This window comes from Scyliorhinus torazame, chromosome 2 (genome assembly GCF_047496885.1).
Source record: "Scyliorhinus torazame isolate Kashiwa2021f chromosome 2, sScyTor2.1, whole genome shotgun sequence".
Classification (NCBI taxonomy): domain Eukaryota; kingdom Metazoa; phylum Chordata; class Chondrichthyes; order Carcharhiniformes; family Scyliorhinidae; genus Scyliorhinus; species Scyliorhinus torazame.
The window spans coordinates 24,048,838-24,193,016 of NC_092708.1; the positions used below are offsets into that span (position 1 = coordinate 24,048,838).

Genomic DNA, 144,179 nt, shown 5'->3' on the forward strand with positions numbered 1-144,179 from the left:
TAATTGTGATGTTTTGGTGAATCAGCCTGCTTCTGGTTAATTGTGATGTTTTGGTGAATCAGCCTACTTCTGGTTAATTGGAATGTTTGGATGAATCAGCCTGCTGCTGGTTAATTGGGATGTTCTGGTGAATCAGCCTACTTCTGGTTAATTGGGTGTTTTGGTGAAGAAGCCTGCTTCTGGTTAATTGGGATGTTTTGGTGAATCAGCCTTCTTCTGGTTAATTGGGATGTTTTGTTGAATCAGCCTGCTTCTGGTTAATTGGGTGTTTTGGTGAATCTGCCTGCTTCTGGTTAATTGGGATGTTTTGGTGAATCAGCCTGCTTCTGGTTAATTGGGATGTTTTAGTGAATCAGCCTGCTTCTGGTTAATTGTGATGTTTTGGTGAATCAGCCTACTTCTGGTTAATTGGGATGTTTTGATGTATCAGCCTACTTCTGGTTAATTGGGATGTTTTGATGAATCAGCCTGCTTCTGGTTAATTGGGTGTTTTGGTGAATCAGCCTGCTTCTGGTTAATTGGGTGTTTTGGTTAATCAGCCTGCTTCTGGTTAATTGGGATGTTTTGATGAATCAGCCTGTTTCTGGTTAATTGTGATGTTTTGGTGAATCAGCCTGCTTCTGGTTAATTGGGTGTTTTGGTGAATCAACCGGCTTCTGGTTAATTGGGATGTTTGGTGAATCAGCCTGTTTCTGGTTAATTGGGATGTTTTGGTGAATCAGCCTGCTTCTGGTTAATTGGGATGTTTTGGTGAATCAGCCTGCTTCTGGTTAATTGGGATGTTTTGGTGAATCAGCCTGCTTCTGGTTAATTGGGATGTTTTGGTCAATCAGCCTCCTTCTGGTTAATTGGGTGTTTTGGTGAATCAGCCTGCTTCTGGTTAATTGGGATGTTTTGGTGAATCAGCCTGCTTCTGGTTAATTGGGTGTTTTGGTGAATCAGCCTGCTTCTGGTTAATTGGGTGTTTTGGTTAATCAGCCTGCTTCTGGTTAATTGGGATGTTTTGATGAATCAGCCTGTTTCTGGTTAATTGTGATGTTTTGGTGAATCAGCCTGCTTCTGGTTAATTGGGATGTTTTGGTGAATCAGCCTGCTTCTGGTTAATTGGGATGTTTTGGTGAATCAGCCTGCTTCTGGTTAATTGGGATGTTTTGGTGAATCAGCCTGCTTCTGGTTAATTGTGATGTTTTGGTGAATCAGCCTGCTTCTGGTTAATTGTGATGTTTTGGTGAATCAGCCTACTTCTGGTTAATTGGAATGTTTGGATGAATCAGTCTGCTGCTGGTTAATTGGGATGTTCTGGTGAATCAGCCTACTTCTGGTTAATTGGGTGTTTTGGTGAAGAAGCCTGCTTCTGGTTAATTGGGATGTTTTGGTGAATCAGCCTTCTTCTGGTTAATTGGGATGTTTTGTTGAATCAGCCTGCTTCTGGTTAATTGGGTGTTTTGGTGTATCTGCCTGCTTCTGGTTAATTGGGATGTTTTGGTGAATCAGCCTGCTTCTGGTTAATTGGGATGTTTTAGTGAATCAGCCTGCTTCTGGTTAATTGTGATGTTTTGGTGAATCAGCCTACTTCTGGTTAATTGGGATGTTTTGATGTATCAGCCTACTTCTGGTTAATTGGGATGTTTTGATGAATCAGCCTGCTTCTGGTTAATTGGGATGTTTTGGTGAATCAGCCTGCTTCTGGTTAATTGGGATGTTTTGGTGAATCAGCCTACTTCTGGTTAATTGGGATGTTTTGGTGAATCTGCCTGCTTCTTGTTAACTGGACTGTTTTGGTGAATCAGCCTGCTTCTGGTTTATTGGGTGTTTTGGTGAATCAGCCTGCTACTGGTTAGTTGGGATGTTTTGGTGAATCAGCCCGCTTCTGGTTAATTTGGATGTCTTGGTGAATGAGCCTGCTCCTGGTTAATTGGGTTGTTTTGGGGAATCAGCCAGCTTCTGGTTAATTGGGATGATTTGGTGAATCAGCCTGCTTCTGGTTAATTGGGATGTCTTGGTGAATGAGCCTGCTCCTGGTTAATTGGGATGTTTTGGTGAATCAGCCAGCTTCTGGTTAATTGGGATGTTTTGGTGAATCAGCCTGCTTCTGGTTAATAGGGATGTTTTGGTGAATCAGCCTGCTCCTGGTTAATTGGGATATTTGGTGAATCAGCCTGCTTCTGGTTAATTGTGATGTTTTGGTGAATCAGCCTGCTTCTGGTTAATTGTGATGTTTTGGTGAATCAGCCTGCTTCTGGTTAATTGTGATGTTTTGGTGAATCAGCCTACTTCTGGTTAATTGGAATGTTTGGATGAATCAGCCTGCTGCTGGTTAATTGGGATGTTCTGGTGAATCAGCCTACTTCTGGTTAATTGGGTGTTTTGGTGAAGAAGCCTGCTTCTGGTTAATTGGGATGTTTTGGTGAATCAGCCTTCTTCTGGTTAATTGGGATGTTTTGTTGAATCAGCCTGCTTCTGGTTAATTGGGTGTTTTGGTGAATCTGCCTGCTTCTGGTTAATTGGGATGTTTTGGTGAATCAGCCTGCTTCTGGTTAATTGGGATGTTTTAGTGAATCAGCCTGCTTCTGGTTAATTGTGATGTTTTGGTGAATCAGCCTACTTCTGGTTAATTGGGATGTTTTGATGTATCAGCCTACTTCTGGTTAATTGGGATGTTTTGATGAATCAGCCTGCTTCTGGTTAATTGGGATGTTTTGGTGAATCAGCCTGCTTCTGGTTAATTGGGATGTTTTGGTGAATCAGCCTACTTCTGGTTAATTGGGATGTTTTGGTGAATCTGCCTGCTTCTTGTTAACTGGGCTGTTTTGGTGAATCAGCCTGCTTCTGGTTTATTGGGTGTTTTGGTGAATCAGCCTGCTTCTGGTTAGTTGGGATGTTTTGGTGAATCAGCCTGCTTCTGGTTAATTTGGATGTCTTGGTGAATGAGCCTGCTCCTGGTTAATTGGGTTGTTTTGGGGAATCAGCCAGCTTCTGGTTAATTGGGATGATTTGGTGAATCAGCCTGCTTCTGGTTAATTGGGATGTCTTGGTGAATGAGCCTGCTCCTGGTTAATTGGGATGTTTTGGTGAATCAGCCAGCTTCTGGTTAATTGGGATATCTTGGTGAATCAGCCTTCTTCTGGTTAATTGGGATGTTTTGGTGAATCATCCAGCTTCTGGTTAATTGGGATGTTTTGGTGAATCAGCCTGCTTCTGGCTACTTGGGATGTTTTGGTGTATCAGCCTGCTTCTGGTTAATTGGGATATCTTGGTGAATCAGCCTTCTTCTTGTTAATTGGAATGTTTTGGTGAATCAGCCTGCTTCTGGTTAATTGGGATGATTTGGTGAATCAGCCTGCTTCTGGTTAATTGGGATGTTTGGTAAATCAGCCTGCCTCTGATTAATTGGGATCTTTTGGTGAATCAGCCTGCTTCTGGTTAATTGGTATCTTTTGATGAATCAGCCTGCTTCTGGTTAATTGGGTGTTTTGGTGAATCAACCGGCTTCTGGTTAATTGGGATGTTTGGTGAATCAGCCTGTTTCTGGTTAATTGGGATGTTTTGGTGAATCAGCCTGCTTCTGGTTAATTGGGATGTTTTGGTGAATCAGCCTGCTTCTGGTTAATTGGGATGTTTTGGTGAATCAGCCTGCTTCTGGTTAATTGGGATGTTTTGGTCAATCAGCCTCCTTCTGGTTAATTGGGTGTTTTGGTGAATCAGCCTGCTTCTGGTTAATTGGGATGTTTTGGTGAATCAGCCTGCTTCTGGTTAATTGGGTGTTTTGGTGAATCAGCCTGCTTCTGGTTAATTGGGTGTTTTGGTTAATCAGCCTGCTTCTGGTTAATTGGGATGTTTTGATGAATCAGCCTGTTTCTGGTTAATTGTGATGTTTTGGTGAATCAGCCTGCTTCTGGTTAATTGGGATGTTTTGGTGAATCAGCCTGCTTCTGGTTAATTGGGATGTTTTGGTGAATCAGCCTGCTTCTGGTTAATTGTGATGTTTTGGTGAATCAGCCTGCTTCTGGTTAATCGTGATGTTTTGGTGAATCAGCCTGCTTCTGGTTAATTGTGATGTTTTGGTGAATCAGCCTACTTCTGGTTAATTGGAATGTTTGGATGAATCAGCCTGCTGCTGGTTAATTGGGATGTTCTGGTGAATCAGCCTACTTCTGGTTAATTGGGTGTTTTGGTGAAGAAGCCTGCTTCTGGTTAATTGGGATGTTTTGGTGAATCAGCCTTCTTCTGGTTAATTGGGATGTTTTGTTGAATCAGCCTGCTTCTGGTTAATTGGGTGTTTTGGTGAATCTGCCTGCTTCTGGTTAATTGGGATGTTTTGGTGAATCAGCCTGCTTCTGGTTAATTGGGATGTTTTAGTGAATCAGCCTGCTTCTGGTTAATTGTGATGTTTTGGTGAATCAGCCTACTTCTGGTTAATTGGGATGTTTTGATGTATCAGCCTACTTCTGGTTAATTGGGATGTTTTGATGAATCAGCCTGCTTCTGGTTAATTGGGATGTTTTGGTGAATCAGCCTGCTTCTGGTTAATTGGGATGTTTTGGTGAAACAGCCTACTTCTGGTTAATTGGGATGTTTTGGTGAATCTGCCTGCTTCTTGTTAACTGGGCTGTTTTGGTGAATCAGCCTGCTTCTGGTTTATTGGGTGTTTTGGTGAATCAGCCTGCTTCTGGTTAGTTGGGATGTTTTGGTGAAAATGCCTGCTTCTGGTTAATTTGGATGTCTTGGTGAATGAGCCTGCTCCTGGTTAATTGGGTTGTTTTGGGGAATCAGCCAGCTTCTGGTTAATTGGGATGATTTGGTGAATCAGCCTGCTTCTGGTTAATTGGGATGTCTTGGTGAATGAGCCTGCTCCTGGTTAATTGGGATGTTTTGGTGAATCAGCCAGCTTCTGGTTAATTGGGATGTTTTGGTGAATCAGCCTGCTTCTGGTTAATAGGGATGTTTTGGTGAATCAGCCTGCTCCTGGTTAATTGGGATATTTGGTGAATCAGCCTGCTTCTGGTTAATTGTGATGTTTTGGTGAATCAGCCTGCTTCTGGTTAATTGTGATGTTTTGGTGAATCAGCCTGCTTCTGGTTAATTGTGATGTTTTGGTGAATCAGCCTACTTCTGGTTAATTGGAATGTTTGGATGAATCAGCCTGCTGCTGGTTAATTGGGATGTTCTGGTGAATCAGCCTACTTCTGGTTAATTGGGTGTTTTGGTGAAGAAGCCTGCTTCTGGTTAATTGGGATGTTTTGGTGAATCAGCCTTCTTCTGGTTAATTGGGATGTTTTGTTGAATCAGCCTGCTTCTGGTTAATTGGGTGTTTTGGTGAATCTGCCTGCTTCTGGTTAATTGGGATGTTTTGGTGAATCAGCCTGCTTCTGGTTAATTGGGATGTTTTAGTGAATCAGCCTGCTTCTGGTTAATTGTGATGTTTTGGTGAATCAGCCTACTTCTGGTTAATTGGGATGTTTTGATGTATCAGCCTACTTCTGGTTAATTGGGATGTTTTGATGAATCAGCCTGCTTCTGGTTAATTGGGATGTTTTGGTGAATCAGCCTGCTTCTGGTTAATTGGGATGTTTTGGTGAATCAGCCTACTTCTGGTTAATTGGGATGTTTTGGTGAATCTGCCTGCTTCTTGTTAACTGGGCTGTTTTGGTGAATCAGCCTGCTTCTGGTTTATTGGGTGTTTTGGTGAATCAGCCTGCTTCTGGTTAGTTGGGATGTTTTGGTGAATCAGCCTGCTTCTGGTTAATTTGGATGTCTTGGTGAATGAGCCTGCTCCTGGTTAATTGGGTTGTTTTGGGGAATCAGCCAGCTTCTGGTTAATTGGGATGGTTTGGTGAATCAGCCTGCTTCTGGTTAATTGGGATGTCTTGGTGAATGAGCCTGCTCCTGGTTAATTGGGATGTTTTGGTGAATCAGCCAGCTTCTGGTTAATTGGGATATCTTGGTGAATCAGCCTTCTTCTGGTTAATTGGGATGTTTTGGTGAATCATCCAGCTTCTGGTTAATTGGGATGTTTTGGTGAATCAGCCTGCTTCTGGCTACTTGGGATGTTTTGGTGTATCAGCCTGCTTCTGGTTAATTGGGATATCTTGGTGAATCAGCCTTCTTCTTGTTAATTGGAATGTTTTGGTGAATCAGCCTGCTTCTGGTTAATTGGGATGATTTGGTGAATCAGCCTGCTTCTGGTTAATTGGGATGTTTGGTAAATCAGCCTGCCTCTGATTAATTGGGATCTTTTGGTGAATCAGCCTGCTTCTGGTTAATTGGTATCTTTTGATGAATCAGCCTGCTTCTGGTTAATTGGGTGTTTTGGTGAATCAACCGGCTTCTGGTTAATTGGGATGTTTGGTGAATCAGCCTGTTTCTGGTTAATTGGGATGTTTTGGTGAATCAGCCTGCTTCTGGTTAATTGGGATGTTTTGGTGAATCAGCCTGCTTCTGGTTAATTGGGATGTTTTGGTGAATCAGCCTGCTTCTGGTTAATTGGGATGTTTTGGTCAATCAGCCTCCTTCTGGTTAATTGGGTGTTTTGGTGAATCAGCCTGCTTCTGGTTAATTGGGATGTTTTGGTGAATCAGCCTGCTTCTGGTTAATTGGGTGTTTTGGTGAATCAGCCTGCTTCTGGTTAATTGGGTGTTTTGGTTAATCAGCCTGCTTCTGGTTAATTGGGATGTTTTGATGAATCAGCCTGTTTCTGGTTAATTGTGATGTTTTGGTGAATCAGCCTGCTTCTGGTTAATTGGGATGTTTTGGTGAATCAGCCTGCTTCTGGTTAATTGGGATGTTTTGGTGAATCAGCCTGCTTCTGGTTAATTGTGATGTTTTGGTGAATCAGCCTGCTTCTGGTTAATTGTGATGTTTTGGTGAATCAGCCTGCTTCTGGTTAATTGTGATGTTTTGGTGAATCAGCCTACTTCTGGTTAATTGGAATGTTTGGATGAATCAGCCTGCTGCTGGTTAATTGGGATGTTCTGGTGAATCAGCCTACTTCTGGTTAATTGGGATGTTTTGTTGAATCAGCCTGCTTCTGGTTAATTGGGTGTTTTGGTGAATCTGCCTGCTTCTGGTTAATTGGGATGTTTTGGTGAATCAGCCTGCTTCTGGTTAATTGGGATGTTTTGGTGAATCAGCCTACTTCTGGTTAATTGGGTGTTTTGGTGAACAAGTCTGCTTCTTGTTAATTGGGATGTTTTGGTGAATCTGCCTGCTTCTTGTTAACTGGGCTGTTTTGGTGAATCAGCCTGCTTCTGGTTTATTGGGTGTTTTGGTGAATCAGCCTGCTTCTGGTTAGTTGGGATGTTTTGGTGAATCAGCCTGCTTCTGGTTAATTTGGATGTCTTGGTGAATGAGCCTGCTCCTGGTTAATTGGGTTGTTTTGGGGAATCAGCCAGCTTCTGGTTAATTGGGATGATTTGGTGAATCAGCCTGCTTCTGGTTAATTGGGATGTCTTGGTGAATGAGCCTGCTCCTGGTTAATTGGGATGTTTTGGTGAATCAGCCAGCTTCTGGTTAATTGGGATGTTTTGGTGAATCATCCTGCTTCTGGTTAATAGGGATGTTTTGGTGAATCAGCCTGCTCCTGGTTAATTGGGATATTTGGTGAATCAGCCTGCTTCTGGTTAATTGTGATGTTTTGGTGAATCAGCCTCCTTCTGGTTAATTGTGATGTTTTGGTGAATCAGCCTGCTTCTGGTTAATTGTGATGTTTTGGTGAATCAGCCTACTTCTGGTTAATTGGAATGTTTGGATGAATCAGCCTGCTGCTGGTTAATTGGGATGTTCTGGTGAATCAGCCTACTTCTGGTTAATTGGGTGTTTTGGTGAAGAAGCCTGCTTCTGGTTAATTGGGATGTTTTGGTGAATCAGCCTTCTTCTGGTTAATTGGGATGTTTTGTTGAATCAGCCTGCTTCTGGTTAATTGGGTGTTTTGGTGAATCTGCCTGCTTCTGGTTAATTGGGATGTTTTGGTGAATCAGCCTGCTTCTGGTTAATTGGGATGTTTTAGTGAATCAGCCTGCTTCTGGTTAATTGTGATGTTTTGGTGAATCAGCCTACTTCTGGTTAATTGGGATGTTTTGATGTATCAGCCTACTTCTGGTTAATTGGGATGTTTTGATGAATCAGCCTGCTTCTGGTTAATTGGGATGTTTTGGTGAATCAGCCTGCTTCTGGTTAATTGGGATGTTTTGGTGAATCAGCCTACTTCTGGTTAATTGGGATGTTTTGGTGAATCTGCCTGCTTCTTGTTAACTGGGCTGTTTTGGTGAATCAGCCTGCTTCTGGTTTATTGGGTGTTTTGGTGAATCAGCCTGCTTCTGGTTAGTTGGGATGTTTTGGTGAATCAGCCTGCTTCTGGTTAATTTGGATGTCTTGGTGAATGAGCCTGCTCCTGGTTAATTGGGTTGTTTTGGGGAATCAGCCAGCTTCTGGTTAATTGGGATGATTTGGTGAATCAGCCTGCTTCTGGTTAATTGGGATGTCTTGGTGAATGAGCCTGCTCCTGGTTAATTGGGATGTTTTGGTGAATCAGCCAGCTTCTGGTTAATTGGGATATCTTGGTGAATCAGCCTTCTTCTGGTTAATTGGGATGTTTTGGTGAATCATCCAGCTTCTGGTTAATTGGGATGTTTTGGTGAATCAGCCTGCTTCTGGCTACTTGGGATGTTTTGGTGTATCAGCCTGCTTCTGGTTAATTGGGATATCTTGGTGAATCAGCCTTCTTCTTGTTAATTGGAATGTTTTGGTGAATCAGCCTGCTTCTGGTTAATTGGGATGATTTGGTGAATCAGCCTGCTTCTGGTTAATTGGGATGTTTGGTAAATCAGCCTGCCTCTGATTAATTGGGATCTTTTGGTGAATCAGCCTGCTTCTGGTTAATTGGTATCTTTTGATGAATCAGCCTGCTTCTGGTTAATTGGGTGTTTTGGTGAATCAACCGGCTTCTGGTTAATTGGGATGTTTGGTGAATCAGCCTGTTTCTGGTTAATTGGGATGTTTTGGTGAATCAGCCTGCTTCTGGTTAATTGGGATGTTTTGGTGAATCAGCCTGCTTCTGGTTAATTGGGATGTTTTGGTGAATCAGCCTGCTTCTGGTTAATTGGGATGTTTTGGTCAATCAGCCTCCTTCTGGTTAATTGGGTGTTTTGGTGAATCAGCCTGCTTCTGGTTAATTGGGATGTTTTGGTGAATCAGCCTGCTTCTGGTTAATTGGGTGTTTTGGTGAATCAGCCTGCTTCTGGTTAATTGGGTGTTTTGGTTAATCAGCCTGCTTCTGGTTAATTGGGATGTTTTGATGAATCAGCCTGTTTCTGGTTAATTGTGATGTTTTGGTGAATCAGCCTGCTTCTGGTTAATTGGGATGTTTTGGTGAATCAGCCTGCTTCTGGTTAAATGGGATGTTTTGGTGAATCAGCCTGCTTCTGGTTAATTGTGATGTTTTGGTGAATCAGCCTGCTTCTGGTTAATCGTGATGTTTTGGTGAATCAGCCTGCTTCTGGTTAATTGTGATGTTTTGGTGAATCAGCCTACTTCTGGTTAATTGGAATGTTTGGATGAATCAGCCTGCTGCTGGTTAATTGGGATGTTCTGGTGAATCAGCCTACTTCTGGTTAATTGGGTGTTTTGGTGAAGAAGCCTGCTTCTGGTTAATTGGGATGTTTTGGTGAATCAGCCTTCTTCTGGTTAATTGGGATGTTTTGTTGAATCAGCCTGCTTCTGGTTAATTGGGTGTTTTGGTGAATCTGCCTGCTTCTGGTTAATTGGGATGTTTTGGTGAATCAGCCTGCTTCTGGTTAATTGGGATGTTTTAGTGAATCAGCCTGCTTCTGGTTAATTGTGATGTTTTGGTGAATCAGCCTACTTCTGGTTAATTGGGATGTTTTGATGTATCAGCCTACTTCTGGTTAATTGGGATGTTTTGATGAATCAGCCTGCTTCTGGTTAATTGGGATGTTTTGGTGAATCAGCCTGCTTCTGGTTAATTGGGATGTTTTGGTGAATCAGCCTACTTCTGGTTAATTGGGATGTTTTGGTGAATCTGCCTGCTTCTTGTTAACTGGGCTGTTTTGGTGAATCAGCCTGCTTCTGGTTTATTGGGTGTTTTGGTGAATCAGCCTGCTTCTGGTTAGTTGGGATGTTTTGGTGAATCAGCCTGCTTCTGGTTAATTTGGATGTCTTGGTGAATGAGCCTGCTCCTGGTTAATTGGGTTGTTTTGGGGAATCAGCCAGCTTCTGGTTAATTGGGATGATTTGGTGAATCAGCCTGCTTCTGGTTAATTGGGATGTCTTGGTGAATGAGCCTGCTCCTGTTTAATTGGGATGTTTTGGTGAATCAGCCAGCTTCTGGTTAATTGGGATATCTTGGTGAATCAGCCTTCTTCTGGTTAATTGGGTTATTTTGGGGAATCAGCCAGCTTCTGGTTAATTGGGATGATTTGGTGAATCAGCCTGCTTCTGGTTAATTGGGATGTCTTGGTGAATGAGCCTGCTCCTGGTTAATTGGGATGTTTTGGTGAATCAGCCAGCTTCTGGTTAATTGGGATGTTTTGGTGAATCAGCCTGCTTCTGGTTAATAGGGATGTTTTGGTGAATCAGCCTGCTCCTGGTTAATTGGGATATTTGGTGAATCAGCCTGCTTCTGGTTAATTGTGATGTTTTGGTGAATCAGCCTGCTTCTGGTTAATTGTGATGTTTTGGTGAATCAGCCTGCTTCTGGTTAATTGTGATGTTTTGGTGAATCAGCCTACTTCTGGTTAATTGGAATGTTTGGATGAATCAGCCTGCTGCTGGTTAATTGGGATGTTCTGGTGAATCAGCCTACTTCTGGTTAATTGGGTGTTTTGGTGAAGAAGCCTGCTTCTGGTTAATTGGGATGTTTTGGTGAATCAGCCTTCTTCTGGTTAATTGGGATGTTTTGTTGAATCAGCCTGCTTCTGGTTAATTGGGTGTTTTGGTGAATCTGCCTGCTTCTGGTTAATTGGGATGTTTTGGTGAATCAGCCTGCTTCTGGTTAATTGGGATGTTTTAGTGAATCAGCCTGCTTCTGGTTAATTGTGATGTTTTGGTGAATCAGCCTACTTCTGGTTAATTGGGATGTTTTGATGTATCAGCCTACTTCTGGTTAATTGGGATGTTTTGATGAATCAGCCTGCTTCTGGTTAATTGGGATGTTTTGGTGAATCAGCCTGCTTCTGGTTAATTGGGATGTTTTGGTGAATCAGCCTACTTCTGGTTAATTGGGATGTTTTGGTGAATCTGCCTGCTTCTTGTTAACTGGGCTGTTTTGGTGAATCAGCCTGCTTCTGGTTTATTGGGTGTTTTGGTGAATCAGCCTGCTTCTGGTTAGTTGGGATGTTTTGGTGAATCAGCCTGCTTCTGGTTAATTTGGATGTCTTGGTGAATGAGCCTGCTCCTGGTTAATTGGGTTGTTTTGGGGAATCAGCCAGCTTCTGGTTAATTGGGATGATTTGGTGAATCAGCCTGCTTCTGGTTAATTGGGATGTCTTGGTGAATGAGCCTGCTCCTGGTTAATTGGGATGTTTTGGTGAATCAGCCAGCTTCTGGTTAATTGGGATATCTTGGTGAATCAGCCTTCTTCTGGTTAATTGGGATGTTTTGGTGAATCATCCAGCTTCTGGTTAATTGGGATGTTTTGGTGAATCAGCCTGCTTCTGGCTACTTGGGATGTTTTGGTGTATCAGCCTGCTTCTGGTTAATTGGGATATCTTGGTGAATCAGCCTTCTTCTTGTTAATTGGAATGTTTTGGTGAATCAGCCTGCTTCTGGTTAATTGGGATGATTTGGTGAATCAGCCTGCTTCTGGTTAATTGGGATGTTTGGTAAATCAGCCTGCCTCTGATTAATTGGGATCTTTTGGTGAATCAGCCTGCTTCTGGTTAATTGGTATCTTTTGATGAATCAGCCTGCTTCTGGTTAATTGGGTGTTTTGGTGAATCAACCGGCTTCTGGTTAATTGGGATGTTTGGTGAATCAGCCTGTTTCTGGTTAATTGGGATGTTTTGGTGAATCAGCCTGCTTCTGGTTAATTGGGATGTTTTGGTGAATCAGCCTGCTTCTGGTTAATTGGGATGTTTTGGTGAATCAGCCTGCTTCTGGTTAATTGGGATGTTTTGGTCAATCAGCCTCCTTCTGGTTAATTGGGTGTTTTGGTGAATCAGCCTGCTTCTGGTTAATTGGGATGTTTTGGTGAATCAGCCTGCTTCTGGTTAATTGGGTGTTTTGGTGAATCAGCCTGCTTCTGGTTAATTGGGTGTTTTGGTTAATCAGCCTGCTTCTGGTTAATTGGGATGTTTTGATGAATCAGCCTGTTTCTGGTTAATTGTGATGTTTTGGTGAATCAGCCTGCTTCTGGTTAATTGGGATGTTTTGGTGAATCAGCCTGCTTCTGGTTAATTGGGATGTTTTGGTGAATCAGCCTGTTTCTGGTTAATTGTGATGTTTTGGTGAATCAGCCTGCTTCTGGTTAATTGTGATGTTTTGGTGAATCAGCCTGCTTCTGGTTAATTGTGATGTTTTGGTGAATCAGCCTACTTCTGGTTAATTGGAATGTTTGGATGAATCAGCCTGCTGCTGGTTAATTGGGATGTTCTGGTGAATCAGCCTACTTCTGGTTAATTGGGATGTTTTGTTGAATCAGCCTGCTTCTGGTTAATTGGGTGTTTTGGTGAATCTGCCTGCTTCTGGTGTATTGGGATGTTTTGGTGAATCAGCCTGCTTCTGGTTAATTGGGATGTTTTGGTGAATCAGCCTACTTCTGGTTAATTGGGTGTTTTGGTGAACAAGTCTGCTTCTTGTTAATTGGGATGTTTTGGTGAATCTGCCTGCTTCTTGTTAACTGGGCTGTTTTGGTGAATCAGCCTGCTTCTGGTTTATTGGGTGTTTTGGTGAATCAGCCTGCTTCTGGTTAGTTGGGATGTTTTGGTGAATCAGCCTGCTTCTGGTTAATTTGGATGTCTTGGTGAATGAGCCTGCTCCTGGTTAATTGGGTTGTTTTGGGGAATCAGCCAGCTTCTGGTTAATTGGGATGATTTGGTGAATCAGCCTGCTTCTGGTTAATTGGGATGTCTTGGTGAATGAGCCTGCTCCTGGTTAATTGGGATGTTTTGGTGAATCAGCCAGCTTCTGGTTAATTGGGATGTTTTGGTGAATCATCCTGCTTCTGGTTAATAGGGATGTTTTGGTGAATCAGCCTGCTCCTGGTTAATTGGGATATTTGGTGAATCAGCCTGCTTCTGGTTAATTGTGATGTTTTGGTGAATCAGCCTGCTTCTGGTTAATTGTGATGTTTTGGTGAATCAGCCTGCTTCTGGTTAATTGTGATGTTTTGGTGAATCAGCCTACTTCTGGTTAATTGGAATGTTTGGATGAATCAGCCTGCTGCTGGTTAATTGGGATGTTCTGGTGAATCAGCCTACTTCTGGTTAATTGGGTGTTTTGGTGAAGAAGCCTGCTTCTGGTTAATTGGGATGTTTTGGTGAATCAGCCTTCTTCTGGTTAATTGGGATGTTTTGTTGAATCAGCCTGCTTCTGGTTAATTGGGTGTTTTGGTGAATCTGCCTGCTTCTGGTTAATTGGGATGTTTTGGTGAATCAGCCTGCTTCTGGTTAATTGGGATGTTTTAGTGAATCAGCCTGCTTCTGGTTAATTGTGATGTTTTGGTGAATCAGCCTACTTCTGGTTAATTGGGATGTTTTGATGTATCAGCCTACTTCTGGTTAATTGGGATGTTTTGATGAATCAGCCTGCTTCTGGTTAATTGGGATGTTTTGGTGAATCAGCCTGCTTCTGGTTAATTGGGATGTTTTGGTGAATCAGCCTACTTCTGGTTAATTGGGATGTTTTGGTGAATCTGCCTGCTTCTTGTTAACTGGGCTGTTTTGGTGAATCAGCCTGCTTCTGGTTTATTGGGTGTTTTGGTGAATCAGCCTGCTTCTGGTTAGTTGGGATGTTTTGGTGAATCAGCCTGCTTCTGGTTAATTTGGATGTCTTGGTGAATGAGCCTGCTCCTGGTTAATTGGGTTGTTTTGGGGAATCAGCCAGCTTCTGGTTAATTGGGATGATTTGGTGAATCAGCCTGCTTCTGGTTAATTGGGATGTCTTGGTGAATGAGCCTGCTCCTGGTTAATTGGGATGTTTTGGTGAATCAGCCAGCTTCTGGTTAATTGGGATATCTTGGTGAATCAGCCTTCTTCTGGTTAATTGGGATGTTTTGGTGAATCATCCAGCTTCTGGTTAATTGGGATGTTTTGGTGAATCAGCCTGCTTCTGGCTACTTGGGATGTTTTGGTGTATCAGCCTGCTTCTGGTTAATTGGGATATCTTGGTGAATCAGCCTTCTTCTTGTTAATTGGAATGTTTTGGTGAATCAGCCTGCTTCTGGTTAATTGGGATGATTTGGTGAATCAGCCTGCTTCTGGTTAATTGGGATGTTTGGTAAATCAGCCTGCCTCTGATTAATTGGGATCTTTTGGTGAATCAGCCTGCTTCTGGTTAATTGGTATCTTTTGATGAATCAGCCTGCTTCTGGTTAATTGGGTGTTTTGGTGAATCAACCGGCTTCTGGTTAATTGGGATGTTTGGTGAATCAGCCTGTTTCTGGTTAATTGGGATGTTTTGGTGAATCAGCCTGCTTCTGGTTAATTGGGATGTTTTGGTGAATCAGCCTGCTTCTGGTTAATTGGGATGTTTTGGTGAATCAGCCTGCTTCTGGTTAATTGGGATGTTTTGGTCAATCAGCCTCCTTCTGGTTAATTGGGTGTTTTGGTGAATCAGCCTGCTTCTGGTTAATTGGGATGTTTTGGTGAATCAGCCTGCTTCTGGTTAATTGGGTGTTTTGGTGAATCAGCCTGCTTCTGGTTAATTGGGTGTTTTGGTTAATCAGCCTGCTTCTGGTTAATTGGGATGTTTTGATGAATCAGCCTGTTTCTGGTTAATTGTGATGTTTTGGTGAATCAGCCTGCTTCTGGTTAATTGGGATGTTTTGGTGAATCAGCCTGCTTCTGGTTAATTGGGATGTTTTGGTGAATCAGCCTGCTTCTGGTTAATTGTGATGTTTTGGTGAATCAGCCTGCTTCTGGTTAATTGTGATGTTTTAGTGAATCAGCCTGCTTCTGGTTAGAACAAAGAACAAAGAAATGTACAGCACAGGAACAGGCCCTTCGGCCCTCCAAGCCCGTGCCGACCATACTGCCCGACTAAACTACAATCTTCTACACTTCCTGGGTCCGTATCCTTCTATTCCCATCCTATTCATATATTTGTCAAGATGCCCCTTAAATGTCCCTATCGTCCCTGCCTCCACTACCTCCTCCGGTAGTGAGTTCCAGGCACCCACTACCCTCTGCGTAAAAAACTTGCCTCGTACATCTACTCTAAACTTTGCCCCTCTCACCTTAAACCTATGCCCCCTAGTAATTGACCCCTCTACCCTGGGGAAAAGCCTCTGACTATCCACTCTGTCTATGCCCCTCATAATTTTGTATACCTCTATCAGGTCGCCCCTCAACCTCCTTCGTTCCAGTGAGAACAAACCAAGTTTATTCAATCGCTCCTCATAGCTTATGCCCTCCATACCAGGCAACATTCTGGTAAATCTCTTCTGCACCCTCTCTAAAGCCTCCACATCCTTCTGGTAGTGTGGCGACCAGAATTGAACACTATACTCCAAGTGTGGCCTAACTAAGGTTCTATACAGCTGCAACATGACTTGCCAATTCTTATACTCAATGCCCCGGCCAATGAAGGCAAGCATGCCGTATGCCTTCTTGACTACCTTCTCCACCTGTGTAGCCCCTTTCAGTGATCTGTGGACCTGTACTCCTAGATCTCTTTGACTTTCAATACTCTTGAGGGTTCTACCATTCACTGTATATTCCCTACCTGCATTAGCCCTTCCAAAATGCATTACCTCACATTTGTCCAGGTTAAACTCCATCTGCCATCTCTCCGCCCAAGTCTCCAGACAATCTAAATCCTGCTGTATCCTCAGACAGTCCTCATCGCTATCCGCAATTCCACCAACCTTTGTGTCGTCTGCAAACTTACTAATCAGACCAGTTACATTTTCCTCCAAATCATTTATATATACTACAAAGAGCAAAGGTCCCAGCACTGATCCCTGTGGAACACCACTGGTCACAGCCCTCCAATTAGAAAAGCATCCCTCCATTGCTACCCTCTGCCTTCTATGGCCTAGCCAGTTCTGTATCCACCTTGCCAGTTCACCCCTGATCCCGTGTGACTTCACCTTTTGTACTAGTCTACCATGAGGGACCTTGTCAAAGGCCTTACTGAAGTCCATATAGACAACATCTACTGCCCTACCTGCATCAATCATCTTAGTGACCTCCTCGAAAAACTCTATCAAGTTAGTGAGACACGACCTCCCCTTCACAAAACCGTGCTGCCTCTCACTAATACGTCCATTTGCTTCCAAATGGGAGTAGATCCTGTCTCGAAGAATTCTCTCCAGTAATTTCCCTACCACTGAAGTAAGGCTCACCGGCCTGTAGTTCCCGGGATTATCCCTGCCACCCTTCTTAAACAGAGGAACAACATTGGCTATTCTCCAGTCCTCCGGGACATCCCCTGAAGACAGCGAGGATCCAAAGATTTCTGTCAAGGCCTCAGCAATTTCCTCTCCAGCCTCCTTCAGTATTCTGGGGTAGATCCCATCCGGCCCTGGGGACTTATCTACCTTAATATTTTTTAAGACACCCAACACCTCGTCTTTTTGGATCACAATGTGACCCAGGCTATCTACACCCCCTTCTCCAGACTCAACATCTACCAATTCCTTCTCTTTGGTGAATACTGATGCAAAGTATTCATTTAGTACCTCGCCCATTTCCTCTGGCTCCACACATAGATTCCCTTGCCTATCCTTCAGTGGGCCAACCCTTTCCCTGGCTACCCTCTTGCTTTTTATGTAAGTGTAAAAAGCCTTGGGATTTTCCTTAACCCTATTTGCCAATGACTTTTCATGACCCCTTCTAGCCCTCCTGACTCCCTGCTTAAGTTCCTTCCTACTTTCCTTATATGCCACACAGGCTTCGTCTGTTCCCAGCCTTTTAGCCCTGACAAATGCCTCCTTTTTCTTTTTGACGAGGCCTACAATATCATTCGTCATCCAAGGTTCCCGAAAATTGCCGTATTTGTCTTTCTTCCTCACAGGAACATGCCTGTCCTGTATTCCTATCAACTGACACTTGAAAGCCTCCCACATGTCAGATGTTGATTTGCCCTCAAACATCCGCCCCCAATCTATGCTCTTCAGTTCCCGCCTAATATTGTTATAATTAGCCTTCCCCCAATTTAGCACATTCATCCTCGGACCACTCTTATCCTTGTCCACCAGTACTTTAAAACTTACTGAATTGTGGTCACTGTTACCGAAATGCTCCCCTACTGAAACATCTACCACCTGGCCGGGCTCATTCCCCAATACCAGGTCCAGTACCGCCTCTTCCCTAGTTGGACTGTTTACATATTGTTTTAAGAAGCCCTCCTGGATGCTCCTTACAAACTCTGCCCCGTCTAAGCCCCTGGCACTAAGTGAGTCCCAGTCAATATTGGGGAAGTTGAAGTCTCCCATCACCACAACCCTGTTGTTTTTACTCTTTTCCAAAATCTGTCTACCTATCTACTCCTCTATCTCCCGCTGGCTGTTGGGAGGCCTGTAGTATACCCCCAACATTGTGACTGCACCCTTCTTATTCCTGATCTCTACCCATATAGCCTCACTGCCCTCTGAGGTGTCCTCTCGCTGTATAGCTGTGATACTCTCCTGAACAAGTAGCGCAACTCCGCCTCCCCTTTTACATCCCCCTCTATCCCGCCTGAAACATCTAAAACCTGGAACGTTTAGCTGCCAATCCTGCCCTTCCCTCAACCAGGTCTCTGTAATGGCAACAACATCATAGTTCCAAGTAGTAATCCAAGCTCTAAGTTCATCTGCCTTACCCGTAATGCTCCTTGCATTAAAACATATGCACTTCAGGCCACCAGACCCGCTGTGTTCAGCAACTTCTCCCCGTCTGCTCTGCCTCAGAGCCACACTGTCCATATTCCCTAGTTCTCCCTCAACGCTCTCACCTTCTGACCTATTGCTCCCGTGCCCACCCCCCTGCCATACTAGTTTAAACCCTCCCGTGTGACACTAGCAAATCTCGCGGCCAGGATATTTATGCCTCTCCGGTTTAGATGCAACCCGTCCATCTTATACAGGTCACACCTGCCCCGGAAGAGCTCCCAGTGGTCCAGATAACCGAAACCCTCCCTCCTACACCAGCTGTTTAGCCACGTGTTTGTCTGCTCTATCTTAATTGTGATGTTTTGGTGAATCAGCCTACTTCTGGTTAATTGGGATGTTTTGATGTATCAGCCTACTTCTGGTTAATTGGGATGTTTTGATGAATCAGCCTGCTTCTGGTTAATTGGGATGTTTTGGTGAATCAGCCTGCTTCAGGTTAATTGGGATGTTTTGGTGAATCAGCCTACTTCTGGTTAATTGGGATGTTTTGGTGAATCTGCCTGCTTCTTGTTAACTGGGCTGTTTTGGTGAATCAGCCTGCTTCTGGTTTATTGGGTGTTTTGGTGAATCAGCCTGCTTCTGGTTAGTTGGGATGTTTTGGTGAATCAGCCTGCTTCTGGTTAATTTGGATGTCTTGGTGAATGAGCCTGCTCCTGGTTAATTGGGTTGTTTTGGGGAATCAGCCAGCTTCTGGTTAATTGGGATGATTTGGTGAATCAGCCTGCTTCTGGTTAATTGGGATGTCTTGGTGAATGAGCCTGCTCCTGGTTAATTGGGATGTTTTGGTGAATCAGCCAGCTTCTGGTTAATTGGGATGTTTTGGTGAATCAGCCTGCTTCTGGTTAATAGGGATGTTTTGGTGAATCAGCCTGCTCCTGGTTAATTGGGATATTTGGTGAATCAGCCTGCTTCTGGTTAATTGGGATGTTTTGGTGAATCAGCCTGCTTCTGGTTAATTGGGATGTTTTGGTGAATCAGCCTACTTCTGGTTAATTGGGATGTTTTGGTGAATCTGCCTGCTTCTTGTTAACTGGGCTGTTTTGGTGAATCAGCCTGCTTCTGGTTTATTGGGTGTTTTGGTGAATCAGCCTGCTTCTGGTTAGTTGGGATGTTTTGGTGAATCAGCCTGCTTCTGGTTAATTTGGATGTCTTGGTGAATGAGCCTGCTCCTGGTTAATTGGGTTGTTTTGGGGAATCAGCCAGCTTCTGGTTAATTGGGATGATTTGGTGAATCAGTCTGCTTCTGGTTAATTGGGATGTCTTGGTGAATGAGCCTGCTCCTGGTTAATTGGGATGTTTTGGTGAATCAGCCAGCTTCTGGTTAATTGGGATGTTTTGGTGAATCAGCCTGCTTCTGGTTAATAGGGATGTTTTGGTGAATGAGCCTGCTACTGGTTAATTGGGATGTTTTGGTGTATCAGCCTGCTTCTGGTTAATTGGGATATCTTGGTGAATCAGCCTTCTTCTGGTTAATTGTGATGTTTTGGTGAATCAGCCAGCTTCTGGTTAATTGGGATGTTTTGGTGAATCAGCCTGCTTCTGGTTAATTGGGATGTTTAGGTGAATCAGCCTGCTCCTGGTTAATTGGGATGTTTTGGTGAATCAGCCTGCTTCTGGTAAATTGGGATGTTTTGATGAATCAGCCTGCTTCTGGTTAATTTGGAAGTCTTGGTGAATGAGCCTGCTCCTGGTTAATTGGGATGTTTTGGTGAATCAGCCTGCTTCTGGTTAATTGGGATATCTTGGTGAATCAGCCTTCTTCTGGTTAATTGGGATATCTTGGTAAATCAGCCAGCTTCTGGTTAATTGGGATGTTTTGGTGAATCAGCCTGCTTCTGGTTAATTGGGATGTTTTGGTGAATCAGCCTGCTCCTGGTTAATTGGGATGTTTTGGTGAATCAGCCTGCTTCTGGTTAATTGGGATGTTTTGACGAATCAGCCTGCTTCTGGTTAATTTGGAAGTCTTGGTGGATGAGCCTGCTCCTCGTTAATTGGGATGTTTTGGTGTATCAGCCTGCTGCTGGTTAATTGGGATATCTTGGTGAATCAGCCTTCCTCTGGTTAATTGGGATGTTTTGGTGAATCAGCCAGCTTCTGGTTAATTGGGATGTTTTGGTGAATCAGCCTGCTCCTGGTTAATTGGGATGTTTTGGTGTATCAGCCTGCTTCTGGTTAATTGGGATATCTTGGTGAATCAGCCTTCTTCTTGTTAATTGTAATGTTTTGGTGAATCAGCCTGCTTCTGGTTAATTGGAATGTTTTTGTGAATCAGCCTGCTTCTGGTTAATTGGGATGTTTGGTAAATCAGCCTGCCTCTGATTAATTGGGATCTTTTGGTGAATCAGCCTGCTTCTGGTTAATTGGTATCTTTTGATGAATCAGCCTGCTTCCGGTTAATTGGGTGTTTTGGTGAATCAACCTGCTTCTGGTTAATTGGGATGTTTGGTGAATCAGCCTGTTTCTGGTTAATTCGGATGTTTTGGTAAATCAGCCTGCCTCTGATTAATTGGGATCTTTTGGTGAATCAGCCTGCTTCTGGTTAATTGGGATGTTTTGGTGAATCAGCCAGCTTCTGGTTAATTGGGATGTTTTGGTGAATCAGCCTGCTCCTGGTTAACTGGGATGTTTTGGTGTATCAGCCTGCTTCTGGTTAATTGGGATGTTTTGGTGAATCAGCCTGCTTCTGGTTAATTGGGATGTTTTGGTCAATCAGCCTCCTTCTGGTTAATTGGGTGTTTTGGTGAATCAGCCTGCTTCTGGTTAATTTGGATGTTTTGGTGAATCAGCCTGCTTCTGGTTAATTGGGTGTTTTGGTGAATCAGCCTGCTTCTGGTTAATTGGGTGTTTTGGTTAATCAGCCTGCTTCTGGTTAATTGGGATGTTTTGATGAATCAGCCTGTTTCTGGTTAATTGTGATGTTTTGGTGAATCAGCCTGCTTCTGGTTAATTGGGATGTTTTGGTGAATCAGCCTGCTTCTGGTTAATTGGGATGTTTTGGTGAATCAGCCTGCTTCTGGTTAATTGTGATGTTTTGGTGAATCAGCCTGCTTCTGGTTAATTGTGATGTTTTGGTGAATCAGCCTCCTTCTGGTTAATTGTGATGTTTTGGTGAATCAGCCTACTTCTGGTTAATTGGAATGTTTGGATGAATCAGCCTGCTGCTGGTTAATTGGGATGTTCTGGTGAATCAGCCTACTTCTGGTTAATTGGGTGTTTTGGTGAAGAAGCCTGCTTCTGGTTAATTGGGATGTTTTGGTGAATCAGCCTTCTTCTGGTTAATTGGGATGTTTTGTTGAATCAGCCTGCTTCTGGTTAATTGGGTGTTTTGGTGAATCTGCCTGCTTCTGGTTAATTGGGATGTTTTGGTGAATCAGCCTGCTTCTGGTTAATTGGGATGTTTTCGTGAATCAGCCTGCTTCTGGTTAATTGTGATGTTTTGGTGAATCAGCCTACTTCTGGTTAATTGGGATGTTTTGATGTATCAGCCTACTTCTGGTTAATTGGGATGTTTTGATGAATCAGCCTGCTTCTGGTTAATTGGGATGTTTTGGTGAATCAGCCTGCTTCTGGTTAATTGGGATGTTTTGGTGAATCAGCCTACTTCTGGTTAATTGGGATGTTTTGGTGAATCTGCCTCCTTCTTGTTAACTGGGCTGTTTTGGTGAATCAGCCTGCTTCTGGTTTATTGGGTGTTTTGGTGAATCAGCCTGCTTCTGGTTAGTTGGGATGTTTTGGTGAATCAGCCTGCTTCTGGTTAATTGGGATGTCTTGGTGAATGAGCCTGCTCCTGGTTAATTGGGATGTTTTGGTGAATCAGCCAGCTTCTGGTTAATTGCGATGTTTTGGTGAATCAGCCTGCTTCTGGTTAATAGGGATGTTTTGGTGAATCAGCCTGCTCCTGGTTAATTGGGATATTTTGGTGAATCAGCCTGCTTCTGGTTAATTGGGATGTTTTGATGAATCAGCCTGCTTCTGGTTAATTTGGAAGTCTTGGTGAATGAGCCTGCTCCTGGTTAATTGGGATGTTTTGGTGTATCAGCCTGCTTCTGGTTAATTGGGATATCTTGGTGAATCAGCCTTCTTCTGGTTAATTGTGATGTTTTGGTGAATCAGTCAGCTTCTGGTTAATTGGGATGTTTTGGTGAATCAGCCTGCTTCTGGTTAATTGGGATGTTTAGGTGAATCAGCCTCCTCATTGTTAATTGGGATGTTTTGGTGAATCAGCCTGCTTCTGGTTAATTGGGATGTTTTGATGAATCAGCCTGCTTCTGGTTAATTTGGAAGTCTTGGTGAATGAGCCTGCTCCTGGTTAATTGGGATGTTTTGGTGAATCAGCCTGCTTCTGGTTAATTGGGATATCTTGGTGAATCAGCCTTCTTCTGGTTAATTGGGATATCTTGGTGAATCAGCCAGCTTCTGGTTAATTGGGATGTTTTGGTGAATCAGCCTGCTTCTGGTTAATTTGGAAGTCTTGGTGAATGAGCCTGCTCCTGGTTAATTGGGATGTTTTGGTGAATCAGCCTGCTTCTGGTTAATTGGGATATCTTGGTGAATCAGCCTTCTTCTGGTTAATTGGGATATCTTGGTAAATCAGCCAGCTTCTGGTTAATTGGGATGTTTTGGTGAATCAGCCTGCTTCTGGTTAATTGGAATGTTTTGGTGAATCAGCCTGCTCCTGGTTAATTGGGATGTTTTGGTGAATCAGCCTGCTTCTGGTTAATTGGGATGTTTTGATGAATCAGCCTGCTTCTGGTTAATTTGGAAGTCTTGGTGGATGAGCCTGCTCCTCGTTAATTGGGATGTTTTGGTGTATCAGCCTGCTGCTGGTTAATTGGGATATCTTGGTGAATCAGCCTTCCTCTGGTTAATTGGGATGTTTTGGTGAATCAGCCAGCTTCTGGTTAATTGGGATGTTTTGGTGAATCAGCCTGCTCCTGGTTAATTGAGATGTTTTGGTGTATCAGCCTGCTTCTGGTTAATTGGGATATCTTGGTGAATCAGCCTTCTTCTTGTTAATTGTAATGTTTTGGTGAATCAGCCTGCTTCTGGTTAATTGGAATGTTTTTGTGAATCAGCCTGCTTCTGGTTAATTGGGATGTTTGGTAAATCAGCCTGCCTCTGATTAATTGGGATCTTTTGGTGAATCAGCCTGCTTCTGGTTAATTGGTATCTTTTGATGAATCAGCCTGCTTCTGGTTAATTGGGTGTTTTGGTGAATCAACCTGCTTCTGGTTAATTGGGATGTTTGGTGAATCAGCCTGTTTCTGGTTAATTCGGATGTTTTGGTAAATCAGCCTGCCTCTGATTAATTGGGATCTTTTGGTGAATCAGCCTGCTTCTGGTTAATTGGGATGTTTTGGTGAATCAGCCAGCTTCTGGTTAATTGGGATGTTTTGGTGAATCAGCCTGCTCCTGGTTAACTGGGATGTTTTGGTGTATCAGCCTGCTTCTGGTTAATTGGGATGTTTTGGTGAATCAGCCTGCTTCTGGTTAATTGGGATGTTTTGGTCAATCAGCCTCCTTCTGGTTAATTGGGTGTTTTGGTGAATCAGCCTGCTTCTGGTTAATTTGGATGTTTTGGTGAATCAGCCTGCTTCTGGTTAATTGGGTGTTTTGGTGAATCAGCCTGCTTCTAGTTAATTGGGTGTTTTGGTTAATCAGCCTGCTTCTGGTTAATTGGGATGTTTTGATGAATCAGCCTGTTTCTGGTTAATTGTGATGTTTTGGTGAATCAGCCTGCTTCTGGTTAATTGGGATGTTTTGGTGAATCAGCCTGCTTCTGGTTAATTGGGATGTTTTGGTGAATCAGCCTGCTTCTGGTTAATTGTGATGTTTTGGTGAATCAGCCTGCTTCTGGTTAATTGTGATGTTTTGGTGAATCAGCCTCCTTCTGGTTAATTGTGATGTTTTGGTGAATCAGCCTACTTCTGGTTAATTGGAATGTTTGGATGAATCAGCCTGCTGCTGGTTAATTGGGATGTTCTGGTGAATCAGCCTACTTCTGGTTAATTGGGTGTTTTGGTGAAGAAGCCTGCTTCTGGTTAATTGAGATGTTTTGGTGAATCAGCCTTCTTCTGGTTAATTGGGATGTTTTGTTGAATCAGCCTGCTTCTGGTTAATTGGGTGTTTTGGTGAATCTGCCTGCTTCTGGTTAATTGGGATGTTTTGGTGAATCAGCCTGCTTCTGGTTAATTGGGATGTTTTCGTGAATCAGCCTGCTTCTGGTTAATTGTGATGTTTTGGTGAATCAGCCTACTTCTGGTTAATTGGGATGTTTTGATGTATCAGCCTACTTCTGGTTAATTGGGATGTTTTGATGAATCAGCCTGCTTCTGGTTAATTGGGATGTTTTGGTGAATCAGCCTGCTTCTGGTTAATTGGGATGTTTTGGTGAATCAGCCTACTTCTGGTTAATTGGGATGTTTTGGTGAATCTGCCTCCTTCTTGTTAACTGGGCTGTTTTGGTGAATCAGCCTGCCTCTGGTTTATTGGGTGTTTTGGTGAATCAGCCTGCTTCTGGTTAGTTGGGATGTTTTGGTGAATCAGCCTGCTTCTGGTTAATTGGGATGTCTTGGTGAATGAGCCTGCTCCTGGTTAATTGGGATGTTTTGGTGAATCAGCCAGCTTCTGGTTAATTGCGATGTTTTGGTGAATCAGCCTGCTTCTGGTTAATAGGGATGTTTTGGTGAATCAGCCTGCTCCTGGTTAATTGGGATATTTTGGTGAATCAGCCTGCTTCTGGTTAATTGGGATGTTTTGATGAATCAGCCTGCTTCTGGTTAATTTGGAAGTCTTGGTGAATGAGCCTGCTCCTGGTTAATTGGGATGTTTTGGTGTATCAGCCTGCTTCTGGTTAATTGGGATATCTTGGTGAATCAGCCTTCTTCTGGTTAATTGTGATGTTTTGGTGAATCAGCCAGCTTCTGGTTAATTGGGATGTTTTGGTGAATCAGCCTGCTTCTGGTTAATTGGGATGTTTAGGTGAATCAGCCTCCTCATTGTTAATTGGGATGTTTTGGTGAATCAGCCTGCTTCTGGTTAATTGGGATGTTTTGATGAATCAGCCTGCTTCTGGTTAATTTGGAAGTCTTGGTGAATGAGCCTGCTCCTGGTTAATTGGGATGTTTTGGTGAATCAGCCTGCTTCTGGTTAATTGGGATATCTTGGTGAATCAGCCTTCTTCTGGTTAATTGGGATATCTTGGTGAATCAGCCAGCTTCTGGTTAATTGGGATGTTTTGGTGAATCAGCCTGCTTCTGGTTAATTGGGATGTTTTGGTGAATCAGCCTGCTCCTGGTTAATTGGGATGTTTTGGTGAATCAGCCTGCTTCTGGTTAATTGGGATGTTTTGATGAATCAGCCTGCTTCTGGTTAATTTGGAAGTCTTGGTGAATGAGCCTGCTCCTCGTTAATTGGGATGTTTTGGTGTATCAGCCTGCTTCTGGTTAATTGGGATATCTTGGTGAATCAGCCTTCTTCTTGTTAATTGTAATGTTTTGGTGAATCAGCCTGCTTCTGGTTAATTGGGATGTTTTGGTGAATCAGCCTGCTTCTGGTTAATTGGGATGTTTGGTAAATCAGCCTGCCTCTGATTAATTGGGATCTTTTGGTGAATCAGCCTGCTTCTGGTTAATTGGTATCTTTTGATGAATCAGCCTGCTTCTGGTTAATTGGGTGTTTTGGTGAATCAACCTGCTTCTGGTTAATTGGGATGTTTGGTGAATCAGGCTGTTTCTGGTTAATTCGGATGTTTTGGTGAATCAGCCTGCTTCTGGTTAATTGGGATGTTTTGGTGAATCAGCCTGCTTCTGGTTAATTGGGATGTTTTGGTCAATCAGCCTCCTTCTGGTTAATTGGGTGTTTTGGTGAATCAGCCTGCTTCTGGTTAATTGGGATGTTTTGGTGAATCAGCCTGCTTCTGATTAATTTGGAAGTCTTTGTGAATGAGCCTGCTCCTGGTTAATTGGGATGTTTTGGTGAATCAGCCTGCTTCTGGTTAATTGGGATATCTTGGTGAATCAGCCTTCTTCTGGTTAATTGGGATATCTTGGTGAATCAGCCAGCTTCTGGTTAATTGGGATGTTTTGGTGAATCAGCCTGCTTCTGGTTAATTGGGATGTTTTGGTGAATCAGCCTGCTCCTGGTTAATTGGGATGTTTTGGTGAATCAGCCTGCTTCTGGTTAATTGGGATGTTTTGATGAATCAGCCTGCTTCTGGTTAATTTGGAAGTCTTGGTGAATGAGCCTGCTCCTGGTTAATTGGGATGTTTTGGTGTATCAGCCTGCTTCTGGTTAATTGGGATATCTTCGTGAATCAGCCTTCTTCTGGTTAATTGGGATGTTTTGGTGAATCAGCCAGCTTCTGGTTAATTGGGATGTTTTGGTGAATCAGCCTGCTCCTGGTTAACTGGGATGTTTTGGTGTATCAGCCTGCTTCTTGTTAATTGGGATATCTTGGTGAATCAGCCTTCTTCTTGTTAATTGGAATGTTTTGGTGAATCAGCCTGCTTCTGGTTAATTGGGATGTTTTGGTGAATCAGCCTGCTTCTGGTTAATTGGGATGTTTGGTAAATCAGCCTGCCTCTGATTAATTGGGATCTTTTGGTGAATCAGCCTGCTTCTGGTTAATTGGTATCTTTTGATGAATCAGCCTGCTTCTGGTTAATTGGGTGTTTTGGTGAATCAACCTGCTTCTGGTTAATTGGGATGTTTGGTGAATCAGCCTGTTTCTGGTTAATTGGGATGTTTTGGTGAATCAGCCTGCTTCTGGTTAATTGGGATGTTTTGGTGAATCAGCCTGCTTCTGGTTAATTGGGATGTTTTGGTGAATCAGCCTGCTTCTGGTTAATTGGGATGTTTTGGTCAATCAGCCTCCTTCTGGTTAATTGGGTGTTTTGGTGAATCAGCCTGCTTCTGGTTAATTGGGATGTTTTGGTGAATCAGCCTGCTTCTGGTTAATTGGGTGTTTTGGTGAATCAGCCTGCTTCTGGTTAATTGGTTGTTTTGGTGAATTAGCCTGGTTCTGATTAATTGGGATGTTTTGGTGATTCGGCCTGCTTCTGGTTAATTGGGATGTTTTGGTGAATCAGCCTGCTTCTGGTTAATTGGGATTTTTTGGTGCATCCTGCCGATCTTGGTTAATTGTTATGTATACGTGGATAAGGCTGATTTTGGTTCATTTTGATCTAATTAGGAATAAGAACATAAGAACATAAGAACTAGGAGCAGGAGTAGGCCACCTGGCCCCTCGAGCCTGCTCCACCATTCAATGAGATCATGGCTGATCTTTTGTGGACTCACCTCTACTTTACGGCCCGAACACCATAACCCTTAATCCCTTTATTCTTCAAAAACTATCTATCTTTATCTTAAAAACATTTAATGAAGAAGCCTCTACTGCTTCACTGGGCAAGGAATTCCATAGATTCACAACCCTTTGGGTGAAGAGGTTCCTCCTAAACTCAGTCCTAAATCTACTTCCCCTTATTTTGAGGCTATGCCCCCTAGTTCTGCTTTTACCCTCCAGTGGAAACAACCTGCCCGCATCTATCCTATCTATTCCCTTCATAATCTTATATGCTTCTATAAGATCCCCCCTCATCCTTCTAAATTCCAACGAGTACAGTCCCCGTCTACTCAACCTATCCTCGTAATCCAACCCCTTCAGCTCTGGGATTAACCTAGTGAAACTCCTCTGCACACCCTCCAGTGCCAGTACGTCCTTTCTCAAGTAAGGAGACCAAATCCGAACACAATACTCCAGGTGTGGCCTCACTAACACCTTATACAATTGCAGCAGAACCTCCCTAGTCTTAAACTCCATCCCTCTAGCAATGAAGGACAAAATTCCATTTGCCTTCTTAATCACCTGTTGCACCTGTAAACCAACTTTTGCGACTCATGCACTAGCACACCCAGGTCTCTCTGCACAGCAGCATGTTTTAATATTTTATCGTTTAAATAATAATCCCTTTTGCTGTTATTCCTACCAAAATGGATATCAATATTGTATTCCATCTGCCAGACCCTAGCCCATTCACTTAACCTATCCAAATCCCTCTGCAGACTTCCAGTATCCTCTCCACTTTTTGCTTTACCACTTATCTTAGTGTCGTCTGCAAACTTGGACACATTGCCCTTGGTCCCCAACTCCAAATCATCTATGTAAATTGTGAACAGTTGTGGGCCTGATCCCTGAGGGACACCACTAGCTACTGATTGCCAACCAGAGAAACACCCATTAATCCCCACTCTTTGCTTTCTATTAATTAACCAATCCTCTATCCATGCTACTACTTTCCCCTTAATGCCATGCATCTTTATCTTATGCAACAACCTTTTGTGTGGCACCTTGTCAAAGGCTTTCTGGAAATCCAGATATACCACATCCATTGGCTCCCCGTTATCTACCGCACCATTAATGTCCTCAAACAATTCAACTAAATTAGTTAGGCACGACCTGCCCTTTATGACCCATGCTGCGTCTGCCCAATGGAACAATTTCCATCCAGCTGCCTAGCTATTTTTACCTTGATGATAGATTCCAGCATCTTCCCTACTACCGAAGTTAAGCTCACTGGCCTATAATTACCCGCTTTCTGCCTACCTCCTTTTTTAAACAGTGGTGTCACGTTTGCTAATTTCCAATCTGCCAGGACCACCCCAGAGTCCAGTGAATTTTGGTAAATTATCACTAGTGCATTTGCAATTTCCCTAGCCATCTCTTTTAGCACTCTGGGATGCATTCCATCAGGTCCAGGAGACTTGTCTACCTTTAGCCCCATTAGCTTGCCCATCACTACCTCCTTGGTGATAACAATCCTCTCAAGGTCCTCACATGTCATAGACTCATTTCCATCAGTCACTGGCATGTTATTTGTGTCTTCCACTGTGAAGACCGAGCCAAAAAACCTGTTCAGTTCCTCAGCCATTTCCTCATCTCCCATTATTAAATCTCCCTTCTCAGCCTCTATTAGACCAATATTTACCTTAGCCACTCTTTTCTGTTTTATGTATTTGTAGAAACTTTTACTATCTGTTTTTATATTCTGAGCAAGTTTACTCTCATAGTCTATCTTACTCTTCTTTGTAGTTTTTTTAGTAGATTTCTGTTGCCCCCTAAAGATTTCCCAGTCCTCTAGTCTCCCACTGATCTTTGCTACTTTGTATGTTTTTTCCTTCAATTTGATACTCTCCCTTATTTCCTTAGATATCCATGGCCGGTTTTCCCTCTTTTTACCGTCCTTCCTTTTTGTTGGTATAAACCTTTGCTGAGCACTGTGAAAAATCACTTGGAAGGTTCTCCACTGTTCCTCAACTGTTTCACTATAAAGTCTTTGCTCCCAGTCTACCTTAGCTAGTTCTTCTCTCATCCCATTGTAATCTCCTTTGTTTAAGCACAAAACACTAGTGCTTGATTTTACCTTCTCACCCTCCATCTGTATTTTAAATTCCACCATATTGTGATCGCTTCTCCCGAGAGGATCCCTAACTATGAGATCATGAATCAATCCTGTCTCATTGCACAGGACCAGATCTAGGACCGCTTGTTCCAACAAAGAACAAACAAAGAAATGTACAGCACAGGAACAGGCCCTTCGGCCCTCCAAGCCCGTGCCAACCATGCTGCCCGACTAAACTACAATCTTCTACACTTCCTGGGTCCGTATCCTTCTATTCCGATCCTATTCATATATTTGTCAAGATTCCCCTTAAATGTCCCTATCGTCCCTGCTTCCACTACCTCCTCCGGTAGCGTGTTCCAGGCACCCACTACCCTCTGCGTAAAAAACTTGCCTCGTACATCTACTCTAAACCTTGCCCCTCTCACCTTAAACCTTTGCCCCCTAGTAATTGACCCCTCTACCCTGGGGAAAAGCCTCTGACTATCCACTCTGTCTATGCCCCTCATAATTTTGTAGACCTCTATCAGGTCTCCCCTCAACCTCCTTCGTTCCAGTGAGAACAAACCGAGTTTATTCAACCGCTCCTCATAGCTAATGCCCTCCATACCAGGCAACATTCTGGTAAATCTCTTCTGCACCCTCTCTAAAGCCTCCACATCCTTCTGATAGTGTGGCGACCAGAATTGAACACTATACTCCAAGTGTGGCCTAACTAAGGTTCTATACAGCTGCAACATGACTTGCCAATTCTTATACTCAATGCCCCGGCCAATGAAGGCAAGCATGCCGTATGCCTTCTTGACTACCTTCTCCACCTGTGTTGCCCCTTTCAATGACCTGTGGACCTGTACTCCTAGATCTCTTTGACTTTCAATACTCTTGAGGGTTCTCCCATTCACTGTATAATCCCTACCTGCATTAAACCTTCCAAAATGCATTACCTCACATTTGTCCGGATTAAACTCCATCTGCCATCTCTCCGCCCAAGTCTCCAGACAATCTAAATCCTGCTGTATCCTCCGACAGTCCTCCTCGCTATCCGCAATTCCACCAACCTTTGTGTCGTCTGCAAACTTACTAATCAGACCAGTTACATTTTCCTCCAAATCATTTATATATACTACAAAGAGCAAAGGTCCCAGCACTGATCCCTGTGGAACACCACTGGTCACAGCCCTCCAATTAGAAAAGCATCCCTCCATTGCTACTCTCTGCCTTCTATGGCCTAGCCAGTTCTGTATCCACCTTGCCAGCTCACCCCTGATCCCGTGTGACTTCACCTTTTGTACTAGTCTACCATGAGGGACCTTGTCAAAGGCCTTACTGAAGTCCATATAGACAACATCTACTGCCCTACCTGCATCAATCATCTTAGTGACCTCCTCAAAAAACTCTATCAAGTTAGTGAGACACGACCTCCCCTTCACAAAACCGTGCTGCCTCTCACTAATACGTCCATTTGCTTCCAAATGGGAGTAGATCCTGTCTCGAAGAATTCTCTCCAGTAATTTCCCTACCACTGAAGTAAGGCTCACCGGCCTGTAGTTCCCGGGATTATCCCTCGTAGGTTCCATTACATGCTGTTCTAGGAAACTATCGCGGATACATTCTATAAACTCCTCCTCAAGGCTGCCTTGACTGACCTGGTTAAACCAATCAACATGTAGATTAAAATCCCCCATGATAACTGCTGTACCATTTCTACATGCATCTGTTATTTCTTTGTTTATTGCCTGCCCCACCATAATGTTACTATTTGGTGGCCTATAGATTACTCCTATCAGTGACTTTTTCGCCTTACTATTCCTGATTTCCACCCAAATGGATTCAACCTTATCCTCCATAGCACCGATGTCATCCCTTACTGTTGCCCGGATGTCATCCTTCAATAACAGAGCTACACCACCTCCCTTACCATCCACTCTGTCCTTCCGAATAGTTTGATACCCTCGGATATTTAACTCCCAGTCGTGACCATCCTTTAACCATGTTTCAGTAATGGCCACTAAATCATAGTCATTCACGATGATTTGCGCCATCAACTCATTTACCTTATTCCGAATACTACGGGCATTCAGGTAAAGTACACTTATGTTGGCTTTTTTACCTCTGTTCTGAATCTTAACACCTCGATCAGTAACCTCTCCTAAGTTATATTTCCTCTTTACCTCTCTCCTAATTTTCCTTGTCGTTGAACCCATATCTTCATGTAACAACCTGCCGCGTTGCTTACCATTAAAGTTTTCACTTCCCGTTTTATTTCTTTTTGTATTCCTGGTCCTATTCACTGAGCTTCCCTCAGTCACTGTACCTTGTACTGTCGCCCTTTTTGATTTTTGACTCCGGCTTCTGTGCCTTACACTTTCCCCCTTACTGCCTTTTATTTCTGTCCCTGTTTTACTACCTTCCAACTTCCTGCATCGGTTTCCATCCCCCTGCCACATTAGTTTAAACTCTCCACAACAGCTCTAGCAAACACCCCCATCCTAGGACATCAGTTCCAGTCCTGCCCAGGTGCAGACCGTCCGGTTTGTACTGGTCCCACCTCCCCCAGAACCGGTTCCAATGTCCCAGGAATTTGAATCCCTCCCTCTTGCACCATCTCTCGAGCCACGCATTCATCCTCTCTATCCTGACATTCCTACTCTGACTAGCTCGTGGCACTGGTAGCAATCCTGCGATTACTACCTTTGAGGTCCTACTTTTTAGTTTAACTCCTAGCTCCCTAAATTCAGCTTGTAGGACCTTGTCCCATTTTTTACCTATATCGTTGGTGCCTATGTGCACCACGACAGCTGTCTGTTCACCCTCCCCCCCCAGAATGTCCTTCAGCCGCTCCGAGACATCCTTGACCCTTGCACCAGGGAGACAACATACCATCCTGGAGTCTCGATTGCGTCCGCAGAACCGCCTGTCTATTCCCCTTACAATTGAGTCCCCTATCACTATAGCCCTGCCATTCTTCTTCCTGCCCAGCTGCGCAGCAGAGCCAGCCACGGTGCCATGAACCTGGCTGCTGCTGCCTTCCCCTGGTGAGCCATCTCCCTCAACAGTATCCAAAGCGGTATATCTGTTTTGCAGGGAGATGACCGCAGAGGACACCTGCACTGCCTTCCTACTCTTGCTCTGTCTTTTGGTCACCCATTTTCTATCTCCCTCAGTACCTTTCACCTGCGGTGTGACCAACTCGCTAAATGTGCTATCCACGACGTCCTCAGCATCGCGGATGCTCCAAAGTGAGTCCATCCGCAGCTCCAGAGCCGTCAAGCGGCCTAACAGGAGCTGCAACTGGACACACTTCTTGCACGTGAAGGAGCCAGGGACAGTGGACGTGTCCCTGAGCTCCCACATCGCACACGAGGAGCATGACACGGGTCTGAGATCTCCTGCCATGTCTTAAACCTTCGGTTAACTTCAACAACTACAATTTCAACAAAAAAACAACAAAGAAAAAATAAATAAATATACCAATGAAAAGAAACAGAAAAACAGAAACGCTACTTACCAGTCACTTACCAGGGATAAAAAGCACTTCCTCCCCACCCAGCTTTGAATTCCCACCTAGATTCAAATTCTCAAACTCACTCTTAGCTGTGTCTCACTCCTGGCTCTGTCTTCTCTGGCTCACTGGGAGAACTCACTGGGAGTGAGTTTACAAGTTGCTCTTTTTAAACTGTCCTGAATTGACTCCCCTCCCCCACCTGCTTTTAGATCAAGGTAGATTTAAGTGACTGACACTTAACTGCCAACCAGTTATGTGAGTGGGTGGGGCAGCCCTTGTTAACCCACACTGCACAATACCAGCTTAATTTAAATTAATTTAAACTCATGAAATTTAAAAGGAGCTGCCTTACTGATTTGATTCAATTCCCAATCTGGCTCATTTTGTTTCATTGTGATGTTCTGAAGAATCAACCTGTTTTTGGTTAATTGGAATGTTTTGTGCACCATGCTGATTTTTGTTAATTGTGTTGTCATGGTGAAGTTGGGAGTTTTCTTAATTGGGATGTTTGGGTGAATCAAGTTCTTTCGGTGAATTGGGATGATTCGGTGAATCAGGTTGTTTTTGGGGAGTTTGGCTGTTTTGGTTAGTCAGGCTGTTTCTGCTTAATTGGGATGGTGAGGTGCACGTGCTGATTTGGGTCATTGGGTTGTGTTGGTGAATCCCACTGTTTTAGTCAATTGTGATGTTTTGGTGAATCTGGACATTTTTGGAGAATTGGGCTGGTTTGATGAATTGGAATGTGTTGGTGCATCAGGCTGTTTTTTGGTTAATTGAGTTATGTTGGTGAATCTGGCTGTTTTTCCTGAATTGAGGTGTTTTGGTGGATTGCACTCATTTGGTGAATGGGATGTTTTGGTGAATTGCACTGTTTTGGTGAATGGGATGTTTTGGTGAATTGCACTGTTTTGGTGAATGGGGTATTTTGGTGAATTGCACTGTTTTGGTGAATGGATGTTTTGGTGAATTGCACTGTTTTGGTGAATGGGGCATTTTGGTGAATTGCACTGTTTTGGTGAATGGGATGTTTTGGTGATTTGCACTGTTTTGGTGAATGGGGTGGTTTGGTGAATTGCACTGTTTTGGTGAATGGGGTGTTTTGGTGAATTGCACTGTTTTGGTGAATGGGGCATTTTGGTGAATTGCACTGTTTTGGTGAATGGGATGTTTTGGTGAATTGCACTGTTTTGGTGAATGGGGCATTTTGGTGAATTGCACTGTTTTGGTGAATGAGGTGTTTTGGTGATTGGCACTGTTTTGGTGAATGGGGTGTTTTGGTGAATTGCACTGTTTTAGTGAATGGGATGTTTTGGTGTGTCAGGCTGTTTTTTGGTGAAGTGGGATGTTTGGCACTTCAGGCAGTTGTGGGTTAAATGGGATATTTTGGTGAATCAAGCAGTTTTTGATCAACTGGGTTGTGTTGGTGAATTAGGCTGCTTTTGGTGAATGGGATGCTTTGGTGAATCTGGCTCTCTTTGGTTAATTGGGATGTTTCGTTGCATCCTGCCGATTGAGGTTAATTGTGATATCATGGTTAATCTGGCTGCTTTTGTTTAGTGGGGATGGGGGGGTTTCGAATCACTAGCTTTCGGAGCGCAGCTCCTACATCAGGTGAATGATTCACCCGAATAAGGAGCAGTGCTCCTAAAGCTAGTGATTCGAAACAAACCTGTTGGACTTTAACCTGGTGTTGTAAGACTTCTTGCTTTCTGGAGATTCTGCGGATCCTCATTTGGGACCTCCCTGACCCCAGTGCATCCATGAACTTTGTAAAGGGGGTTTATTCACTCACTCTCTGTCCCCAGCCCTTGCTTTTCCTTCGGTAGCCCATCATTCCCGGGTTGTGTTTAAGTCAGCGATAGCTTTTGTTTGCACTGACTGGGACCTTTAACAAAGGGTTTAATTGGGGAAGGGGATGGCTGCTCGTTGCTGGGGTAACACTCCCCCCTCCTCGGCCGCCTTCTGACCCTGTGGCTCAGGTTTAAGGAGGGTGATTTGAACAAAAGAGGCAGGGTCCGGGTGGACTTTGCACAACACCCTCTGTGATGTGACACTAACAGGATTAAAATAGAACATAGAACATAGAACATAGAACAATACAGCACAGAACAGGCCCTTCGGCCCTCGATGTTGTGCCGAGCCTTGTTCGAAACCAAGATCAAGCTATCCCACTCCCTGTCATTCTGGTGTGCTCCATGTGCCTATCCAATAACCGCTTGAAAGTTCCTAAAGTGTCCGACTCCACTATCACAGCAGGCAGTCCATTCCACGCCCTAACCACTCTCTGAGTAAAGAACCTACCTCGGACATCCCTCCTATATATCCCACTCTGAACTTTATAGTTATGCCCCCTTGTAACAGCTACATCCACCTGAGGAAGTAGTCTCTGACCGTCCACTCTATCTATCCCCCTCATCATCTAATGAACCTCTATTAAGGCACCTCTCATCCTCCTCCGCTCCAAAGAGAAAAGCCTGAGCTCCCTCAACCTTTCCTCATAAGACCTATCCTCCAAACCAGGCAGCATCCTGGCAAATCTCCTTTGCACCCTTTCCAATGCTTCCACATGTTTCCTATAGTGAGGTGACCAGAACTGTACACAATACTCCAAATGTGGTCTCACCAGGGTCATGCACAGTTGCAGCATAACCCCACAGCTCTTAAACTCAAGCCCCCTGTTAATAAACGCTAACACACTATAGGCCTTCTTCACGGCTCTGTCCACTTGAGTGGCAACCTTCAGAGATCTGTGGACATGAACCCCAAGATCTCTCTGTTCCTACACATTCCTCAGAACCCTGCCATTGACCCTGTAATCCCCATTCAAATTTTTCCTACCAAAATGAATCACCTCGCACTTATTAGGGTTAAACTCCATCTGCCATTTTTCAGCCCAGCTCTGCATCCTATCAATGTCTCTTTGCAGCCTACAACAGCCCTCCACCTCATCCACTAGTCCACCTATCTTGTTGTCATCAGCAAATTTACTGACCCACCCTTCAGCCCCCTCCGCCAAGTCATTGATAAAAATCACAAATAGCAGAGGACCCACCGCTGATCCCTGTGGTACACCTCTGGTAACTTGTCTCCAGCCTGAAAATGTTCCATCCACCACCAAAGGGGCTGGTTTAGCACACTGGGCTAAATCGTTGGGTTTTAAAGCAGACCAAGCAGGCCAGCAGCACGGTTCAATTCCCGTACCAGCCTCCCCGAACAGGCGCCGCAATGTGACGACTAGGGGCTTTTCACAGTAACTTAATTGAAGCCTACTTGTGACAATAAGCCATTTTCATTTCATTTTCCATTTCATCCTCTGTCTTCTATGTGATAGCCAGTTACTTATCCAATTGGCCAAATTTCCCTCTATCCCACACCTCCTTACTTTCTTCATGAGCCGACCATGGGGAACCTTATCAAACATCTTACATGTATATGACATCAACTGCTCTACCTTCATCTACACACCTAATAACGTCCTCAAAGAATTCATTCAAATTTGTGAGGCGAGACTTACCCTTCACAAATCTGTGTTAACTATCCCGGATTAAGCTGCATCTTTTTAAATGGTCATGAATCCTATTCGTCAGGACCTTTTCCATTAACTTACCAACCACAAAAGTAAGACTAACCAGCCTATAATTACCAGGGTCATTCCTATTCCTATTCCGATTCCCTTTCTTGAACAGAGGAACAACATTCGCCACTCTCCAGTCCTCTGGCACTATACCCGTGGACAATGAGGACCGAAAGATCAAAGCCAAAGGCTCTGCAATCTCATCCCTTGCCTCCCAAAGAATCCTAGGATATATCCCATCTGGCCCAGGGGACTTGTCGGACCTAAGGTTTTTCAAAATTGCTATGACATCCTTCCTCAGAACATCTACCTCCTCCAGCCTACCCGCCTGTATCACACTCTCATCCTCAAAAACATGGACCCTCTCCTTGATGAACACTGAAGAAAAGTATTAATTCAACGCCTCTCCTATTCCTTCTGACTCCATGCACAAGTTCCCACTACTGTCCTTGACCGGCCCCAACCTCACCCTGGTCATTCTTTTATTTCTCACATAAGAATAAAAAGCCTTGGGGTTTTCCTTGATCCGACCTGCCAAGGACTTCTCATGTCCCCCTCCTAGTTCTCCTAAGCCCTTTTTTTTAGCTCATTCCTTGCTACCTTGTAACCCTCAAGCGACCCAACTGAACCTTGTTTTCTCATCCTTACATACGCTTCCTTGTTCCTCTTGACAAGACATTCAACCTCTTTTGTGAACCATGGTTCCCTCACACGGCCATTTCCTCCCTGCCTGACAGGGACATACCTATCAAGGACACGCAGTATTTGTTCCTTGAAAAAGCTCCACTTTTCATTTGTGCCTTTCCCTGACAGTTTCTGTTCCCATCTTATGCTCCCTAATTCTTGCCTAATCGCATCATAATTACCCCTCCCCCAATTATAAACCTTGCCCTGCCGTATGGCCCTATCCCTCGCCATTGCAATAGTGAAAGACACCAAATTGTGGTCACTATCTCCAAAGTGCTCTCCCACAAACAAATCTAACACTTGGCCCGGTTCATTACCCAGTACCAAATCCAATGTGGCCTATCCACATATTGGTCAGGAAACCCTCCTGCACACACTGTACAAAAACTGCCCCATCCGAATTGTTCGACCTATAGAGGTTCCAATCAATATTTGGAAAGTTAAAGTCACCCATGACAACTACCCTGTGACCTCCACACCTATCCATAATCTGCTTTGCACTGCCTTCCCTGCCATCCCCTCTAGATAAAACAAGAAAAAGAAAGGAAGAGCTTACCTGTTACTCACTCAACCCCTTAGGTTAGAGGAGGTGGAAGGGTGGGGGACACTACAAGTGTAGTGTCTCGGGTTTAGGAACCGCCCAACTTAAATACAGGTAAAAAAATAAAACACTTAACCAGCAACCACTGCGCCCCGCACGATAACAGCAATGAGCTGTTATGGGCCCACGCAAACAATTTAAATCTTAACTACTTACCCAGCAGTCACTATGTCCTCACTCCGACCGGATTCAGCTGGAAACCCCCAACAGTAAGTTTTTAAAAAATTTACTCCCCTTAGCAAGACTAACGGGAGGACAGACAGACAGGCGGACACTGGTTTATGTGGGTAATAATGTTTGTGTTAAATATGCATTTTGTTCCTTTTGGCTGCCTGGGGTGTAGGGAGCTGCAGGTATCATCAGCATTCTCTATAACGCCCCAGTCCATGCAGTTAGAGAAACCGAGCATCTGGAATGAAAACAGAGAAATGCTGTCAATGGTCAGCGGGTCAGTACCCTGCTCATCCCGGAGGGTGAGGTGCAGTGGCTTTTGGAGGGGTGCTGGGGACATGTCTCTGTGTCCCTCGGTCCTCAGTATGTGAGCTGCACATTTCACACACACCTTTCTTACATCCTGACTCTGATTTTCACCGTTATCCCAGCTCTCCTGATGGACTCGCTTTGGGGGTAGTTGTTGAAAGCTTGGGCATCCCCCACACCCCTCCCCACACCGCGCCTCCACTCCCCCCGGCGCACCTCTTCTCATTTTTCATTTATTCCTCTTCTATTTCTATCACTGTACATCTGTCCCCCTCTCCCGCCGCTCCCGACGTTCTTTGGACTTATTCTCTCCTCAAGATGTCCATTCGTGTTCACATTCTGTTATTATATACCCATTGTCACACAGTAACTTTATGGTATACCCATTGTCACACAGTAACTTTATGGCATACCCATTGTCACGCAGTAACTTTATGGTAAATTCATTATCACACAGCAACTTTATGGTATATCTATTATCACACAGCAACTTTATGATATATTCATTATCACACAGTAACTTTATGGTACATCCATTATCACACAGTAACTTTATGGTACATCCATTATCACACAGCAACTTTATGGTATATTCATTATCACACAGCAACTTTATGGTATATCTATTATCACACAGCAACTTTATGGGATATCTATTATCACACAGCAACTTTATGGTATATCTATTATCACACAGCAACTTTATGGTACATTCATTATCACACAGTAACTTTATGGTATATCTATTATCACACAGCAACTTTATGGTAAATTCATTATCACACAGCAACTTTATGGTATATTCATTATCACACAGCAACTTTATGGTATATCTATTATCACACAGCAACTTTATGGTATATCTATTATCACACAGCAACTTTATGGTATATTCATTATCACACAGTAACATTATGGTACATCCATTATCACACAGTAACTTTATGGTACATCCATTATCACACAGCAACGTTATGGTATATTCATTATCACACAGCAACTTTATGGTATATTCATTATCACACAGTAACTTTACGGTACATCCATTATCACACAGCAACCTTATGGTATATTCATTATCACACAGTAACTTTATGGTACATCCATTATCACACAGCAACTTTATGGTAAATTCATTATCACACAGCAACTTTATGGTATATTCATTATCACACAGCAACTTTATGGTACATCCATTATCACACAGCAACGTTATGGTATATTCATTATCACACAGCAACTTTATGGTATATTCATTATCACAACTTTATGGTACATCCATTATCACACAGTAACCTTACTTCAGTGGTAGGGAAATTACTGGAGAGAATTCTTCGAGACAGGATCTACTCCCATTTGGAAGCAAATGGACGTAGTAGTGAGAGGCAGCACGGTTTTGTGAAGGGGAGGTCGTGTCTCACTAACTTGATAGAGTTTTTCGAGGAGGTCACTAAGATGATTGATGCAGGTAGGGCAGTAGATGTTGTCGATATGGACTTCAGTAAGGCCTTTGACAAGGTCCTTCATGGTAGACTAGTACAAGAGGTGAAGTCACACGGGATCAGGGGTGAACTGGCAAGGTGGATACAGAACTGGCTAGGCCATAGAAGGCAGAGGGGAGCAATGGAGGGATGCTTTTCTAATTGGAGGGCTGTGACCAGTGGTGTTCCACAGGGATCAGTGTTGGGACCTTTGCTGTTTGTAGTATATATAAATGATTTGGAGGAAAATGTAACTGGTCTGATTAGTAAGTTTGCAGACGACACAAAGGTTGGTGGAATTGCAGATAGCGATGAGGACTGTCAGAGGATACAGCAGGATTTAGATTGTCTGGAGACTTGGGCGGAGAGATGGCAGATGGAGTTTAATCCGGACAAATGTGAGGTAATGCATTTTGGAAGGGCTAATGCAGGTAGGGAATATACAGTGAATGGTAGAACCCTCAAGAGTATTGAAAGTCAAAGAGATCTAGGAGTACAGGTCCACAGGTCATTGAAAGGGGCAACACAGGTGGAGAAGGTAGTCAAGAAGGCATACGGCATGCTTGCCTTCATTGGCCGGGGCATTGAGTATAAGAATTGGCAAGTCATGTTGCAGCTGTATAGAACCTTAGTTAGGCCACACTTGGAGTATAGTGTTCAATTCTGGTCGCCACACTACCAGAAGGATGTGGAGGCTTTAGAGAGGGTGCAGAAGAGATTTACCAGAATGTTGCCTGGTATGGAGGGCATAAGCTATGAGGAGCGATTGAATAAACTCGGTTTGTTCTCACTGGAACGAAGGAGGTTGAGGGGCGACCTGATAGAGGTATACAAAATTATGAGGGGCATAGACAGAGTGGATAGTCAGAGGCTTTTCCCCAGGGTAGAGGGGTCAATTACTAGGGGGCATAGGTTTAAGGTGAGAGGGGCAAGGTTTAGAGTAGATGTACGAGGCAAGTTTTTTACGCAGAGGGTAGTGGGTGACTGGAACTCACTACCGGAGGAGGTAGTGGAAGCAGGGACGATAGGGACATTTAAGGGGAATCTTGACAAATATATGAATAGGATGGGAATAGAAGGATATGGACCCAGGAAGTGTAGAAGATTGTAGTTTAGTCGGGCAGTATGGTCGGCACGGGCTTGGAGGGCCGAAGGGCCTGTTCCTGTGCTGTACATTTCTTTGTTCTTTGTTCTTTGTAACTTTATGGTATATCTATTATTGCACAGCAACTTTATGGTATATTCATTATCACACAGCAACATTATGGTATATCCATTATCACACAGTAACTTTATAGTACATCCATTATCACACAGTAACTTTATGGTATATTCATTATCACACAGTAACTTTATGGTACATCCATTATCACACAGTAACTTTATGGTATATCTATTATCACACAGCAACTTTATGGTATATTCATTATTACACAGTAACTTTATGATACATCCATTATCACACAGTAACTTTATGGTCTTTTCATTATCACACAGTAACTTTATGGTATATTCATTATCACACAGCAACTTTATGGTATCTTCATTATCACACAGTATATTTATGGTACATCCATTATCACACAGCAACTTTATGGTATATTCATTATCACACAGTAACTTTATGGTACATCCGTTATCACACAGCAACTTTATGGTATATTCATTATCACACAGCAACTTTATGGTATCTTCATTATCACACAGTATATTTATGGTACATCCATTATCACACAGCAACTTTATGGTATATTCATTATCACACAGTAACTTTATGGTATACCCATTGTCACGCAGTAACTTTATGGTATACCCATTGTCACACAGTAACTTTATGGTATATTCATTATCACACAGCAACTTTATGGTATATCTATTATCACACAGCAACTTTATGGTATATTCATTATCACACAGTAACTTTATGGTACATCCATTAACACACAGTAACTTTATGGTACATCCATTATCACACAGCAACTTTATGGTATATTCATTATCACACAGTAACTTTATGGTATATCGATTATCACACAGCAACTTTATGGTATATCTATTATCACACAGCAACTTTATGGTATTTCTATTATCACACAGCAACTTTATGGTACATTCATTATCACACAGTAACTTTATGGTATATCTATTATCACACAGCAACTTTATGGTATATTCATTATCACACAGCAACTTTATGGTTTATCTAGTATCACACAGCAACTTTATGGTATATCTATTATCACACAGCAACTTTATGGTATATTCATTATCACACAGCAACTTTATGGTATATTCATTATCACACAGTAACTTTATGGGATACCCATTGTCACGCAGTAACTTTATGGTATACCCATTGTCACACAATAACTTTATGGAATAGTCTTTATCACACAGCAACTTTATGGTATATCTATTATCACACAGCAACTTTATGGTATATTCAGTATCACACAGTAACTTTATGGTACATCCATTATCGCACAGTAACGTTATGGTACATCCATTATCACACAGCAACTTTATGGTATATCTATTATCATACAGCAACTTTATGGTATATCTATTATCACACAGCAACTTTATGGTATATTCATGATCACACAGCAACTTTATGGTATATCTATTATCACAAAGCAACTTTATCGTATATCTATTATCACATAGTAACTTTATGGTATATTCATTATCACACAGTACCTTTATGCTATATTCATTATCACACAGTAACTTTATGGTATATTCATTATCACACAGTAACATTGTGGTACATCCATTATCACACAGTAACTTTACGGTACATCCATTATCACACAGCAACCTTATGGTATATTCATTATCACACAGTAACTTTATGGTACATCCATTATCACACAGCAACTTTATGGTAAATTCATTATCACACAGTAACTTTATGGTATATCTATTATCACACAGCAACTTCATGGTATATTCATTATCACACAGCAACTTTATGGTATATCTATTATCACACAGCAACTTTATGGTATATCTATTATCACACAGCAACTTTATGGTATATTCATTATCACACAGCAACTTTATGGTATATTCATTATCACACAGTAACTTTATGGTATACCCATTGTCACGCAGTAACTTTATGGTATACCCATTGTCACACAGTAACTTTATGGTATATTCTTTATCACACAGCAAATTTATGGTATATTCATTATCACACAGTAACTTTATGGTATATTCATTATCACACAGCAACATTATGGTATATTCATTATCACACAGTAACATTATGGTACATCCAATATCACACAGCAACTTTATGGTAAATTCATTATCACACAGCAACTTTATGGTATATTCATTATCACATAGTAACTTTATGGTATACCCATTGTCACGCAGTAACTTTATGGTATACCCATTGTCACACAGTAACTTTATGGTACATCCATTATCACACAGTAACTTTATGGTACATCCATTATCACACAGCAACTTTACGGTATATTCATTATCACACAGCAACTTTATGGTACATCCATTATCACACAGCAACTTTATGGTATATTCATTATCACACAGTAACCTTATGGTATATTCATTATCATACAGCAACTTTATGGTATATTCATTATCACACAGTAGTGTTATGGTACATCCATTATCACACAGCAAATTTATGGTATATTCATTATCACACAGTAACTTTATGGTATATTCATTATCACACAGCAACATTATGGTATATTCATTATCACACAGTAACATTATGGTACATCCATTATCACACAGCAACTTTATGGTAAATTCATTATCACACAGCAACTTTATGGTATATTCATTATCACACAGTAACTTTATGGTATACCCATTGTCACGCAGTAACTTTATGGTATACCCATTGTCACACAGTAACTTTATGGTATATTCATTATCACACAGCAACTTTATGGTATATCTATTCTCACACAGCAACTTTATGGTATATTCATTATCACACAGTAACTTTATGGTACATCCATTATCACACAGTAACTTTATGGTACATCCATTATCACACAGCAACTTTATGGTATATCTATTATCACACAGCAACTTTATGGTATATCTATTATCACACAGCACCTTTATGGTATATTCATTATCACACAGCAACTTTATGGCATATCTATTATCACACAGCAACTTTATCGTATATCTATTATCACACAGTAACTTTATGGTATATTCATTATCACACAGTACCTTTATGCTATATTCATTATCACACAGTAACTTTATGGTATATTCATTATCACACAGTAACATTATGGTACATCCATTATCACACAGTAACTTTATGGTATATCTATTATCACACAGCAACTTTATGGTATATCTATTATCACACAGCACCTTTATGGTATATTCATTATCACACAGCAACTTTATGGTATATCTATTATCACACAGCAACTTTATTGTATATCTATTATCACACAGTAACTTTATGGTATATTCATTATCACACAGTACCTTTATGCTATATTCATTATCACACAGTAACTTTATGGTATATTCATTATCACACAGTAACATTATGGTACATCCATTATCACACAGTAACTTTATGGTACATCCATTATCACACAGCAACTTTATGGTATATTCATTATCACACAGCAACTTTATGGTATATTCATTATCATACAGCAACTTTATGGTATAATCATTATCACACAGTAACTTTATGGTACATCCATTATCACACAGCAACTTTATGGTATATTCATTATCACACAGTAACCTTATGGTATATTCATTATCACACAGCAACTTTATGGTATATTCATTATCACACAGTAGTGTTATGGTACATCCATTATCACACAGCAAATTTATGGTATATTCATTATCACACAGTAACTTTATGGTATATTCATTATCACACAGCAACGTTATGGTATATTCATTATCACACAGTAACATTATGGTACATCCATTATCACACAGCAACTTTATGGTAAATTCATTATCACACAGCAACTTTATGGTATATTCATTATTACACAGTAACTTTATGGTACATCCATTATCACACAGCAACGTTATGGTATATTCATTATCACACAGCAACTTTATGGTATATTCATTATCTCAACTTTATGGTACATCCATTATCACACAGTAACTTTATGGTATATCTATTATTGCACAGCAACGTTATGGTGTATTCATTATCACACAGTAATTTTATGGTATATTCATTATCACACAGTAACTTTATGGTACATCCATTATCACACAGTAACTTTATGGTATATCTATTATCACACAGCAACTTTATGGTATATTCATTATCACACAGTAACCTTATGGTACATCCATTATCACACAGTAACTTTATGGTATATCTATTATCACACAGCAACTTTATGGTATATTCATTATCACACAGTAACCTTATGGTACATCCATTATCACACAGCAACTTTATGGTATATTCATTATCACACAGTAACTTTAAGGTACATCCATTATCACACAGCAACTTTATGGTATATTCATTATCACACAGTAACTTTATGGTATATTCATTATCACACAGTAACTTTATGGTACAGTAACTTTATGGTATATCTATTATCACACAGTAACTTTATGGTACATCCATTATCACACAGTAACTTTATGGTATATTCATTATCACACAGTAACTTTATGGTACATCCATTATCACACAGCAACTTTATGGTATATTCATTATCACACAGCAACTTTATGGTATATTAATTATCACACAGTATCTTTATGGTACATCCATTATCACACAGCAACTTTATGGTATATTCATTATCACACAGTAACTTTATGGTACATCCATTATCACACAGCAACTTTATGGTATATTCATTATCACACAGTAACTTTATGGTATATTCATTATCACACAGTAACTTTATGGTACATCCATTATCACACAGTAACTTTATGGTATACACATTATCACACAGTAACTTTATGGTACATCCATTATCACACAGTAACTTTATGGTATACACATTATCATACAGTAACTTAATGGTATATTCACCATTTACATACATTTACATAGATATTTTTGGAATTTACAGTGCGGAAGGAGGCATTTGTCCCATCGAGTCTTGCCGGCCCTTGGAAAGAGCACCCTACTTAAGCCCCACGCCTCCACCCTATCCCCATAACCCAGTAACCCAGCAACCCCAGCTAACCTTTTGGACACTCAGGGCAATTTAGAATGACCAATCCACCTAAACTGCACATCTTTGGACTGTGCTGCCTGATCACACGGTATCTTTATGGTATATTAATTATCACACAGTAACTTTATGGTATATTCATTATCACACAGTAACTTTATGGTATACCTATTATCATACAGTAACTGCACAGTAGCACAGTGGTTAGCACTGTTGCGTCACAGCGCCAGGGTCCTGGGTTCGAATCCCACTTGGGACACTGTTTGTGCGGAGTCTGCACATTCTCTCTGTGTCTGCGTGGGTTTCCTCCGTGTGCTCCGGTTTCCTCCCACAAGTCCCGAAAGACATGCTGTTCGGCGAATTAGACATTCTGATTTCACCCTCCATGTACCTGAACAGGCGCCGGAATGTGGCGACTCGTGGATTTTCACAGTAACTTCATTGCAGTGTTAATGGAAGCCTACTTGTCACAATAATAAAGATTATTATTATTAACTTTGACCCCCCCCCCCTTCCTGCACTTCTGGTTTAGCACAGGGTTAAATCGCTGGCTTTTAAAGCAGACCAAGGCAGGCCAGCAGCACGGTTCATTTCCCGTACCAGCCTCCCCGAACAGGCGCCGGAATGTGGCGACCAGGGGGTTTTCACAGTAACTTCATTTGAAGCCTACTTGTGACAATAAGCGATTTTCATTTCATTTTTTTCATTCATTCCTCCAGTAATTTTAATATACGATTCCATTCTTGTATTTTTGCTGACATGATGACAGTATGGACATCTTTATATGTGTGTTCTGACCTTCCTTCCATCATAAAGTCAAAAGTGGGGATGTTTGCGGATGTACACAGTACACAGTCAACTTTGGGAAGGACTTGGGCTTTGCATTTGCAGTACCATTTGCAAATCCTCAGATACTGAAGTAGTCCGTGTCCAATTGCAGCAAGACCTGGACATTATCCAGGCTTGGGCTGACAAGTGGCAAGTTACATTCGCACCACACAAGTGTCAGGCCTTGACTATCTCCTACAAGAGAGGATCTCACCATCATAATAATCGCTTATTGTCACAAGTAGGCTTCAATGAAGTTACTGTGAAAAGCCCCTAGTCGCCACATTCCGGCGCCTGTTCGGGGAGGCTGGTATGGGAATTCAACCCGCGCTGCTGGCATTGTTCTGCATTGCAAGCCAGCTATTTAGCCCACTGTGCTAAACCAGCCCCTTTACATCACTCCTTTACATTTAATAGATTTACCATTCAATGGCATTACCATCACTGAATCCCCCACATTCAACATGCTGGGGGTTACCATTGACCAGAAACTGAACTGGACTAGCCATATTAATACTGAGGCTACCAGGGCAGGAAAAAGGCTAGGAATCCTATGGTGTGTAACTCATCTCCTGACCCCCCCAAAGCCTGTCCACCATCTGCAAGGCACAAGTCAGGAGTGTACTGGAATACTCTCCACTAAACAGGGGCTGTTTAGCAGCACAGGGCTAAATCGCTGGCTTTGAAAGCAGACCAAGGCAGGCCAGCAGCACGGTTCGATTCCCGCAACAGCCTCCCCGAACAGGCACCGGAATGTGGCGACTAGGGGCTTTTCACAGTAACTTCATTGAAGTCTACTTGTGACAATAAGCAATTTTCATTTCATTTCATTCACTTGCCTGGATGAGTGCACCCTAACAACACTCAAGAAGCTTGACACCATCTGGGATGAAGCAACCGGCTTGATTGCTCTTCCATCCACAAACATTCAAACTCTCCACCACCGTGATGCACAGTAGCAGCCATGTGTTTCATCTACAAGATGCACTGCAGTAACTCACCAAGGCTCCTTAGACAACACCTTTCAAACCCACAACCACTACCATCTAGAAGGACAAGAGCAGCAGTTCCTGGGAACACCATGACCTGAAGGTTCCCCTCCAAGTCACTCAGCACCCTGACTTGGAAATATATCTCTGTTCCTTCACTGTTGCTGGGGCAACATCCTGGAACTCCCTTCCTTTTTTTTTAGAAAATATTTTAGTAAGGAATTATGATTTTAACATTTTAAACAAAGAGATCCAACACACACAAAACCCCCACAATAACACACCCATCTTTCCCCAAGCATAAACCCTAACTATCATGGTCCATGTAGCTACTCCATCCCATGGTTCTCCCTTCATTAGATTCCCTACCCTTATTCGTCACTTCCATGCCTCCCCTTCTGGAAGTCCCTCCCTAACAGCACAATGGATGTACCTACACCTCAGGGACTGCAGCTGTTCAAGGGCAATTAACGCTGGACTACCCAGCGGTGCCCACATTCCATAAAATTATTTTTTTTAATGTGTGCCTGTATGTGTACGCATCTGTGTGCGTATGAATTTGTATGTGTTTGTCTCCTTGTGTATGTCTGTGTGTGTGTTTTTCTGTGTGTGCATGCCTGTGTTTGTGTATGTGTGCATATGTGCCTGTGTTTATCTGAATCTGTGTGTCTGTGTCTCTGGATGTGTGTATTTGTGTTTTTCTGTGTGTATGTTTGTGTGTGTGCTTGTGTGTGTACCTGTGTTTTACTGCATGTATGGTTATGTGTGTCTGTGTGTGTATCTGTATTTTTCTGTGTAATTTTATGTCTGTGTGTATTTGTGTTTATCTGTGTAGATTTGTGTGTGCCTATGTGTATATGTTTTACTGTGTATTTGTATGTGCCTATATGTGTGTGTGTGCCTGCGCATGTGTGTGTGTGAATGCCTGTGTGTGTGTGTGTGCCTGTGTTGTGTGTGAGTGTGTGCCTATGTATGCATGCCTGTGTGTGTGTGCCTGCATTGTGTGTGTGTGTTTGCCTGTGTTGTGTGTGCGTGTGCCTGTGTGTGTAGGTGCCTGTGTGTGCCTATGTGTGGGTGTCTGTGTGTGTGTGCCTGTGTGTGTATGCTCCTGTGTGTGTCTCTGTGCGTGTGCCTCTGTGTGTGTGCCTGCCTATGTGCCTGTGTGTGTGTGTCTGTGTGTGTGTGCCTGTGTGTGTGCGTGCTCCTGTGTGTGTGTTTGTGTGTGTCTCTGTGTGTGTGCCTGCCTGTGTGCCTGTGTGTGTGTGCACCTGAGTATGTGTGTGCCTGCGTATATGTGTGTACAGCTGTGTACCTGTGCATGTGTCTCTGTGTGTGTGTGCCTGTCTGTGTCTGTGTGTGTGTGCCTGTGTATGTGAGTCTGTATGTGTGTGCCTGTGCGTGCACCTGTATGTATGTGTGTGTGTGTATGTGCCTGTGTGTGTGTGTGTCTGTATGTGTGCGTGCCTATGTGTGTCTGTGTTTGTGTGTGTGTCTGTATGTGTGCGTGCCTGTGTGTGTGTGTGCCTGTGTGTGTGTCAGTATGCATGCATGCCTGTGTGTGTACCTGTGTGTGTGTGTGCTTGTGCCTGTCTGTGTGTGTGTGTCTGTATGTGTGCGTGCCTGTGTGTGTGTGTGTGCCTGTGTGTGTGTCTATATGCATGCATGCCTGTGTGTGTACCTGTGTGTGTGTGTGTGTGTTTGTGCCTGTGCCTGTCTGTGTGTGTGTGTCTGTATGTGTGCGTGCCTGTGTGTGTGTGTGTCTGTGTGTGTATTTGTGTCTGTGTGTGTGTCTGTGAACGTGTAGTGGGTCACTAACCCTTTGTTTCTACATGTGCCAGTGTTTTCCTCTCACTCTTTGTCTGGGCGTGTGGAGATCTGTTTGTTTCTGAGTGAGAGAGACTTCACACCCAATTGTGTGTTACTCTGTGCAGCTGTGTGACCCTCAGTCTGTCTGCTGCACTTTCTCTGCCCCTTGCTGTGTGAGCCGCTCCTCTCTGTGTACCAAGGTCTCTGTGTAACTACATCCCAGTCTTGATACTCTCAGAGTCTCAGTGTCTCTCTCTCTGGACCACTCTGCCTGTGTGTCTGTCAGTCCCTGGTGACTCTGTCTCCTGTCAATCTCGTCTCCCTCTGTGTAGCGTGACCGTCTCTATCTCCTTCTCTCCCTCTGTCTGACCCTCTCCATCTCCGTCTGCGGGACTTTCTCCGTCCCTCCTTCCCTGTGCCTGTGTGACTTTCTCTCTCTCTCTCTCTCTGTTCCTCCCTCCTGTGTCTGACTCACGTTGTTACTTTCTCTCTGCCCCCGTGTGTCTGACTCTTTCTCTGTGCCTCTGTCTGTCCCACTCCCAGTGTGGGAAACTCTTGCTGTGTATGTGTGTGTGTGCGTCTGCTCCGCCAGGGGTTATTATTGGGGGGGGGGGGGGGGGGGGGGGCGGGTTCTCTCTTGCAACTTAATCCAGTGACGTTTGAAAATGGGCCGGTGTTGAAGTGCTTACTTTATGATATACGTTTGTGTTGCAGTTAAAGGCGAACGCAATCACTTTCTTACTCACAAACAGGCAGATTGGAAAGAGAGAGAGAGACTTGGTGGAAACGGCAGCCACTCATACAGTGAATGTGAGAGACAGAGAGAGAGGGAGAGAGAGAGTGGGAGAGGAGAAAAACAAAAGAGCAACATTGAGCTGATTGAAATTCACTAATAGAGGAGTCAGATTGTGAACACACTTGGAAAGGGACAGGACTAGAGAGGACTGGAGCTTTGGCTGGACAGAGTCAGATAACAGTCCACCAAAGGTTAAAAAGGAAGCGGTGTAGGAAATGACCACTGGTACACCCTCTCGCTCTGAAGAGGGCTGTGTGTGAAGAGTAAAGGGGGGAGCAAGGACCACTTTGGATTCGCCTGGGAGACGTGAGGTGTGTTCACAGGTCGGATGCTGAACATGGGACTGTTTCCCGCTCCGTGTACAATCGCTCTCCTCTCCTTAACCTTTATCGTGAACAGGTAAGAGAGACATTTCACCCTCCCTTACCTCTGAACCGCGATTACAGCCAGCCCTGGCTGAACCTTCCACATATTAAACCCCATCGTCTCCTAATAGTTTCTAGTATTTAATATCCAACATGTAATGTCCAATTTGTAAGTTTCAATGTCTAATTTTGATGATGCTATTATTCATCTAATGTTATCCAATTTCAATCATTTTAATGTTAATATTCAACATTTAGATGTTGTTTAATGTTAATATTCAGCAATTAATGTTGGTTAATGTTAATATTCAACAATTAATGTTGTTTAATTGTAATATTCAACAATTAATGTTGTTTAATGCTAATATTCAACAATTAATATTGTTTAATTTTAATATTCAACAATTAATGTTGTTTAATGCTAATATTCAACAATTAATGTTGTTTAATTTTAATATTCAACAATTAATGTTGTTTAATTTTAATATTCAACAATTAATGTTGTTTAATGTTAATATTCAACAATAATGTTGTTTAATGTTAATATTCAACAATTAATGTTGTTTAATGTTAATATTCAAAAATTAATGTTGTTTAATTTTAATATTCAATAATTAATGTTGTTTAATGTTAATATTCAACAATTAATGTTGTTTAATGCTAATATTCAACAATTAATGTTGTTTAATTTTAATATTCAACAATTAATGTTGTTTAATTTTAATATTCAACAATTAATGTTGTCCAATTTTAAATTTGAACATTTAATGTCTGATTTTGTATCTAATACAATTTCACTTATCTCCACATCATTTATTATTCATGATTCAATCTTTTTCATGATTTTCCGAGTGATTTGAATTCTATATAACTTGTGCCTCCTAATTCATTTTTCTTGTTAAAAAAAGCACAGCTATCTAATATTATTTGGATTTGTCCCATATTTTCTACAATTTGATCTAGCCCCAGCACTCAAATGCCAATTAAATTCAGATATTTGACGGTCAGGCGAATTTGCCAAGGATAGGACACTGTGTTATTATGCTAACATATTCCGCATTATCAAGTTTTACTTCTAAAATTAAAGTTACCATTGGCGCAAAATAATCTGGTTAAATGGGACACTCCACTGCGCCCGTCCCCAGATGGGATGTGTTTCGCTCTCAGAGTTGGATTATTGTGCAGATCAGTCGGAATTTATTCACAAGTTACCCTCTGCGTGTCCTTAAACGGGGCCGTTCTCCTGGCAATGGAACCCTGAGCTCCTCGGGAATGGGATGGAGAGTTTTGCACTACACGGGAGGAAAACATTCGGCCCATCGCCCCTGTGCCAGACCTTGAAAAGAGCTGTTGGATTAACATCTCCGTTCCCCCATTGCATTCCTCTATGTTCCTTTCTCAGTTCTCGAGGCGATTCCAGCTAAACACTCAGATTAAACCAGCTTCCACCACCCTTTCACCCCCCCCCAAAAAAAAATCACCCTCGATCCCCCTTTATTGAGCCTCGCTCGCTTTCCTCCCACATACAGCGAGATATTGGGCTGACAGACTCCTCCTAGTTCACTGGCTTCCGGTTTTCCTCTTGCCTTTTACACCAATCTCTCAATGGGTAGCGGTCTGTCTTCCCTCTCGTCAGCCATACCCCCCCTGGTGAATTAGACTTTCCAAATTATGTCCATCTGTAATGAGGATATTTTAACTTCCCGCCCCAATCCACCTTTCCCTTAATTCTTTCTTCGCCTTTTCCCGTTGTTCAAACTTTGCTCACCAGGAAATACATTCTCAAAATAAGCCCCCCCCGCCCCGTTCCCACTCGAACCTGTCCAAATTGACTCATTCGGGTCTTTGCATTTGAAATGTTTCCATTCCTTGTCCATTCTCCGAACCTCTCCTGTTTGGCTTGTGGCCATCTCAGGTAACTTTCACCGATTTAATATCTAACTAGAATCTGACAATCTCCATACATCCCCCCCCCCGGCCTGGAACAGCCTCATTAATGGCTCCAACTCCTTGCCAGCTCTTCTTTAACCTCAGAATCGTCGCTATTGACGAAGCCACAGTCTTGAGATGATTCATTGGGAATTTTCAAGTGATTCCCTCTGAGTGAGAGGGGGGTTGGGGTGGGAGTGAGGGGGAGGGGGTGGGAGTGAGGGGGGAGGGGTTGTGATTGAGGGGGGGGGTGGGAGTGAGGGGGAGGGGGTGGGAGTGAGGAGGGATGGGGTGGGAGTGACGGGGAGGGGGTGGGAGTGAGAGGGGGGTGGGAGTGAGGGGGAGGGGGTGGAAGTGAGGGGGGATGGAGTGGGAGTGAGGGGGAGGGGGTGGGAGTGAGGGGGATGGGGTGGGAGTGAGGGGGAGGGGTGGGAGTGAGGGGTTTGGGAGTGAGGGGGGAAGGGGGTGGAAGTGAGGGGGTGGGAGTGAGGGGTGAGGGTGTGGGATTGAGGGGATGGAGTGAGGCAGAGGGGATGGGAGTGAGGGGGAGGGGTTGGAGTGAGGGGGTGGGAGTGAGGGGGAGGAGGTGGGAGTGAGGGGGTGGGAGTGAGGCGGAGGGGGTGGGAGTGAGGCGGAGGGGGTGGGAGTGAGGGGGTGGGAGTGAGGGGGTGGGAGTGAGGCAGAGGGGGTGGGAGTGAGGCAGAGGGGGTGGGAGTGAGGGGGTGGGAGTGAGGGGTTTGGGAGTGAGGGGGAGGGGGTGGGAGTGAGGGGTAGGAGGTGGGAGTGAGGGGGTGGGGGTGGGAGTGAGGGGGTGGAACTGAGGGGGTGGAGTGAGGGGGTGGAGTGAGGGGGTGGGAGTGAGGGGGTGGAGAGAGGGGGTGGGAGTGAGGGGGAGGGGGTGGGAGTGAGGGGTTGGGAGTGAGGGGGTGGGTGTGTGAGTGAGGGGCTGGGAGTGAGGGGGTGGGGGTGCGAGTGAGGGGGATGGGAGTGAGGGGGGAGGGGGTGGGAGTGAGAGGGTTGGGAGTGAGGGTGTGGGGGTGCGAGTGAGGGGGATGGGAGTGAAGGGGATGAGGTGGGAGTGAAGGGGATGAGGTGGGAGTGAGGGGGCTGGGAGTGAGGGGGAGGGGGTGGTAGTGAGGGGGTGGGAATGAGGGGGAGTGGGTGGGAGTGAGGGGGTGGGAGTGAGGGAGGAGGGGGTGGGAGTGAGGGGGCTGGGAGTGAGGGGTGGGGGTGGTAGTGAGGGGGTGGGAGTGAGGGGGAGGGGGTGGTAGTGAGGGGGTGGGAATGAGGGGGAGTGGGTGGGAGTGAGTGGGTGGGAGTGAGGGAGGAGGGGTGGGAGTGAGGGAGCTGGGAGTGAGGGGGTGGGGGTGGTAGTGAGGGGGTGGGAGTGAGGGGGAAGGGGCTGGAATGAGGGGGAGGGGGTGGGGGTGAGGGGGTGGGAGTGAGGGGGAGGGGGCTGGAGTGACGGGGTGGGAGTGAGGGGCAGGGGCTGGGAGTGAGGGGGGATGGAGTGGGAGTGAGGGGGAAGGGGTGGGTGTAAGGGGGAGGGTGTGGGAGTGAGGGGGTGGGGGGGAGTGAGAGGGTGGTCGGCTGGGCGGGGGTGTAACTGGGTGTAGCTGCAGTGCGGGTGGGTGTGTGGGAGGGAGAGGGTGGCTGGGTGTGAGCTGGGCGGGTGGGAGTGAGGGGAGTGGGTGATTAGTTAGATGTGAGGAGGTGCAGTTGGGTGGGTGTGAGTGTGTGGGGGGGGGCTTTGTGATTGGGTGGGAATGGGGGAGGGTGTGGGTGAGTGGGTGGGGTGCTGGATGGGAGTGAGGGGGAGACTGGGTGGGAGAGGGGGTGGGGTGCTGGGTGGGAGTGAGGGGGAGACTGGGTGGGAATGGGGGTGGGTGTGGGTGAGTGTGTGGGGTGCTGGGTGGGAGTGAGGGGGAGGCTGGGTGGGAATGGGGGAGGGTGTGGGTGAGGGGGTGGGTGTGAGGGGGAGGTGATAAACTGAATCATCAGAGGCACAAAGATGATAGACTGGGTGAGGATAGAGGGAGGCAGGTAAATACTGACTCCAAAAAAGAGCCAGGGATGGATGACCATGGGCAGGTGGAGGGATGGAAGGATGGAGAGATGGAGGGCAGAGATGGATGGAGGGAGGGGAGGGGGCTGGCTGGATAGGGAGGCTGATCAATTGTCTCTGAGAGCGGGCGGCGGGGGAGGGGGGGTAAGAGGATGCAGTGTTGGGTGGCTTTACAGACTGACACAGGTTGGAGAAAGCTGGAGCAGGTTGAGGGATGGTGTCCGGGTCCCGTTACAGAAGGAGTTCCCATGTTATACGGCTGGGACTGATTCCCGGTGTGGAAAAAAGCCAATTGGATAACAATCATTTCTAGTGGTCGAGCCAGTGAGAGGGAGAATAGTGATCTGAATTAATAATCAGTATAAAGCCACGGTTATATAATTCTGACAGTCAAAGGACGTGGTATTATGTGTAGAGGGTGTATTATAACATTGATGATTGCAATGTTATTTTAATGTGTTTAATCATCTGCTGCCTATCTCCTGTCATTACAATTCCGGGATTAAAGAGCCCAGTGGGCGAATCCAAACAATCTTCCACCTCAGCCAAGGTCACCAGGATTAGAACAGTTTTAATCATCTCTGCAACTCTCTGTCCTTTTCCTCTCGCCGCCTCTCTGCTCGATTCGGGACCATTTCCTCCATTTCCCCTCTAACGCCTGGGATGTCCTGAGTGAATGAGTCAAATTGTGCAACTTATCGCTTGTGGAGTTTGAGACCTTATAAACCCTGACAAGCATCTGCCTGCTTGGGTCGGACCCACGGCACCATTTTGAAGGCGAGCAGGGACTTTGGCCTGCTGGCCAATATAATGAATCCCTCAATTAACATCATAGATCCAGGCTGTGGTGCCACCGTCTCATTGACGCTCGTGGGATCCGCCTGTGCGCAAATTGGCTGCCGTGTTTCCCCACATTGACAACGGTAAAATGGGCAACACAGTAGCACAGCACTGTTGCTTTACAGCGCCAGGGTCCCGGGTTCGATTCCCGGCTTGGGTCACTGTCTGTGCGAAGTCTGCACGTCCTCCCCGTGTGTGCGTGGGTTTCCTCCGGGTGCTCCGGTTTCCTCCCACAAGCCCCGAAAGACGTGCTTGTTAGGTGAATTGGACATTCTGAATTCTCCCTCTGTGTACCCGAACAGGCGCCGAATGTGGCGACTAGGGGCTTTTCACAGTAACTTCATCGCAGTGTTAATGTAAGCCTCCTTGTGACAATAATAAAGATGACTATTATTACTTCATTGGCCATAACGCACATTGAGGCATCCCGTGTCTGTGAAAGACTTTATATAAATGCAAGTCTTTGATCTTGTATCTTGTTCATGGCAGGTTGAAACACTTTGGAGTGTTTTTAATCTCATTCAGCGCTGTTTAAATACCAGTTGTGATTTTTTTTAAAATCATTCTTTATGTCCTGCCTCTCTTTCGGGGTTGCAATGTGCAGCACGGTTTCAAAATGTTGGATTCCTCTTTGTTTTTTGAGTCCTCGACATAGTTGCATGAGTTCTGCAAACCCTGAGTGGGTAACATGATCAGGTGAACGATGTTAACATTGATTTTCCCTCCCCCCCCACCCCCCCCCTTCCTCTGCCTTTGCTGACAGGGTTCGGTGTAACGAAATCCTCGGCTTGAAGATCCCCGTGGACCCCGTCCTAACTGCGAACACAGTGTGCCTCACTCTCTCGAGCCTGACTCGTCGCCAGTTGGAAGTCTGCATGAGGAGCCCCGACGTGACAGCGTCTGCCATCCAGGGCATCCAGATCGCCATCCACGAATGCCAGCACCAGTTCCGGGATCACAGATGGAATTGCTCCAGTCTGGAGACCAAAAACAAGATCCCATATGACAGCGTGATCTTCAGCAGAGGTACACAAGTTTGCACAGTGTGTTTGTGTGCCTAGGCAGATTTCCACCCCCATTTTACTCTGCATTACGAGCTGGCCGAGAGTTTTAGCTTCTAAGAGGCACAGTGCCTCTCATTCCATTCTGTGAGTGCAGTAACCTCTCTGTGAGCATCACCTTTTGGGGTAGTTTCCTAATTCAGGGTCATTCAATGACAGCTGCGATTGGTAGCGAGGGAGGGACCAGGCGATCTTTTGGCATGAGATCCGCCACTTTTGATCCAATCATCATCAGCTGTCCCATCCTCAGACAGACTTCGCTTTGTAACCCATTCAAAACGTGCTGTGATCAATTGATAAATCACTTTTAAACTTCTCGATCGCAAGATTGTTTTTCCTTTGCAGTCAGCTCATTATCAATTTCCCCATTGAAATGTAATAATTTTTATATACAAAGACTTGCAGAGGTAGCACAAGTGGGTAGCACTGTGGCTTCACAGCGCCAGGGTCCCAGGTTCGATTCCCCGCTGGGTCACTGTCTGTGCGGAATCTGCACGTTCTCCCCGTGCCAGCGTGGGTTTCCTCCGGGTGCTCCGGTTTCCTCCCACAGTCCAAAGACGTGCAGGTTAGGTGGATTGACCATGCTGAATTGCCCTTAGTGACTAAAAAGGTTAGGAGGGGTTATTGGGTTACGGGGATAGGGTGGAAGTGAGGGCTTAAGTAGTTTGGTGGGCCGAATGGCCTCCTTCTGCACTGAGTGTTCTATGTTCTATATAGCACCTTTCATGACCTCTCCAAGCTCCAAATCCCCTTTCAGCCAATGAAGTACATTCGAAGTGTAGTCATTGTTGTAATGCAGGTAATGCAGCAGCCAATTTGCACACAGCAAGATCCTACAAACACCAATAAGGTTAATCTGTTTCTGAGATGCGGATTAATGTTGACCAGGACGCCAGTGGATGACTTCTCTGCTTTTCAGAATAATGCCGTGGGATCATTTCCATCCACCAGGGAGGCAATTTAATATCTCGCCCAAAAGACCTCCCACCTCCAACGGCACAGCGCAGTCTGCACTCGAACTGTCAGACTAGGTTTTCAGTCTCAAGTTTCTGGAGCGATTGTGCCTTACAAAATGGTCAGCCAAACCACCAGCGGGTTTTCCAGAGATTCCCATTTTACCTCCCATACTGTTCCAGGGAGAACCAAATGCCAGTATCTGCCAACCTGTGCCAGTTTTCTGTGGCCCATAAGTAACTCAGCCAAAATTGTTGCCAAACTGATTTCACGCAGTTGGTATAGCTGCGAGACAATCTCAGGGGCGAAAACATTTTGAGCAGGATTTTCCGGTCACCTGCGAGGGATGTTTTCCGGCTGTGGCGGCATTGTCTGGTCTTGCCAATTTCTGCAGCACTTTGGCATGGCTCGCTCAGCCCGCCACCGGGGAGCCCGCCGGAGGGTGGTCACCTTCGACCACCCACCAGCGGAAAGGGACGGAATACCCAGCCTAGCATCTCCCATTTCCCTTTGCTGAATCTTTACACCTCTCCCCATTTAAAGATACTCCTTCAACTCTTTGGTCAGCTCTACAAATATCGGGGGCGATTCTCCCGAATGGAGCCCAAGTGTTCGCGCCGTTGTGAACGCTGTCGCGTTTCATGACGGCGCGAAACGGGCACGGGGACAACCGATTCTGGCCCCACAGAGGGCCAGCACGGCGCTGGAGTGGTTCACGCCGCTCCAGCCTCCCTTCCGGGAGCCAAATGGGCGCCGCGCCAACCCATGCATGCGCAGTTGGGCCGCGCCAACCTGCGCATACATGGGAGACTTCTTACGTGCGCCGGCCCCGACTCAACATGGCGACGGTGCTCAGGGGCCGGCCGCGCAGGAAAGTAGGCCCGGGGGGTGGGGGGGGCAGAGGACGGCCCGCCGATCGGTGGGCCCCGATTGCGGGCCAGACCCCAACGGAAGCCCCCCCCCCCGGGGACGAAGCCCCCTCCCCCCCCCCCACAGGCTGCCCCCCGACCCTTCGCGCAGAGTTCCCGCCAGCAGCGACCAGGGGTGAACGGCGCCGGCGGGACTCTGTCGTATTCACACGGCCGCTCCAAATCCAGCGGCCCGAGGCTGGCGCCACATCAAGCGCGCCGGCGCAAATGCCGTCGATTCTCCGCACCTCGGAGAATCGCGCGCCGGCGTCGGGGAGTCGTGGCGCAGTTGCGCCGATTCTCCGGCCCGCGCGGGGCTCGGAGAATCGCCCCCATCATCTTTGGATTAGTAAATCTTTGCCTGCGTGTTTCTCCTGTGTTTCACCCAGGTACATTTTACATTGTCAGAGGCCCTTCATATAAAATTGAATTGCTTCTATCGTCCCCTGTGCAGCCCATACCTATAATTTTCTCACACAAGTTAATTATGAGAGATCCCCGTACAGTTTGCCTCAATAAAGCTGACTTGACACATATTCAGGTCATTGGAATAATTGCATCTGAATGAAATGGTGTTGGGTCAGCTATGGGTTGGCCTATATGAACGATACTGTGATGATCTCGAACTATAATTAAATCATGTAGCACTAAAGCAGGCCATTTGGCCCACCAAATCAGTGCTGGCTCTTTCAAGGAGCAGTCCCGTTGGTCCCAATCCCCAGCTCTTTTCTCATTTTACTGCAAGTGTTTCTCTGCCTAGCATCTATCCTATTCCCTTATGTTACAATTGAATCTGCCTCCAGCAACCTAACGGGCAGAATCCTAACCGTTGTTTGAGTAAAAAGCTTTTTTTCCTCGTGTTACTTCTGATTCTTTTGCCAGTCCCTTAAATCTGTGTTCTCTGGTCGCTTCAGCCACTGGGAACAGTGCCTATTTATTTGTTCTCCCTGTGCCCTTCATCAACTTAAAACACTGAGTGTGGCGACTAGGGGCTTTTCACACTAACTTCATTGCAGTGTTAATGTAAGCAGGGGCTGGTTTAGCACACTGGGCTAAATAGCTGGCTTTCAAGGCAGGCCAGCAGCACGGTTCAATTCCCGCACCAGCCTCCCCGAACAGGCTCCGGAATGTGGCGACTAGGGGCTTTTCACAGTAACTTCATTTGAAGCCTACTTGTGACAATAAGCCATTTTCATTTTCATTACTTGTGACAATAATAAAGATTGTTATTATTATTATTAGTAAAAATCCCCACTTAACCCTCTCTGCTCCAGGGTGGAGAACCCCAATTCTCCAGTCTCTCTGTGTAACCAAAGCCCTTGAAATCAAATCCAATAAGGCGGGAAAGTGGAGTTGAGGATTATCATATTCGATCAGGCAGGATATCATTGAATGGAAGAGCAGACTCGATGCGCCCAATGGCCTATACTTTTGCTCCCTCCTACCGCTTATGGTCTAATGATATTCTCCAAAGATGCCACAATAGCACAGCTGTGGCCAAACTAGTGTCATTCATAGGTTTGCCATAACTCCTAGGCTTTCGTACTCTCTGTTTCTGAAGCCCAGGATCCTATGCACTTTACCAATTGCTTTGTTAACCTGCCCTGCCACATTCAACAATTGTGCCCAAATACACCCCTCACCCTGAATATCTCTGTTTTCCATCCACTTCCTTAATCTCTCCTTCCCTGTAATAAACAATTGATATCACTCATTGGAATTTAAGAAGAGCGAGAGGGGACCTCATAGAAACTTACAAAAGGGTTAGACAGGATGGATTCAGAAAGAATGTTCCCGATGGTGGGGGAGTCCAGAACTCGGGGTCATAGTTTTGAGGATAAGGGGGTAAACCTTTTAGGACTGAGGTGAGGAGAAATGTCTTCACCCAGAGAGTGGTGAGTCTGTGGAATTCACTACCACAGAAAGTAGTTGACGCCAAAACGTTGTGTCATTTCAAGAAGGAATTTGGTATCTCTCTTGGAGTTGAAGGGATCAAGGGATATGGGGGGGGGGGGGGGGGGGGGGCGCGGTGGGATCAGGGTATTGAACTTATGATCAGCCATGATCGTAATGAATGGCGGAGCAGGCTCGAAGGGCCGAATGGCCTCCTCCTGCTTCTATTTTTTATGTTTCTATGTTTCACAATTACTGTTCAGAGAGCTGTTCTGCAATGCTGACAGCATCATGCCAAAATGAAAAATAATATACAAGACTTTGCTATGATGAAATGCAATCAGCATTCTGGTCCTGTAATCAGCACTTTGAGTGACAATTCACACTGACACAAGTGCCCACTGAATCTTCCCAATCGAGGTGAGGTGTAATTGAAGAGTGCAATATAATGATTTCAAAAAGCCATTGAGAAGACTAATTGAGTGGTGCAGGAAAGTGCCATAGGAAGATTTACATTATATAGTCATACTATAAACATAAATGGCTTGTACTTAGAAAACACCTTTATCCAGTTCTTTTCACGACTCAAAACATCGCAACACGCTTTACAACCAATTCATTCATTTTAAAGTATGGTCATTGTTGTCGCGCTTTACACAAACAGCAATGAAACAAATAGCCAGTTAATCTGTTTGAGGTCTAAATTTGGGCCAGGATTCCAGGAGCACAGTGGTTAGCACTGCTGCCTCACAGCACCAGGGACCCGGGTTCAATTGCAGCCTCAGGTGACTGTCTGTGTGGTGTTTGTACGTTCTCCCCGTATCTGCGTGGGTTTCCTCCGGGTGCTCCGGATTCCTCCCACAGTTCAAATATGAGCAGGTTAGGTGGATTGGCCATGATGAATTGCCCCTTGCCCAAAGGCTAGGTGGGGGTACGGGGAGCAGGCGGGGAGGGGGTCTGGGTGGGGTGATCTTTCGGAGGGTCGGTGCAGACTCGATGGGCCAAATAGCCTCCTTCTGCACTGTCGAGATTGTCTGATTCACTCCCTGACATGGTATCTTTTGTGTCCACTTGTGAGGCAGACAGAGTCCTGGTTTAATGCCTCATCTGAACCGAAGACTCCCTCAGTGCCACAATGCGGTGTCAGCCAGGATATGGGAGCTCCCATCCTGGAGTGGAACTTGAACCCATATACAGAGTTGAGAGTCAGAGTGCTATCACTGAGCCAAGCTGACAATTAAAGCAAGCGTTGAGGAAATCTACTCTTAAGCTGCATACTGTTGTGCAGACAAGTTATGCCAAGACTTGAAAAAGTTCAGTTTTTGATCACAAGATCACATCATAGCAGACATATCAGCATTCACAATTTAATTAGGATTAAGGTCTGACAGCGATTTCAAAGACCTGGGAGCAGGGATGAGGGATTAGTTGATGTAGTGAGCTTGAATTCTGCTTATCTTGGAATGGCAATTTGCACTCCTTATCTCTCTCGCTCTCCTGTCTCCCTCTCTCTTTCTTCCCGCTCTCCACCTCTTCCTCTCCTCTTTCTCCCCTCTCTCCCTATCTCTCTCTCTCTCTCTCACTCTCGCACTCTCTATTCTCTCCCTGTCTGCCCCCTCTCACTCTCCTCTCCTCTCTCTCTTGAACCTCTCTCTCTCTATTCTCTCTCTACTCTCTCTCCCTCACTCCTCTCTCCTCTCTCTCTCCAACTCCTGTCTCTCCAAAAGAGAAAATGTAGGAAAATCTCAGCAGGTCTGGCAGCTTTGACAAAGCTGGACTCGAAACATTGGCTCTTTTCTCTCCCTACAGATGCTGCCAGACCTGCTGAGATTTTACAGCATTTTCCCTTTTGGTTTCAGATTCCAGCATCCGCAGTAATTTGCTTTTATCCAATATTCTCCCTCTCTTTCTCTCTCACACACACACACTCTTTCTCTCTTTCTCTCTCTCTCCTGTCACCAGGGGTGCCATGTGCATCCACTTCCCACTACAAGGGAGTGCACCACTAACCTGGCACAAATTGGCAATCCCAAGCAGCAAACACAGAGAGTTAGCTGCAATTTGGAAATGAGGCACTGTGTTGATGCTATTCTGGGTGGCCAGAGTTACGGTGCTTTACTGGGACGGAGCTTTGCTGTACAGTTTGTGAGTAAGGCTGGGCATCAGACCTGGAAACATGCTTTGTTTCTTGGATCCAATGCTCCTCACCCAAACGAGCATTAAATATTAATCAGAGAGTGTGCTTAATGAGATGGTAAGAGTGGCACTGGAGAACATCTGGCAGCACTACAATTCCACTTGTCCATGATGTGGTCAGCAAGCAAGCTTTATCATAACAGTGTCAAGGATAAGCGGAAGTCACTGAACAAGATCATTATAAAAGGTAATAACACGAGGCAGTGTCTTACCTCTGCTACTGGACTGTGAGACAGGTGTTGCAATCTGTGCTGGCTGAAGACCCAGCTTTTAGCAATCACCTTGTGATACCAGTTTAAAGTAAAATTACAAGTATAGGGGCAGCACAGCGGTTAGCACTGTGACTTCAGAGCACCAGGGTCCCAGGTTCGTTTCCGGCTTGGGTCACTGTCTGTGCGGAGTCTGCACGTTCTCCCTGTGTGTGCGTGGGTTTCCTCCGGGTGCTCCGGTTTCCTCCCACAGTCCAAAGATGTGCAGGTTAGGTGGATTGGCCATGATAAATTGGCCTTAGTGTCCAAAATTGCCCTTAGTGTTGGGTGGGGTTACTGGGTTATGGGGATAAGGTGGAGGTGTTGACCTTTGGTAGGGTGCTCTTTCCAAGAGCCAGTGCAGATTCGATGGGCCGAATGGCCTCCTTCTGCACTGTAAATTCTATGAAATACAGAATTAAAAATATGGAATATCTGCATATATATCTGCCACTGTATTTGTGTTATATGCAGGCAAGACTATCTAATATTACGGGCAACACGGTAGCATTGTGGATAGCACAATTGCTTCACAGCTCCAGGGTCCCAGGTTCAATTCCGGCTTGGGTCACTGTCTGTGCGGAGTCTGCACATCCTCCCTGTGTGTGCGTGGGTTTCCTCCGGGTGCTCCGGTTTCCTCCCACAGTCCAAAGATGTGTGGATTGGCCATGATAAATTGCCCTTAGTGTCCAAAATTGCCCTTAGCGTTGGGTGGGGTTACTGGGTTATGGGGATAGGGTGGTGGTGTTGACCTTGGGTAGGGTGCTCTTTCCAAGAGCAGGTGCAGACACAATGGGCCGAATGGCCTCCTTCTGCACTGTAAATTCTATGATAATCTATGATAATATAGATGCCTTCTTACTTTGTGCTAGATTCTAAGTCAAGTAAGACTGAATCAGTAGCTTGCTTTACATCTATAATAATAATAATCTTTATTGTCACAAGTAGGCTTACTGCCTGCACTGCACTGGCGTCACTGTGAAAAGCCCCTAAGTCGCCACATTCCGGCACCTGTTCGGGTACATTGAGGGAGAATTCCCAGAATTTCGAATTCACCCAACAAGCACGTCTTTCGGGACTTGTGGGAGGAAACCGGATCACCCGGAGGAAACCCACACAGACACGGGGAGAACGTGCAGATTCCTCACAGACAAAGACTCAAGCCGGGAATCGAACCCAGGACCCTGGAGCTGTGAAGCAACAGTGCTCACCACTGTGCTACTGTTCTCTCACCATTTTTATTGCCATTGAAGCCCCTTGGGATGTTTCATGACATTGACGGCAAGATATGACTACAAGTTGTTGTTGCGATGTTAACTGAGGGATAACACTAAGCCAGCACACCAGGCAGATCGCTCCTGCTTTGCTTTGAGTAGAGCCCTTGGGATCGTTAACGTCCAGGGCTTTGGTTTAACTTCTCATTTTAAAGGTGACATATCCGGCAGTGCAGCACTCCTTCTAAGCTGCACCAACCTATCTCAAGACTAAGGGTATCTCAAGGAGGGTATCAGGGTCGCAGGCGTGTACCGGTAGACAGGAAGGTGGGTTGAAGTGTGTCTACCTCAATGCAAGGAACATCCGGAATAAGGTAGATGATCTTGGAGTGTGGATTGGTACCTGGGACTACGATGTTGTGGGCATTACGGAGACATGGTTAGAACAGGGACAAGAATGGTTGTTGGAAGTTCCGGGGTACAGATGTTTCAGTCAGAGCAAGGAAGATGGTAAAAGAGGTGGAGGAGTCGCATTGTTAATCGAAGATAGTTTAACGGCTGCAGAAAGGCAGTTCGAGGGGGATCTACCAATTGAGGTAATATGGGCTGAAGTTAGAAATAGGAAAGGAGCGGTCACGTTGTTAGGAGTTTTCTATAGGCCCCCAAATAGTAAGAGATGTGGAGGAAGAAATTGCAAAACAGATTATGGATAGGTGTGGAGGTCACATGGTAGTTGTCATGGGTGACTTTAACTTTCCAAATATTGATTGGAACCTCTACAGGTCGAACAGTTCGGATGGGGCAGTTTTTGTACAGTGTGTGCAGGAGGGTTTCCTGACACAATATGTGGATAGGCCGACAAGAGGGGGGGCCACATTGGATTTGGTACTGGGTAATGAACCGGGCCAAGTGTTAGATTTGTTTGTGGGAGAGCACTTTGGAGATAGTGACCACAATTCGGTGTCTTTCACTATTGCAATGGAGAGTGATAGGTCCATACGGCAGGGCAAGGTTTATAATTGGGGGAGGGGTAATTATGATGTGATTAGGCAAGAATTAGGGAGCATAAGATGGGAACAGAAATTGTCTGGGAAAGGCACAAATGAAAAGTGGAGCTTGTTCAAGGAACAAATACTGCGTGTCCTTGATAGGCATGTCCCTGTCAGGCAGGGAGGAAATGGCCATGCGAGGGAACCATGGTTCACAAAAGAGGTTGAATGTCTTGTCAAGAGGAAAAGGAAGCATTTGTAAGGATGAGAAAACAAGGTTCAGTTGGGTCGCTTGAGGGTTACAAGGTAGCAAGGAATGAGCTAAAAAAAGGCTTAGGAGAGCTAGGAGGTGGCATGAGAAGTCCTTGGTGTGTCGGATCAAGGAAAACCCCAAGGCTTTTTACTCTTATGTGAGAAATAAAAGAATGACCAGGGTGTGGTTGGGGCCGGTCAAGGACAGTAGTGGGAACTTGTGCATGGAGTCAGAAGAGATAGGAGAGGCATTGAATGAATACTTTTCTTCAGTGTTCACCAAGGTGAGGGGCCATGTTTTTGAGGATGAGAGTGTGATACAGGCGGGTAGGCTGGAGGAGGTAGATGTTCTGAGGAAGGATGTATTAGCAATTTTGAAAAACCTTAGGGTCGACAAGTCCACTGGGCCAGATGGGATATACCCTAGGATTCTTTGGGAGGCAAGGGATGAGATTGCAGAGCCTTTGGCTTTGATCTTTGGGTCCTCATTGTCCACGGGGATAGTGCCAGAGGACTGGAGAGTGGCGAATGTTGTTCCTCTGTTCAAGAAAGGGAATCGGAATGACCCTGGTAATTATAGGCCGGTTAGTCTTACTTCGGTGGTCGGTAAGTTAATGGAAAAGGTCCTGAAGGATAGGATTTATGACCATTTGGAAAGGTGCAGCTTAATCCGGGATAGTCAACACAGATTCGTGAAGGGTAGGCCTTGCCTCACAAATTTGATTGAATTCTTTGAGGAGGTTACTAGGTCTGCGATGAAGGTAGAGCAGTTGATGTCGTATACATGGATTTTAGTAAGGCGTTTGATAAGGTTCCCCATGGTCGGCTCATGAAGAAAGTAGGTGTGGGATAGAGGGAAACTTGGCCAATTGGATAAGTAACTGGCTATCGCATAGAAGACAGAGAGTGGTGGTGGATGGAAAATTTTCAGGCTGGAGACCAGTTACCAGCGGTGTACCACAGGGATCAGTGCTGGGTCCTCTGCAGTTTTTATCAATGACTTGGAGGAGGGGGCTGATGAGAGGGTCAGTAAATTTGCTGATGACACCAAGATTGGTGGAGTAGTGGATGAGGTGGAGGGCTGTTGTAGGCTGCAAAGAGACATTGATAGGGTGCAGAGCTGGGCCGAAAAATGGCAGATGGAGTTTAACCCTGATAAGTGCGAGGTGATTCATTTTGGTAGGAAAAATTTGAATGGGGATTACAGGGTCAACAGCAGGGTTATGAGGAATGTGAAGGAACAGAGAGATCTTGAGGTTCATGTCCATAGATCTCTGAAGGTTGCCACTCAAGTGGACAGAGCCGTGAAGAAGGCTTATAGTGTGTTAGCGTTTATTAACAGGGGGCTTGAGTTTAAGAGCCGTGGGGTTATGCTACAACTGTGCATGACCCTGGTGAGACCACATTTGTTGTATTGTGTACAGTTCTGGTCACCTCACTATAGGAAACATGTGGAAGCATTGGAAAGGGTGCAAAGGAGATTTGCCAGGATGCTGCCTGGTTTGGAGGATAGGTCTTATGAGGAAAGGTTGATGGAGCTCAGGCTTTTCTTTTTGGATTGGAGGAGAATGAGAGACAACTTAATAGAGGTTTATAAGATGATGAGGGGGATAGATAGAGTGGACGTTCAGAGACTATTTCCTCGGTGGATGTAGCTGTTACAAGGGGGCATAACTATAAGTTTCAGGGTGGGAGATATAGGAGGGATGTCCGAGGTAGGTTCTTTGCTCAGAGAGTGGTTAGGGTGTGGAATGGACTGCCTGCTGTGATAGTGAAGTCAGACACTTTAGAAACTTTCAAGTGGTTATTGGATAGGCACATGGAGCACACCAGAATGACCAGGATAGCTTGATCTTGGTTTCGAACAAGGCTCGGCACAACATCGAGGGCCGAAGGGCCTGTTCTGTGCTGTGCTGTTCTATGTTCTATGTTCTATGTTCTATTTTCTATGTTCTAAGACTTCTGCTGTGGGACTTGAATCCACAATCTATTTATACTCTAACCACCACCTCCCCAATTCGCGATATGTAGTTCTGCAATATCTAATGCTCCTGTGTAATGCCTTCTATCCAGAACTATCCAACATTTTCTGGGTCCATTCACATGAGCTGGGTGTTGCTAGTTAGATCAGCATCTATTGTCTGTCCCCAATTGCCCTTGAGAAGGTGCTGGTGAACCTCTGCGGTCCGTGTGGTGAAGGTAAACATACAGTCCTGCGAGGGAGGGAGTTCCTGGATTTTGACCCAGTGACAGTGAAGGAACGGCCGATATATTTCCCAGTCGGGATGATGTGTGGCTTGGAGGTGAACGTGCAGGTGGTGGTGTTCCCATGTATCTGCTGCCCTTGTCCCTTCTAGGTTTGGTAGGTTCTGTCGAAGGAGCCTCAGTGAATTGCTGCAGTGCATCTTGTAGGGGGCACACACGACAGCCGCTGTGTGTAGCAGTGGACGGAGTGAATGCTTCAGGCAGTGGATGGGGTGCCAATCAAGCGGGCTGCTGTGTACTTGGTGGTGTTGAGCTCCTTGGATGGTGTTGGAGCTGCACCCTTCCAGGCAAGTGGGGAGTAATCCATTACACTTGTGTCTGATACACATGCATACAAGCAAAGCGGGATTCTCCCGAATCCTCGCGATGGCCCAACGCCGGTGTAAAATCCTCTGCACTTCCGGGGCTAGGCCGGCGGCGGAGGGTTTGCCGCGAGTTAGTGCATGTGCATGGTTGGTGCCACACCACCCGGCGGCAAAGGGTCGTCGCGGGTTAACGCATGTGCAGAAACGCCAGCGTGGTTCCACGCATGTGCAGACCGGCGGGTGTATTCTAGCGCATGCGCAGGGGGTTGTCTCCTCCACACCGGCCATGGCGGAGCCCTACAGGGGACGGCGCGGAAGGAAGGATTGCCCCCACGGCACAGGCCCGCCCGCAGATCGGTGGGCCACCGTGGCCCCCCCCCCCGGGATCGGACCCCCCCCCCCCCCCCCCCCCGTGGACCGCACCAGCCGGCCTACCAGCCAGGTCCCGCCGTATGGGACCATGTCCAATCTACGCCGGCGGGACTGGCCAGAAACCGACGGCCGCTCGGCTCATCGGAGTTGCCGGGAGGGCCGCTACCAACGGCCCCCGACCGGTGTGGCATGATCCCCGCCCGAAAACCAGCGCCGGAGAATACGGCAGCCGGCGTCGGAGCAGCGTGGCGGGATTCATGCCGCCCCCCCCCCCCCCAACGGGGATTCTCCGGTGTTTGGGATTGCTCTGATTGGACTGTTTGTTGTATCAATTGTGGTGACAACCTTTTGCACATCTTTGCTTAATTTTGAAAGTACTTTTCAGTCTCCTGCCGGCAAATTATTTACAATCATTACACAATTCCTCGAAAGGAAACCAACAGCTAGTTGCATTTATATAGCCCCTTTAATGGTGTGAACCAAATCACTTCACATGTTCTTTGCTTTTTGAACCAAGGCAGATAAGGAGCTTTTCGAACAGGTGAACATAAACCTGGTCAAAGAGGGACGTTTTCAGGAGGCTTTTAGAGGAGAGAGAGAGTTAAACACATGAAGAGGAGTGGGGATGTAGTTGAGGGCCAGCGACGTGGCTGTAATTAGTGGAGTGATGAGAGTGAGGGGTGCACAAGAGGCACAATCCATGCATGTGCCCAAATTTATCCCTGGTGTATAGAGAATGGTGCAAAGGAGACAGTGGCGCTCGCTGCCATCAACCAGCATTACTTGATGTGAAGTCTCATGCTGTAATGTACCTGCACTGCAATTTTCCCAGTTAGGTCCAACTGGAACAGCCAATATAAACATGCTCTGTACTTTAATTTCACTGCAGGCTAAACATTGGGTTTGGCATCTTTGTCCAGATGCAATCCTTTCTTCCTATATTTCTAAAATTTGCCATCTAGCTTTTTTTGCCTGTGTACGCCGCTCTTTCCTCTGTCCTAACACTTAGTTCTCACTCTCTTGATTCCTTTCTCTCTCTCCCCCTCTCCCTTTGTGTATGTATCAGATGCACACAAGTATGGTAAAGTAGGTGACACTGTTTCAACTGCATGCTGCATCCATTTGGCACTTAGCGATTCCTCTTTGCTGCACATGTTCCCTGTTCTTCTTAACCAGAAGTGACAGATTCCTTAAATGTTTCATTCATCTTCCCACTTTCTGCTGTTGTCAGTGCATCCGTGCGTGCGTGCCTGTTTGAATTATTTGTTAGTCTGCGTTCTCACCTCCTCCTACATTTTCACCCCCTCAGCACAACCCCCCTAACCCCCACGCCCACAAACCCAGTGCCTGGGACATTAACACATTGGGAGGGGAGGAATAGGATGGTGCGAGATAAAACAACACAGGGGAAGTGAGCAGAACCTGTTTCCACTGACAGTAAAGTTGGTAAATAAAATAGTAATCTTTATTAGTGTCGCAAGTAGGCTTACATTAACACGTTAATTGCCACACTCCGGCGCCTGTTGGTGTACACAGAGGGAGAATTCAGAATGTCCAATTCACCTAACAAGCACGTCTTTCGGGGACTTGTGGGAGGAAACCGGAGCGCCCGGAGGGAACCCACGCAGACACGGGGAGAACGTGCAGACTCCGCACAGACAATCACCCAAGCCGAGAATCAAACCTGGAACCCTGGCGCTGTGAAGCAACAGTGCTAACCACTGTACTACCGTGGTGACACAGAGGACAAAGATTTAGGACCATTGGCAAAACTCTGGGGTGAGGATGGGGGTGGCGGGGCAGGGGGTGGGGTGGGGCGAGGGGGGTGGGGCGAGGGGGGTGGGGGGTGCTCTTAAAGCAGCAACACTTGTTACAGTCTGGAGTGCCCTGCCAGGAAGTGTGGTGGAAACAGATTCTGTTGCGACTTTCACAGCAGAATGAGGAGGTGCACTGGAAAAGGAAATATTTGAAGAGTTATGGGGAAAGGAAAGGGGAGTGGAATTAATTGGACAGCACGAAGATCTAGCAGAGACTAGATGGGCTGAATGGACTCCTTCTGTACTGAATGATTCTGTGGCATCTATATAGCATGCAGGAAAAAAAGCCTTGCATGCTTCGCACGGTCGCAATCAGCTAATTATTAACACCCAGGCAAATGAGGAGATATTAGGTCAAATGATTGAAAGTTTGATGAAATAAGGTCTTAATGGGGGAGAGAGAGGCGGAGATACCCATCACCATCTGATTCAATCTCCCTTGCTCGAATGTGTAAAATGCACACATCCAGTGACTAAACTCCATCCTAATTCTCCTGATCGAAATCAGAAATATTTCCATAAGACCATAAGACATAGGAGCGGAAGTAAGGCCATTCGGCCCATCGAGTCCACTCCACCATTCAATCATGGCTGATTTCAACTCCATTTGCCCGCTCTGTTTAGCACAGGGCTAAATCGCTGACTTTGAAAGAAGACCAAGGCAGGCCAGCAGCATGGTTCGATTCCCGTACCAGCCTCCCCGAACAGGCGCCGGAATGTGGCGACTAGGGGCTTTTCGCAGGAATGTGGCGACTAGGGGCTTTTCACAGTAACTTCATTTGAAGCCTACTTGTGACAATAAGCGATTTTCATTTCATTTCATTTCATTTCTCTCTCCATAGCCCTTAATTCCTCGAGAAATCAAGAATTTATCAACTTCTGTCTTAAAGACACTCAACGTCCCGGCCTCCACCGCCCTCTGTGGCAATGAATTCCACAGACCCACCACTCTCTGGCTGAAGACATTTCTCCTCATCTCTGTTCTAAAGTGACTCCCTTTTATTCTAAGGCTGTGCCCCCGGGTCCTAGTCTCCCCTGCTAATGGAAACAACTTCCCTACGTCCACCCTATCTAAGCCATTCATTATCTTGTAAGTTTCTATTAGATCTCCCCTCAACCTCCTAAACTCCAATGAATATAATCCCAGGATCCTCAGACGTTCATCGTATGTTAGGCCTACCATTCCTGGGATCATCCGTGTGAATCTCCGCTGGACCCGCTCCAGTGCCAGTATGTCCTTCCTGAGGTGTGGGGCCCAAAATTGCTCACAGTATTCTAAATGGGGCCTAACTAGTGCTTTATAAAGCTTCAGAAGTACATCCCTGCTTTTATATTCCAAGCAAAGATTTCCAGCAAAATTCTGATTGCGAAGCTATTTTGTTTCCAAAAGGGGGAATCATGCAGCGTCGGGTTTATTTATTACATTTCCCCTGGCATTGAAGTTGAGCTGGGCAAGTTCCCATTCGCAGCAGTGGTTATTTGGAGTGTTTCCAACTGCTGGCGGACACCAGAGGTTCGCTGCTGAATTATTATCTCCAAATAATAGTGCCAGGGCTTGTCAGGGCAGGTAGCACTAGGACCCAGCGGGTGCGGTTGAGATCCGCTCGGGGCTCCAAGGAGCTGCTCCTGTCAGCTGTGAGCTGACGATTCACCTCGCTGCAGTCAGGGACAGAACAAAAAGCTGCATTTATTAGCGCCTGTAACATTCAAAGCAGCTACACCACAGTGATTATTAGGTAAAGGTTAACACCTAGCAACATAAAGAGATGGCAGGGCAGATGATCAAAAGCTTGGTAGGTTTCCAGGAGTCCTGGAACCATAGAATCCCTACAGTGCAGGAGGAGGCCATTCTCCCCATCGAGCCTGTACTGACCCTCTGAAGGAGCACCCTACCCAGGCCCACTTGCCTGCCCCTCCTCACCTAACCCACCCACACATCCCTGGACACGAAGGGGCAATTTATCATGGCCAATTCTCCTAACCTGCACATCTTCGGACTGTGGGAGGAAACCGGAGCACCCAGAGGAAACCCACGCAGACATGGGGAGAACGTGCAGACTCCACACAGACAGTGACCCAAGGCCGGAATAGAACTCGGGTCCCTGGCGCTGTGAGGCAGCAGTGCTAGCCACTGTGCCACCGTGCCGTCCCTGATACATCCTCCGTCCCACCAGCTGGCCAATGGGGTTTCCCGATGCGGGCACCCCCACGCCGTTGGACATCCATGGGCGTGAGTGCGCTGCCGACGGAACGGAGGGTCCCACCGATGGAGAATGCAGCACGGGAGATCCCAATACTTGAGCACAATAAATAAGGTTAAAGCATTTCTAACCATTTTCAACCAAAAATGATCCATCTCAGTCTCCTCTGGAGGTCCCCAGCATCACAATGCCTTCAGCCAATACAATTCACTCCACATGATATCAAGGAACAGCTAAAGGCACTGGATACTGCAAAGGCTATGGGTTCTGATAATACATCAACAATACTGAAGACTTGTGCTCCAGAACTTGCCGCAGTCCTAGCCGAGCTGTTCCAGTACGGCTACAATACTGGCATCTACTCGGCAAAGCGGAAAATTGCCCAGCTGTGTCCTGTACACAAGAAACAGGACAAATCCAACCCAGCCAATTACCGCTGGGTATCAGCCTACTCTCCATCATCAGCAAAGTGATGGAAGGGGTCATCAAGCGGCACTTACTCAGCAATGACCTGCTCAGGACCACCTGGCTCCTTACTGTAAGCAACATTGCCCCAAAATAGCCGCATGCACAAATAGCCATCTATCAATTTTTATTCACGCATTTATGTTGATGTGGTAATCTCTATCAGAAAACAACTTTCCATTTCTCGTTAATTATCGACATAAGCCTTTCACTTTGTACACAAGTTTCTATCTGTGTCCAGCTTCCTGGATGGGTCTATATATTTTAGTCCTTATATATTTCCATGTTGGCACCAATCTCTGCCTTTTATTTCTATTGTTCCACCGACCTTTATGTGCCTTTCTTTCGATGTAATGCGTGGGCCTGTGTCTATCTGCCTCTCTATTTGTTCTCTTCTCCCTAACTTTAATTTTCAACTTTCTGGTTCAATGTGAATGTAGCTGTATGAGATCGAATAAATAAAATATGCGACTGCCAGAAATCTAAATTTAACGGCAGAGTGCTGAGCAGGTATCAGATTCACGAGCGTCTGGGAAAACCTGAGTCATATTATCGTGTTAGATGTACACCCGTTACCATCAGTGGAACAGTAGAACTATGGGTCTGTGCAGGCGAACAGTACGGTACGGGACAGGCCCACTCAGCCCATCCACTCAGTGCTAGCCCCTTACTGGAGCGATCCAAAACAAACCCCACCGCCCCATGCTTTCCCTGTAGCCCTGAAGCTCCTTCGCCTTCAGTTACTTGCATTTAAGGAAATGTCTTCCTCATAAGGATGCAGGAACATAGGAGCAGGGGTAGGCCATTCAGCCCTTCGAGCCTGCTCCGCCATTCAATAAGATGGCAGCTAATCTGATTGAGTCCCAACTCCGTTTGCCATCTGCCCACTCCACCACCCTTGGATTGGTTTATTGTCACGTGTACCAAGGTACAGTGGAAAGTATTTTTCTGCGAGCAGCTCAAACAGATCATTCAGTGCATGAAAATAAAACAAAATAAAAAGAAAATACATAATAGGGCAACAACAGGTCCACAATGTAAATACATAGATACCGGCATCGGGTGAAGCATACAGGGTGTAGTGTTAATGAGGTCAGTCCATAAGAGGGTCGTTTAGGAGTCTGGTGACAGTGGGGAAGAAGCTGTTTTTGAGTCTGTTCGTGCGTGTTCTCAGACTTCTGTATCTCCTGCCCGATGGAAGAAGTTGGAAGAGTGAGTAAGCCGGGTGGGAGGGGTCTTTGATTATGCCGCCCACTTTCCCCAGGCAGCAGGAGGTGTAGATGGAGTCAATGGATGGGAGGCAGGTTTGTGTGATGGACTGGGCAGTGTTCACGACTCTCTGAGGTTCCTTGCGGTCTTTGGCCGAGCAGTTGCCAGACCAGGCTGTGATGCAGCCAGATAGGGGGCTTGCTTTTCCCCGTCCCCCCACCCTTTGACACCCTTGTCTATCACAAATTCTGTCTATCACTGCCTTGAATTGTAGCCTCAATTCTGTATTCCTGCTCCCACCCCCCCACATAGCCCTTTAATCCCATGTCTATCTGTCTAACTCTATCTTGAACAAGTCTCCACTCCTGACCGTGGAAAAGGATCCCATAGACTAACGGCCCACTGAGAGAAAAATAAATTCTTCTGATCCCAATCTTAAATGGTAGACGCTCACATCACCATTGTAGGTGCTCCTCTCAAGTCCTTCAACTCAACACAAGAAGCTTATTGAAGTGCAGGCATTTTCGAAATGTGAATTTACAGTATTATGACAGCCTATTCCGTTCAAATGGTCCCTGTCATGTTTTATGCTCCACTTGAACTATCTCCAGTCCATCTTTCATCCATATTTATGGGCTCTTTCTATTCTTTTCTGCCTTAAATCCATCAAGAATCAGAGGTGAGGAGAATTTTTTCTTGGATGGTCACGAGCCTCTGGAACTCTCTTCCTGAAAAGACGGTGGAAGCGGAGGGCTGGATTCTCCGGTTGCCAACGCCGAAATCGCGTTCGCCGACCGGCCAGAGAATCCGAGTTCCTGCCCAAATCGGGGGGGGGGGGGGGGGGGGGGCGGCGCGGCTTTCGCAATGCTCCGCCCCCTCCAAAGCAGCGTACTCTCCGAGTACACCGCACCACGTACCGAGGGCCTCAGGACGTTGCCTGAGGAGGGGCCCCCCCGATGCTCCGCCCCCGACCGGGGGAGTTCCCGAAGGCGTGGGACACGTGTGGTCTCACCCGTCGGGAACCCGGGGTGGCGGCTACGGGCTCAGTCCAGCGCCGCCACAGTCACGGGAGGGCCGATCCGCTTGCAGGGGGGGACATTATTCGGGTAGGGGGCACTGTGGGGAGGGGAGGTGGTCCGGGACACGCGGGCCGGCCGAAGGCGGGGGGGGGACGGGACTTTTCACGGGCCGTGTCCACGAGCGGCCGGCGTCATGTAGCGCGGCCCGGCCATTGCTGGCCGCCGCCGTGCGCATGTGCGACCACGGACCCAGCAATTCTCCGGGCCACGTCGGCAGCCAGAGCTGGGTGCTCTACGCTGCCGACCTGCGAGCCCCCAGCAAAACGGGGAATCGATGGCCCTTTTACACCATTAGTGTTCTGGCGTAACCGTTCCCACGCCGGCCTGGGGACATAGCCCCAGAATCGGAGAATCCAGCCCAGTATCGTTGAACATTGTTCACGCAGGTTGGTTCTTGTTGAGCAAGGTTGGGGGTGGGGGGGGCGAAAGGTTATCGGAGGTAGGTGCGAATTTGGGATGGAGGTTACAATTATGACCTTATTGAAAGGTAAGAGCCGGCTAGAGGGGCCGAGTGGCCCACTCGTGCTCCTAATTCATCTGTTTGTCTGTTCGCCTCGGGTCAGTTACTGCGCAGTGAGACGAACTCGCCATGATTTGGATGATTGCAAATTTGGTGCAATGAGGCACTGCTTTAATGGTCGGGGCAGGGACACTATCAACTTGGAGGAGAAGGTAGGAGAGGTGAAAGGGCATGAGACCAGGATGTGCAAAGTGCGATTCAGACTATTTGATCGCTTGGAGGGTGAGCACGATCTGGTTGGGCCGGATGGCCATTTTCCTTATTGTTGCCGGCACGCATTCTTCCTGGGAATGTTCAGTTTGCATACCACACAAGCAGTTGCCTTAATGATTGTTTTCTTTCAGGAAGGAGACGAGGTGAAAGCCCAAAGCCCATTATGCTGAACACCACTAAGATTCATTAAGAAAATGAGGCGGTGAGAAACGATAATTATAAGGAGAGGCATGGGAACTAGTGTGACTGCAGCAGAGAACAGATTTCATAGTGGGTTTTCAAATAATGACGGGTTTTTATAAGGTGAATAGGAAAAGACTTTATCCTCCGCTTGAGGAGACAGTGATGGGGGGTCATCAATGTAACAATGCCATGAGGCGAAGAAAATGACATAATGTTTGCAGAACAGGGACAGGCCATTTGGCCCATCTAATGTGTGCTGCTGTTTATGCTCTCCCTGAACCAACTTTCATCTCCCTTCCCTAACTCTTATCTGCATATTCCTTTCTCCCTCTTGTTCTTACCTAGCTTCCCCTTATCTGTATCTGTGTGCTTCACGCAGCTTGTGACACTCGTTGTGGTAGTGCCGTCCACTTTTTTGGTATACCAATGGCTATGACTTGCCTGGATGAGTGCAGCTCCATCAACACTTAAGAAGCTCAACACCATCCAGGACAAAGCAGCTGGTTTGATTGGCACCAATATCCATGCCCTCCAGCACTGAAGCACAGTGGCAGCTGCGTGTACCATCTACAAGATGCACTGCAGCAACTCACCAAGGCTCCTTCGATAGCACCTTGCTTCTTCTCAGTCAATGGTCAGCGAGGCCAAATGTAGTTCAATGGCAATAAATATGACACAGTTTAGCTATTGCCCCTGACATAAGAGCAGAAAATACTTCTTGTTTATTGTTATATTAGCATGGTAGCACAGTGGTTAGCACTGTGGCTTCACAGCGCCAGGGTCCCAGGTTCGATTTCCGGTTTGGGTCACTGCTGTCTGTGAGGAGTCTGCACGTTCACCCTGTGTCTGCGTGGGTTTCCTCCGGGTGCTCGGGTTTCCTCCCACAAGCCCCGAATGATGCGCTTGTTAGATGAATTAGACATTCTGAATTCTCCCTCCGTGTACCCAAACAGGCGCCGGAGTGTGGCGACTAGGGGCTTTTCACAGTAACTTCATTGCAGTGTTAATGGAATCCTATCTGCGGCAATAATAAAGATTAGTATTATTACGTATCAGTACAGAGCTTGGAACTAATTAGCTTACGAATTGTTATGTGTAAGTGTTCCGGGAGGTCACATTTCACAACTGGCACAAGAGACTCATATTCGCAAGAGAACCAGATCAAGCCAGTTCTTCGTTTGTACAGGGCAGCATGGCAAAAACTGAAACATATAAATAGCATTTGGCGCGGGGGCGGAGAATCGAAGTTCCCGACCGAATTGGGCCCGACGCCGCTCCGGCGATTCTCCGTGCCCTGAAGAATCGCGCGTCCGTGAATTACGCCGCGCGGCTGGGGGGCCATTGCCAGAGGCCCTCCCAGCGATGCTCCGCTCCCGACCGGCCGAGTTCCCGGCGGTGTGGAACTTTCATGGTGATGGCCGGTCGGGACTCTTGCGTGGCGGCTGCGGACTCAGTCCGTGGCCGCCCTGGTGGGAGGCGAGGGGATCGAGCTCCTGGAGAGAGGCCTTATGGGCGGCTGGGGCAGCGGTCGGGCCGTTCCGATGCAGCGGCGCGCGGCTGATCGGGGGGGGGGCCTAGATTGGTTGTGTCGGTCCGCGGTCCGAGTCTGCCATGGCACTCGGCGCGGCCGCTGGAGGCCGCTACCGGGCGCATGCGCGGACTCAGAACCGGAGGTGCCAAAGCTGCGTAAAGCTCCCTGGGTCCCTGCTATGTAAGTGGATCGCCTTTTATTTTTTGCAGGCTTGGGGACCCAGGCGTGGGGACATAGCTCCATCTTGGGAGAATCCAGCCCCACAAGCTTAAAAATGACTGAAATCAGGGCCAGGATTCTCCGAGTTCCCCACCCCACCACTGCCAGCGAGAACGGAGAGTTTGGCACTGAACCAAAATTCCATTCCCTGCAGCAGGATGGGAGAATCCCTCCGGCAGGAACGGACGGAGGATTCCTGGCCAGGGATCCACAAGGCAAAAGGAGCGCAGAGCCGTGCTCAGCAGGTCGGGCAGCATCCAGGAGGAGTGAGAAAACAGAGTTAGTGAGAGAAACACAGTTACCATTTCGGTTTGAAGACCTTTACTCTGTGTCCCATGACTCGGCCCCACGCCGGGTGCAGTAAATACACCGCAAGACATTTTCCTCACATTGTTGCCAGGGGAAAAAGCCATAGCGATGCATTTCAATGAAGCCGACAGCAGAGAATTGGACGCTTGTAAGTAAATTTTAGGAGAATCGTCAGATCCCTTTTATGGTTTGAAGGATTTGCCAAAAAGAAGTCCTTTGTGTATTATTGGGTAACCTAGACATGCCTCAAAGTGGGTTCCAAAGAAGAGTCACATTCAACTCGAAGCGTTAACTCTGTTCCTCTCTCCACAGACACCGCCAGACCGGCTGAGCCTTTCCGGCACTTTCTGTTTTTATTTCCCAACGGCAGCATGCACAAACATAAAATGGCGGAGCGGGCTTGAGGGACCGAATGGCCTCCTCCTGCTCCTATTTTGTCTATGTTTCTGTGCTTTCTATGCACAGTATTGTGCTTTTATTTCAACGCTTCAAATTGCTCTTCTTGCAACAGATGCAACTGAAGTGCAATGTGCAATATTTTTAAAGAATAGGCTCGCAGCCCACAAAGCCACCAACGTAGCGGCGTCGCCGTGTCCGGCTTGGTGTCGGGATGAGGTCGTCGCTCAATACGATCGCAGGACAAGATCCAGGTCTACATATTTAAATGACTCTAACGGCATATTTAAATATCTGTTCGCCGGATTCACCTGGTGTCCGGGCTGTGCCTGGGAGACCTCGCCAGGACGGCGTTTATGGGTGGCACAGTAGTTAGCGCTGCTGCTTCACAGCGCCAGGGTTCCATGGGTCACTGTCTGTGCGGAGTCTGCACATTCTCCCCGTGTCTGCGTGGGTTTCTTCCGGGTGCTCCAGATTCCTCCCACAAGTCCCGAAAGACGTACTGAATGTGGCGACTAGGGACGATGAAAACTGAAGATGCTGAAGAGGCCAAAGTCGGAGGGATGGAGAGATAGGGGAGAGTTTCGGGGTCAGAGGAAGTTACAGAGATCAGAAATAGTGAAGTCACGGAGGGATTTAAAATCAAGGATGGGGATTTCAACATTAAATTGTTGCTTAACCAGAAGTAGTGGAGGTCAGCAAGCAAACTAATTGATCTCCCATGTCACTGGCCATGAACCTCTTATGGACTGACCTCATTAACACTACACCCCTGTATACTTCACCCAATGTCGGTGTTTATGTAGTTACATTGAGTACCTTGTGTTGCCCTATTATGTATTTTTTATTTCCTTTTCATGTACTTAATGATCTGTTGAGCTGCTCGCAGAAAAATGCTTTTCCCTGTACCTCGGTACACGTGACAAAATAAAGAATAAATAAATAAGAAACAATGGGATGTCCAAATGAAGCTTAATTTTCCAAACTGTTCCAACAAAGGATTACGTAGCATGTACAGCACGGAAACAGGCTGTTCGGCCCGTCCAGCCTCTGCTGGTTGTAATGCTCTACCCAAGCCACTTTCTATCTTTCCTCACCTAAATCTATCACCGTAACCCTCTGTTCCCTTCTCTGTCACACACTTTTCTATCTTCCTGCTAAATGCACCTGTACTATTCAACGCACCCTGTGGTAGTGAGTCCCGCTACTCACCTCCCTTTGGGAAAATAAGTTTCTCCTGAATTCCTGGTTGGATTTCTTAGTCACTTTCGTATATTGAGGGTCTCTGACAATGCTCTACTCCCAGTGTTTAACAATGGGATTTCCCATTGAAGCCACCCCACCCCAGAGAAAGCTGCTACCGGCGGGAGAATTCCAGTCTCTGTCTCAGGCCACTACTGTGAAGAAGAGAATGGGTGTTCTCCACGGTGCCCTGATCCGATATTTATCCCTGAATCAACATCGCTAAAGTCTGGTCATTATCACACTGCTGGATTTGTTTTTGGGTCTTGCTGTGCACAAATTGCCTGCTGCGTTACGTATGCTCAACAGCGCCAGAAGTACATCATTGGCTGTAAATTGTCTTGGGATGTCCTGAGCTCGGGAACGGTGCTACATAAATGCGAGTTATATTCTCTCTGTGTAACTATCCGGGTAGGTTGTTCTGAACGATCTGTTTTGTCTTTGGTCCCCACGCAGGTTTTAAGGAGAGTGCGTACGCTTACGCCATTGCCGCTGCGGGAGTGGTTCACGCTGTTTCAAATGCCTGCAGCCTGGGCAAGCTGAAAGCCTGCAGCTGCGACAACAAGCGGCGGGGCGACGAGGAGGCATTCCGCCTCAAACTCAACCGTCTCCAGCTGGAGGCCCTGAACCGGGGCAAGGGCATGGTGCACGGGGTACTGGAGCCCCTGCCTGGCGACTTGCCGGGACCCCAGGACTCCTGGGAATGGGGTGGCTGCAGTCCCGATGTGGACTACGGTGACAAGTTCTCCAGGGACTTTCTGGATTCGCGGGAAACCTACAAGGACATCCACTCGCGGATGAGGCTCCATAACAATCGGGTGGGGCGCCAGGTGAGTGTCAGCATTGTGGACGCACGCTTTTGCATTGTCCTTCTCGTTAAATTACTGAACACTCCTTGCACACTGCAAAAACAGCAAAGGGCTAGAGGATAACAGCGAGGAACCTGAATTAGGGCTGGCAAGCTAGAAGGTCCCAGTTTGGATGCAACAACAGCAGAGTTACATGGAATATGCAGCACAGAAACAAACGAATTAACACCGTTGTGTTTGTGTTCACACTTTGCTTGAGACTGCACATTCCACCTACTGCATCTCAGCTTTTCAGCTTAACGTTACCCACTTCGGTAGCAAAAATACGAAAGCAGATTATTATTTGAATGGGTGTAAATTGAGAGAGGTGGAAACTCAGCGAGACCTTGGTGTCCTCGTGTATCAGTCTCTGAAAGTAAGCGCGCAGGTACAGCGGGCAGTAAAGAAGGCAAATGGTATGTTGGCCTTCATAGCGAGAGGATTTGTGGGTAGGAATGGAGATGTTTTACTGCAATTGCATAGGGCAATGGTGAGGTCACACCTGGAGTATTGTGAGCAGTTTTGGTGTCCTTACCTGAGGAAGGATGTTCTTGTTGTGGAGGGAGTAGGTTTGCCAGGCTGATTCCTGGGACGGCCGGACTGTCATTCGAGGAGAGACTAAGTCGGATAGGATTTATTCATTGAAGTTTAGAAGAGTGAGAGGGGATCTCACAGAAACGTACACAATTCTAACATAATTAGACAGGGTAGATTCAGAAAGAATGTTCCTGATGGTGGGGGAGTCCAGAACTAGGGGTCATAGTTTGAGGATAAGGCGTAAACCTTTTAGGACTGAGGTGAGGAGAAATTTCTTCACCCAGAGAGTGGTGAATCTGTGGAATTCGCGACCACAGAATGTAGTTGAGGCCAAAACATTGTGTAATTTCAAGAAGGAATTAGATATAGCTCTTGGGGTTAAAGGGATCAAGGGATATGGTTGAGGGGGGGGGGGGGGGGTGGATCAGAGTATTGAACTTGATGATCAGCCATGATCGTAATGAATGGCGGGGCAGACTCAAAGGACCGAATGGCCTCCTGCTTCTATTTTCTATATTTCTATCCCCTATTCTCTCATGCACTCATCTAGTTTCCACCTCAGCATCTAAAGTAGTTGCCTCAGCCGCTTCCTGTGGTTACAGGTTCCACATTCCCAGAGAATGGCTGCAATTGCAAGTACATGGCCCCTGGTTTTAGATCCTTTCACAAGTGGAAAGAAACCTCTCCACATCCATCATATCTAACCCATTCGTCAATTTGACGAACCCGATCAGGTTTTCTCCAAGGGCAACACGGTAGCATAGTGGTTAGCACAATTGCTTCACGGTTCCAGGGTCCCAGATTCGATCCCCGGCTTGGGTCACTGTCTGTGCGGAGTCTGCACGTTCTCCCCATGTGTGCGTGGGTTTCCTCCTGGTGCTCATGTTTCCTCCCACAGTCCAAAGATGTGCAGGTTAGGTGGATTGGTCATGCTAAAATTCCCCTGAGTGTCCAAACTTGCCCTTAGTGTTGGGTCGGGTTACTGGGTTATGGGGATAGGGTGGAGGTGTGAGCTTGGGTAGGGTGCTCTTTCTAAGGGCTGGTGCAGACTCGTTGGGCCGAATGGCCTCCTTCTGCACTGTAAATTCTATGATTAAGACTTCTCATTTCTGGGAAACAAAACGTCAACCGGCCCAATCTTCCCTGATAGTTGCAATCTCTCAACTGGACTTAGTAAGTGAGTAGCAGAGTGGGGGAAATAGAAGTTAGAGTTCTTCCCAGTGCCCTGACCAGCATTTATTCCTCAGTCAACTTCACTAAAACAGATTATCTGGTCATTATCACAATGCTGGTTATGGGAGCTTGCTGTTCACAATTTGACTGCATATTTCCTACATTACAACACTGACTACACAACAAAAAGTGTGAATTGGCTGCAAAGTGTTTTGGGGAATCCTGTAAGGTGCTATATAAATGCATAAAATTATGTTTTACCTTGGTCAAGTTAAGTGACGCCATTGGTGGGAAAATGAAATATTTTGCCCTTGATGGGTGCGATCTAACGGAAAAGTTTCTGAGTGACATTTGTGGCGAGTTTTGCTGGGAATTTCACCCCAACTCTGTTGGTGAGTTCCCCACCACTATCTAACGGCACTTAATCACTTTTGTGGGCCCCGGTGAGTTTCCTCCTGATCAAGCCCACACTTAGGGCACCATCTACCGGCCATGTGTGCCCGACTGGGAGCACGACGTGGCCAGTAGATGCCAGGGAAGCCACCCACGGGCTTCCCGGCAGCAACTATGCCTTGTGGGATCTATCAAAGTCCCCTGAGGCAACACAACCAGAATCCCGGCCACAATGGGTGGGGCCAGGCGCTTAAGTAGGTTTGAAATCTACCCTTTCCAACCCGCCCTGCACCCGCCCACCCCCTACCCTTCATACCCCCCTCCACCCTTCTTTCATGGGCCTGGGCCCCTTCAGGACATAACCCTTGGCAGTGCCACCCTGGCAGCTGGGCACCCTGGCAGTTCTCCCACTGGCTTTGCCCAGGAATCTCGGCAGTGCTACTTTGCCCAGTCCCTGACCACCGAGGAGCTTCCGATAGTCCTCTCCCTCCCTCTGTAAATTCCTTCAGCCTTAAGAAACTCTCGGATCCTCGTGCTCCTCTAACTCTGGTCTCTTGACCACCCCTGATTTCTCTCTCTCCGCCAGTCTGAAATGTTTTATTACTGGACACTTAGTAGGGAGAAAGTGGTGTAGGACTAGTAATCCAGGCTAATCCGGGCAAGGGTTTAAATCTTACCATAGCAGAAGGTGGAATTTAAATCCAATAAATTAAATGAAAATAGCATTGAAAGGTAGTCTCAATAATAGTGACCTTTAAACGATGATTGATTGCTGAAAAAAACACCTCATTCACTAATGCCCCCTTTAGGGAAGGAAATCTGCCGTCCTTACCTGGTCTGGCCTACATGTGACTCCAGACCCACATCAACGTGGTTGACTCTTCACTGCCCCCCTCTGGATTGGCATCGCAAAGTCAAGGGAAATTAGGGATGGGCAACAAATGCTGGCCCTACCAGCGACGGCCACATCCCACAAAATTATATTTCAAAATCTGTCTTTGACTAGGCTTTTGACCACCAGCTCTGCTAGAAGGGGCTGTTTAGCACAGGGCTAAATCGCTGGTTTTGAAAGCAGACCAAGGCAGGCCAGCAGTTCAATTCCCGTACCAGGCGCCGGAATGTGGCGACTAGGGGCTTTTCACAGTAACTTCATTTGAAGCCTACTTGTGCCAATAAGTGATTTTCATTTCATTTCATTTCATCTGCTTAGATGTTTCCGCGTCAAACCGTCTCTGATAATCCTCCTTGGGATGTTTTACGACACATCAAGGTGCTTTTTAAGCGTGGGTTGTTGTTGTTCCTTACAGTGCAATGCGCGACATTCTGCTTCCCTTTGAAATAAGAAGGCTCACTGGATTGATCTGTCTCTGTGTCAACACAAATGTTCTGCCTTTTGGAGACTCGCATGCTGAAACTGGCCTAGCCAGCGTTTGCTTGCTCCTATACGTTTGCCCGGCCCGTTTGATTTCACAATATCGCCTTAGTCGGCTTCCTGCAACATCGGGTCAGTAAATCATTCCCTTATTTTCTGCGCAGCGAATAACCAAAATCATGGGTAGGATTCCCATTGCTGGCGGAGGACACTCCCGTCACTTCTCAATGGGACTTCCCACGCTGCCGGGAATCCCGTGGGCCGGGGGGGCTGCTGCCAGTGGGAACAGGGAATGTTAGCCCCCCCCCCCGGAGAATTCCAGCCCATGTGCCTCTGCACCAAAGCGAAAGGTTACAGAGTTGGAAATTTAAAGTGGGATTAGGCTAAATAGCATTGGCTGGGCCAGGCTCAATGGGCTGAATGGCCTCCTTCTGTGCCATAAATGTTCTATCTTTTAAACTAACCTTTACCTCAGCACTATGAATTGATACTAACTCTTGTTACTCTGGTAAATAGAATGCGTCAGTGTCAGCTATTGTCCAGTCTGCTCGACAGATAGAAAGGCTGGCATTTCTTTGTTTAATTATTTCATGGGATGTGGGGTTTGCTGGCTCGGCAAGCATTTATTGTCCATCCCTAATTGCCCTTGAGAAGGCGGTAGGCCACGTGGTGTAGGGAGATCCACTGTGCTGTTAGGGAGGGAGTTCTGAGATTTTGATTTATATAGAACGGAATCACGGGGCGTGGCAAGAAACGTTGATGAATGAAGTACGTTTAAGGAGCAGTCATTGTGGTAAAGTTGGAAACATGGCAGCCAATCGGTGCACAGCAAGCTCCCACAAACTCCGTTTTTGTGATGTCAATTGAGGGACAAATATTGGGCAGGACACAGCCGGAATTCTCCGGCTGTGATTCTCTTTCCTCGCCGGCAGTGCACCCCCGTCATCGGGTTTCGCGGTGGCGGTGGGGTGGTTACGATGGGAAATCCCATTAACAATCAACGGGAAGGTGGAATCCCGCGGCTGCCGGTCTGGAGAATCCCGCCCCAGGGGTGCCTTCCCTGCTCATCTTCAAATTAGTGCCTTGGGATCCTTTATATCCACCCGAGAGGGCAGAAAGTGGCCTCATTTTAATACCTCATTCTAAAGGACAGCACCTCTGGCGGTGCAACACCCCCTCAGTGTGGCACTGGAGTGACAATCTGCATTTTGTTTGTGCCCAAGCCCTAGAGTGGGACTTGAACCCAGAACTTTGCAGCACGGAGCCAAGAGTGCTGCCTACTGTGCCAAGCTGACACAAACGTTACAGATACTGCCCAGCACCTCATCAAACGATGGTGCAACATTGGAAATCAGGGACGGGATTCTCCGACCCCCCGCCGGGTCAGGAGAATCGCCGGGGAGCGGCGTGAATCCCGCCCCCGCCGGCCGCCGAATTCTCCGGCACCGAAAGTTTGGCGGGGACGGGAATCGCGCCGATCGGCGGGGCCCCCACGGCGATTCTCCGGCCCGCGATGGGCCGAAGTCCCGCTGCTGTAATGCCGGTCCTGCCGGCGTGAATCAAACCACCTCCCTTACCGGCGGGACCAGGCGCGCGGGCGGGCTCGGGGTCCTGAGGGGGGGGGTACGCAGGGCGAACTGACCCTGGGGGGTGCCCCCACGGTGGCCTGGCCCGCGATCGGGGCCCACCGATCCGCGGGCGGGGCTGTGCCGTGCGGGCACTCTTTTCCTTCCGCCTCGGCCACAGCCTCCGCGATGGCCGAAGCGGAAGTGACCCCCCCCGCCCGCGCATGCGCGGCATGACGTCATCAGCCGCTGACGCTGCCGCGCATGCGCGGACTTCCGCCAGCCGGCGAAGTCCCTTCGGCCCCGGCTGCCGTGGCGCCAAAGGCCTTTCCCGCCAGGAGAAATCCGCACCTTTGGGGCGGCCGGACGCCGGAGTGGTTCCCGCCACTCCATCCCGCCTGGACCCCCCGCCCCGCCGGGTAGGAGAGAATCACGGCCAGTTTTCCATTTGTAGTCTGAACTGGATTAGCATATCTTTCAACCGGACCCGCATGCACTTCTCCAATCATTCACAAGTGGACTGAAGATCCGATAAGGCGAGGTACAAATTGTTACGTTCATTTATTTTCCACGCAGCCAATGAACCTACCAAGTGACAATCACAATCACGAAAATATTAGCTTTGTTGAACTTCTTACAAATAAGGAAATGGGTTTTAAGACCATAAGACCATAGGACATAGGAGCAGGATTAGGCCACTCGGCCCATCGAGTCTACTCCCCCATTCAACCATGGCTGATATTTTCTCATCCCCATACTCCTGCCTTCTCCCCATAACCCCTGATCCGCTTATTAATCAAGAACCTATCTATCTCTGTCTTAAAGACACTCAATGATTTGGCCTCCACCGCCTTCTGCGGCAAAGAGTTCCACAGATTCACCACCCACTGGCTGAAGAAAATTCTCCTCATCTCTGTTTTAAAGGATCGTCCCTTTAGTCTGAGATGTCCTCTGGTTCTAGTTTTTCCTACAAGTGGAAACATCCTCTCCACGTCCACCCTATCCAGGCCTCGCAGTATCCTGTAAGTTTCAATAAGATCCCCCCTCATTCTTCGAGACTCCAACGAGTACAGGCGCAGAATCCTCAACCGCTCTTCATAAAACAAGCTCTTCATTCCAGGGATCATTCTTGTGAACCTCCTCTGGACCCTTTCCAAGGCCAGCACATCCTTCCTTAGATACGGGGTCCAAACTGCTCACAATCCTCCAAATGGGGTCTGACCAGAGCCTCCACAGCCTCAGAAGTACATCCCTGTCTAAAACAGGCAACGGGTGCGATCGAACCATGGGACCTATGTCCCATAGCGAGCGCGTTTAGCTGCGTATTTCCCGGCCCTCGCAGCACCGAGAATCACAATGATATCTATTGCGACTCCGGTGAGATATGGGGCCGCAGCGGCGAGCTTGCAGCCGTGGCCACACTTAGTCCCATTCCCTGCACTGAGGAGGCCGGGTCGCCGAAACTCCTCAGTATAGGGGGCCATAAAATGGCGTCCCAATCTCTCGAGCCCCCGATTCAACCCCCCTCATGCCCCAACTCACTGTAAGGGGGCCCCCCAAGCCCCCCCTCACCATCCCACACTCCCACAGGGCACCCCTCGGCCTGATCACTACCACACAAAAAACGCCGGCTTGGCGCCTTGACAGTGTCAGGTTGGCACCCAGATGGCACCGCTGGGGTGGTACTCTGGCACCGCCAAGGTGCCACGCCGCCATTTTTTGCACGGTGTCGATTGGACCGAGATGTACCCTGCGCGGGTTTGGGAGTGCAGGCGGGGGGACCCAATTATAGGGAGTTGGGGCTTGGGGAGCTTCATGAGATCGAGACACATTAACCCTGTTTGGCCCTGTTCTCATTCTGTTTGAACCTGTGCTGCATCCTATCCAAGGCAAACATAGTCTTCCTAAGGAGCGGTGGCCGGAACTGAACACAGTTGCCCCAGATGGGATCCTGTAGAACTGAAACTTAACTCCCTCAACTTTGTATTTGCATTAGGGGAGGGTGCAGAGGAGATTTACAGCGAGGTTGCCAGGACTGGAAAATTGCAGCTATGAAGACAGATTGAATAGGCTGCGAATGTTCTCCTTGAACAGGAGAGGCTGAAGGGAGATTTGATAGAAGTGTGGAAAAGTGTGAGGGGCCCGGATAGTGAGGATGGGAAGGGCCTGTTGACTTTAATGATTCAGGGTCCAGGATTCTCCGATCCCGCGTCCAAGTTCTGACGCCGGCGTCAAAAGTGGCGCGAGCCACTCCGGCGTCAACGGGCCTCCAGGCCCAGGCATTCACCTCTTCCTGGGGGCTAGTACAGCGCCGGAGTGGTGTCCGCTGCTCCGGCGCTTGAAAGCTGGCAAGCCACGGCCGGCGCGGATCCGCGATTCTGCGCATGCGCGTGGGTTCCCGTCTCTGCGCCGGCCCCCGGGCAATATGGCAGATATGACGTGGCGCGGAGGAACATAGGCACCCCACAGAATTAGCCCGCCCGCCGATCGGTAGGCCCCGATCGCGGGTCAGGCCACCGCGTAGGCCCCCCCCCCCCCCCCCCCCCCGGAGTCAGATCCCCCCCGCCACTCCCCCCGCCAGGACGGCCGCCGCAGCCAGAACTCCGAGGTCCCGCCAGGTGGGACCATACGTAACCCACGCCGGCGGGACACGGCTGAACCCGGCGGGCACTCGGACCGTTGAGGCGCGGAGAATCGCCGGTGGGGGGGGGGGGGGCGCTTTCAATTGCCCCCGTCCGGCGCGGCGGTGACCCGGCGGCCGCAGGAGAATCGGTGCCGGAGAATCGGCGGCCCGACGTCGGAGCGGCGTGGCGTGATCCTAGCGCCCCCCAACGGCAATACTCCGACCTGGCACGGGATCGGGGAATCCCGGCCAGGGTCTCTTTCTGTGCTTTAAACTTTCTACGATTCTGGGTATTCCAGCCCCCTTGACATTAACGCGTTCATTTAAAAATAATTCTTAGTGATTCTTTTAAATTAGCATATGGAGAATTCTTTTTAAATGCGTTAAAGTTTGCATCTGCTGAAGTTCCTCCTTCCCCATGCTGCCTGTACATTGCACCCAAGGCTGCGCAGTGACAATTCTACTATAACAATTTGTCAGGAATAATGATTAGCATAAATTTGAACCTGCTTGGTATTTAATCCAATGAATGTTTAGCATTTGCCTGGATGCGGTTAATCGGAGAGTCCCAGTCAGTCTCCCTCTCGGATCGTCACCCGCTTCCTCTTTATTTGCTGATTTTCGTTCCCATTTTATTTTTTTTGAAGGTTTCTGCCATCAACCTCAGTCCCACCCTCTGGTTCTCACGCTGCCCAGCCCTGTTAAAAGCAGTAATTAGTTGCTGTCTGCTGCTCGGTAACAGATGTTGAATGTGCAAACCATTAGGAACTTCAAAGAGCCGGGAAGCAGAGAAATGCTCTGCCCCTTCCTTCCAAGTCCCTAACTCACGAGCTGTTTCTCAAGGCTGGAGAGTCACACACAAACGCAGACGCACACCCACACAAACAGATGCCCACACACAGATGTACGACACACACAGATACATATACAGACACACAAACACATGCAGACACACACATGCGCGCACACACGCGTGCTTCTACATAATAATAATAAGCTTTATTGTCACAAGTAAGCTCACATTAACACTGCAATGACGTTACTGTGAAAAGCCCCTAGTCGCCACACTCCGGCGCCTGTTCGGGTACACCGAGGGAGAATTCAAAATGTCCAAATCACCTAACAGCGCATCTTTGGGGACTTGTGGGAGGAAACCGGAGCACCCGGAGGAAACCCACGCAGACACGGGGAGAACGTGCAGACTCCGCACAGACAGTGACCCAAGCCGGGAATTGAACCCAGGTCCCTAGAGCTGTGAAGCAACAGTGCTAACCACTGTGCTACCTTGCCACCCTTATACACCATTATACGCACAGGCACAGACTTAAACACACACGTGCATGCATATTCAAATATTTGGACAAACACAGATGCACATGAGCACACACAAACATGCAAACACTTTCATAAACATATGGATGCATTCAGACACACATTCACACCCCATTGACACAGGAAAGCACATTTTATTTAATTCGTTTGTGGGATGTGGGTGTCGCAGGCTGTGCCAGTATTTATTGCCCATCCCTAATTGCCCTGAAGGGGGCAGTTAAGAGTCAATCACCTTGCTGTGGGTCTGGAGGCACATGTAGGCCAGACCGGGTAAGGACGGCAGATTTCCTTCCCTGAAGGACATTAGTGAACCGGATTAAGAAGATGAATTTTAATAATGATTTAGTATAGAAGTATTGATTGAACTGGTGAGACCTCAGCTGCATTGATATCTTTCCCGTCCATTATAATAACGGCTGGATTCTCTGGTCCCAAGGTGGCGTGCCGTTTGCTGGCGATGGGATTTTCTCTTCCCGCCGATTGTCAACGGGATTTCTTCCCATTGAAGCCCACGGGCTGGGATGTGCTGCTTGCGGGAACAGAGGGCGGGATTCTGGGATCCCGAGGCTAAGTGTTGACGCCGTCGGAAACGCCGTCGCGTTTCTCGACGGCGTCAACACGGCCTCAGGATCAGCAATTCTGTCCCCTGCCCACCTCCCCCCCCCCCCCCAGCATCTCCACCAGACTTTCAGGCAGAGCATTGCAGACTTAACCACTTGCTGCACAGTAAGGTAGCATGGTAGCATAGTGGTTAGCACAATTGCTTCACAGCTCCAGGATCCCAGGTTCGATTCCCGGCTTGGGTCGCTGTCTGTGCGGCGTCTGCACGTCCTCCCCGTGTCTGCGTGGGTTTCCTCCGGGTGCTCCGGTTTCCTCCCACAGTCCAAAGATGTGCAGGTTAGGTGGATTGGCCATGCTAAATTGCCCTTAGTGTCCAAAATTGCCCTTAGTGTTGGGTGGGGTTACTGGGTTATGGGGATAGGGTGGAGGTGTGCGGTTGGGTAGGGTGCTCTTTCCAAGAGCCGGTGCAGACTCGATGGGCCGAATGGCCTCCTTCTGCACTGTAAATTCTATGAAAAGCTCTTTCTCCTGTGCCAATTTCAATCTGCGCCCTCTCGGCCCCGATCCCTTCCCGAATGCAAACAGTCGCTCCCTACCTACATTACATTTCAGCAATTCCCTTTCGTTAAGTTAATTGGAAGGAAGGTTGATACATGCCTATATGTATGTTCCATGCATTGAAGTCACAGATTCCAGTGGAACTTTGTAGTTTCCAATTGGCGGTGAAGCCAAGAGGAACCTGGGCCAGCTGCCTCCTCGCAAATTTGGCACCGCGTCACATTTCACAGAAACGCCTGGAAGTGTAATGAATTGCTCCATATTGGTCATTCTTACTTTGAAGTCGAGCGAGAGAGACCATCGGGCAGGGTGTGGAATCGGCTTCCAATACAATATCGGCCATTCTCCCACCATTAAAATGAACTCCGACCTTTTGGGCCGGGATTCTCCGTGGCCAGCCCCGCTACTGCTGCCGGCGAGGACGGAGAATTCGGACCTCAGCCCGATCTCCCATTGGCTGCAGGGGGGAATGGGAATCCCGCCGGCGTGAAGGAGCGGAGAATCCAAGTCTTTATTTAGAAACTGTTTATACTGTGTTCAGTACAAACATTCTCGGAATGTAGGTGCCACTGGCAAGGCTGCCACTTAATACCCATCCTCGGGTACGTTGAGAAAGGTGCTAGTGGTGGGTTATATTCTTATGATCCAACTGAATGATTCACGAGGGCGCTTCATGTTGATGGTATGTTAATTATATTGTTACGATATACAGGTGAAGGGCATCGTTTAATTAAGTGCATAGAGTATAAATAGATAACAGTGAATAAGGAACAGGCCGTCAGATTTGTGGTGCATTTCAGCACCGTGCTCCTGATCATTGGCCACCGGGGGCGCAGGGGGTGGTGCAGATCGGAGGACCGCCTCATGGTCTGGTCCTGCCCAAAGTGGCCATTAAGGGATCCAGGAGGCGGGCCATGGAACGAGTTGTTAGACCCAACTTTCTGCCCCTGTTCTGTTCGCACCTGGGACTCCCAGAAGAGGGAAAATGGAGTATCCACGGGTTCCCTTGAGGCCACCCCTATGTGTGTTTATTTTACGCCCTCTTTGCTGTAAAAATATAGGGGATGTGGAAAATAGGCTGGCTGAGTGGGCGGGCAGTTGAAGCTCAGAGTATCAAGTGATGAAATCTCCTGGAATACAATTAACCAGGACTGGTGACCCTGACTGGGACGGATTCCCTCTCCCAGCAGCCCAGTGTCAGCAGTGAACTGGTTTGAGTTTGACGTTAAGAAAAGGAAGCGAAGGAAGACGTGACTTTCACATCCTCAACACGTCTCAGAGCCACTCCGAGCCAATGAAATACCATTTGAAGGGTAGTCACTATTGTTGTGTGGAAAACACGGCTGGAAATCTGCGGACAGCAAGATCCCACAGACATGTAAAATGGCCGACGTTCTGATGGTACGATTTGCTGGAGAAATGTTGCCCTTTGCTGTTTTCTCCCCCTCCCCGTACGGTGGTGAATACTCCATTTTTGAGTATTTTTAAGGCTGGGATAGACGGATTCTTGGGCCGGAATTCTCCAGCCGTTGGGATTCTTCGGCAGGAGTAGAGAATCCCGCCGCCAAGAAACACACGGGTGGCAGGCCGGGGAATCGTGCCGTTGATCGCTCAGGGAACCAGGGGAGTGGGCGGGAGAATGGAGTTGGAGCTGAAAGTTAGCCATGGCTGTATTGAATGGTGGTGCCGCATGGTCCACACCTGATCGTATTTCGCACGTTCTCCTAAACCAAGAGAACTCCCGAGCTCCTGTTCAAATAACGCCACGTGAAATCTCCCACTCACCCAAGCAGTGCAGGTGGATATGGCCTCAACAAAAATGTGGCTTTGCTGACAGTGCCCCACTTTCTCAATACGGCACTGATGTGTTGGCCTAGATTATAGGCTCAAGTGTATGGAGCCTTGAACAACCGGCCTCATGGCTGAGAAAGTAAATGGAATTCCACTGGATCGAACCATTGTACCTTCAGCAGAATCGTTCCAGGATGAGGGACTTCGGTTCAGGGGATTGGTTGGCGAGGCCGGATCTGTTTGCCCCAGAGAATTTAAGTTTGAGAGAAGGTTTGATAAGGGCCGTTCAAAACCATGAAGGGCCTGGACAGAGTAGATGGAGAGAAACTGTTCCCCTCGATGGAACGGTCAAAAACCTGGATTACAAAGCGTTGCAGTCAATGAATCCGTCAGCGCCTGCTAGTGAACATGTAGATCAATGATTTGGGTGTAGCCCTTGAGGTGAATATAAGTTTTGCAGTGGTTGGCCTTCCTGACTGAGATTGCTAATTTACTGCAAACGTGTGCCAGGTCTGGGGTGGTTTTGTGCAGATGCCGATCTCCACAGGAGCTGGGCTAAGACTGTCCCAAACCTGTTTCACTTGCAGTAAGGGAAAGCTTTATTACAAATGTCTGGGCTGGAATCAAAACCACATGTCGGGCGCTATAATGATTCATCTTACATGAAGTCCTTCCACAATCCTTTAACAAACCGTGGCGGGCATTCCAATCGTTTCAACAAATACACCACCAGGAACGCATGTTCTGGAGTGGACCAAACTGCAGCAGAGTGAGTTACATACAGGTTAACACAACAGGCTGGAGTGCGTTACGCACAGGGTAGGAGCATAGGGCTTAGGAGCAGGGTTAGGCCATCCAACCCTCCAAGCCAGGGTCCCCATTCAATGGGCGGGGTTCTCCCCCCAAAATGACTGAGGTCGGGATTCTCCGGCCCTGCTGCAAGTGAATGGAATTTTGGCTGGAATGCCAAACGCTCCGTTCTCACTTGCTCTGGGGCGAGGTCGGAGAATCCCGTAATAAGTGTCCTTTCGGGCGGAAAAAACGATGCGAATCCCGCCGGCTTTTCCGCCGCAATTCCCATCGCGATCCTTCCGCACTTTTAGTCAATTTCTTGGAGCTTGGGGCGATTCCCGCCAGGAAAGTGATTCGCGGGCCCAGAAGATGCCAGCCAGACCGGCTCCTCGGATTCAGGGACGGGATTCCCGGTCCGCCAACCGCGGGTTTCTCGGCCGTTCGCTGGCGGCGCGAAGATGGAATCCCGGCGATTGTCAATGGGATTTTCCATCGTGACCACCCCATGCCGCTGGGAAACCTGCTGGTGGGGCTGCACCGCCAGAGGGAAAATTGAATCACAACAACTGGAGAATTATGGCGCAGGGCGCCCCAATGTCCAGACGCCCTTACGGCCCCCGACTCACCGGCGGAGACTGCACCCTTCTGCCCCAGCCCATTGGTAGGTTCCCCCACCCCCAAGTGACTGACACCCAGTTATAGGGTCACCAAAGGTCTTCTAGCCCCCCCCCCCCCCCCCATTTCAGTCGGTATAGTTGAGGTAGTGGGTGGTGCGAGTGGTGGTGAGACCCCAATACCTCCGCGATGAGGACTGGGGGCTGTTAGGCTGCAGTTTCCATCAGGGTGCCCCTTAAAGATGGCCCCGCAACCCCTCCGGAGCTGTTTGCCGGTTCCATCAGGCCTCACCCTGCCAGAGTGACGGAGTAAACAGTGCCCACTCATACTGTTCCTTCAATAGATGCCCAATATTTGGAGAGAAAACCAGTTGATGCAAGTCGAGAGTTACACGCTGACACCCCTGACACTTTGCCAAATTCTGGGAAGGTTCCGCCCCCAGCCTCCGGGGAAGAGAACTCCACAGAATAGCAAAACCCTCTTGAGAGAACACAATTCTCCTCGGAAAACCCTGTTCCCTGGTTCTGATCTCCCCCACAAGAGGAGATACCTTCCCGATATCCACCCAAACAAATCCCCTTAGCGTCTTATATGTTTCACTAAGATCACCTCTCATTCTTCTCGGATGAGAATCGGCCCAACCTGTTGGTAAGCAGTCTGCAGCTGATTACACACAGGTAGCCTGCAGTGGGATACACAAAGTTAACCTGCCATCTGTAGTTACACACAGGTTAGTGCACAGTTTGGAGTGAGTTAGGCATGGGGGGGCGGGGGGATGGGGGGCTGGATTTGTTATTGCCTGACCTGGTAGCGGGTTTTCCGATCCAGCGGAGAATGGAGCATCGACCGTAAAGTCCGTTCGAAGGTCCAGTCCCTCGCCGGTGGTGGTGACCTACACACCCTGTGCTGACTGGAGGATGATTTGCACTCATTTGCACCTGATTAAAGGGCTGGAAGCCCAAGCCTTCACCGCCTCCTCCCCCCCCCCCCCCCCCCCCCCCCCGTTATGCACCCACCCCCCATATCGCAAAATCCTCCCGGCGGAATTTGGTGCATGTTTATCAAAGCGTGGCTCTGATGTGGTGTACCGTGTGATGGGCCAAGGGGGTCAGAGTCTTAAATGAGATTCCCCCCCCCCCACAAAGTCTTTCGGAAGACCCCCTCCCCCTTCACAATGCAAATTTTCCCCCAGACCCCCCCATCAGACACCCACCCGCATCAGAGACCCCCAACAAAGACCCACAACAGAGAACCCTGTCAGGGACCCCAGTCAGAGACCCCCATCAGAGAGTAGTCCAGGCAGTAGGGTGAAAAGTCATTGCATTTTCACTTACCCTTAACCAACATCTGCTGTCTCAGACAAAAGTGTATAATGCAGCAGCTGTCACAAGTGTAAAAGCACTTCAAACAATTTCAAATTCCTTGAAAGCCTTTGAAATGCTAATCTTCCATTCAATTCCTCCAAGCAATACATTGCATTAACCAGTGATTGACAGTTTTATTATTCCAGAGACAGGTGCTTGATGAATTGGTAATCTATCTTGCCCTTCATGCTTGAATGCATCTCAAGTACCCTGCAGCTACTTGTTTACTGCTGTGAAAAAGTGGAAGTGAAAGCACTTTGCTGCTTTTGATGTGGCGAGGAGCTGTCAATCATAGCAAGAGTGTTTATAAACATTGTGGTTAGCATCAAAGCTGGGGTTACACACAGGTTAACACAGTCTGGAGTAGGTTACACACAGATTAACACAGAGTCCGCAGTAGGTTAATAATAATAATCCTTATTATTGTCACAAGTAGGCTTACATTTACACTGCAATTAAGTTACTGTGAAAACCCCTGAGTCGCTACATTCCGGCGCCTGTTCGGGTACACAGAGGGAGAATTCAGAATGTCCAATTCACCTAACAGCATGTCTTTCAGGACTTGTGGGGGGAAACCCGAGCACCCGGAGGAAACCCACGCAGACACGGGGAGAACGTGCAGACTCCACACAGTCAGTGACCCAAGCCGGTAATCGGATGTGGGACCCTGGCGCTGTGAAGCAACAGTGCTAACCACTGTGCTACCATGTCACCCACAGGTTTACACAAGCTGAGGCAGGTTACACATAGGAGGTAAAAAGGTAAAGGCGCCATAGTCCCAGATGACCATAGGCTGTTTTCCCCTTTGACGGGGAGAGCAGGCTGGTGGTGATGTGGCACCTTATCAAATGCCTCAATATGGCCTCAACATTCACTGAATCGTCCTGCCTTTAGGCGTGCGATAGGTGAATATACTCTCTGCTCCTGATGGTGCACAATGTATCTTGGCCCTCGACGCCTTCCTTACAACTCCTCATTAATCCTCCCCTTCCCATGATTCAACTTCAGCCTTTGCCACAGTTACTGATTCTCTCCTCCAACCAGATCAAATGTCTTGATGGGGTTGCTGTTAGCCATTCATAATGACACTATATGAGAACAGCATTTAGCATTGCCGACCCTCGAGGATTCCCCAGCACCTCCAGTATTTAAAGATTCACATCCGAGCAAAAATCGGGAGAAAAACCATGACTTCTTCTACTCCTTTAGTTGTGTCGGCATCACAGACCTTATTCCGCCAATAGGTCTATGGGTACCCCGAACGAAACTAGGCACGACCTGCTGAGCTGGTAATCTGACCATCAACACTTATCAATGGTGTAGTGGCAATGTCACTGGACCAGTAATCCCGAGACCCAAGCTGACACGCTGGGCATGTGGGTTCAGATCCCACCACGGCAGCTGGTGGAATTTAAATTCAATGAATAAAATCTGGAATCTAAAGCTAGTCTCAGTCATGGCGACCATGAAACTATCGGCGACTGTTGTAAAAACTTCACCTGGTTCACCGATGCCATTCAGAGAAGGAAATCTGCCGTCCCCACCCGGTCTGGCCTACATGTGACTCCAGCTCCTTAGCAATGGTAACTGCCTGCTCAACTGAAGGGCAGTAAGGAATGGGCAACAAATGACAGGGTTGTAACTGTTTCCTTTGGCGGCTGGTTGCGGTGTGGGATTATCCTTGGGAGGAAGATCATTGATGCACCGTCTTGGGAACAAATGTTTGTGATTTATGTGGATGGCTACCTTGTGTTTAGTCACTTCCGAAGGGCACCAGCTACTTTCTGTCAATTCCCATCAGTCTGTTCCATATTTTACACAACATGGTCAATGTACTTTTTCCCTCCCTTGTTGCAGTGATCCCCACTCCAAATCTTTTGATATGATTTGATTTATTATTGCCACATGTATTAGTATACAGTGCAAAGTATTGTTTCTTGCATGCTGTACAAACAATGCATACCGTATGTAAGGAAGGAAGGAGAGACTGCAGAATATAATGTTACAGTTATAGCAAGGTGTAGAGAAAAGATCAACTTAATACGAGGTAGGTTCATTCAAAAGTCTGATGGCAGCAGGGAAGAAGCTGTTCTTGAGTCGGTCGGTACGTGACCTCAAACTTTGGTATCTGTTTCCTGACGGAAGAGAGTATGTCCGGGGTGCGTGGGGTCCTTAATTATGCTGGCTGCCTTTCTGAGGCAGCGGGAATTATAGATAGAGTGAATGGATGGGAGGCTGATGGACTGGGCTACATTCATGTCCTTTTGTAGTTTCCTGCGGTCTTGGGCAGAGCAGGCTCCATACCAAGCTGTGATACAACCAGAAAGAATGCTTTCTATGGTGCATCTGTAGAAGTTGGTGAGGGTCGTAGCTGACATGCCAAGTTTCCTTAGTCTTTTGAGAAAGTAGAGTCGTTGGTGGGCTTTCTTAACTATAGTGTCGGCATGGGGGGACCAAGACAGGCTGTTGGTGATCTGTACACCTAAAAACTTGAAGCTCTTGACTCTTTCTACTTCATTCCCATTGATGTAGACAGGGGCATGTTCTCCACTACGCTTCCTGAAGTCGATGACAATCTCCTTCGTTTTGTTGACATTGAGGGAGAGATTATTGTCATCGCACCAGTTCACCAGATTCTCTATCTCATTCCTGTATTCTGTCTCGTCATTGTTTGAAATCCGACCCACTACGGGGGTGTCATCAGCAAATTTGAAAATCGAGTTGGAGGGGAATTTGGCCACACAGTCATAGGTGTAGAAGGAGTATAGTAGGGGGCTGAGGACACAGCCTTGTGGGGCACCGGTGTTGAGGATGATCGTGGAGGAGGTGTTGTTGCCTATCTTTACTGACTGTGGCCTGTGGGTGAGAAAGTTTAGGAGCCAGTCGCAGGGGGAGGAGCCGAGGCCAACGGAGTTTGGAGATGAGTTTCGTAGGAATGATAGTGTTGAAGGCTGAGCTGTAGTCAATAAATAGGAGTCTTTGATCCCACTGGTGTGACACTGATCACAGATTCATTCAAGCTTTTATATATCACTCGGCGTCTGCACATTCTCCCCGTGTCTGCGCGGGTTTCCTCCGGGTGCTCCGGTTCCCTCCCATAAGTCCTGAAAGACGCGCTGTTAGGTAATTTGGATTCTGAATTCTCCCTCCGTGTACCCGAACAGGTGCCGGAGTGTGGAGATTAGGGGCTTTTCACAGTAACTTCATTGCAGTGTCAACGTAAGCCTACTTGTGAGAATAAAGATTATTATAGTACTTCCTATAACAGGTCACTAGTGTGTGGTCAGGGGCTTGTAGCTTGAGGGCCACCACTCCATTGTGGCTGAGCAGGAGCCTCTCACGTTCTTACCACAAGCTGTTGGAAGGATTTGGTCACATAACAAAAGCACCTTCCTCGGCCACCATGTCCTGGGATGGGACTCTGTCGTAACCTACACGAGACCCGTGGGCGGAGCTAATTAGACTCCCCGCGCATCTCGTGGAGTACGAGCTTCCCCCGCTGAGGGGCGGAGCTCCCTTATCAGTGTGAGAGCAAAGCAGAATGTAAAAACCCCAGCCCGGGAGTGGGCTGGGTGCCTTCTGGGACCATTGTACATAGAGTCTTTGTTCGATTGTAAGTAAATCTTTTGTCCTATCCTTCCTGTGAGGCCGCACCGTGAACTCAACAGACCCGAAACCGGAGCTTCTGGCTCAGAGATAGGGACGCTACCCACTGCGTCGTAGGATGTCAGTCTCTCTTTACAAGTGCTCTAAGCACTTAATTGACCAATGACCTTCACCAGTGTATCGGATAAATATAATTAACACACCATTGACACCTGATGGATAATTGCCCTGTTATTTGATAATGACAAACCAAAATGGAAATTAGATATATACTTGAATAGATTAATGGGGAAAGAACCTGCCCTGATGGGCTGAATGGTCTCCTTGTACGCCATATTGTTCTATGATTATAGACTTCGGCCCCTAGCAATATTTTACCCTGGTCCCAGTGGGAAGGTTCATTATAATCAGCCAAACTCCATCCTCTGATAAGAGAAACTTAATTATCAATCCTCCGGACATTTGGCTCAAGGGTTAATGTGGTTCATGAGAAGTGGGGGGAGAGCACAGTCTCAGTAAAAATCTCAAAATGGTGATGCACATTGGTACAGCTATGGAATAGTGTTGTACTGGGGGGCGGGAGAGGGAGAAAGTGATCTAGGAACGACAACAATTAAAGGTCCCAAGGCAGAAATAAAACCACCGTTCTTCCTCGGAGACCTGAATCGGGCTGAAACCAGTGAAATGCAAATTTTTCTTCCTCCCAGTCTCTCTCTCATATGCATTTTCGCTCTCTCCCGCTCTCCATTCTTATTTTGGTCCCAGTGGTTTCTCCGAGAGAGAGAGGGCGAGGAAGAAAGAGAAAGCAAAATCTCAAACCTCGTGCCTCTTCTCAAACATGCACAACTCATGTCCCATCTCCCACTTTCTTCACCACACCTCACACAGCCTGACTACATGGCCACAGGTGTAGGGAACACCTTGCAGATAAAAGTGACCCGTTTCTATTATGCTCAGTCATGTGACCAGGAAAATGTTACTTTTCAGAATCTGCAGTAAATTATATCGGATATATACCGTCCCAGTGTCAACCGTGACTACATTTCGAAAACCACATCATGAATGTAAAGTGCTTTGGAAATGTTCTGAGGTCGCGAAAGGTGTTAAATGTAAACTGGCCTGTTCCTGAATTCTTTGCTACGTTACATTTTTTAAATCTTTGACAAACATTAAACAAGTTCCAAGGGGCTGGTTTAGCACAGGGCGAAATTGTTGGCTTTGGAAGCAGACCAAGGCAGGCCAGCAGCGCGGGGTTCAATTCCCGGACCAGCCTCCCCGAACAGGCGCCGGAATGTGGCGACGAGGGGCTTTTCACAGTGACTTCATTTGAAGCCCACTTGTGACAATCAGCGATTTTCATTACATTTCATTTCATTTCATTACATTTCATTACATGTCCCATTAACTCCTGGTTTCCCAGCGTCACATTCAGCGGCACCCCAATGATGGGCTGGGGAAGCCCTCGAGGAAATTCCCACGTAAGGGAATTGCCCAGAAATGCTCACTTCCTCTGGAAAATTGCACTGAGCTGGGAACCTGACTGAAGAGATTTAAACCGCTAACTTTGGTTGGTTTTGCCAGTTTGACCCTGGGCTCGCTACTCTGAAAGAGTTCGAGGAAAAAAATAATTTCTACCTCCAGAGTACGTACTTGAAAAACTCAGACGCAGTCTCGCACGGGACAACCCCCCCCCCCCCGCCCGACACACGGCCCCACAGGAGACCCACCACACTATCCCCACCCCCGTCGCGACCCGATCCCTCTTGCCCCCACCTCCCAACCCAATCGCACATCTCTTGAGGCCTGACCTGACACCAACCTCCCCTCTCCCCCCCCCCCCCCCCCCACCCCATCTAACCTCCCCACCACCTCCACCCCCACCCTTCCCCTCTCTCTCTGGTCTGACCCCCACCCCCCGCAACCCCCCCCCCCCCCCCCCCCCCGCACCTCTCCTGTCCAACACATCCATGACCTGTTGTCTGAACCACTTACCTTTAAATTGTCCCTTCAAACATCTCCTGGCGCAGTAAAAAGGGGGCGTTCCTTACCACTCTGCAGTTCAGTCGCTGGGGAGCACGGTAGCACATTGGGTAGCACTGTGGCTTCACGGCACTAGTGTCCCAGGTTCGATTCCTGGCTTGGGTCACTGCCTGTGCAGAGTCTGCACGTTCTCCCCGTGTCTGCGTGGGTTTCCTCCGGGTGCTCCGGTTTCCTCCCACAAAGACGTGCTTGTTAGGTGAATTGGACATTCTGAATTCTCCCTCCATGTACCCGAACAGGCACCGGAATGTGGCGACTAGGGGATTTTCACCGTAACTTCATTGCAGTGTTAATGTAAGCCTACTTGTGACAATAAAGATTATTATTATAGTTACTCCGCTCCGATGGAGCCGGGGGCGCGCTTTGCTGCTCTATCCCGCCCAGCCTGAGTAAGGAATGTTGGGCGAGACAGGGGGCTTTGAAATCCCAGCGTGGGTAAGTCCGTTGAGAGCGGCAGTCCGTCGAAGATTGCCGCTCTGAGGAAGTTAGAATGTGTCTAAGTGCCTGTTTAAAGAATGTGCCCCTTTCTAATTATTAACACCTAAACGTCCCCCTGCCACCTCCACCAGCCACCGGTTAGTCTTTGCTGGCCATTTTCGTTCTGTAATTGGACTAATCCCAGCTGACAATCGCTCCACAGGTACACACATTGAACAATGAAGGATGATGGCAGGTTTAAAGGGGTAATTTTGCTCCGAGATGCTCTCTTTCTCGTTCCCTCCCTCTCTTCCCCTGCCTATAAAACATTCATTCTGTAAACAGTTGCACTCTGAGCTCTTTGAAGTCTTCTGGGCTGTAATTATATCTGCGGCTTGTTACAAATCACAGTGGAGGGATGAGGCTTTTTGAACTGGCGCTGCCTGTATTAATGCACGGTTTTACAATCTATTAAGGCAGACTTAAACGGTCAGGCTATGACCCTTTGATTTGAAACAATTGCCTGCCCGTCCCCTCATTGCTCAGAAAAATCTGTCGGGAATAGGAAGTGGTTGGAACTGGCTTGACTCCAGAGAGCTCATCACTGGCTCCCACTTGGGAGCCTGGCTCATTTAACAGCATCCCCACCTCTACATTCAATTGCCCCCTCGTTCTGGGTCACATCATTCCAGGCTGGGACTGCAGGACAGCCCTGAGGGAGTGCTGCACTGCCTGAGGTGCTGCCAATCAGGTGAAATGTTGAACCAGGTGGGTGTGAAATGTGATTGTTTTAGTCTTAAAACTAGCCCGAAAAAAAGAAAGAAAACGCTTGCGTTTCTAAAGTGACTTTCGTGGCCTCGGAATGTCCCAAAGAACTTTGGCAGCCAGTGAAATTCTTTGGAAGTGCAGCCGCCAATTTGCACACAGCAAGGTGCCACAAACAGCAGTGCGATAACGTTTTGGTGAGTTTGTTTGAAGGATAAATATCGGCCAGGGCTCCGGGATGAACTGCCCTGCTCATTTTTGGAAAGTGTCAAGGGATCTTTTGCCTCCACCCTGACAGGGCAGACAGGCCCTTTGATCAACGTCCAATCTGAAAGACACAGGAGCGCGATTCTCCATCCCCGCAGCCGGCCAATGGGGTTTCCCATTGCGGGCCCCCCTACGCCGCCGGGAAATCCGCGGGCGCGAGCGCGCTGACGGCGAAACGGCGGATCCCGTCGATGGAGAATCCATCTCGGTATCTCTGACGGTGCAGCGCTCCCTCAGCACCCCATTACCCATTTGGATTCTGTGGGACTTGAACCCGTGACCCTCTGACCGGGAGGTGGGAGGGGTACCTCTCGGGTCACAGGTCACGGACTGACTGGGAGGTGTAACGCCATGATCCTGTCACCTCAGTGGGAAAGTTTCAATCAAAGCGAGTGTAAGTCTTAATGAAACATAGAAAACTCTGAGGGGACCTGATAGGATTGATAGTGCGAGGATTTTTACTCTGGTGGGGGAGACCGTAGTTTAAAAGTAAGTGGGTCTCCCTTTGAAAACAGGATCAGGAGAGACATCGGGCTGAATTCTCCGCTTTGCGACCGCCATGAGTCTCACCTAACTATGGGGGTACGAAGGGTGAGGACGGTGAAGGGGGGGGTGGCATGAAGGGTGAGGGAGGGGTGAAGTGGGGGTAGGAAGGGTGGGGGGGGTGAAGGGGATTTTGAAGGGGCATCATGAAAGTTGCACTGCTGAAGGGGGCGGGGGATCCTGAAAGAGGGGGGGGGCTGAAAGTAGGGGCCCTAAAGGTGGGAGGGGGGTCACCATTGGCGACCCCATAGCAGAGTATGCTCACTTCAAAGGGGGGGGGGGTTGGTGCCCAGATGCCCATGAAGATGGATGGGTGTGGGGCAGGGTCACTTTCATGTCTGGGAAATTGGGTGGGGGGAGGGGCTCACAATGGCTTTTAGTGTTGGGGGGAGGTTGCCCTCGCAGGTCGAGGGTGTTGCCCGGGGGTCTCATTGTCTGTGGGTAGGGAGTGTGGGAGACCCTCAATCTTACTTTGAAATCAGAGCACCCTTTCAAAACGGTGCCCCGATCCCTGAGGAACCATTCTGGCCGGCGTATTTAATTCCCCACTGCGCAAAATAATTCTTGTGGGATTTACCAGTGAGTAACAGCCCAAGGCCTAAAATAGCAGCTAAGTGTGGGTAAATACAGGTCTGGATGTCACCAAAAAAGCCAATGGGAGTCACCCCGTCAGACCCGCCCAAACTGACAAATTTTTGGGGGCGAATTGCGTCCTAAAGAAGAATCCCGATCATTATCTTTGCTCAATAAATTGATGCACTATCAATTACCACAAAAGACGAGGGTAGTGGAATAATCAAGGCTTTATTGAGCAAAGATGTTGTGCCTCCTGTAGCTGGAACCAGAATGGCTGCAGCACCGGCGATCACACACATTTATACGCTGCCTACTGGGCGGAGCCAGCAGACAGGGATTTACCCTTAATATACGGACAGTGCCGTAATACATGTAATATACTACTGGTGGTGACTACCACAGCACCACAACCAGATCGGCCGCGATCATATTGAATGGTGGGGCAGGCTCGAAGGGCCAAATGGCCTCCTCTTGCTCTGCTGTGTTCCTGTGTGATTTGAAGAGCGGTCTCCTACACTGCCCTTGTTGAGTCTGCTGCAATCCTCACCCCACTGGCTTTGTGAGTTTGCAGAATTGGCCCGAGACAACCAATGAGGCAGACACACACACACACACATGCAGATGCAGATGCGAAGGCTAGGGGATTAATATATATTGCACGGTTGTTAAACCAGTTATGAGTGCAATTCTGAATCCAATTGTAATCGTCTTAGACGTTTTGCATATATATAAGCAATTAATTACACAAAAGCAAGATAGCCAAGGACCCTTTTGCATATCATCCCCTGTGACTGCCTACCCAAATTAGCTCCTGTTCCCGCAATGCTTCGATTTAAAGATTTTCATCCTCGTTTTTCCAGTCCCTCTCTGGCCTTGTGCCTCCCTATCTCTAAAACATCATCCAGTCCCACAATTCATCACAACCTCTGCACTCCTCCAATTCTGCCTCCTCCATTGGAGGCCGTGCCATCAGCCAATTGCCTGGGCCTTAAGCTCCGGAATTCCTTCCCTAAATCCCCCCGCCTCTCGACCTCCCTCTCTTCCTTTGAGACACCTCTTAAAATCAGAAGGTTTTTGGTCACCTCTCCTAAAGCTTGCATCTTTGGCTTGGTGTCCGATTGAGGTCGTATGAGGAGCTTTGGTATGGCTTCCTACCTCAGGCTGCTACATAAATGCCAGTGGCTGCTGGGCCCAGGGCTTTGTGGACAGATCAGGAATGTTTTAAGGCAATTGTTTGCTGGGAGTCGCCGGTTCTCCTGGGATTGTTTGTTCCTGTGCATTAATTGGTTGGGCAGTGTTTGTTCTATCGCTGACAGATGCCTGCGATTACAGGGGGGGTGGGGAGGACACTATGGGGGGTGGGGGGAGTTAACACTGAGTGATGGGACACAGAGAGGTGGAGGTCCTGGCGAAGTTGCTTGGGAACTGTCACGATTTGTAGAGTCAGCACTCGTTCGCCCACAGAGGGATTAGCCTGTGGAACGAGCTGTCAGGGAGAATTGAGGCAGACAGCACAAGATTCACTCAAACAAAACCTAAATCCCTGTGACGGAAAGAAAGTCAGAGCCCCGTACCCTCGTTCTCCTTAGCTCTAGACTGCAACAAGCCCGTAAAGGTACATTTGACCACAGCAACCCCAAATCCCTGAATGAACTGTAACTCCAACCAGCTGTGAAGAGAGGCTGGTTAGGCTGGGGTTGTTCTGCACCTGATCAAGGTGTACAAAACTATGAGTGACACAGGTAGGGTAGATAGGAGGGAACATTTCCCCTTAGTCGACAGGTCAATAACCAGGGGGCATAGATTTAAGGTAAGGGACAGGAGATTTAATAATAGTAATCTTTTATTGTAACAAGCAGGCTTACATCAACACTGCAATGAAGTTACTGTGAAAATCCCCGAGTCGCCACACCCCGGCGCCTGTTTGGGTACACGGAGAGAGAATTCAGAATGTCCAAATCACTTAACAAGCACGTCTTTCGGGGCTTGTGGGAGGAAACCGGAGCACCCGGAGGAAACCCACGCAGACACGGGGAGAACGTGCAGACTCTGCACAGACAGTGACCCAAGCCGGGAATCAAAGCTGGGGCCCTAGCGCTGTGAAGCACCAGTGCTAACCACTGTGCCGCCGTGCTGCCCATAGGGGAGATGTGCGAGGAAATAATTTTTCACCCAGAGGCTGGTGGGAATCTAGAATTCGCGGTCTGCGAGGGTGGTAGAGGCGGGAACCCTCGCAGCATTTGAGAAGCATTTGGTTGAGTGCTTGATCAAGTGCTGGAAAATGGGATTCGAACAGATAGGCGCTTGATGGTCAGCCCAGACACACTGGGCTGAAGGGCCTCCTCGGAGACATGAGTTCAAATCCCTCACGACAACATGAATTTTAACTCAGTTGGGTAAAGAACATACAGGCACATGGGCCGGGATTCTCCTTTCCGAGGCTAAATCCCCACGCATGCGGGAAAACTGGCGCCAACCACTCCGGCGTCAACAGCCCCCGAAAGTGCGGAATTCTCCGCATTTCCAGGAGCTAGGTGGACGCCTGAGGGGTCGGCGCCACGCCAACCGGCGCCGAAGGGACTGCGCGAGTTTGCACATGCGCCATAGGGCCGGCATGATGGCACGCATGCGCGGAACCGCCGGCGTGTTTTGCCGCATGCGCGGGGTGTTCCCTTCTCCGCGCCGACCGTGGCAGAGCCCTACAGGGGCAGGCGCGGAAGGAAGGAGTGCCCCACGGCACAGGCAGCCCGCAGATCAGTGGGCCCCGATCGCGGGCCAGGCCACCGTGGGGGCCTCCCCCCCGCTCCCCCCCCCCCGGGGCCGGATCCCCCCCCGCGTTCCCTGAGGACTGCCCCAGCCAACTTACCTGCCAGGTCCCGCCGTGTGTGACCATGTCTATTCCACGCCGATGGCACTAGGCAAAAACGGACGGCCGCTCGGCCCATCGGGGCCCGGGAAATTGCCGGGGGGCTGCTGCCAACGGCCCCCGACCGGCGTGGCGTGAACCCCGCCCCCGCCCGAGAAACGGCGCCGGAGAATACGGCAGCCGGCGGCGGAGTGGGATTCACGCCGCCCCCTGGGGCGGTTGGAGAATCCCGCTGATGAACTAGGAAGAAGAGTAGGCCACTCGGCCCCTCGAGCTTGCTCCGCCATTCAATAAGATCGGGAGTGATTGGATAGTAACCTCAAATCTGCATTCTGCCGACCTCCAATAACCTTTCACCCCCTTGCTAATCAAGAATCTATCTAGCTCGGCCTTAAAAATATTCAAAGATTCTGCTTCCAGTGCCTTCTGAGGAAGAGAGCTCCAGAGACGCACAACCCTTTGAGAGAAAACCTTTCCCCTCATCACTGCAATTAAAAAGCTAGCAACTGTAACTGACCAGGAAACAAAACTGGATTGCTGTAAAAATCCATCTGATGTCCTTCGGGAAAGGAAATCTGTTATCCTCACCCTTCCTCTGGGCTGATATGTGACTCCAGAACCACGAGAATGAGGTTGCCTCTGAATTGTCCTTTGAAATAGTCCGGCAAGCTACTCAGTTCCGTCGCTCTTCAAAACAGTGCCGTGGGAGCTGTTACACCCTGAGAGGGCAAACAGAGTTCAACACCTCATTTCATACGCCTCTGACAGGGCAGCACTCCATCAGCACTGAGACCCAAGTCTCTGGAGTGAACCTACAATGTTCCTTCTAGAGGTGAGCATGGCTACCAATTCAGCCCTAGCTAACATTGGTAAAATCACTCTGGTTAATCGTCGCCTATTTCCCAAAATGCACTGCGCCTTCACTGTTTGCCCCCAGGGTGCACCAGGCCTGCCTAATGGGCCACTGTTTGGCCAGAATTGGAAGTTATCCAATCCCTCTATGCGGCGAGATCTAGACGCCATCCACATTTGGACAGATAAGTGGCAGGTAATACTCATGCCCCATGACTGACAGACAGTGCCCATCTCCGACGAGAAATCGCCTAAGCACCACCCCATCATTACCATTGTCAAATCCCGCACCATCAACATGCTGGGGGCCATTGACCAGAAATGTAACCGGACCAGCCACAGGCGTACTCGGGCCAAAAGAGCAGGTCAGAGGCTGGGCATTCTGTGGCGAGTCACTCACCTCGTGATTCCCCAAAGCCTGCCCGCCAGGTACAAGGCACAAGTCAGGAGTGTGATGGAATACTCTCCCCACTTGCCTGGGTGAGTGCGACACCAAGAAACCTCGACGTTCAACGCCATCCAGGACAAAGCAGCCCACTTTGAAATAAAAATATCCTGTAAAGACTGTCGGCGTTTGTAGCTTTAAAATCATTTTGCTCCAGCTTCCTACACAAACGCCACTGACCGTTTAATTTTATTTACGTCGCAGCCTCTTGGCTGACTCACCCCAGCTCATTATCCCGTCTGTTCCCCCCCCCCCGTCCCAGTCGGTTCCATTGCTGAAGAAAGTATGAGGTGACCACTGCAAACAGCTTCAGGCAAGTGCAGTCTTGCCTCTCTCAATGCCAATGTTGGTCCAAGCTCGTCGTAGACAAAACAAAGATCTTACAATAGTTTTGAGTTTGTCTCATTCCCGTACCAACCTCTCCTCCTTCTGGGCAGCACGGTAGCATAGTGGTTAGCACAATTGCTTCACAGCTCCAGGGTCCCAGGTTCGATTCCTGGCTTGGGTCACTGTCTGTGCGGAGTCTGCACGTTCTCCCCGTGTGTGTGTGTGGGTTTCCTCCGGGTGCTCCGGTTTCCTCCCATAGTCCAAAGATGTGCAGGTTAGGTGGATTGGCCATGATAAATTGTCCTTAGTGTCCAAAATTGCCCTTAGTGTTGGGTGGGGTTATTGGGTTATGGGGATAGGGTGGAGGTGTTGACCTTGGGTAGGGTGCTCTTTCCAAGAGCCGGTGCAGACTCGATGGGCCGAATGGCCCCCTTCTGCACTTAAAATTCTATGAACAGGCGCTGGAATGTGGTGACTAGGGGCTTTTCACAGTAACTTCATTTGAAGCCTACTTGTGACAACAAGCGATTTTCATTTCATTTCATTTTCATTTAATTTCTTGTTTACCTCTGCGTATATGTTGTTTTAGTTTGTGGAGGGGAAAGAGGAACATCCAATCCCCCTGGTGGCGGTGAATGAACGGATTTCCTCTCCAATACGCACGCCTTGTCCTGCCCCTTCTGTACCCATTGACCACAGCTGGAGATCAACCTCATAGGTGATAGACAGTCTCCTGGAATCCTGTTGGTCTTGGCCAGGTCTCTAGGTTACAAGTTCAGCAACATTACCATCTTGGTACTGTGCAGTGACCAGAACACTCACTAAAATGAAAGTAAAATAGTGCAGATGCTGGAAATCTGCAATAGAAACAGAAAATGCTGACAATACTCAGCGGGGAATTGTAGCAGTAAAGGAACAAAGCATTGGGCTGGTGTAGGTGTTGGTAGCGGAACAAAGGTCAGTGCTGTCTGAAAGCCAAATAGCAGAATGTGTAAATGGCGGGATCAAGTGTTGCCTGATAGCTAAACATGAGAACAACAGGCAGAAATCTCAGCCTCATTCAGGTGCTCAAATGTTGCCATGCAGTTTGAACTTTCCTTTCTCTGAAGACCACTCAGGTATCAAAGTGTATTGAGCCATTCTAACAGGCAACGATATTCATACACTTTGTACCTGTTAGTACGAACATGTAAAACTTTGCACGTGAAACAAATGGACAGTGGTGGACAGAATAACTTCTGTCTTTAGGAAGGTGTCTTTGACATTGTTCGGCAGGCCCTGATTTTCTGACACGTCAATGCTCTCAAATTTCCGCTTGACTTACCCCAAGTTTCAAACCAAGCTGAGGCCCGACTGCCATTATAGAGCAGATTCTGACCGATTGGGATCTCCTCTAACCTTGTTGACCAACTGTCCACCATTATGGACTATCTTCAACCTTGATGACCCAATCCTGACCCCTCCACCTCTGACATTCTCTCCAAACCCCGCCATCCCCCAGGTTGGGCTACGTCTGATCCCCACTGGGAGACCTTTGACCCCGCTGACCTGTATTCGACCCTAGTGAACCACTCCCAGGAGGCCCTGGGAGCTGCCGTGCTCCGTTTGATGATCGAGTCTATCCTCTGTGGCTGCACTTTACCCCTGCAGAGATACCCGCGGATAAACTGAAAATCAAAATGCTGGAAAAATATTTGGTTCCAACAAAACGCCTTTGATGAACTTGCAGTCCCAGCACAAGTTATAATTGACCGCAGGTGGCTGTGATCCATTCTTTGGTGACTGCCCTCAATTACTGCCTCTTGCATTCCACACTATTACTTCATTAAGGCATCTGTAATTTACTAGACAAGCATATGCTTCCAAATTGACGTAAGGTATAATTAACAAAGCAACAGCATTAAAATTCACATTCTCCGACAACTGGCCAAACCTTGTGTGAGCTTTGCATTATCCCTCTCATTCGCGCGTGCGGCCTGGCGGCGGTATGACTTGGCTGTTGTGCAATATCCACTGCTGACTCTTATCAAGCACAATGGAGTATTGCTTCCCGCTCCAGGTGCCACACCCGAGGAAAGATGTGAAGGCAATGGAGAGAGAGTTCAGGAAAGGCTGAGGAGAATGGTTCCAGGGACGAGAAGCTTCAGCTGCGTAGATGGATTGGAGAAGTTAGGACTGTTTTCCTGAATGAAGACAAGGCAGAGAGGGGATCTGGAGAGAGCAGATAGGGGGGAACCGTTCCCATTGGCGGAAGGGCCGAGACCGAGAGGGCACAGATTTGAGATCATTGGCAAAAGACGCAAAAGCGACGCGAGAAAAACCTTTTGCAGGCAGCGAGTGGTTAGGATCTGGGATGTACAGCCTGCAGAGTGTGGTGGAGGCAGATTCAACTGAGGCTTTCAGGAGGGAAGTGGATTGTTAACTAAAAAGGGAGAATGTGTCGGCTCATGGGGAGACGCTGGGCAGCACGGTAGCATAGTGGTTGGCACTGTTGCCTCACAGCGCCAGGGACCCGGGTTCCCGGCTTGGGTCACTGTCTGTGCGGAGTCTGCACGTTCCCCCCGTGTCTGCGTGGGTTTCCTCCGGGTGCAAATAGAACATACAGTGCAGAAGGAGGCCATTCGGCCCATCGAGTCTGCACCGACCCACTTAAGCCCTCACTTCCACCCTGTCCCCGTAACCCAATAACCCCTCCTCACCTCTTTTTTTGGTCACTAAGGTCTATTTATCATGGCCAATCCACCTAACCTGCACGTCTTTGGACTCTGGGAGGAAACCGGAGCACCCGGAGGTAACCCACGCACACACGGGGAGAACGTGCAGACTCCGCATAGACAGCCACCCGAGGCCTGGAATGCAGAGACCCAGGCTAATGTTCTGGGGACAAGGGTTCAAATCTCACCACGGCAGCTGGTGGAATTTGAATTCAATTGATGAATGTGGGATATCGTAGATTGTTGTGCAAGCCCATTTGATTCACTAATATCTGTTAAGGAAGGAAATCTGCCATCCATACCCAGTCTGGCCCACGTGTGAGACCCACAGCAATGGGTCTGCCACTTAACTGCCCTCTAAAATTGTTGAACAAGCCATTCAGTTCAAGGGCAATTAGGGATAGGGCGGCACATTGTGGCACAGTGGTTAACACCGTTGCCTCACAGCGCCAGGGACCCGGGTATGATCCGGCCTCGGGTGGCTGTCTGTGCGGAGTCTGCACGTTCTCCCCGTGTCTGCGTGGGTTTCCTCCGGGTGCTCCAGTTTCCTCCCACAGTCCAAAGATGTACAGGTTAGGTGGATTGGCCATGATAAAATTGCCCTTAGTGTCCAAAAGGTTAGTTGGGGTTACTGGGTTACAGGGATAGGGTCGGGGCGTGGGCCTCGGTAGAGTGCTCTACCCAAGTGTCGGTGCAGTCTCGATGGGCCGAATGGCCTCCTTCTGCACTGTGGAGATTCTATGATTCTGCTATAATTTTATGAAGTGCTGCCCAGCCAGCGAAAGCCACGCCCCATGAGAGAATAACAAAAGAAATGTTCTAAATGGCAAATTCTGACATCCAAAGAGATATTTGATCACTTGTCCCTGGACGCTGGGTGGTGTCTGATCTAAGTCTCTGTTCTTTTTCTCCCCCTGTTTTCTCCTCAGATGATAGCAGAGAACATGAAGAGGAAGTGCAAATGCCATGGCACGTCGGGGAGCTGCCAGCTGAAGACCTGCTGGCAGGTGACCCCGGACTTCAGGACAGTGGGCGCCCTGCTGAAGCACAAGTTCTACAACGCCACGCTGATAAAGGCCCACAACCGCAACACGGGCCAGGTGGAGCATGCCCACCACCACCCGCACCGGCGGAAATCCAGCGCCGGCGAGCTGGTCTTCTTCGAGGAGTCGCCCAACTTCTGCGAGAGCGAGCCCAAGCTGGACTCGGCGGGGACCCGGGGGCGCATCTGCAACAAGACCAGCCCCGGCCTGGACAACTGCGAGAGCCTGTGCTGCGGCCGGGGTCACAACATCCTGAGGCAAACCCGCCGGGAGAGGTGTAACTGTAAATTCCACTGGTGCTGCTACGTGGCCTGTGAGGAGTGTCGGGTGACCGAGTGGGTCAGCGTGTGCAAGTAACCACCGCCGGCGGTAAACAAAGGAACAACGGAAATCAAGTGGGGAACAACATAAATTAAGGAAAAGGATACAGTTCCGCCAAAGAGGTGTTGGACCCTATATTTCTGCACTGCTTTATTTGAATGTTTTTTGATCGGAGGTGAGCCAGGACAAACTTCCACCCTCCACCCCTTCCTTTCCTCGATCTCGGCCCCGTTATCTTTTTTTCCAGAATTCCCTGGAACGAGGCCGGAAACCTCTGCCGAAATGAATCGTTTCTCTGGTTTCTTCCCGCTTCGCACCTTTACGACGTAATTCGCACTTTTACGACGTAAGACTTTTGAACCTTTCGCAGAACGCGCTTGGGAGCAGCAGAGACTAAGAGACTCCGGAATTACTTCAAAGACTTGTTGACCAAAAAAAAAAAAATTGCGGAGAAGGAGAAGAAAAAAAAAGCAACCAAGAGAAAGACAGGGGGGAGAAAAAAAACAAACAAATGTGTAATTATTTGTCAGAGTGTGTTCACTTTTTTTTTTCGCATTGTTTAATGTATTATAAGTTATTTTAATATAACGGATACTTGTACTTCATGAAAGTATTCGGTTAACGATGTGTTTAGTGTTAATATTAAACAGAACGTCAAAGTGACAAGCTATTGGAATCATTGCTTGTGTGGTCGTATCAAGGCGTCAACTGCACCTACTGTGGGTTTAAGGGCAAAAGGGGTCCGATCTATCCTAGTGACGAGAGAAAGTGCTGGAAAAACTCAGCAGGTCTGGCAGCATCTACAGTGAGAGAAACACAGGGTTAACCTTTAATAAACACATAGAAAATAGGGACAGGAGGAGGCCATTTGGCCCTCCGAGCCTGCTCCGCCATTCAATACGATCATGGCTGATCATCCAAGCCAGTAACATATTCCCGCATTCTCCCATAGCCTTTGATTACTTTAGTCCCAAGAGCTACATCTAAATCCTTCCTGGAAACACACAAGGCTTCAGCCTCGACTGCTTTCTGTGGCCGAGAATTCCACAGGCTCACCATTTTCTGGATGAAGAAATTTCTCATCATCTTAGTCCTAAATTGTTTACACCCCCGTACTTAGACTGTGACTTCCCAAGTCCTGGTTCTGGACTCCCCCTGCCCACATCCCCCACATTGGGAACTGTTGCTCTTTTTAACCTTAGTCTATTTGCTCTGTTTACGTCACCTTTGCTCATGAGTCGCCAGGTATCTTTATGATACCGCCACGTGGTTCAAGTTCAGGTTATGATTAATAATACAGCACACCGCTTAGTAAGGATTAAAACAACGGTCATTTATTATATACAACAAGCAATATTAATACCCTAATACTACTATTTATATAATAAACCTATCACTACTGGCCAATACTTAACTTTAGGAAGAGCCCACCAGGTCAGGGAAACGAATGGCTTGTCCAATCAAATCTGGCCCGCGGGATTCAAAAGGCTGCTACAGGTCGGTGGCTAGGTGTCTCTACCGGATAGCGATCGTTGGATTCAAACTTACAGTTGCCGGTGGCTGGTCTTGCGAAGATCTCGAGCAGGCGAAGATGAGAGAGAGAGAGATCTGAACTTGGACCTTAACTTTTATAGGGCCCAGGGGCTTCCCGCCTCCCGGGGCGGCCCTTGACCCTGAGTCCCAAGTGATTGGATTCTGGCCCCAATCTCTGGGGTCGATGTGTCCAATGGTGAGGCGATTCCTCGATCGGGGGGTGGTCGCTCACCTGTCTTTGTTTCGGCCACTGCAGGTGCCGACAGGTCTGGCCCGGTATTCAATTGCTAATATGTTGCAATTGTTCCCGGGGATAGCCGATTTAACTGTGGATGTCTGAATAGATTGGCTGCAAACAGTCCTGAATGCAACTGCGAATACCTGGGTTGATGGGCTGTTGATAGCCCTGAGTATCGATCTGGGCTACCTTCCCAGAGCCTAATATGCAAAACTGTCTGCAGCTGCCTGCTTGTGTCTTCTTGGCTGCTTTTCCCAGCAGTCTTTCGGGTTAGCCGTTTTAAACTGGGTTTTGGCCAGATTAATCGGAACACAGCCATTTTACATGGCTACAGAACATTCTTCTTCCATCTACCCTGTCTAGTCCTGTTAGAATCCAAAAGGTTTCTGTGAGATACCCCCCATTCTTCTGAATTCCAGCGAATATAATCCTAACCGGCTTAATTTCCCCTCATATGTCAGTCCTACCATCCCAGGAATAAGTCTGGCAAACCTTCTCTGCACTCCCTCCATAGTGTGAAGATTCTTCATCAGATAACAAAAACAAAACTGCACACAACATTCCAGGTGTGGCCTCACCAAGGCCCTGCATAATTGCAGCAAGACATCCCAGCTCTTGTCCTCGAATCCTCTCGCTATGAAGGCCAACACACCATTTGCCTTCTTTACCGCCTGCTGTACCTGCAGGCTTATCTTCAGTGTCTGGTGTATGAGGACACCCTGGTCCCGCTGCACATTCCCCTCTCTCAATCTATAGCCATTCAGATAATAATCTGCCGTCCTACTTTTTCCACCAAAGTGGATAGCCTCACATCTATCCGCATTGTACTGCATCTGCCATTCATTTGCCCACTCACTCAGCCTGTCCAAATCGCACTGAAGCATCTCTGCATCCTCCTCACAGCTCACCCTCCCATCCAGCTTGGTGGCATCATTTAGTTCCCTCATTTCAAACATGAATATATATGGTGAATAGCTGTGATACCCTACTAGTCACTGCCAGCCATTTGGAAAAAGACCTGTTTATTCTTTGTTCTCTATTTGCCAACCAGTTTTCTATCCATCCCAATGCACTACCCAAAATCCCATGCACTGTCATTTTACACGCTAATCTCCAATGTGGGAGTTTGTTGAAAGCCTTCTGGAAGTCCAAATGTAGCACATCCACTAGCTCCCCCTCATCAACTCTACTCGTTACATCCTCAAAGAATTTCAGTAGATTTGTCAAGCATGATTTCTCTTTCGTAAATCCATGCTAACTCTGTCCGATCCTGCCACTGTTTTCCAAGTGCTCTGGTATAAAATCTTTCATGATGGACTCCAGCATTTCCCTCATGACCGACGTCATGTTGACTGGCCTATAATTCCCTGTTTTCTCTCCAACTCTCTCTTTAAATATTGGGGTTACATTAGTTAACCTCCCATCTGTAGGGACTGTTCCAAAGTGCATAGGATCTGGGACGATGTCCACCAATGCATCCACTATTTCTAGGGCCACTTGCTTAAGTACTTTGGAAGTAGATTCTCAGGCCCCGAGTATTTAGCAGCCTTCAATCCCATCAATTTCCCCAACACCATTTCCCTACTGCTACTGATTTTTTTTCAGTTCCTCGCTCTCACTAAACCCTGTGATCCCAATATTTCTGGTATGTTATTTGTGTCCTCCATTTTGAAGACAGAACCAAAGTATGTATTTAGTTGGTCAGCCATTTGTTTGTTCCCGGTTACAATTTTCCCTGTTTCTGACTGTAAGGGAGCTACATTTGTCTTCCCCAATCTTTTTCTCTTCATGTTCCAGTAGAAAATTTTATAGATAATCTGTATGTCCCCCGCATACTCTTGTACTTAATTTTCCCCTTCTTAATCAATCGCTTTATCTTCCTTTGCTGAATTCTATACTGCTCCCAATCCTAAGGTCTGCTCTTTGTACTGGCCAATTTGTATGCCTCTTCCTTGAATCTAATAATATGTCTAATTGCCCTTGTAAGCCATGCTTTGGCCACCTTGCCCATTTTATTTTTACCTCGCACAGGAGTGAACAATTCTATGCTTCCCCCATGCGCTCTTTGAGTGTTTGCCATTGCCTATCCACTGTCATCCCTTTAAGTAATATTCCCCAATCGATCATAGGCAACTCACGCCTCATACCATTGTAGTTTCCTTTATTTAGATTCAGAATCCTATTCTCAGAATCAACTATGTCACTCTCCATTTTGATGAAAGATTTGACCATATTATGGTCGCTCATCCCCAAGGGGGTCTCACACAATTAGATTGCCGATTATTCCTTTCTCATTATACAATACCCAGTGTAGGATGGCCTGCTCTCTAATTCACTCCTCAACGTATTGGTCCAGAAAGCCATCCCGTATGAACTCCAGGAATTCCTCCTCTACCGTATTGTTACTGATTTGATTTGCCCGATCTATATGCAGATTAAAGTCACTCATAATTATAGGTGTTCCTTTATTGCATGCGTTTCTAATTTCCTGTTTAATGCCATTCGCAACTTCACCGCAACAGTTATATATACAACCTCCTCTTACAGTTTTTGGCCCTTTGGTTTTTCTCAGCTCTAGCCATACAGATTCCATATCGTCAGAGCTAATATCCTGCCTCGCTATTGCTCAAATTTCCTTTCCAACAATGCAACCTCACCGCCTTTTCCCTTTCGTCTGTCCTTCCTAAATACTGAATACGCCTGGATGTTCAATTCCCACCACTGGTCACCCTGCAGCCATGTCTCCGGAACCCGACTATATCATACACAGTAACTTCATTGCAGTGTTAATGTAAGCCTACTTGTGACAATAATAAAGATTATTATTATTATTACCGTTCACATATATTTGCATGATTAATCCATTCACTTTATTGTGAATACTCCGGCTATTAAGGCACAACACTTCAAGGCTTGTCTTTTTAACATCACTTGACCCATTCCCGTTATTTTGCATCGTGGCCCTGCTTGATTCTGGCCCTTGATTTCTCTGCCTATCACTTTTCTTATTCACCTTTCTGTCTTTCGGTCTTGTCCTTGCTTCCCCCTCTTCTGACTCCTTGACAACCCCTGTCATTTTAGGTTAAACCCTCTCCAACCACTCTCGCAAATACTCCCCCGAGGACTTCAGCCCTGGTCCAGCCCAGGTGTAACCCATTCAGGTTGTCCTGGTCCTACTCACCCCCCCCCCCCCATAACCGGTCCCAATATCTCAGGAATCTGAAACCCTCCCCCTCACAACATCTCTTCAGCCACGGATTCATCCGGCACATCCTGCTATTTCTGCTCTGACGAGCACACAACACTAGTGGTAATCCTGAGATCACTACCTTTTGAGGTCCTACTTTTCAACTTTCTCCCTAACAGCCTATATTCTGCTTTTAGGACCTCATCCCTTTTTTTTAACATATGTCATGAGTACCGATGTGCACCACAACCATGAGCTGTTCACTCTCCCTCTCCAGAATGTCCTGTAGCCGCTCTGAGACTTCCTTGAACCTAGCATCAGGAAGGCAATATACCACCCTGGAGTCTTGTTTGCAGCCATAGAAAGACCTATCTATTTCCCTTACAATTGAATCCCCTATGACTATTGCTTTCCCACACTTTTTACTCCTTCCCTCTGTGACAGAACCAACCATGGTGCAATGAATTAGGGTGCTGCTTCTTTCCCCTGGGAGGCCAGTCCCCCAACAGGATCCAAAGTGGTATATCTGTTTTGCAGGGGAATGGCCACAGGAGATGCCTGCCTAGTCCTCTTGCTCTGCTGGTGGTTACCTATTCCTTTCCTGCCTGTGGAGCCTTATCCTGCGGTGTGACCACCTGTCTATATGTGCTATCCACAATACTTTTTTGCCTCGTGGATGCTCCACAGTGTCCCCAGCCGCTGCTCCAGCTCCGAAACCCGGACTTCTAAGAGCCGCACCTGCAGATACTTCCTGCACACATGCAGGCCAGAGGCATTCAAAATATCCCTGGCTTCCCACGTAGAGGAGGAGGAGCACACCGCGGCTTTGAGCTTCCTGCCATGACTTATGCCTTTAAATTAAACCTTTTTGAAGATACCTAAAGTCAAATAATATCAATAACTCTAGTGCCTTTCTTCCCTGGTCCTTGTTACGACAGAAGAGAGCTCTTAGAAACTATCGACCACAAAATATAGACCTTACAAACTGTAAGTGATAAAAGTAGTAAATACTTACCAGGCCGTGCTCACCCAATCAGCTGCTTCTACTTGCCCTGTGTCCCTCTTGAATCCTGACGCTACCTCAGGAGCTCCCATCCCCAAGCTCGAACTCCTCTCTCAGTCCCGCTATTTCTCGTACTGGTTTAATCCTCCTGGCTCCGTTCTCAGTCTCGTTCTTTCCCCCACTCTTTTATCTCCCTGCCTCCGCTCGAGTACAAGTATGATTCTGCTTCGGAACTGAATGGAGGCAGGAATGTGATGGGTTCTATCCTGTTGCAGTGGGTGGGGGTGAGGCAGGTGTAGCAAAAGAGAAGGTCAGGGATAGGTTAAGGAGCGGGGAGTTAAAATGAGAAAGATGTGGTGGAACAATGGCGAAAGGACGGGTCATGATAGTGTTAAAGACACAGTGCTGGATTCTCGGCACCCCGACGCCGAAATCGCGTTTGACGACGGAGCGGAAAATCCGTCTCCGGGCACGAAATTGGGAATGGCGGCGGTTTCGCGATTCTCCACCCCCCCCCCCCACCCCCGAAAATCGGCGTACTCGTGGAGTATGCCACGCCGAGTATCCACCGCCTCAGGCCATTGCCTGAGACCCGTCCCGCTATTCTCCGTCCCCGACCGGCCGAATTCACGACGGCGTGGTTTAAACATGGTCTTGCCATTCGGGAACCCCACGTGGCAGCTGCGGACTCAGTCCGGGGCCGCCAAAGCCGGGGGAGAGCTGATCGGGGGCTTCATTCAGGACTGGGGGCTACGTGTGCGGGCGGTCCGGATCAGGCGAGTGGCCGATGTGGGGCACTATTTCAGCGGCCTCTGACCCGGAAGTGCGGGGGCCCTATCAGCAGCTGGCGGATGCCTGCTAGCCCACTGCAAGACGGCAAATCTGTGGCCTATTAACGTCTGTTTTTCTGGTGTAAAAAATGACAGTCTTCCCAACAGCGTGGGGGACATAGTCCCAAAAACGGAGAATCCAGCCCACAAAGCTTGGTCAGTACAGGTGTGAACAGCAGACCAAAGGTCAACATTGTCTGAAAGCAAAATAGCAGAAGATGTTAAGAACAGAATCATCCTCATCTCTTGCTGGAGGGTTAATTATTTCCTTTTACGGGATCTTTGCCTCGCTAAAGGGACAACAAAAGCTAGTATTTATGTAGCACCTTTAACAGCGATAAATGCCCCAAGGGTTTTACACAGCATTATTCAGACAGGCAGAGGTAAATTTTAAGGAGTGTCTTAAAGAAGGGAAGGGAGAGACAGAGCGATTTAGGGAGGGGATTCCAGAACCGAGGCACCAGATTAGAATCATGAAATGGGCAGAGCATGAAAGGAGACCATACAGCTTCCCGAGTTCTTGTTCTCCACAAGGGCAATTTACCTAGTCCCACTTCCCCATCTTTTCCCTGTAGTTATGCAATAGAATTTTTTTCTCTTCAAGGTGTTTATCCAATTCCCCTTTGAAACACATGTGGCGGGATTTTCTGTCCTGGCAGTGCCGTTTTCCTGCACGGCGCGCTCTCGCTGGCAGCGTGAATCACCGTCCTGCCAGTGCCGTTTTCAAGCGGTGCGCCCTCGCTGGCAGTGGGACTCTCCGTCCTGGCAGTGCCGTTTTCCTGTGGTGCGCCCTCGCTGGCAGCGTGAATCACCGTCCCGGCAGTGCCGTTTTACTGCACGGCGCGCCCTCGCTGGCAGTGGGATTCACCGTCCAGGCAGTGCCATTTTCCTGTGCGGTGCGCTCTCGCCAGCAGTGTGAATCACCGTCACGGCAGTGCCGTTTTCCTGCGCAGTGCGCTCTCGCTGGCAGCGGGAATCTCCGTCCCGGCAGTGCTGTTTCCCTGTGCGATGCGCACTCACTGGCAGCGGGATTCACCATCCCGGCAGTGCTGTTTCCCTGTGCGGCGCGCCCTCGCTGGCAGCGGGACCCTCCGTCCCGGCAGTGCCGTCTTCCTGCGGCGCGCCCTCGCTGGCAGCGGGACCCTCCGTCCCGGCAGTGCTGTTTTCCTGCGCACTGCGCTCTCGCTGGCAGCGGGATTCACCGTCCCGGCAGTGCCGTTTGCCTGCGCGGTGCGCCCTCGCTGGCAGCGGGAATCTCTGTCCCAGCAGTGCCGTTTTCCTGCGCACTGCGCCCTCGCTGGCAACGGGAATCACCGTCCCGGCAGTGCCGTTTTCCTGCGCACTGCGCCCTCGCTGGCAACGGGAATCACCGTCCCGGCAGTGCCGTTTATCTGTGGTGCGCTCTCGCTGGCAGCGGGAATCTCCGTCCCAGCAGTGCCATTTTCCTGCGCACTGCGCCCTCGCTGGCAGCGGGAATCACCGTCCCGGCAGTGCCATTTTCCTGCGCACTGCGCCCTCGCTGGCAGCGGGAATCACCGTCCCGGCAGTGCCATTTTCCTGCGCACTGCGCCCTCGGTGGCAGCAGGAATCACTGTCCCGGCAGTGCCATTTTCCTGCGCACTGCGCCCTCGCTGGCAGCGGGAATCAACATCCCGGCAGTGCCGTTTTCCTGCGGCGCGCTCTCGCTGGCCGCCGGTATCTCCGGCCCGGCAGTGCCGTTTTCCTGCGGCGCGCTCTCGCTGCAGTGGGATTCACCGTCCCGGCAGTCCCGTTTTCCTGCGTGGCGCGCTCTCACTCTCAGCGAGAATCTACATCCCGGCAGTGCCGTTTTCCTGCGGCACGCTCTCGTTGCAGTGGGATTCACCGTCCCGGCAGTGCCGTTTTCCTGCGCCGCGCACCCACGCTGACTGCGGGAATCTCCGTCCTGTCAGTGCCATTTTCATGCGCAGTGCTCTCTCACTGGCAGCGGGATTCACCGTCCCGGCAACGCTGTTTTTCTGCGTGGTGCGCTCTCACTGGAAGCGGGATTCACCGTCCCAGCAGTGCAGTTTTCCTGTGGCGCGCTCTCGCTGGCAGCGGGACTCTCCATCCCGGCAGTGCCGTTTTCCTGCGAGGCAAGCTCTCGTTTGCAGCGGGATTCTTTGTCCCGCCAGTGCTGCTTTCCTGCGCGGCACGTTCTCGTTTGCAGCGGGATTCTATGCCCCGGCAGTGCCGTTTTCCTGCGGCGCGATCTCGCTGGCAGTGGGATTCACCGTCCCCGCAGTGCCGTTTCCCTGCACGGTGCGCCCTCCGCTGGCAGTGGGATTCACCGTCCCGGCAGTGCAGTTTTCCTGTGCAGCGCGCTCTCACTGGCAATGAGATTCTCCGTCCCGGCAGTGCCGTTTTCCTGCACGACGCACCCGCGCTGGCAGTGGGACTCTCTGTCCCGGCAGTGCCGGTATCCTGTGCGGCGCACCCGCGCTGGCAGTGGGATTCTCCGCCCCGGCAGTTCCGTTTTCCTGCGCGGCGCGCCCTCGCTGGCAGTGGGTTTCAACATCCAGGCAGTGCCGTTTTCTTGCGCGGTGCGCTCTCATTGGCAGTGGGATTCTCCGTCCCGGCAGTGCCGTTTTCCTGCGTGGCGCGCCCTCGCTGGCAGCGGGAATCTCTGTCCCGGCAGTGCTGTTTTCCTGCGCAGTGTGCTCTCGCTGGCAGCGGGACTCTCTTTCCCGGTACTGCCGTTTTCCTGCGCAGCGCGCCCTCGCTGGCAGCGGGACTCTCCGTCCCGGCACTGCCGTTTTCCTGCACGACGCGCCCTTGCTGGCAGTGGTATTCTCCGTGCCGGCAGTGCCGTGTTCCTGTGGCGTGCCCTCGCTGGCAGTGGGACTCTCCATCATGGCAATGCCGTTTTCCTGCGCGGCGTGCTCTCGCTGGCAGCGGGACTCTCCATCCCGGCAGTGCCGTTTTCCTGTGCGCACGCCCTCGCTGGCAGTGGGACTCTCCGTCCCGGCATTGCCGTTTTCCTGGGACGCGCCCTCGCTGGCAGCGGGATTCTCCGTCCCGGCATGCCGTTTTCCTGCGGCGCACCCTCGCTGGCAGTGGGATTCACCGTCCCGGCAGTGCCGTTTTCCTGTGGCGTGCTCTCGCTGGCAGTGGGATTCACCGTCCCGGCAGTGCCGTTTTCCTGCGGCGCGCTCTCGCTGGCAGTGGGATTCACCGTCCCGGCAGTGCCGTTTTCCTGCGGCGCGCTCTCGCTGGCAGTGGGATTCACCGTCCCGGCAGTGCCGTTTTCCTGCGGCGCGCTCTCGCTGGCAGTGGGATTCACCGTCCCGGCAGTGTTGTTTTCCTGTGGCGCACCCTCGCTGGCAGCGGGATTCACCGTCCCGGCAGTGCCGTTTTCCTGTGGCGCACCCTCGCTGGCAGCGGGATTCACCGTCCCGGCAGTGCCGTTTTCCTACGGCGCACCCTCGCTGGCAGCGGGAATCTCTGTCCCGGCAGTGCCGTTTTCATGCGGCGCACCCTCGCTGGCAGCGGGAATCTCTGTCCCGGCATGCCGTTTTCCTGTGGCGCGTCCTCGCTGGCAGCGGGAATCTCTGTCCCGGCAGTACCGTTTTCATGCACGGCACGCTCTCGCTGGCAGCGGGATTCACCGTCCCGGCAGTACCGTTTTCCTGCACGGCACGCTCTCGCTGGCAGCAGGATTCACCGTCCCGGCAGTACTGTTTTCCTGCGGCGCGCCCTCCTGTAGCTGTTCCAAGACAAGCTGGCGCATGCTGTGCAGGATAACAATGCGGTCCAGCTTCAGGAGGACACCATCGACTACCGCCAGATCGTTTCTGATGTTGTAGAACTGCGGGCATTGGCCCTTGAGCCACCCGTCTGTTAGATGGCGCATGACACGCTGTAGCAGGGGGTCAGCCGCAGTCTTGTGGCGAATTTGGACGAGGCGTTCATCCATGGCCGGTAGACTGGAGGCCACAAACGGCACATAGGCATCAACCTGGCAGACAAATCCCGCTGGGTCACACAGGGTGGACAGAGCGGCGGTTATGATCAGATCTTTGCCTGGGGTGTATACGAGCTGGTAGTCGTATCGCCGGAGTTTGAGCAGAATGCGCTGGAGGCGAGGCGTCATGTCGTTCAAGTCTTTTTGTATTATATTGACCAGCGGGTGATGGTCGGTCTCGACGGTGAATTGGGGAAGGCCGTACACATAATTATGAAACTTGACGACACCGGTCAAAAGGCCCAGGCACTCCTTTTCTATCTGCGCGTAGTGCTGTTCCGTGGGGGTCATGGCGCGTGACGCATATGCAACGGGGGCCCATGATGAGGCTACATTGCGTTGCAGGAGCACTGCCCCAATGCCAGATTGGCTGGCATCGGTCAAAATTTTTGTCTCTTTCGCTGGATCAAAAAAGGCCAATATCGGGGCCGTGGTGAGTTTGGTTTTAAGTTCTCTCCATTCGCGCTCGTGGGCAGGAAGCCATTGGAAGTTTGTCGTCTTCCTGACCAAGTTCCTGAGAGCTGTGGTATGAGAGGCGAGGTTAGGGATGAACTTCCCTAGGAAGTTGACCATGCCCAGAAATCGGAGTACCAACTTCTTGTCCTCTACCTTGTCGCATCCGGCCGCACACCCAACTGGGAGATGTGGTCCCCTAGGAACTTGAGTTCCGTCTGGCCGAAGGAGCATTTGGCTCTGTTGAGGCTTAGGCCCTGCTCCCGTATGCGTTTGAACACGCGCTGGAGGCGACTGACATGCTCCTGCGGGGTGGTGGACCAAATGATTATGTCGTCGACATAGACGCGAACACCTTCAATGCCTTCCATCATTTGTTCCATGATCCTGTGGAACACGTCTGATGCCGATATGATCCCAAACGGCATCCTGTTGTAACAATATCTGCCAAAAGGGGTGTTAAAGGTACAGATTTTCCTGCTAGATCTATCGAGTTGAATTTGCCAGAATCCTTTCGAGGCGTCAGGTTTGGTGAAGAGCTTGGCGCGAGCCATCTCGTATGTGATCTCTTCGCGCTTGGGGATTGGGTAATGCACCCTCATTATGTTGCGATTCAGATCCTTTGGATCAATGCAGATTCTGAGCTCGCCGGAAGGCTTTTTTACGCACACCATGGAACTGACCCAGTCGGTTGGTTCTGTAACTCTGGAGATCACTCCTTGGTCTTGGAGGTCCTGCAGCTGATGCTTGAGGCGGTCCTTGAGGGGTGCTGGGACTCTGCGAGGTGCATGCACCACAGGCGTGGCGTTCTGTTTGAGTATGATCTTGTAAGTATATGGGAGCGTGCCCATGCCTTCAAAGACGTTGCGGTGCTGGTCGATGATGCCGTTGAGTTGCGCCCTGAAGTCAGCATCCTGGAAGGCAGACGTGTCATCAGGAGAGAGAGAGTGAACTCTTTCAACGAGGTTTAGCAGCTTGCACGCCAGTGCGCCAAGCAGAGTGTCCTTCGAGGAGCCCACGATCTCGAAAGGAAGGATGGCTTTTCATGACTTGGGCGTCACTTCGAGTTGGCACGAGCCGGTAGCAGGAATGATGTTGTCATTGTAGTCCAATAGCTGGCAGGCCGATGGAAGGATGGCTGGTTTGACACAAAGGCTTTGGAAGTCAGACCACGCCATGAGATTGGCGGAGGCACCAGTGTCCAGGCGGAATCATATTTGGGACCGGTTGACCTTCAGGGTGGCACACCACTCATCGTCCGGATCGATGCTGTATACCGACAGCGGCTGGTGTCTTTGCTTCGGGGACAGCTTGTTTTTCGTTACGACACTGACTCGAAAAGGCGCCTTCGGGTCCTCGGTGCCACTGCTGTGTGGGAGGTCGGAATCGGACTCGGTGACCGTGGTTGAATTGCCCAAACGTTCCTGCGAGGCTGGCTGAAGCGATATGAATTGGAAGGCTGAGCTGCTCGACAGCAGGCAGCATAGTGGCTAAGTCTGCCACATCGTAGGCATTGTCGAGACTTTGCGGGGCATTGCCGCTTTAAATGGGTGGAGCCACAGTTGCCGCATGACGTGACGTCAGCACATTCGCTGCACCACCGCGCATGCGCGGTGCGGTCATGCGTGGTGCGCGCCTACGCATTACGTTCCTCCACGTCGCCGTCCCCTCGTTTGGTGCGTACAAGCGCGGGAGTCCACTAAAAGCGCGCAAAATGGCCGCCCTCATCCAGGTTGAGGCCCCGGAGGTGCTCAATCGCTTGGACCCGTTCCGCCTCGTGGGGACCTTGCCGCGCCATTTCAGCTGCTGGTATATGAGAATACCGACTCGTGGCATTTTCATGTAGAACACAGGTCTCGATGGCAGTCGCTAGGGTGAGTTGTTTTACTTTGGGGAGTTGCTGACGTTGGGGGTCCGACTGAACACCGAAAACGATCTGGTCGCGTATCATGGAGTCGGAGGTGGGCCCGTAGCTGCAAAATTGCGCAAGGATGCGGGGGTGCGTTAGAAAGGATTGGAAAGGTTCGTCCTTACCTGCAAACACTGCTGGAACACAGCGTTCAAAACTTTCATTCATCTCTACGCTGCAGTGAATGTCAAATTTGAGGAGAACTGTCTTGAACTTCGTCTTGTCTTCGTCATCTGCAAAGGTGAGAGAGTTGAAAATGTGGATGACATGGTCCCCGGCCGTGGAGAGGAGAAGAGCAATCTTTCTGGTGTCCGAGGCGCCCTCCCTATCCGTGGCTTCGAGGGAGAGCTGGAAGCGCTGTTTGAAAATCTTCCATTTGGCCCCGAGGTTGCCGGCGATGCGGAGCGGCGGCGGGCTGATGTTGTCCATGCTGCAGGATGACGGAATGCTGGAGAAAGGCAGATCACTTGCAGGTATGTCTAAGAAGTGCTAGTATGCAACCACTCCTGGTATCATGATGTGTTGGGTGTTCTGGATCACATACAGGTCACCAACACTTGAAGTAATGCAACACTATTTTATTAAAAGGTTAACAATTTAAACATACTTGAACTGTGGGTAAATACGATACTAGCTTTAACTAAAGACCTTGGCCTTGTCCGAACCAGTTGATGCACTCAGCACATGGTGAATGTCTGTGTTGCAGGCTGTGAGCTCTGTGCTCTGAGCTAGCTGCTACTCGAATGAGCGGGAACTCTGATGCCCCCTGTCTTTATAGTGCGTGTGCTCGCACTGGTGATTGGCTGCGGTGTTGTGTATGTTGATTGGTCCCACTGTGTGTCCATCAGTGTCTGTCTGCACCATGATATACTGGTGTATATTATCTCACTATCTATTCCCTTCATAATTTGAAATGTTTCTGTAAGAACCCCCCCCCCCAACACATCCTAAATTCCAACGAGTACAGTCCCAGTCTACTCAACCTCTCCTCATAATTCAAACCCCTCAACTCTGGGATCAACCGAGTGAATCTCCTCTGCACTCCCTCCAGCGCCAATACGTCCTTTCTCAGGTAAGGAGACCAAAACTGAACACAATACTCCAAGTGTGGCCTCACTAACACCCTATACAATTGCAGCATAACCAGCGAGTCTTAAACTCCATCCCTCTAGCAATGAAGGGGAAAACTCCATTCTGGTCAAGTTGCCCACGCTGACAGCCGCTGCCTTCCAGGCAGCATTGCCGACCCTGCAGCTGGCCCGCTGCCCCCTCGGGAGAAGAGGATGGCCCACCTCTCACCCACAGCGTTGAGAAGCCTTGTGAGGTCAGCATCCCCAAAGCGCGGAGCAGGTATGGGCGCTGCCATGCTGTGGCCTGACTGGGAGTGAGTGGTGAGGGAGTTTCCCATCTTAGCGGCAAGCTGCTGAGGTGCAAGTCGGGTCAATCAGATGACGAGACAGCAGGATAATCTTGTGGGGGCTCCTTTTTGGCACTAAGTGTCGCTGAATACAGGCCGCGATCTCGCCAATGAGGCCATCGTGAAACACCCCTCCAGAATTATACACTGCCCCCCTGTGGTGTGTTTTCTCCGCCCCCCCCCCCCTACAGTGTGTTTTCTCCCCCTTCCCTTTTGGCTATTTGCAATAGGTCATCCCAAAGCATTTTAATTGGATGATTTAACTTTGAAGGCAGAGTTAATGTTATATAAGATATCAGCCAACAAAGAAATGAAGGGACTAGATTGGTTTGATTTAGATCAATGATTTCAGCTCAATAGGGGAGATCAGGGGTTAGGCCACTGGGACAGATGTGGGTTTGATCCTGGGTGGGTCCTCCTTACTCAGGGAATAGTGACCCTGTGAAACAGGTTGCTGGATGAATGCAATGAATGTTAATTCACTAATTCCTTCAAGCGAGAGGTGACTTGTACCTGAGGTAAGTAACCTGCAATATAAATAGGACCTGTGAGACCTCCTGGACTAGTTTCAATTGCCTAAGGGGAGCAGAGAGAATTATTTTTAGCTCAATTTTCCTCCCTCATCTGTTTATGTTGCCTTTCCCAGGAGATTTGTATTGGTGGGAACTGGGGAGTGTTTGCATCCAGGGGCGTCATTCTCCGACCCCCCGCCGGGTTGGAGAATCGCCGGGGGCTGCCGTGAATCCCGCCCCCGCCGGTTGCCGAAGCCTCCGGCACCGGATATTCGGTGGGGGCGGGAATCGGGCCGCACCGGTTGGCGGGCCCCCCCGCTCGATTCTCCGGCCCGGATGGGCCGAAGTCCCGCCGATAAATTGCCTGTCCCGCCGGCGTGGATTAAACCAACTTTTGAACGGCGGGACAAGGCGGCGTGGGCGGGCTCCGGGGTACTGGGGGGGTGCGGGGCGATCTGGCCCCGGGGGGTGCCCCCACGGTGGCCTGGCCCGCGATCGGGGCCCACCAATCCGCGGGCGGGCCTGTGCCGTGGGGGCACTCTTTCCCTTCCGCCTCCGCCACGGTCTCCACCATGGCGGAGGCGGAAGAGACTCCCTCCACTGCGCATGCGTGGGAAACTGTCAGCGGCGGCTGACGCTCCCGCGCATGCGCCGCCCGGGGATGTCATTTCCGCGCCAGCTGGCGGGACAACAAAGGCCGTTTCCGCCAGCTGGCGGGGCGGAAATTCGTCCGGCGTCGGCCTAGCCCCTCAATGTTGGGGCTCGGCCCCCAAAGATGCGGAGCATTCCGCACCTTTGGGGCGGCGCGATGCCCGTCTGATGGGCGCCGTTTTGGGCGCAAGTCGGCAGACATCGCGCCGTTTCGGGAGAATTTCGGCCATGATGTGAGTTACCTGGCTGTGGTGACAAGGTGAGAGGTGGAGGGGTGATTTTGCAAAGTCATTGACTGGGCACGGCTGAACAGAACATCAGGGGAGTGTTTCACCGATATCCCCTTACACACGACCAGGGGATGTTCTGCCCATTTGTAACACGCATCAGCACGCCACCCCAAACCAAGTCTGAGATTCCCTAATGTGGAGATGCCGGCGTTGGACTGAGGTGAGCACAGTAAGAAGTCTTACAACACCAGGTTGCAACTCTAGCTTTCGGAGCGCTGCTCCTTCCTCAGGTGAATGAAGAGTTGGGTTCCAGAAACATATATATGGTCAATATTTGGATACATTTCAAAGTATCATCTTGCATCTTTGACTTTGTCTATATGAAAAAAAATGAAATGAAAATCGCTTATTGTCACAAGTAGGCTTCAAAATGAAGTTACTGTGAAAAGCCCCTAGTCGCCACATTCTGGCGCCTGTTCGGGGAGGCTGGTACGGGAATTGAACCGTGCTGCTGGCCTGCCTTGGTCAGCTTTAAAAGCCAGCGATTTAGCCCTGTGCTAAACAGCCCCTATGTGTATATGTTTCTGGAACCTACCTCTTCATTCACCTGAGGATGGAGCAGTGCTCCGAAAGCTAGTGATTCGAAACACACCTGTTGGACTTTAACCTGGTGTTGGAAGACTTCTTACTATATTCCCGAAGTTCTTTGCTTCAATGTCATTCTCTGAGTTCAACAACCTCTTCTGCCAACTGATGAACCTTCCGAGACCAAGAAATGAAGAATTTCAAAGCTTCTCTGCTTCTTTTCCGGGCTGGTCCATAATCCTCAGCTCATCCCAAACTCTGCTGCCCCGATCGTTACGCCAACCAACGTCCATTCGCCCATCACTTCTGTGCTCGCTGACATTCATTGGATCCCCAACCCGGCGACGTCTGAATTTGAAAGCTCTCTTCCTGCTTTTCACGCCTTTCCAAGACTGGGTCCGTCTATATCCTCCTCCAACCCTACAATCCACTGAACTATGTGTGCAGTGCTGACCCTGGCCTCTTGTGCATTCCCAATTTAATTGGATCGCCTTTGGTGGCCATGCCTGGTCTCTGGAATTCCCACCCAAAGCCTCTCTGTGTCTCTACCTCTCTCTCCTCTAAGATGCTCCTTAAAACCCACCCGTTTCACCAACCTTCTTCTGGCCTATTCCAAGATCTGCTCGGTGTCACATGTTGTCAGCTAACACTCCTGTGGAGTACCCAGAGACCGTTTACAACGTTAAAGGTGCTATATAAATGTAGCTTGTTGCTGTTGCATTCCCATTTTATTATGCAGGTGACATCCTGGATGAAAAAGAAAGGCTTTTTCAACTAGTTATCACATCCTTGGAATATGCTGAACATCATGGTCTCAAGGTTGGCACAGTGGAGTACCTCAAACCCGGCTTGTAAAAACCTGTGGTGTCCGAACACCAGAATGGACTGTGCATGAATTTTAAGTCCCTATTAAATGAAACAAAACAATTAATGGCCTGTTCAGGGAGTCGCTGCATCGGCGTGCTGGGGTGTCGCGTCATTAACCATCTCGGTAACAAATGTGCCCTCCCCTGCAAAAATGATTGCCCACCCCTGAACTAGGCCCTAATTAAACAACAGAACCTCCATGGTTATAATCTCAGGATTATTACCTGAGCCGCTCGGTAATTGGCATCGGGTATATAAAATCGGAGAGGTGAACATGTGGCTGAAAGGCCGGCGTGGGAGACATGGATTTCGGTTTGTGGGGTGCCGGTGTCCGTATTGGGGAACGTGGGGTCTGCAGCGTTGGGACGGCCGACATCTGGGGTGCGATTCTCCGATCCCCCGCTGGATCGGAGAATCTCTGGGGGCTGGCGTGAATCTCGCCCCCGCCGTGTCCCAAATTCTCTGCCACCAGAAAATTGGCGGGTGTGGGAATCGCGCCGCGCCGGTCGGCGGGCTCCCCCTGGCGATTCTCCGGCCTGCGATGGGCCGAAGTCCCACCGCTGTCAACCCTCGCCAGCCGGCGTGGATTGAACCTACCTTACCGGCGGGGGCAGACGCCGCGGGCGGGCTCCGGATCCTGGGGGGGGGGGCGCGGGGCGATCTGGCCCCGGGGGGGTGCCCCCACGGTGGCCTGGCCCGCGATCGGCGCCCACCGATCGGCGGGCGGGCCTGTGCCGTGGGGGCACTCTTTTTCTTCCGCCTTCGCCATGGTTTCCACTATGGCGGAGGCGGAAGAGACCCCCGCCACTGCGCATGCTTGGGGATGCCGTGAGCGTCCGCTGAGGCTCCCGCGCATGCGTCGCCCGGTGAAGTCCTTTCTGCGCCGGCTGGCGTGGCGCCAAAGGCCTTTCCCGCCAGCCGGCGGGGCAGAAATCACTCCGGCGCGGGCCAAGCCCCTCAAGGTGAGGGCTTGGCCCCTAAAGGTGCGGAGAATTCCGCACCTTTAGGGGCGGCCCGACGCCGGAGTGGTTCCCGCCACTCCACTACGCCGGGACCCCCTGCCCCGCCGGGTAGGGGAGAATCCCGGCCCTGAACTGTGCTGGGACCAGTGTTCTTGCAAACCCCATAACCAGGGAATAGAGAGGGCTTTAAACTAAATAAGTTCTGGAGAGAGGATATATAAGTAGATTCGCAATGCGACAAGTTGTGGCAACATTGCAAGCCAGCTATTTAGATAATGGTGCGCAGAGTGTGACAGGACGGGACAGTATGTACAAACATTAAAAGCAGCAACAAATAGGGTCAAAGGGGTAAAAAAGGAAATAGTAATTAATTAACTTAAATGCACGTCGTATTCAGCATGAAATAAATGAATTAAAGGCACTAATTGCTGATAATGGGCATGATTTTATACCCATTACAGAGACGTGGTTACCAGGAGACCAAAGTTTGGATCTAAATATTCAGCGATATGTGACTATTCGTAAGGACAGGCAGGAAGGCAAGGGTAGTGGGGTAATTTTGTTCGAATGAGATATTATACATAAGATAGCAAGACATTATCTTGGGCGCGATTCTCCGGCCTTGTTGTGCTCTCGCTCAAGAGAGGCCGGTGAATAGTGGGTGAGGCCAAAATCGAGATCCACGGCAGGCGGCAAACAGTTTACAATGCAACCGGCCCAGTCCCATAGGCGAAATCGGGATCTCGCGGTACCATGGCAAGAAACCAATTATCATCACTTAAGCCCTATTTCCATACAATTAACGAGAACCGCTTCACATCCAATGGCCTCCCGTCGTTCAGCGGCCTCCCCAGGAAGTGGACACGCTGGCACCGATTAGTGCTCCTTTTGAAACACGTGAACCTGGCGGAAAGAATTCTGTGGGGAGCAAGGAGGTGAGTAGCGATCTTTGCTCACAGGCAAAGAGCCTGGGGTGCTGGGCTTGCCACCTCAATGCCCGGTGGGGGATGGGGGACCATTGGCTGGGGTTGGGGGACCGTCTACAGGGGTGGCCGCCATGGAGGGGAGGCCCTCGGGGCACAACCATGCACCCCCTGGATCGTTTACCCGTTCCATGGGCAACCCTTGTCCCAGCCTGTCTGCCAACCGACCACCCATTACCCCCCCCCCCACCGCCTGCCGAGGCCTCTGGCCGCACGGCTGAAGGCTATTGCTAATAGGGAATTGATAATTGTGGTTAAGGGAGCACTTCACACAACCCAAGTGTATTACCATGGGTGGGCGGGCCATGTAGCATGTGGGAATCATTGCCTAGCATCCCAAACAGACTGATGCCTGGACACTGTGCTTGAACACTGCGGGAGGCAACACCACACACGCAGCAGCCAACATCCGAACACCCAGGGGATGGGACAAAGCTCCAGGGACAAGTCCATGGCGGGAGGGTGAGTGAGTGCCAAGGGGGAGGGCGGATATCTGGAGAGATGGGCAAAGGGTCCGGGAGTCAGCCTGCATTGCAGATGGAAGTGACAGAGGTATAATAATAGTTGTGTGAAAAGGTGTTTAATGTGTCGTACAAACCCCACTCCCAATGCTCTGCACCACAGTGTCGATGCCCTCGGCGATGCTCCTCAGTGACTGGGACCTGCTCTGCAGCACCTTAGCCATGCCCACCTGCGACTGGGGCAAGATTCGCAGCACCCCGACCATGCCCGTCTAAGAGCGGGACATGTCCCGCAGAACCTCATCAAGGTCCGCCTGGTACTCCAAGTGTCTATGGATCTGCTGGAGTGACGCTGACATCTCACTCTGAAAGTCCTGGTTACACCCTAATGCTTCCATCACCTCCGGGGTGACCTCTTCCACAGGCTCAGCATCAGGCTGGGACCCAGCTGGGTCCTGGGACCCAGCAGACCTCCGACTGCTGTCTCGCCCGGGGGGGGGGGTTTCTGCCTCCACAGTGTGGTGCTCACCAGGTTGTGCCACCGAAGACTCTCCACGAACATTTCCCGCCGAGGTGTGTGTATCTGCGCTGGTGGAGGGTGGGGTTGGTGGGGGGGATCAAGTATCGAGGGGGGGGATTTATGAGTGGCCAGGGTGGCGATCGGGCGTGTTATATGTAGCGGCACGGGGCCAATCGTTGGGACCTTCTTTCCTCGTCCAGGTCCGACGGCTGACTCTGCCATCGCGTTCGGCACAACCGCTGGATGCCGCCGACGTGCACGTGCACGGATTCGGAACTGAAAGTGCGGGGGCCCGTATCCCCAGCTGAAGCTGTGAGAAGCACTCCGGGGCCCAGCCAGCCCCCTGCAAGGTAGGTGACGAGCTGAGAATGTTTTTAAGGAATCTCCAGAGTAAAACTCCAGCGATTTTACGCTGGCGTGACGACATAGCCCCATTTTTGAAGATTCCAGACCCTTATGTCTGGCACTCCTCCACCATCCTGGGCCCTCTCCCGGCGATTGTGGGACAGCATTTCCCCAGACAGGGTATCGTTACCCACACGCGTCGTTCACAGTGGTGGGAGAGGGGATGTGAAGGAGGGGTTGGGCGGGGGGGGGGGGGGGGGGGCGTGGTTGAGGGGGGGAATGGAGGGACGGCTGGGGGTCGCATGGAGAGTTGGGGGGTGGATGCATTGGTGTCGACTCACTCGTGTGGCCTCGTTAAGTGGGAGAAATTAACGTTGAATTTCCGGCTTCGCTGGGCCGAGCACGGGGAAACTCGCAGCAATTGTCGCGCGCTACCACACTTTGAAATTCTTCCGGAGAATTGCACCCCTTTGATCAGACGTTGTAGAATCTATATGGGTGGAGATAAGAAATCACAAGAGGAAGAAGACACGGGTGAGAGTAGCCTATAGGCCGACGGACTGTAGCTATAGTATAGGATGGAGAATAAATCAGGAGATAATGAGGACATGTAAAAAAGACAGCACTTCAATCATGGGTGACTTTAATCTTCATGTGGATTGGAAAAATCAAATTGGCAGAGGTAGCCATGAGGAGGAATTCATGGACTGTAATCTGGACAGTTTCCTGTTGTGGATCCAACCAGGAGTCAGGCTACTTTGGATTTGGTAATGTGCAATGAGGCAGGGTTAATAAACAATCTCAGAGTAAAAGATCCCCAATGAATCCACGAGCATAAAATGTTAGAATTTAGCATTCCGTTTGAGAGTGAGGAACGTGGGTCAGAAACAACTGTGCGAAACTTTAAAAAGGCTAATTCTAAAGGAACGAGGGCAGAGTGGACTGGGAAAGGGGTTTGGCAGAAAAGACGGTCAATCATAGAACAAAGAAAGAACAAAGAAAAGTACAGCACAGGAACAGGCCCTTCGGCCCTCCAAGCCCGTGCCGACCATGCTGTCTGTCTAAACTAAAATCTTCTACACTTCCGGGGTCCGTATCCCTCTATTCATGTATTTGTCAAGGTGCCAGTTAAACCTTACTATCGTCCCTGCTTCCACCACCTCCTCCGGTAGCGAGTTCCAGGTACCCACTACCCTCTGTGTAAAAGACTTGCCTCGTACATCTCCTCTAAACCTTGCCCCTTGCAGCTTAAACCTATGCCCCCTAGTAATTGACTCCTCTACCCTGGGGAAAAGCCTCTGACTATCCACTCTGTCTATGCCCCTCATAATTTTGTATACCTCTATCAGGTCTCCCCTCAACCTCTGTCGTTCCAGTGAGAACAAACCAAATCTATCCAATCTCTCCTCACAGCTAATGCCCTCCATACCAGGTAACATCCTGGGAAATCTCTTTTGCACCCTCTCTAAAGCCTCCACATCCTTCTGGTAGTGTGGCAACCAGAATTGAACACTATACTCCAAGTGTGGCCTAACTAAGGTTCTATACAGCTGCAACATGACTTGCCAATTCTTATACTCAATGCCCCGGCCAATGAAGGCAAGCATGCCGTATGCCTTCTTGACTATCTTCTCCACCTGTGTTGCCCCTTTCAGTGACCTGTGGACCTGTACACCCAGATCCCTCTGCCTGTCAATACTCTTAAGGGTTCTGCCACTTACTGTATAATGCAATGTCTGAGACGATTATGAAAGTAGTTCATGACTCCCAACAAAGATATTTCCCAGTGAGGAAGAAGGATTCGAGGAAGGGGGTAAATCAACCATGGTTAGCCGAGGAAGTGAATGACAGCATTAAACAGAAAGAAAAAAAGATGCATTGTGGCAAAAATTTGTGACAAGGTAGCGGATTGGGAAAGTTTAAAAAACTTACAGAAGATGACCAAATACAATAACAAAGAGGGAGAAGATTAACTATGAGGATAAACTAGCAAGTAATATGAAAATGGACAACAGCTTCTTTTGATATAGAAAATGGAAGAGAGAGGCCCCTTTGGTAATGAGACTGGGGAAATAACAACGAGGAACCAGGAAATGGCAGTGTGTAAATACTTTGCACAGTCCTCATGGCAAAATACACTAATAACGCTCCAAAAATACTAAATAATAAAGGTGGGGAGGATCACTAGATCATAGGTACTGGGGAAACTATGAGCCTAAAGGCCAATAAGTGCCCTGGACCTATCATAGATCATATCATAGAATTTACAGTGCAGAAGGAGGCCATTCAGCCCATCGAGTCTGCATCAACCCTTGGAAGGAGCACCCTACTTAAGCCCACACCTCCACCCTATTTCCGTAACCCAGTAACCCCACCTAACCTTTTTAGACACGAAGGGCAATTTATCACGGCCAATCCACCTAACCTGCACATCTTTGGACTTGATGCATTGTATCCTAGGATATTTTTGGGAAGTACCTGCAGAGATAGTAGATGCATTGGCAATAATCTTCCAAGAATCCTTAAATTCTGGAAATTCCCAGATGATTGGGAAATTGTTAATTCTGGAAATTCCCAGATGATTGGAAAATTGTAAATGTAACGCCTTTATTCAAAAAGGGAGGAAGATTTTTTTTTTAAACAGGTAACTATAGGCCAGTTAGATCAACATCTGTCATTGGGAAAATGTTGGAGTCCGCTTTAAAGAATGTAATTGCAGAGCATTTGGAAACATATAATTTAATCGAGCAAGGTCAGCATGGCTTCATGGGGGGGCAATCATGCCTGACAAAATTATTAGAATTCTTTCAGGTGGCAATGAGCAGGATAGATAAAACAGAACCAGTGGATGTATTTTACGTGGATTTCCAAAAAGCATTCAATAAGGTAATGCATGAAAGGCTGCTTAATCGGATTAGAGTGCATAGTGTTGGGGGTACTATATTAGCATGGATAACTAATAGAAGACAGAAAATTGGGGTAAGAGGGGCATTTTCAGGATGGCAAACTGTAACTAGTGGAGTCCCACAGGTATCAGTTCTGGGGTCACAATTACTAACAATATATTTTAAAGATTTGGATGAGGGAAATGAATGTACTATTGCCAACTTTGCGGTTGACACAAAAATAAATGGGAAGCCAAGTGATGAGGATGACACAAATAATCTACAGAGGGATGTAGGCAGATAAAGTGAGTGGACAAAAGCTTAGCAGACGGAATACAATGAAGGAAAATGTGAAGTTGGTAGGAAAAATAAAGGAGCTGAATCTTATTTAAATGGAGAGAGATTGCTGAAAGCTGCAGCACAGAGGGATTGGGGGCCCCTCGTGCATAAATCACAAAAAGCTAGCATGAAAATACAGCAAGTAATAGGAAAGGCAACTGGAATGTTGGCCTTTATTTCAAAGGGAATGGAGTATAAAAATAGGGAAGTCTTGCTAAAATTAAACAAGACACTAGTTAGACCACACCTGGAATACGGTGAACAGATTTGGTCCCCTTATCTAAGGAGAGATAGATTGGCATTGGAGACATTCCAGAGAAGGTTCACTAGGTTGATCCCAGGTATGGAGGGATTGTCTTATGAGGAGAGATTGTGTAGGTTGGGCCTGTGCTCATAATAATAATCTTTATTATTAAAGAACAAAGAACAAAGAAAATTACAGCACAGGAACAGGCCCTTCGGCCCTCCCAGCCTGCGCCGATCCAGATCCTCTATCTAAACCTGTCGCCTATTTTCCAAGGATCTACTTCCCTCTGTTCCCCGCCCATTCATATATCTGTCTAGATGCATCTTAAATAATGCTATCGTGCCCGTCTCTACCACCTCCGCTGGCAAAGCGTTTCAGGCACCCACCACCCTCTGCGTAAAGAACTTTCCACGCACATCTCCCTTAAACTTTCCCCCTCTCACCTTGAAATCGTGACCCCTTGTAATTTAAACCCCCACTCTTGGAAAAAGCTTGTTGCTATCCACCCTGTCCATACCTCTCATAATTTTGTAGACCTCAATCAGGTCCCCCCTCAACCTCTGTCTTTCCAACAAAAACAATCCTAATCTACTCAACCTTTCTTCATAGCTAGCACCCTCCATACCAGGCAACATCCTGGTGAACCTCCTCTGCACCCTCTCTAAAGCATCCACATCCTTCTGGTAATGTGGCAACCAGAACTACACGCAGTATTCCAAATGTGGCCGAACCAAAGTCCTATACAACTGTAACATGAGCTGCCGACTCTTGTACTCAATACCCCGTCCGTTGAAGGCAAGAATGCTGTATGCCTTCTTGACCACTCTATCGACCTGCGTTGCCACCTTCAGGGTACAATGGACCTGAACTCCCAGATCTCTCTGTACATCAATTTTCCCCAGGACTCTTCCATTGACCGTATAGTCCGCTCTTGAATTAGATCTTCCAAAATGCATCACCTCGCATCTGCCTGGATTGAACTCCATCTGCCATTTCTCTGCCCAACTCTCCAATCTATTTATATTTTGCTGTATTCTCTGACAGTCCTCCTCGCTATCTGCAACTCCACCAATCTTAGTATCATCTGCAAACTTGCTAATCAAACCACCTATACCTTCGTCCAGGTCATTTATGTATATCACAAACAACAGTGTCCGAGCATGGATCCCTGTGGAACACCACTAGTCACCTTTCTCCATTTTGAGACACTCCCTTCCACCACTACTCTCTGTCTCCTGTTGCCCAGCCAGTTCTTTATCCATCTAGCTAGTACACCCTGAACCCCATACGACTTCACCTTTTCCATCAACCTGCCATGGGAAACTTTATCAAACGCCTTACTGAAGTCCATGTATATGACATCTACAGCGCTTCCCTCATCAATTAACATTGTCACTTCCTCAAAGAATTCTATTAGGTTTTTAAGACATGACCTTCCCTGCACAAAACCATGCTGCCTATCACTGATAAGTCTATTTTCTTCCAAATGTGAATAGATCCTATCCCTCCGTATCTTCTCCAACAGTTTGCCTACCACTGATGTCAAGCTCACAGGTCTATAATTCCCTAGATTATCCCTGCTACCCTTCTTAAACAAAGGGACAACATTAGCAATTCTCCAGTCCTCCGGGACCTCACCCATGCTCAAGGATGCTGCAAAGATATCTGTTAAGGCCCCAACTATTTCTTCCCTCACCTCCCTCAGTAACCTGGGATAGATCCCATCCGGACCTGGGAACTTGTCCACCTTAATGCCTTTTAGAATACCCAAAACTGCCCCCTTCCTTCTGCCGACTTGACTTAGAGTATTTAAACATCCATCCTTAGCCTCAACATCCGTCATATCCCTCTCCTTGGTGAATACCGATGCAAAGTACTCATTAAGAATCTCACCCATTTCCTCTGATCCCACGCATAAATTCCCTCTTTTGTTTTTTTTGAGTGGGCCAATCCTTTCTCTAGTTACCCTCTTGCTCCTTATATACGAATAAAAGGCTTTGGGATTACCCTGTTAGCCAAAGATATTTCATGACCCCTTTTAGCCCTCTTTATTGCGCGTTTGAGATTTGTCCTACTTTCCCGATATTCCTCCAAAGCTTCATCAGATTTAAGTCGCCTAGATCTTATGTATGCTTCCTTTTTCATCTTAGCTAGTCTCACAATTCCACCCGTCATCCATGGTTCCCTAATCTTGCCATTTCTATCCCTCATTTTCACAGGGACATATCTGTCCTGCACTCTAATCAACCTTTCCTTAAAAGACTCCCACATTTCAAATGTGGATTTACCCTTAAAGGCTGCTCCCTATCCACATTCCCTAGCTCCTGTCGAATTTTGTTATACTTGGCCTTTCCCCAATTTAGCACTCTTTCTTTAGGACCACTCTTGTCTTTGTCCATGAGTATTCTAAAATTTACGGAATTGTGATCGCTATTCCCAAAGTAATCACCAACTGAAACTTTAACCACTAGCCGGGATCATTCCCCAATACCAGGTCCAGTATGGCCCCTTCCCGAGTTGGACTATTTACATACTGATCTAAAAAACTCTCCTGGATGCTCCTTACAAATTCTGCTCCATCTCTGCCTTCAACACTACATGAGTCCCATTCAATGTTGGGGAAGTTAAAATCTCCCATCACGACCACCCTATTGCTCCTACATTTTTCTATAATCTGTCTACATATTTGTACCTCTACTTCACGCTCACTTTTGGGAGGCCTGTAGTAAAGTCCCAACAATGTTAGTGCACCCTTCCTATTTCTTAGCTCTACCCATATTGCCTCAGTGCTCGAATCCTCCATCGTGCCCTCCTTAATCATAGCTGTGATATCATGTCTGACCAGTAATGCAACTCCTCCACCCCTTTTACCTCCCTCTCTATCCCTCCTGAAGCATCTATACCCTGGGATATTTAGTTGCCAGTCTTGCCCTTCCCTCAACCAAGTCTCCGTAATACCAATAACATCATATTCCCAGGTACTAATGCCGCAGAGGACACCTGCACTGCCTTCCTGCTCTTTCTCTGCCTTTTGGTCACCCATTCCCTGTCTCCCTCACCAACCCTAATCTGCGGTGTGACCAGCTTACTGAACGTGCTATCCACGACCTCCTCAGCATCGCGGATGCTCCAAAGTGAGTCCATCCGCAGCTCCAGAGCCGTCATGCGGTCTAACAGGAGCAGCAGCTGGACACACTTCCCGCACATGAAGGAGTCAGGGGCATTGGCCGCGTCCCTGAGCTCCCACATTGAGCAAGAGGAGCATAACACAGGTCTGGGATCTCCTGCCATTTTTACACTTTACCTTAACTGATTACAAATATAATATCAAATAATGAATAAGTGAAAGGAATAATGATTTTACTTACCAATCACAATACTTACCAACCCACGAAGAGTTAAATTTCTCCCAGGTACTTACCTTCCCGACAGACCCCTGGCCACTGCTCCCGCCGAAATCTGAAGCTATAACTTGCGGTTAAAAAAAAAGAAAAGAGAGAGCTTACCTGATATTCACTCACCCCCTAAGATTAGAGGAGGTGGAAGGGTGGGAGACACTACAAGTGTAGTGTCTCGGGTTTAGCAACCGCCAACTTAAATAGAGGTAAAAATCAAACACTTAAGCACCGACCTGATTCCCAAGCTGCACTCCGGCTCCCTCTCTCTCTCCCGCTCCCGGAAATGAAGGCCGCTGGAACGTGGGGGCAAGTTTAAACATGTACCTGAATCCCAAGCTGCACTCGCTGTGCTCTGGCTCCCTCTCTCTCTCCTGGAAATGAAGGCCGCTGAAACCTGGGGGCAAGTTTAAACACCGACCTGAATCCCAACCTGCACTCGCTGTGCTCCGGCCCCTTCTCTCTCTCCTGCTCCCAAAAATGAAGGCCGCTGGAACCTGGGGGCAAGTTTAAACATCTACCTGAATCCCAAGCTGCACTCGCTGCGCTCCGGCTCCCTCTCTCTCTCCCGCTCCTGAAAACAAAATATTGTCACAAGTAAGCTTACATCAACACTGCAATGAAGTTACTGTGAAAAGCCCCTAGTCGCCACATTCCGGCGCATGCCTGGGTACACAGAGGGAGAATTCAGAATGTCCAATTCACCGAACAAGAATGTCTCCGGAGCTGGTTTAGCACAGTGGGCTAAACAGCTGGCTTATGATGCAGAACAATGCCTGCAGCACACGTTCAATTCCCGTGCCGGCCACCCCAAACAGGCGCCGAAATGTGGCAACTAGGGGCTTTTCACAGTAACTTCATTGAAGCCTCCTTGTGACAATAAGCGATTATTGTTATTATTATTTCGGGACTTGTGGGAAGAAACCGGAGCACCCGGAGGAAACCCGCGCAGACACGGTGAGAACCGTGCAGACTCCGCACAGACCGTGATCAAAGCCAGAAATCGAACCTGGGATCCTGGCGCTGTGAAGCAACAGTGCTAACCACTGTGTTACTGTGCCAGAGTTTAGAAGAGTGCGAGGTGACCTCATTGAGATATGTAGAAGTGAGTTGGTCATTCAAATATTTTAATGAGGCTGTGTGCCTCTATTGTGACAGGGGCTTTATTCCAGGGCTGAAGAAACCTTTGCAGGTGAAAAGATACAAGAAACCCTGCTTGGCTCCGAGGCCAGTGTTTTTACAGCACTGCTTGTGGGCCAGGAGGAGAACAATGTCCCTTCCAGATCCTACAAGTATACAGTTGAATGCCTCCCTCACTGCAACCTGTATGGTCCTCAACCCTACCCACACTCGAATGACCCCACCAATCATGACACCACACACCCCACCCTCTCCATGCCTCACTGGAGATAAGCTTGGCTGTGGCCTTGTGCTTTCCTATCCAATCGGCATTCACCTATCAATCAGAGGAACTCACAGTGGGAAATTTACAGAGAAAAACGGAAAGTTGTCCTGGAGCGAAGAGCTGCAGGATTTCTGGGCGACCGCGCTCCTGCGATTCCCATTCCTAATTTCACCCGACCGTACCCCATCCATACGAGGGGTTGTCGGTGCTTCAATCATGCGGTTTAACTGTTAGAAAATGGTTCGAGATTTAATGTACAGCTCTTGCAGTCATGAGCGTGCTTCAGCCCATCAGGCCTGATGGAAGAAAGGAAACTGAACCAAACATACCCATAGCACAGTGCGGAAACCTGAGCAATCTGACTTTGACCTCCGGACAATTAGCCAGATTGAAATTTATGACCCGAGAGGTTGGGAAAGGGTTATTCATCATATTTTCTGCTCCACTACAAATCAGAGCATCGAACCCTGCTGGTATCTGCATTTCGAGGTGTGTGTGTATTGATTAGAGCTGAACTTCTTTTTTAAATCTTCATTAGTGTCACAAGTAGGCTTACAGTAACACTGCAATGCAGTTACTATGAAAAGCTCCCTAGTCGCCACATTCCGGTGCCTGTTCGGGTACACGGAGGGAGAATTCAGAATGTCCAATTCACCTAACAAGCACGTCTTTCGGGACTTGTGGGAGGCAACCGGAGCACCCGGAGGAAACCCACGCAGACACGGGGAGAACGCGCCGACTCCACACAGACAGTGACCCAAGCCGGGAATCGAACCCAGGTCCCTGGGGCTGGGAAGCAACAGTGCTAACCACGGTGCTGCCGTGCCGTTTGATATTTGCCTCTCAAGCCTTCAATCTGCAGAACTAAAAGGCGCCCAGTGAGAAGGAAATCTCGGTCCAGCCCACCACCTTCGGCATCTTAGGGCAGCACGGTAGCATTGTGGATAGCACAATTGTTTCACAGCTCCAGGGTCCTAGGTTCGATTCCGGCTTGGGTCGCTGTCTGTGCGGAGTCTGCACATCCTCTCCGTGTCTGCGTGGGTTTCCTCCGGGTGCCCCGGTTTCCTCCCACAGTCCAAAGACGTGCAGGTTAGGTGGATTGGCCGTGATAAATTGCCCTTAGTGTCCAAAATTGCCCTTAGTGTTGGGTGGGGTTACTGGGTTATGGGGATAGGGTGGAGGTGTGGACCTTGGGTAGGGTGCTCTTTCCAAGAGCCGGTGCAGACTCGATGGGCCAAATGGCCTCCTTCTACACTGTAAATTCTATGAATTCTATGAATCTTGTTCCATATCAAGGCAGGTTAATAGCGACGAGGTAGCGATCCACCAGAATCTAACAAGGCAAGGCGGAACTGGCTGAAGGGGCTGACTGACCTGCTTCTCTTCTAAACACACATTAATTGCAGAAGCAGTCAGACAGATGAACGGCACATCAAAAAAGAGGCAGGATGCAGGGTTGTCAGATGATGGCACCAAGCAGACAACATTTCTTTGCCTGAGGCTCTTAAGACCTACACTCATCCTAGTGCCATTTTAACAGGCCTTCTCAGGGAGGTTACCAAGAATAAGGTGCAGGTGGGATATTTGGACAACTTGGCGTGTGAAGTTGGGAGGGAAATGTAAAATCAGGTTTAGAAATTAGTGTGGACAGGCCCTTCAACCTAACAGAAACCAGGATGACACAACAGGGCAAATCGCGCACAAGCCCAAAAGCGAACTCCATGCCAAGCCAACCACCAGCGCCGTCTGGACCTCGCCATACGGCTCATTTAGATACACGAACGCCGGACTTACCCAGCACCTGGGACTCAAAGGCTACGCCTGGACCAGTGGTAATGGCACCTGAGGGGTGGGGAGGGGGGGAATGGGGGGTTCCCAGGGGGTGGCAGGGGTCTCAGGCCACTGAAGACTCCTGGGTGGTCGGGGACAGGGCAAGGTGGCACATTGGCACTCCCCCGGCATCCAGGCACCCTGGCACTGCCACCCTGGCATGTTTGGCACCCTGGCAGGGCCACCCAGGCTGGTACACTGGTAGTGTAACACTGGTACTGCCAGTGTTCCCAGGTGGCACTGCCAGGGTGCCTGGGTGCCAGGCAGCCAGTGGTCGGGCCTGAGGAGGGTGGCTGTGCCAGGTAGTGGGACTTTTGAGGGGGGGTTCCCGTGGGACACCCCAAGGCTGCGAGGTTGAGGGGCGGTCACAAAATTAGGAGGGTGGGCCTGAACGGGTGGGGGGAAAGATTGGGGCAGCCAGTCAAAATGGTGCCCAGATCTGCGAGGGTGGCACAGTTTCCTCCGGGTGCTCCGGTTTCCTCCCACAGTCCAAAGATGTGCAGGTTAGGTGGATTGGCCATGCTAAATTGCCCCTTAGTGTCCCAAAAGGTTAGGCAGGGTTACTGGGTTACTAGGGTGGCGACGTGGGCTTGGATAGGGCGCTCTTTCCAAGGCTCGGTGCAGACTCGGTGTGTTGAACAGCCTCCTTCTGCACCGTAGTAATTCAAGTGGTCCACGTGTCCCTCCACGTCCACTTGGTGTGAAAGGGGTCGTTCTCCGAGACAATAATTCCAGGGATCTAACTTGATCCACGACTCATGTATTTGGCTTAATTTACCATCAATGACCATGGTGTACTCTGTGAATCGTAGCTTGCTTTCTGATTACTTTGGTCGGCTTCTACCCTACCTGGCAAATTTGGAAACACGAGGCTCACTCTCGCGCTGAGACCAGTTTTCACTCACAGTTCCAAGGGTGGAATTCCCGTCGTTGCGTGTGGAATGCCCCAAAAGCTAAGGAGGAATCGTGAGATTTGGGTTTCCAAAGTTCCCCCTGACAGTTACTTTAGGCCAGTCTTGAAAGTTTGGCCGGCTCTCCCGGCTAGTCCATTTGATGCTGGGTGATAAGGCCCAGTTCTGATGTGTTTAATGCCATTGAGAACAGTTAAGTTTTGTACTCAGTACTTGTGAATATGGTTCCATTGTCTGATTGCATGACTTCAGGTAATCCATGAGTTGAAAAGCAGTGACCTAATCTTTCATCAGTAGCGTGTTCCTCGGCCAAACTCAACATGACTTATTGAAGCCATTCATGGCCAAGACGTTTTGGGCCTTCACCTATCACTGTTATCACTGGGAGCTAGGCAGACTGTTGTCCAGAGTTTACAGGTATCGTTGTGGTGTCTTTTATTTTTATTGCTTCTCCTGTGTAAGTCTTCAACTTGGCAGAAGTGCCCTTCCCATTCAGTGTCTGGACTAATAATAATAATAATAATAATCGCTTATTGTCACAAGTAGGCTTCA

At 48.1% G+C, this 144,179-nt stretch overlaps 1 protein-coding gene across 2 annotated transcripts; it reads left to right on the forward strand.

Annotated features, from left to right (window-relative positions):
• The first annotated feature begins 50,273 nt into the window (after positions 1-50,273).
• Positions 50,274-112,613, forward strand: LOC140386830 (protein Wnt-10a-like). 2 transcript variants are annotated; one of them, XM_072469565.1, is made up of 4 exons: positions 50,274-50,800; positions 56,364-56,626; positions 80,098-80,471; positions 111,513-112,613. In XM_072469565.1, exons 1-4 carry the CDS (start codon positions 50,730-50,732, stop codon positions 111,981-111,983), a joined length of 1,179 nt encoding a protein of 392 aa, XP_072325666.1. In that variant the 5' UTR covers positions 50,274-50,729; the 3' UTR covers positions 111,984-112,613. The 2 variants fall into 2 exon arrangements, with proteins under 2 accessions (XP_072325666.1, XP_072325676.1); XM_072469575.1 differs by lacking the exon at positions 50,274-50,800 and adding an exon at positions 52,482-52,681.
• Positions 112,614-144,179: the final 31,566 nt, after the last annotated feature.

Coding starts and splice junctions, on each gene's coding strand:
- LOC140386830 (XM_072469565.1), top strand. CDS start 50,730: ATGCTGAACATGGGACTGTTTCCCGCTCCGTGTACAATCGCTCTCCTC. Junction 50,801..56,363: donor TTAACCTTTATCGTGAACAG/GTAAGAGAGACA, acceptor CTTTGCTGACAG/GGTTCGGTGTAACGAAATCC. Junction 56,627..80,097: donor CAGCGTGATCTTCAGCAGAG/GTACACAAGTTT, acceptor GTCCCCACGCAG/GTTTTAAGGAGAGTGCGTAC.